The 114,797-nt window shown below is 39.4% G+C and overlaps 6 protein-coding genes across 9 annotated transcripts; 4 read left to right on the top strand and 2 right to left on the bottom strand.

Moving 5' to 3' along the window:
- Positions 1-370: 370 nt before the first annotated feature.
- LOC121950797 (immunoglobulin superfamily member 22-like) lies at positions 371-16,502 on the top strand. The gene is made up of 25 exons (XM_042496913.1): positions 371-572; positions 1,316-1,450; positions 2,144-2,280; positions 3,512-3,611; positions 3,747-3,783; positions 4,098-4,269; positions 4,538-4,651; positions 4,768-4,930; positions 5,359-5,471; positions 5,728-5,890; positions 6,657-6,941; positions 7,023-7,147; positions 7,964-8,105; positions 8,417-8,624; positions 8,706-8,794; positions 8,868-9,170; positions 10,290-10,463; positions 12,700-12,828; positions 12,910-13,206; positions 13,534-13,622; positions 13,719-13,911; positions 14,589-14,891; positions 14,994-15,142; positions 15,263-15,443; positions 16,077-16,502. The coding sequence occupies exons 1-25, from the start codon at positions 371-373 to the stop codon at positions 16,142-16,144; spliced, it is 4,071 nt and encodes a 1,356-aa protein (XP_042352847.1). The 3' UTR covers positions 16,145-16,502.
- Positions 16,503-19,433: 2,931 nt separating this feature from the next.
- On the bottom strand, positions 19,434-34,994 carry tmem86a (transmembrane protein 86A). The gene is made up of 3 exons (XM_042495893.1): positions 34,864-34,994; positions 26,911-27,175; positions 19,434-25,272 (listed from the first exon to the last, which is right to left on the bottom strand). The coding sequence occupies exons 1-3, from the start codon at positions 34,882-34,884 to the stop codon at positions 24,845-24,847; spliced, it is 714 nt and encodes a 237-aa protein (XP_042351827.1). The 5' UTR covers positions 34,885-34,994; the 3' UTR covers positions 19,434-24,844.
- A 2,517-nt stretch (positions 34,995-37,511) lies between these two features.
- spty2d1 (SPT2 chromatin protein domain containing 1) lies at positions 37,512-43,102 on the top strand. Of its 2 annotated transcripts, none has more exons than XM_042496419.1 (6): positions 37,512-38,086; positions 38,401-38,515; positions 39,087-40,646; positions 42,456-42,615; positions 42,709-42,786; positions 42,985-43,102. In XM_042496419.1, the coding sequence occupies exons 1-6, from the start codon at positions 38,024-38,026 to the stop codon at positions 43,076-43,078; spliced, it is 2,070 nt and encodes a 689-aa protein (XP_042352353.1). In that variant the 5' UTR covers positions 37,512-38,023; the 3' UTR covers positions 43,079-43,102. The 2 variants fall into 2 exon arrangements, with proteins under 2 accessions (XP_042352353.1, XP_042352352.1); XM_042496418.1 differs by having other exon boundaries at positions 38,398-38,515.
- A 748-nt stretch (positions 43,103-43,850) lies between these two features.
- On the top strand, positions 43,851-52,291 carry uevld (UEV and lactate/malate dehyrogenase domains). Of its 2 annotated transcripts, none has more exons than XM_042496417.1 (12): positions 43,851-44,307; positions 45,517-45,601; positions 45,695-45,760; positions 45,873-46,036; positions 46,153-46,294; positions 46,383-46,474; positions 46,862-46,967; positions 47,731-47,901; positions 47,999-48,163; positions 50,175-50,262; positions 50,475-50,598; positions 50,772-52,291. In XM_042496417.1, the coding sequence occupies exons 1-12, from the start codon at positions 44,266-44,268 to the stop codon at positions 50,934-50,936; spliced, it is 1,410 nt and encodes a 469-aa protein (XP_042352351.1). In that variant the 5' UTR covers positions 43,851-44,265; the 3' UTR covers positions 50,937-52,291. The 2 variants fall into 2 exon arrangements, with proteins under 2 accessions (XP_042352351.1, XP_042352350.1); XM_042496416.1 differs by having other exon boundaries at positions 46,153-46,306.
- A 37-nt stretch (positions 52,292-52,328) lies between these two features.
- Positions 52,329-79,872, bottom strand: si:dkeyp-19e1.3 (USP6 N-terminal-like protein). The gene is made up of 14 exons (XM_042496415.1): positions 79,635-79,872; positions 65,101-65,174; positions 64,442-64,527; positions 64,185-64,224; positions 63,348-63,428; positions 62,890-62,997; positions 62,677-62,786; positions 60,294-60,342; positions 58,674-58,794; positions 57,423-57,517; positions 57,092-57,157; positions 56,777-56,876; positions 55,747-55,899; positions 52,329-55,626 (listed from the first exon to the last, which is right to left on the bottom strand). The coding sequence occupies exons 2-14, from the start codon at positions 65,164-65,166 to the stop codon at positions 54,224-54,226; spliced, it is 2,478 nt and encodes an 825-aa protein (XP_042352349.1). The 5' UTR covers positions 65,167-65,174; positions 79,635-79,872; the 3' UTR covers positions 52,329-54,223.
- Positions 79,873-83,605: 3,733 nt separating this feature from the next.
- Positions 83,606-108,052, top strand: cpt1ab (carnitine palmitoyltransferase 1Ab (liver)). Of its 2 annotated transcripts, none has more exons than XM_042496756.1 (19): positions 83,606-83,709; positions 87,274-87,438; positions 88,790-88,932; positions 90,171-90,342; positions 91,439-91,540; positions 92,385-92,522; positions 92,671-92,748; positions 94,697-94,804; positions 96,068-96,152; positions 97,994-98,189; positions 99,476-99,664; positions 99,765-99,870; positions 100,595-100,711; positions 102,240-102,404; positions 103,293-103,424; positions 103,559-103,711; positions 104,844-104,957; positions 105,913-106,005; positions 106,121-108,052. In XM_042496756.1, the coding sequence occupies exons 2-19, from the start codon at positions 87,298-87,300 to the stop codon at positions 106,202-106,204; spliced, it is 2,316 nt and encodes a 771-aa protein (XP_042352690.1). In that variant the 5' UTR covers positions 83,606-83,709; positions 87,274-87,297; the 3' UTR covers positions 106,205-108,052. The 2 variants fall into 2 exon arrangements, with proteins under 2 accessions (XP_042352690.1, XP_042352689.1); XM_042496755.1 differs by lacking the exon at positions 96,068-96,152 and adding an exon at positions 95,495-95,582.
- Positions 108,053-114,797: the final 6,745 nt, after the last annotated feature.

Below are 114,797 nucleotides of genomic sequence, written 5' to 3'. Positions count from 1 at the left end.
GGCAAAGGCAAAGGACTATTGTAGTCACTGTTTAGAAGCGTATGATAGAGCAAGGAACGGACATGGGGGCGAGCAGAGGAAGGGAGGCGCGTTTCAATCATTTTTGGTGCGTGCTTTTGGAAACACAAACCCAATTACCACCAAGCAGGAGCAAAGACGTGTTCAGTGCAAACACTCATGCACACACTAACACACATGCAAGTACACAAGCACAAATATCTGAGCACATTATAGGATATTAGCCCCATCAGTGTGTGAATTTAGAAAGGATGCTTAGAGCTAGCAGCATTAGAAGCCAAAGAAGTATTTTCTGTCCCTAATTGCATCTGTCTCAACCAGGCTCGAATAGCACCACCTCAACGTCAACATCATGGCTGCAGAGTTTCTCCAGGCCACTGGGGGCAGAATGGAGCAGATGGAACAGCATATGGGTCAGATGAGGCAGATGTCAAATATGCAAATCTCCTCCACCTCCTCCTCTACCTCCTCCTCCTCCTCCTCCACCTTCACCTCCTCCATTGGTGCCACCAAGCTGCGAAAAGTCTCTCAGGGCTTGTCAAGGACCATGGAAGGTATGAGTTATCCACCAACATCATCTTCTCCACCATCTGCTGTGCTTTCTTATATAACCTTCCTAATTATGACACATGACAAGAGGGACACACTATTAGAGTCATCATCATAATGAGGAAAATAAACTAAAGTGATGACTGTAAGATGGTTAAAATGTTTCTGGGTTTGAGGACATTGGGGGCTCAGGCTGGACCTCTGTAGGGGGGGTTCTGGGGGATCCCTCCTTTTTCTTTAATGAACAAGCTCTACTTTTATGCTCTTTTTATACCCTTGGCACTTAATATACCATAATTTTTTTTTTTAATTTTACAGATTAATTATGAGTTGTGATGAGACCAATATTAGTAGTTGTTAGAATTTATTATTGAGTACAGACTACTTTACAAATGCAATCGTTAAAAATGTATTGCCAAGAGATGGAAAAATAGTTAATGTATTTGATAATGTATGTTATCAACGGTGGAATCTAACTAACAGTAACTAACAACTACATTTATTCAGTTGTACATGAACGGAATGACAGAGTTTTATATTAGATCAGGGGCTGAAGCCTGAAGGCCATGTTAAGTTTCTGTCCAAATGCAGACCAGTAATAAAGGTAAATATCTATATGATTTCTATACTACAGTGCAACAAAAACATTTGAAGTCATAATAATAATATCACATTTGCATGTGAGGCTGCTGTTGCATAGCTCGCCTGTTTGTACATGATGATGTGTATGTCCTTTATGCTTCTTTAGAGCACTCTGGAGTTCAGCGTAAGTCCTCCACCGTGGTGGAGTCCTTCAGCCAGGTACAGAAGTCCCCGCAGATCCCAGAGGGAGAGTCTGTCCCAGATTTTGAGGAGAAGCTGCGCCCCGTCTCTGCCCAAGAGGGTGAGGTGAACCTTCTTTCATCTCACAGCACATTGAAATTTTAAGAAACGCCCTTTGCGTCTCTTCACATTGTATTGTAAACTGCGGGACCCTTGAGATATGAGAGAACTGCATGTAAGCTAAATTTAGATCCTCACCCATCGTTTGCCTAGAAACTCTAGATGACACATAATCTGAACTCCACTGGGAAGTAAAAGTTTACTGCAATCTGTAAACTTTAAAAAAAACATTTGACTCTGTGGGTGAAGGCACTATAAATCCACTCTGATCAAAGTCCTGACAAAGACCTCACAGAGCTAAAATATACTGCAATAGAGTTGCCTTTGCTGTTTCTGCTGAATACTGGTGCCTGTTCTGCATAAACTGTAGGTGTATGATCCTCACTCACCCTAGCTCTACCTGTGAATTATAGATTAAGAGGCCTCAATAGTCACACTATGCAGAACACTGCAGCATAGCCATAGCATCATTAGCATTCATGGGTTGACCTTAAACTCACTGGTTACGAAAGGAAAACAGGAAGAGGCGAGATAAGGGCACTTGATCAGATATATATTAAACATGCATTGTCATCACTCAAGTTGGATTAAATGTTATGTTTGTTAATAATAATTGATTATGAAGACAGTAGTTACACTGCAGCTCAGTATTCTCAAGCAGATAACATGCATGAACCTGATCTGTCATTTATAGGAGACAATGCTGTGTTCAAAGCCAAGGTGACGGGGAAACCACAGCCCACTGTTAACTGGGAACGAGCCAGCGGTAGTCCACTGTCTGATGCCACTAAAAGGTTCTATGACAACATAAACCATCAGCATATACTCAAGGTTTGGCGCTAAAACTATACATCATACACTGTTTGCTTTGATTCAGGTCTATATTGAGTTTTTCATTTTATGTGACATATCAAAAGGTTGACCCATATTGTTTTCCTTAACTGGGTTGTTTGACTTAACCGCACAATGACTGATATAAAAAAATATTTTAGTAAATAAGTCAACTCTGTATCCATGTTATTTTTTATGCTATAAATATAATGTGCATATAATGTGCATGCTTTGCATGCATTAAAAGCAGAGTGCCCGCAGGTCCTTCAAAAGTTCTGAAAAGTCTTGAATTCAATTTTGTTAATTTTGGGTCTTAAAAGTCATAAATACTCTTAAATTTAAATTGTAAGCACTTAATTGTCATCATATCACTTTTTTATCTAAATGAGTCAAGTTCCTCTGCATTAAAGTCTAATACTGTCTCATGCTCATGCTTGAACCTAACTGTTGGAAAAATATAGATTAACCTGTCTCACTCTAATGATAACCATATTTCTACACCTTCCCCTGCATGGGACCACCATACTTACCTTTATACTTACCTGCAATGCTTGAATAAAAAAACAAAAACAAAGATGTTTTATTCTTAAAAAATGCCTTAAATTTCGTTAAAAACTGTCAAAAAATTGCCTTACAAGGCATTAAATTACATGTCTGATAGCGGTAGACACCCCAATTTAAATCTAAATGCATTTACCAAGTGTAAAGTCAAATTACACTTCTTTAAAGGTGAAAGTAACCGTCACAGACTGCTGCAGAGTGCACCAGCTCTGTGCAGCCTAACGTTAAGCCGAGGGGCTCTGCCATCTTGGTTCTGTCAACTCAGACAGCACACCATGCATCATGAGGAAAAGTAGATAGAAAGAAAAAAAAACTCTCTCTGATCCTTTTATCTATAACCACTCTGGAGTGGATTTAGCGCTTTCTCTGTACCAGCCGGGGAGCTTAAGTGAAGCTTAAATAGCTATTATAAAGCAATTAACTTGTGGGTGCTGACATATGCATCTCCACTTGCCATCTGTTTCTCTGGTGAGGGATGACTGTTAAGTTGTGGCGCTAAATGTTTACTGGATATCCCAGCGTGGCACTGCCTCCTTCTGCTCCACATAAGTACTGCAGTGGGATTTAAAGTCACCGGACTATGTAATGACAGTATGACAGTTTTAGATCTTAGAGTGGGCAACAAGAAAGTCATTTTTATTTATTTTATGTAACCTGTTATGAATTTCAGATTAAAAATCTGGCCCTGGAGGATGCTGATGTCTACAAGTGTATTGCCTCCAACAATCATGGAGAAGCCACCTACTCTGTCTCCCTCATCGTAACAGAAAGTGAGTGTAGCCATTTTATATAATACACCGTGTGAACCTTTCTTAGTCCTGATAGTTATTTAGGAGCTTTCAGCTTAGTTTATGTGCTGTTTTTGCTCAGTGCCTCAGGTGAAGATGCTCTGTCTTTGTTTCTAGATCCAGCGTTGGACTTCAAAAAGATGCTGAAGAAACGGTAGGAACACAAGCCTGTTGTCTAATACTAGCCGTGACACTCCCAAAGCCTGTCAAGGTGTGATGGAGCTTCCTCTGATCCACCCCCAGATCCCTTTTTTGTATGCATCCTGAAATATCTACAGGATGAGATCTAAAGAGCTGCAATGCGTAAAGTTGTTGCTGCTGGGGCAGATAAAGATGCTTTTGAGCTGTCATCGCACATACGCATACTGCCAGACATACTGTCAGACATGCAAACACGCACGCAAGCCTGGAATTAAGTTTTGTATGTGCATGTAAACACACGTGCACAATTGTTTTCTCCCTGTGCAGGAGTGTCGAGAAGAGAGAGGAGAAGAGGCCACCAACAGAGGAGGAGATGCTAAAGATCCTGGCTGGAGCTGACAAGAAGGACTACGAGAGGATCTGTGCAGAGCACGGCTTCACCGACTTCAGAGGCATCCTCAAGAAACTGAAGGAGATGAAGAAGAAAGAGGAGGTGGAGGTAAGCCTGTCATACCGAGAGCTTGTTCACATACCACAGGATCACATAAGGGGAAAAAGGTGCAGGAAGTGACATGAAAAACAGCTTAAAATAGAGCAGGATGGAAAAGGGGGAGAAAAAAAATGTCACACAGCACAGCCATGGCAATAAAGTTATGTCGTATAGCAACAGTAACGTCAACTAACATGAAGATGGGGGGAAAAACATGACATTTTTGTTCTGTGTTTAAATCTATAAGTAAGTGTTCGATCACTTGATGTGTTCCCAGATGGTGCGCGTGTTGAAGCCCCTGGAGGACATCACTGCCACAGCTGGCAACAACATCGTCTTTGACACCATCCTGGAGCTGAAGGATCCAAACATCAGGATGCAGTGGTTTCTGGTACAAACTCATGCGTCTGCCTTTTGTGTCTCAACGTTTGCATACATATGGCCGTTTTTGTTACCTAAAACACTTGTGAGTTTTCCCCTCATCTAGGCATTTTGTTTATGATTCAGGGCGCAGAGCTGCTGCGGATCCAGTACTCTCATGGGAAATATGAAGTGAAACAGATGGGAACCAAGCACATGCTGTGCATTTCTAGCGTGAGCCTCAGTGACACGGGCACCTACACTCTGCAGGTTGCAGACAAGAGACTGTCAGCCAGGCTTAATGTCATAGGCAAGTGCAGAATGGGACTCGAATCTTTCCTGCTGCTCATAACTCAGAGAGACAATGTCATCATTGACTGCATTACTACTTAGTGGCACTTTTATTCACTTGTTTTATATTGTTTGACAGATAGGAACAAGTTTTATGTGAGCATAACAACCTGCATATATCTTTCTCCCATCTCTCATCCCATCTATAGGACATAAATAGACAAAATGAAGAAATTTTACTTTTTTTTTTTACCAGTCAGAGATTGTTTTCTCTCTTAGAGGCATTCTCAGTTGTCACATATTTCTCTGAACACTCTCATATCAAAGTGCAGATTGCTAGACATGTTTTGTAGCTTACAGATCCTGTAATTTTGCGTGGAATACCTTTCAATGAGGTGTTTGCATGATTTAGTTCATACACTTAGAGAGCCTTTTTCTCTTCTTTAGATGAACCTCTGAAATTCTTGTCTGACTTCAAGCCCAAGAAAGTGACAGAGCGACAGACCGCCACATTTGAGGTCCGTCTCTCTAAGAAGACAGACGCACCACTCATCTGGAAGGTATGTGACTGAAAAAAGACAACTGAAGGACTTGAATACACTTTCATATGAGCATATAATATCCTAGATGGGCTAGGATGAGATGTGCTTTCTAGTAACATTTCTAGGAGTTTTTGGCATCTAGGTAACTCAGATAAAAGGACACAGAAATACTCTCACAACTTTCTAGGCAAACTTGGGAGATACACCAGGGAAAAACACCTGATTGAAAAGGAATATGGAAATTGTTTCCCTAGAAGTGTTTGTATTCTGACAGGTAAAGGAAAAGGAAGTAAAAAGAGATGAAAAGTTCGATGTGTCTCTGTCTGAGGATGGTCTGACCTACACCTTGAAGATTAAGGATGTGAAAGTCAGTGACACTGGGGACTACACCATCAGCATCGGAGACCTCACTGCCACTGTGCCACTTTTCATCGAACGTACGGGCTGGTATTTCATAGACTTTGCCCTCATAAAAAACTTTTTTGTTGTGCTTTGTTATGTTTTGTTTTTCCCAAAAGGGCCGTGTCTTGCTGTTTTAGTGGAGCTAGCATTTCTAAGGAAACAAACTTCCCCCCTCAGACTTGGTGGAGATGAGCAGTTACTTCATCCCCACCCCCCCGAGATTAGAGGCTTCGTTCCTTCATAGCTATGCTAAACAACATCATCTTCCCTCCATCGTCCAAATGAAGACGTATGGGTAGCATAATAAATCCTCCCTCCTAGTGCTGAGTTGAAAGTAATCCAACCAAATCCCTCCTCACAACAAGCTCATTTATTACGGCTGTGTCTAACAAGATGCTTACTTGCCCAAGGTGCAAGCTGGGGCATGTAAATATCTTCACAAGGACATGTGGCTGTCTTCTGGGTTTACAGGAACAGAAGCATAGTAATTGAGGTTGTGTTAATTACATTTATTCATGAGAAGACTTTATATTTCATGTTCTTTAACTATAAGTCTATAATGAAGGTCTGCTGATGTTAGGACTGAATATAAAGAGCAAACCTAATACGTGGGTATAAAATTCAGCTCTCTCCACCCTATAATCCTGTTTTTCTATCTCTGAATGTGATTAAACTAATTTTGCATGTATTTGTAATACATAAATTAACAAAAAGTTAAAGGAAAGCATGCTAGTGCAGGCCAAATAAACCGTCAAGTGACTATTTTCCCTTTTATTCTTTGTCTATTTTACTTCTATCCAGGGATTCCCATTAAGTTTATCAGCCACTTAAAGAACGTCCGTGTGCAGGAGAGAGGCATGGCCCGCCTGGAGTGCGAGCTGAGCTCCAAGGACGTGCACATTCGCTGGTTGAAAGATGGATGTGATATCACAGCAAGTCGACGCTACATCTTCATGCATGAGGGAAAGAGGGCAGAGGCTATCATCGAGGACTGCGAGCTGGCAGATGACGGAAAGTACTCGATCATCTGCACTCAGGACAATGACGCTCATGAATATCACACCTCTGCCACTCTGACTGTGGACGGTAATGATTTCTTGAGTTTTGTCAACTCAATGTTTAAGGTCTAACATTGAGGCATCAATATGTTTTCCTTTGTGTTGACAGAGCGTTTTGCCTCAGTGAAGAGTGGTATGTCAGATGCTCAGTGTCCAACAGGCTCCCCTGCAGAGCTGTCTGTTGTTCTGGATGATGAGAAGGTGGACGGAGTGTGGCTAAAGGACGGAGTGGAGGTGAGATATGACACGAGAAAGGATGAAAGAGTTGGGGTCCTCAAATGCACCCATCTGCTGTCAGTAAAATCTTTGTTGTTCTGCCAGTCACTTTGGTGCAGGCTGAAATATCTCAACAGCTACTGCATTGATGTCTGTAAAATCAAGTAAAAGTTTTCTTTTATATCTGAGAAATATTTCTATATTCTTGTGAGCACCATCTCAAAAACGCCTTGATGGAATTTCTTTAATTTGGCTGAAACGTCCACTTGCACTTAAGAAAGAATTTATTAAATTTTGGTGCTGTTAGAAAATTTGGCACCACTTGGACTCAAGGACGAACTGGTTAAAATTTGGTGGTCAAAGGTCACTCTTACTCCATATCATTGTTGCTTATTGGCTATAACTCAAGTATTCATATGCTAATTCTGAAAAAAATTCACACAAATGTCTAATAGGATAAAATTAATAACATTTTATCTTCAAAAGGTCAAATGTAAACTTCACTGTGACATCATATTATTTTGCAAAAACATGTTTCTGCCCATTAATAGGTGAAAATTCCAGTTATGAAATGCCTCAGCAACAATGAGCTGGGCTGGTGGGTTTCAACAAATTTTTGTACAAATATCCATGGAGACGGGCACATGTCCAGTCTTACAGAGCTACCAGCACAGCCGGAGACTCTTGGTTGTGTTAAAGTGATGGACAGCCTTCATGCCATTTACACTTTTGATGTTGTGACCATTTCAAGAAGTTTTATCAGTAAAGTTCTATTACACACCTCTATTTTAGATCATTTATTTTTCATTAATATATATGTGTTACGTCTGACAGATTTCGGAGCTGAGGGGGGTTAAGGTGGTCAAACAGGGAGCCGTTCACAAGCTGATCTTCTCTGGTGTGACGAATGCCCACGAGGGCAAATACACTTTCAGAGCCAAGGGGGCTGAGAGCGAGGCTGTGCTCACTATTGCAGGTGTGTGATTTTGTAATATTAGTAATATTTGTAATATTAATAAGAGTTTGTAATATTTGAGTATGTATTCACAGATGGGGAAGAGACTCGCAGTAATAATCCACCTGTCATAAAAAAAACACTGTGCTTATGTTTAAATCAAGTCAGTACTTTTTCTGATAGTACCACCAGGAGTCGCCAAAATCAAATTCAAATCTTTCACACTGAAGCTACCAAATCTTTACTGAAAACTAATTTAAACCATAAAGAAACTGGAATAAAACACTAATGAAAATAAAATCTTAATCTATATTAACCCTTTATTTTCCCAGACCCTCCAGAAATTGATTCCTCTGTGCTGGACTTACTGGGGGCCCGACCTGTAACCGTGAAGGCAGGCCAGACAGCCACTATTAAGATCCCCTTTAAAGGCAATCCGCCTCCTAAGGTCACCTGGTACAAGGATGGCGTGGAGGTCATGGAGGATGAGAGGACCAAGGTGGAGAGGACGGCTGACAGCACCTCGCTGGTGCTCAGCAGGTGAATGAGCAGAGAGATTCACTCAGATATTTAATGATCCTTTCAAAAGGTCGCTTACAAATCACTGTGCCTGTTTACTAGATGTGTGCGAGAAGACAGCGGGGCAATCGTGCTCCGTCTGAAGAGTGACTGTGGCACTGCTGTTGCAAACCTGCATCTCAATGTGATTGGTGGGTGACAATGCATTATCTGGCAACAAAAGTTCAAGCAGATTTTAAATACTTGTTTTGCAACCTTCCACAGACCATCCTAAGCCTCCTCAAGGGAAAGTAGAGTTCCTCGAGCTATCAGGAAAGTGTATCAAGATGAAGTGGAAGGCTCCCCGGGATAATGGGGGTAAGCAAGTGACCAGCTTTGTTATTGAGCGGCGTGTGGCAGGTAAGAAGTCTTGGACCAGGGTTGGTGAAGTAGACAGCAGTACCACCATCTTCAGTGATGACAAAGTGGAGGAGGGCCAAGCGTACCAATATCGCATCAGGGCTGTCAACATGGAGGGAATGAGCGACCCTCTTGAGACCGAGGAGGTGCGCGCCGGAGAGCCCGTAGGTGAGAGCTAAATTTATAAAATACCATCATCAAATTTATCTCTCAAAACACTGAGGCAAAATAAAGTTAGAGTGAGCTGTTCAAGGGGTCCGGATGTGAGACCGGTCATCACAGCCATTAAAATAAGGGATGTCCTGATCAAGTTATTTTGCCCCCAATCCCAAACCCGAGTCATATCTGCTGATACCGAGTCCTGTTCCGATACTTGTATGTATTTGTACTTTAAAATTATTAAAATTAATCCAGTGTATATGCTTGACAGTTTAATAGTTCTGCAATGCAATACAAGAGAATATGTCTGCAACCGACAATTCCTAAGGGTTTTTTTATTTTATTTTATTTTTACACAAATAAAGTAAACTAAAATATTGTTATATGGCTCTCATCACAATTCCACTTGGTGCAACATTTGTTTGTGTTTTTTAATATAAATTAACAAGGTACACAAACTAAAATGTGTCTTTTGAAATAGCCCTCAAATCCAATTATTGCAGCATTTTTTAAAAATAAAATAACCAAGTAAACAAACTAAAATATTTCTAGAAATTGCTCTCAAGTTCACGTAGTGCAGTGTTGTCATTAACATACAGAACCCAATAAATAGTAAATAAATATCACAGTTGCACTTCAAAGTAGAGTTATAACTGAACTTTAAGACTCCCAGTCATAACAAATAAAAAATGGTAACAATTCTGTTTACTACAGCATTTTAGTAAAACGAGTTCACTGAAAATGAACACCAAAAATTTCATTTTTTACTTAAAGTGGTGTAGCAACTTAAGATGAACATGAAAAAAAATCTGTTTCTACTTGGTGTAGCAACACTACAATAAAACCTGTATATGCCACATATACACACAAAACGCCCACATATCATGCTCTACGTTTACGACAACCGTTTGACAGCAGATGTAAACAAAGGATCAAGCAAGGCGTGTGCTCAGAATAGCAGATTCTGGGCCTGATTGGGCCTGATACTGATCCTTCCAATCTAATTGGGACATCCATAATTAAAATTATCATCATATGTTATCATCAAACTCACCTTTGCAACTAGCTTCACTTTCTTCATATCTTGCATTTGAGAACACCTCTCCTGTTTCAAATCCATCTGCTCAGAGCCTCCAGGCACAGCGTCCCAGCCGCAGGTGTCTAACATTACCAAAGACTCCATGACAGTGAGCTGGACGCCTCCAGCTGAAGACGGGGGAGCCCCAGTTCTGGGCTACATCCTGGAGAGGAGGAAGAAGGGGAGTAACATGTGGTTACAGGTCAACAAGGAGCTGCTCACAGGTCATACTATTAAACCATCATGTTTTGTTGTCATATCTAGTTGCTATAGATTTAGGATACAGTGTTTAACCCATTAATACCTGAGCAAATTGGTTTAGGTTTTTTTTTTTAAAAGTGGGGAGACGGCAATTATCAATTTAAGAAGACATAGCCCAGAGATTAGCAAAACAAAATGTAGAAAAATTTACAAGAAATTTAAAAAATAAAAAAGTAAAAATAAAAAAAAAGAAAAGAAAAAGATGCTAACATTTTTTCTTTTTTTTCTGTAACATGACCGGACATTTTTCTCTTTTTGGGGAAAAATTGTCTTATAGTCCTCTATTCTATAGTCTAGTCCACTATTTCTGAGACATTTCTTGCTGAGTTGCTCATTGGCTTTTTCCCATGTTTTTGAAAGAATCAAGCCAATTTGCTCAGTTTTTAAAGGCTCAAATATCTTGTTAAAGGTGTCAGCACAAGAAAATAAATCGATCCAGGTTTTATAGGGTAAATTGGTATCAGATAAAGTCATTACTGTATGCATTACCGATGAATCAGGGTTGAATAGCCAATGTGGCTATTTACACCTGGGTGTGTAAAGTATCATGACAGGGCCACTCAGGTGTTCATAGCCAACAATGCTATTTAAATTCAGGTGTGTATTCACTGGCGTCCTTGCAATGTCGAAGTATAACATTAACGTGAACCATAAGGTCTAGACAGCTATTCTACTTATGTTTATGTACACAGTGCGCATTCATCAGCTCTATACATCCTAAAAAATAAAACAAAAATCCACTAAGTCTAACAATGTGCCACGTTTAAAGCCAAACTCAACACAAGACTCAACCCTCAGAACTAAACAGTTGCTTTTCATTACAGCTGCTTACATTAACCAAAAATAGCAAACTTACCAAAGTCAACTATGTCAACCAGCAAACAGGATACAGAGCAAAAACAGAGACCGCAGCAGAGACCGCAGCAGAGACCGCTGCCAAACCAGCACACAGCTGAAGCCAATCACCTAATCAGCAGGTGCAATCAAGCACGTGCCTGCTGCAGGAAAACAGCACACCTAGCAGAGCGGTCATCACGTGACTCATGCAGGACTTGAACTGCACTTTTTGTAAGAAGTCTTATTTTTAATCCATTATTCCACCATATATATGATTTTTATTTAATTATTTTATTTTTTTGTCACAACATCTAGTCTAAAATCTAAAAATACCTGAGACTTCTTACACAAACTGCGGATTATTATTATTATTATTATTATTATTATTATTATTATTAAGTATTATTAAGTAGTAGTATAACTTTATTTAGTATTATTTAGAGTTTACAAAGAGGCAAGAAACCCCTTAGGTAATATAACAATAGAAGCTAGACATTAAATGCTCAGCAAAGGCCAGACAAGAGCTAAGGGAGAATTAAACAAAATATTGGAGGCAAAAGTACATTGGAAAAAAATACAATATCAAAATGATAGCAGTCAACACAGAATATTATTAATACCAATTATAATAAGTAGAATCAAGACAGAATAAAAAGATAAATTAAAAGTTAAATTGAAAGACGATATCACACAAAATCAAGTCTGTAAAATTGGGATTTAAGAAGTGATTTAAAAGAAGTCACTGTTTCTACAAGCCTTATCCCTTCAGGCAGGTTGTTCCAAAGCCGAGTGGCCCTGATGGCAAAAAGCACAGTCACCTTTAGAGTTAAGCCCCGATATTGACATTGGAACGGCCAATAGAGGACCTGATGCTGCGAGCTGGCTCACATGGGGTCAACATTTCTGCTTGGGGCCAGATGCATAAAAATTGATTAGTAAAATCCTAAAATCAATTCTAAACAAACAGGGAGCCAATGAAGAGAAGCCAGGATTGGGATGATGTGATGTTTGTTAAAACCAGAGAGAAGCTGAGATGCTGAATTCTGAACTAGTTGGAGGTGAGAGAGTGGTTTTTGGTGAGGCCAGACCATGACGTCTTTGCCTAAATCTTAACTGCTTCAGACCGTGACATATCCACGTGACAAGTACTAGGCAATTACAGCACGCAGCTAGATCCATAATAATGTGTCATAGGGATGGGTGTATAAGGCTGAGCTGCAGTTCGACTATTCTCACCTGGGTGCAAACACACACTCCGATACACTAATTCTGTATGTTTTCATGTCTGTATTGACAGTACATGCATCCTCTGTTTTGGTTACATTTCATGCATTGAATTTTTTCCTGTGTTATTGTTTTCAGATGCAAAATTCACAGTGGAAGGGCTGGTGAGTGATGTGGAGTATGAGTTCAGAGTCATCAGTGTAAACAGGGCTGGAGCAGGAAGTCCCAGCACCGTCTCTAATGCTGTCCTGGCCAAAGACCCAATAAGTGAGTCTTTCATGATCTTATCTGTCTTTCTGTATCAATATGATCCCGACTATATTAAAAATACTGGCTTTTCTATTGAAGGAGCTCCTGGCCTGGTGAGGAACCTGTGTGTGTCTGACTCCACAAACTCCTCCATTTCTCTGAGGTGGACTCCTCCAGAGCAGGGAGACGAGCCCTCGGGTTATATCCTAGAAGTGCGTCCCGAAGATGCAAAAGAGTGGACGAAGGCCACCAAGATCCCCATCGCCGGTACTGCCTTTAATGTTGGAGGACTTCAAGAGCGGAAGAAGTACCACTTCCGTATCCGGGCTGTCAATGAAGGAGGAGTGGGAGAGCCCATCGAGCTGTCGGAGGGTGTACTGGCCATGCCGCCACCCGGTAATATTCTCTCAGAGTTTGTTTCTTTTTTTCTCTACATAGTGCCTTTGCCATCAGGGCCTCTCGGCTTTGGAATGACCTGCCTGAGGAGATAAGGCTTGCAGAATCAGTGACTTCCTTAAAATCACTTTTTAAAATTCATTTTTACAGACTTTTATGTGAGGGTGTCTTTTAATTTGTTTTTTAGTTTGTCTGTTGTAAACTGCAATTTTAAAGGTGCTATACAAAGGTGATATACAAATAAAGTTATTATTATTATTATTATTATTATTATTATTATTATTATTATAGTTTTCTCTTATCTGCAAAGTATTTTTCCCCATGCAGTGGCCCCCAGGTTTGATCTCCATGGGAAGCTGAAGAACCAGATGGTGGTCCGAGCCGGTACAGCACTTTGCCTCCACCTCAGCTTTGCTGTAAGACTCTGATAATCTACTAAAAAATGAGTGATATTCCTTTGCTCCACATAGTGAGTTCTTCCCCTTCAATCCTCCCCATCGTCACCCTTACAGGCTTCACCTCCTCCAGTCGTAACCTGGCTCAAGGATGGCGTCATCACTGCAGGACAGGAAGTCATCACCCAGAGCAAGAATCACTCCCAGTTCCTCATTTTCACCTCTCAGCGATCCGACTCTGGCGTCTACCGTGTACACCTGAAGAACGACAGTGGAGAGGCTCACTTTGACGTCAGTGTCAGGGTTACAGGTAAGTGACGAATATTCGATTGTGTATGCACACAGTCTTTGATATTTGTAAGCACTTTTAACATCTATATAAATGGAGTCATTTAAAGCAGTTGTCCAAAAGTAGGTTGCAGGTCCATTCTGAGAGGACTGTCAGTGACTCCTGAACACGTTGTGTAAAAAATACACTTTATTTTGAATTTCTGACACGTCTTTTATTTCAAAGAACTTTTACCTGCTGTTTAGCTAGTATTTATTGCCCTGTTCTTGGTATTATTTGGCCTATAAACATGCAGTTTCTTTCCAGCATTTTTATGTCACTGATCTTGAAGCAATAATATGTACTTCTTTGGCTGCACTGCTATTTATTTACTAATTGTACTTTATTCTTGCAATATGTTTTATTTTATTGTTTTCTGAGCCCAGGAGTTGTGTACATTTTGTGAAAGAAAATGGAATATGTGATAATTTATCTTATGTGTGGACCTTGAAATAATGACTGAAAACCAAGTCTGGACCCTGTGGCTGGACCAGTTGGGAACCAGTGCTTAAAAGTTTATATATTGGAGATTACATTACCAAAATCAGCTCTAGCTTTGTGGAAACTGCCAGGGTGATATTTCTAATCATGGGAGTGTTGGTTATGGCTTAAATAAAACATTTCTCTTGCTCTTCACCCTCCTTCTGTACTCACCTTAGACTTTCCTCGACCCCCGAAGAACCTCTGCCTGGAAGAGGAGGTTCCGGGCACGGTGACCCTGCAGTGGGATCACACCCCAGATCTGGCTGACGATGATGAGGGAGCACATTACATCATCCTCAAACGTGACACCAGCACTGCTTCTTGGTTCACCGTGACCGAGCACGTCTTCAGCAGCAAGTACACCGTCACTGGACTGCTCCCCGGTAGGAAATACTACTTCAGAGTCATTGCACAGAACTCAATCGGGGACAGTGATCCTTTGGACTCGAAGGAACCTTTCATCATCGCTAAGGAGAAAAGTGAGAAGGAAAGAAGTTTGATTTCAGAGTAATTGATCAGCATGTCCAGTTAATACTCATTTGCTTGCATTATTTCTGTGTGTTTGTGCACCTGTTTGTAAGAGGGCATCGCCAGCCTTCATTTGAAGAATTATGCCTCAAAACCACGTCAGGTGAAGCCAACGTTCCTGCTGCCACTAAAAGACCACGCGGTTCGCAGAGGCAATGATTGCACCATGAGCTGCGCCTATCAGGGCATGCCAACACCTCAGGTATGATATCAGTGTGGTGCATCTACCTGAAACATGTGTGCATCAATGAAAGATTTGTTCCTGTGCTGTTGACATACCCCTGCAACCTAAACTGATAATATGGTTAATTCCCTTGCACAGGCCTGCTGGTATAAGGACAAATTTAAGATCTCTGACTCCCCTCGGTTTTGGCACAGCACAGCCAACGGAGTGTGCACCCTGGTCATCCCCACCTGTGGAGCCAAAGATGGTGGAGAATACACACTGGTGCTGGAGAACCCTCTGGGGACGGCCAAATGCTCCTGCAAACTGGTGATATTTGGTATGTTTGAGAGAGAGAGAGAGAGAGAGAGAGAGAGAGAGAGAGAGAGAGGGGAGCGGAATAATGATTTAAATATAAACCAACAAAGCAGCATCCTATTTATATATCCAATATTTTAATAAAGCTTAAAGCATGAAACCAGATGAAGTGAAGAAAATAAAGGGTGATTTATGTTTATTACAATTTAGTTCTTGCTATATTTGTAGTTTTGACTGATGTTTCTTATTAGCTATGATAACTTTGTGACTCACAAGACTCCTTTACAAGAATTGGGAGCACTGTGACATTGCAATATGTCACAACAAGTCTATTCGGCATTGAAACAACTTATAAACAGGCCAAAGTTTTTTTAAGATTATATACCACTTTATTTGGAGGTGAGCCAGAAAGTGGGAAACAGGAAAAGTAAGTGCAGCATGTCAAAATTGAACCAAGAGTTGTCTGTAAATCATTATGGGTGTTAACAGATCTGCTGACAGAAATGTCTTTAAATGATGTTTACTTGATCAATTTTGTGACAAAAATCAAATCAACTGGCATCATTATGCATACCATTGAGGGTTAAGACCAAAAAAGTTATTATTTTTCTTTGTTTGCCTAATTCTTTATGTCACTGTTTGTGATTTCTTACAGATAAGGATGACAAGAGTCTGTTGGAGAGCCTGACAAAGCAGGCAAACAAAGAGAAGCTTATTTTGTGAGAAGTTTGCTTCAACCCTCACCATGACAGATGCACTTTGATTGACACTAACCTTACTTTTCTTGTTCATATTCTGCATCTACTGTCAGCAGTAACATTTTATTTTAGGTGTGGATGGATTTTAAGATACTCTACAGATTTTGATCGACTCTAATTTATGATTTTTAGTATTTTTTCGAAGTGTTGCCCCCCCCCCCCATATTTTAAGTTGGCTGTACTCAATTCTCCAAGCTCTGTTAGTGCAACAAATGGCCACTAGATGTCAGGCCTGCTCCCACTCTTGTGTAGTTATTCCACCTTCCCTTATTCAGCTTCAGGAGCAGATTCATGTCTGGTGTGTTGGAGGGATTTTAACTCATTAGTCAGCTTGCTCGGCCAGAGAGATTGTTCTTTGTCTCTAAGTTACATTCACTTTTCTCTCAATATAAGGAATCTGACTTTCATATTTTCTCCAGGGTGTTCAGTTTTTGCCTAAACACACTTGTTTCACAAAGCTTGCTGTACCAGGCCACATTCCATGCCAACCAAGTGGAAAGGAAGGAGTGTGTGTCTGTGCATGAAATAAAACTGATATAACAGTGTTCACTGCGTCATATCCACACAGCCAGTTTGGAACTAGAGTTCAAGAGTCAGATGTTAGTTTGAGGACAGTGACGTGCACACCGCCAACTAGCCAAAATCCTACTTCTCTTTGAGTTGTCCTGGTAGCTAAATTTGTTAATCTGAATAACATGCAAAGCCCCTGATTTGAATCTAGTCTGTAACTTTTATTATATGTCATTCTCCTCTCACTTTCCCAGTTTTGCTTAGTTTCCATCAGGGGTGGTTGAAAAAAAAAAAAACACTTAAATGCTTATAAATATGTCAGACACCTCCTATAACTTCCCATACAATGCTGTCATAAAGTATTAGGACAGTGTGACATTTTTTTTGCATTGTCTCTAGCACATAATTGGATTTGAAATGAATCAGTAAGGGTGCGGAGCTGACTCCCAGCTGTTATCATCCACATTAGATGAGCCGTGCAGCAGCTGTGGTCCCTTTCATAAATAACGGTACTTTCCCAGTTCAGGTGACAGAAACTGGACAAGTTAATGTTATTTTACTTTATGTAATCATATTTAGAGTGTATGACTGTCTGCCACTCATAGATTTAAGGAGACACTTTATTTTCCGTGCTGTTGTTTTGCCAGCAGCCACTTCTTGCTTTTTTCTAGTTTTTTTGCAGTTTGTTTGGTCCTAAGCAGGTAAAACTGACTGACCGAGAGCAGGTGAACTTGACATATCAAGTATTATCTGTTAAAATTTTTTCTATATGTATAGTACCACTGTCCGGTGGCATTGTCTCAAGGTTTGGGGGCTATAAAAAGGGCAACAAATTCATCCAATATTGTTTAACCCTTTAAACCTGAGAACAGCATCAGTTTTCTGGTTCTGTGTTCAGACGCCTTTCACATGCATTTAAACATTTAAAACCTGAGTAAAGTAATTTGACTTCTTTTCAAAAGGCAATGGACAATATGGCAATACATCTCCCACAAATTGTAAGAAATAAGAAAAAATGACAAGAAAATGACCTGAAATTTAGTTTTCAAAAATAGAGAGAGTGAGAAAAATTATTAGAAGTTGTTAATAATAATAAAATTATTATTATGTGTTTTATCAATGTATTATTTCTTTTTCTTCTATTTCTTTTTGTTATTTATTTATTTTTCGCTAATATCAGAAAATTTGCTTGAAATTCAAATTGTAAGTTCCTCCCATGTTTCTTTTTAAAGAAATCAAGCCAATTTACTCTGGTTTTAAAGGGTCAAAAACATATTTTATTTGAGCCTTTAAACCTTATATCCACTGTATGTGCTGTGATCGTTAATTTCAAAACTACCTAAGCCAATTTTGGGCCCAATATAGAGGGCATCATTCATCTTGAAACTCAGCCCAGTCAGGAAACTAGACACAGCCCAACTTATTTCATATCAATTTTGAGCTGATGCTGGACTGGGTCATTTTTGATAACAGCCCAGTGTTGGCAGCGTAATCGGGCCAGTTTATTTGTTTATTTGGTCTGCTCCTGGGGCGTCATTCATCCCGAGTCTTAGCCGAGTTGGGCAACCGGACATAGCCAAACTTGTTTCTTCCGGCATGCCAAAATCAGGCTGATGTTGGGCCAAGTCATTTTGGCTACTTGGGTAAAAGTGTCCATTTACTTTCCCACTGCAGTGTGATGGCTTCCCTCAGGTTAAAGAGGCCTGACAGCCTCTGTATGGGCATTGCCTCAGAATGGTCTGCTGCTCCTTGAGAGAGTGAGTGTGGTCCAGTAAGGAGCTGCCAAATAGACAGAGAGAGGTTACAACCCCTCTCCATCCTGACGTCACTGCGCTGGCTCACAAAAACTCCATTTCTATAGAGCCACCAGGGCACTGGCAGCGTCAAGTTGCCAGGTTCAAATCAATTAAGCACCAACAGGCGATAAACTGACGTCACTGCTACCTTCCGCCTTCCTTGCTGCTCAGCTACGACACAATAAAGTGGAAGCAGTGTGAGGTAAAAGCCTGAATAGTCAGTCTAGGTATTTGACAGAAACTAAAGGCTGCTGCACCAACAGGGAAGTAAATGCATCTCCTTTTATCACACTGCATTTATATGACGAGATAAACAGATACACGATGAAAACCTATTAAAGGGTTTTTCGATACATAACTTGAATGAGGCAATGTTGTTCAGCACTGAGATAATTGCAGTGTCTTTCACATTCATTTCAAGGTGCAGCATCATTTCATCAGATTTCCTCATTTCGGTGGAAGCTTGTGTCACTGAGCCTGTTTTTATAATGGCCATTACAGATATGCCTCATTTTCGTAGAAGACTGGAGTTCTTTGACGGTGAGACCTTGGCTGTGAATGAATGAGATGCATTTGGAGAGAACTGGCACAGTTCCCATAGGAAAAAACTAAAAGATTTGATGTGTGTGTGTGCATATAAAGAGAGGGAAAAAGCAGACAGAGTGAGAGAAGGCAAGAGGAAGTATTGGTAGCGGTCTGGATGAGTTTCCAGAGTTAAAGCCTGTTGAAAGCACATTTTCCACCTCGACCAGACAAAAGAGTGCAGCAGTTACTAGAACAGAGCTCTCTGTTGTCCTCCAGTCCTTTCTGCCTTAATGGCACTTTAGCCACTGAGGGCCAACAGCTTCTGTAGAGACACAAAACACAGAGCTGTTATAAAACATCAGCTGACATTTTGAATGCGTCACCTTTTGATAGTGGGAAACAAACAGAAAAGACCAAAGGATGTAATGTTGAAGTTGCATTGTACTTGCATTTATTTTCCCAATAGATATTCACATTCATAGCAGTTTCACTACAGCAAAGAAACTATTTCATCTCTATGGTCATGAAATGAAGAAATCACAAAGTGAAAATCAATGACAACAAGGTAAAATATATCATATAATAAAAATTAGAGAGAAAAACATTTGTTCATAAAATTAGGTCATATGATGCATTGTAATGGGCCTTCAAAAGTTATTCGTGGAAAACAAACCCAGCTCTTTCCACAGTGACAGGCAACAATAACATTAGGGGCTGCTTTTCTGCAAATAAAAGGATAACATTTTTTTAAAAAATATCTATACATAAAGGTTTGTAACACTTCAAGAGTAATTAATGCCTTTTAAAGAAAAACCATTCTCTCATGCGTCCATGCATCACTTTCTTGTGCTAAAACCATCAATATCAAATCAGTAACTTCTGCTGTCTCTCTTAAGAAAATAAAAGACTTAAATGGAAAAAGGAATATATACTTTAAAAGATACAACAAACATTTTGTTAAAACACTAGCTGATAGTTTTAAGAGAGATTGACTGGCCTTATGCTGTATACAGAAAAGTGCAGCACACTGTAGATCCAGGTTACAAATGTTGCAATACACACTCGCTATTTGCTCATACACATGAAGGAGGACTTTCAGTCATAAAAACACCTGGGTGTGTAGTGCGCACTTTTCCACCGCAGTAGATGAGTGTTGACATGGAGGATTCTCAACCGTGTCATGCATGAGTAAAGAAACACTTACAGCTTTGTTTTGAATATCACCTGCTGTGTGATACAGCAAAGTCTTTAAATGAAACATCACAAGAAACATCAGCATAAAGAAAGAGGGAGAACTTTGAAAGAAAAGTGCCGACTTATTCGGAAGGCCGAGTTCAACCACGGGCCCCCTCTACTACAACAGCTACTGGTTCCAGCTCATTACTCACAGCGCAGGATGGACCATACTGGCCTCCCACAGCTCTCCCAGGTCCCTTTTGTCTGCATGCACAAAGCTCAGAACAACAGGGCTGTTGACAGGCCGAGGTAAAGTGATGCGCCTTCTGGCCTGCCATCTGTGGGGGGACAGGATGGCAGCTTACAGGCCGGATGCAAAGGGAGTCTTCCCCTGTGTGTCACATTTCACCTCCTCGACTAATTTACAGCTACAGTATCGCTTAACAATAACCGCTTTCCTAAGTATAGGGCCAAATGCACTCCTGTACCAACGAGGGAGACCTCTGCCTCCTGCAAAACAAAAGGTTGTTTGATACATGAGAGGACTCTAATACAAGGAAGTTCCACTCGATGAAACAAGTTCAAATTTCTGTCATGCTTTCAGCTTCGATTATCTGCGCCCAATTCACATAAAAATAGAAACGATGGAGGAGAAGCAGAGCGAGTATTAAAACCTAAACATGGTATTTGAGTTCTTGTTTTACAGGCTACCACTCATTTATCACTCTGGTAAAAAGTAACTTCATTTTCCAAAGTCATGAAGACTTTCCAAACTGTGGGCCGGCCGACAAAAATAATCTCAGAAACACTTCAAAGTAAAGCCTGTCTTCTGGCATGAAGCCATTAGGAAGGCTTTATGTGGCAGAAGACAAAGAAAGTAGTGCTTACATAAAGTGCCCACATATTAAGTATGAGTCAGATGGATTGAGTCGATCTCTTCATTCCCTCATGGTCTTACTTTAGACTGCATACCAGATAGTCAATCATGTTAACCAGCATCTCTGCATGTACGCCACTAAACCCTGATATAAGACAGCATAAAGCAGACAAATGTATGTCTGCAAGCAAGCCTCTGTGGACATAAAGGCTTTTATTAATTGTTGACAGAAACTTGTTCTGCTGGTGAGGTGGATGAGATGAAAAGAGGGAGAGCACTGCTACGGCTGGGCGTTAGTCACACAGATAGACTGATGAAACACTTTTGACTGACAAAGCATAAATATCGTGCTGACGAGTGTGCTGACAGGCTGAAAGGAGATTGAGGAACTATCCGGCAAAGCGTCGGTCAGGAGTAGACGCTTGGGCTGAGTGTCATTCCTGGTCAAACTAAGACTATGTGCTGCTTTTGATGTTTAAGTAACCTCGCTGAGTGTCAACACCATGATCTGCCTGCAGATCTGCGATGGTGGCTCATGTGATGCATAAACACATTTTGATGTGTGTGGGTTTTTTTTGTGTGTATGTATGTGGGTGTGTTGCTGGCAGCTCTAGGGGTCATTGACCCAGCAAAAGGAACCCATAACATGGGGCTGTTTCTTTTCCATGCCCGTTTGTTTGATATACAGCACAATATATCACATTAAGGTGCATGTGGACTGAAACGTTAAACAAAAATGTCACATTGCTATTTTTGTTAGTGATTAATACTTTGAACTGTGAGTGTTTATTTGTGATAAAACTGATTTTCTTTCTATTATACAAACTCTTGGCGGTATTAATCATAATGCCAGTGATGTATACTAGGTAACAGGTAAGGGGAGGCCTGTCCACTAATTGAAAAGGTTACTGTTAAAGCTAGGGTGGGCTTTCTTTTAGCATCGTTGGGCAAGAATCCCACATAGTAATTCAAGTAATCTGAGAGAAACTAGACTTCTGCACCTCCTCCTGGTTCGTTTTTAAGTTAAGAAGATCTAACCCCTGACAGGAGACTCTGGCCAGTCACACAGAGAGACAGCTTGATTAACTGGCAGAAAATTGTGCAGAAAAAGTTGCTGTTCCAGTATTGGCAACAAATGCCTGCAATGCAAAAGCAGCCACAAAAATGGAAGACGAACATATCAAAAAGAGAGTCTAGCAGAAACACAATAAAACGTCAATATCAGCAAAGCATGTCAGGGAAAATTGTGATAAGTTTAGCCTTCAGCAAACCATAGCCAAAGGCTCATAGCTGCTGCAAATTGAATGTTGCCAGCTAGAGCTTCGAAGCACAGTATGTTGTCTCAAAGGGCTTGATAGGTCCACAAGTTTGCAAAGGAAACAGTAATTCTCATAGAATTACAGCTATTGCTTTCGGGGTCATAATTATGATCAGGATGATTGAAATGAATGACTAATACACATTCAGGTTGCTATGAAGCGTGTGCATAAGCCCGTACTTGTCTGGTGGGAGGGGCTTAGGACGAATGGGAAGGACAAGGGCTGTATTTTTTAAAATCTGGAGTTGTTGTTTTTTTTTTTACCCTTTTCCAGAAAACCACCTGCCCCAGCCTCAAGGTCAAATTAGAATAAAGAATAGATAAACACTAGTTTCTATATACTGTACCCCATCAAATACTACCTTAAAGTCATACTTAACTGATAACACCATCGGGGGACCCTATAAAAGGCAGAAATAGGTTACAAATTTTAAGAGGCGAGAGGTATGAAGACGGTTTACGAGCCTTGTGAGAATACATTTAAGATATCCAGTAGTGAGTCTACTCCACACAAACTATGATGGTTCACAGCATTTCTGGCCTTGAGTTGGTTCTGACTTGTCACAGGCACACACAGATGTTCACTCAACAGCAAAGACAAAGGCAATACACACATTCACACACGCATACTCTCAAAACATGGATATACAGTATGTAGAAATCTGAGGAAAGGGTATACAGTATACTTCTTCAATATTTAGACACTTCATCCTAGCATACACCATTTGCAGCAGGCGAAACAAATGAAAGGTGAGAGAGAGGAATGTGTGATAGATGAAAGACAAAAAATATCAGCCGACCTGTTGGGGATTAGCCGTGGTGGATTTTGCAGGATTAAAACTGATGAAATGTCCTGCGAGAGGGAATTATTGAGAATAATGGGATAACTTTTCCCTCACGTGACAAGCCAGTTCCCCATCTCCCTTTTTTTCTCACTCAGCTACCCAGAGGCAATGTGTATGTTTATGGGCATGTTTGTGTGCATGTCGTTATGAGTGAGTGAATTTCTGAGGCCCAGATACACAGAGAGAGAGTTGATAAACAAAAGATTCCAGCCAGTAACATAGCTTTTTCTTTTCCATTCTTCAAAACATGGTCCCTGGCCAATGACAGCATGGGACGGCTGATCTAGTCCAGCAATATGAACCCCGTGGACTTTTCCTAATAACTAAACCAGCAGGGGTCGTAGGTGTCAGGTGTGTGAGCGTGTCAAAATTTGCACCTACATTTCTAGGAAAAACTGGCAGGCAAAAAACTGTAAAACGCCTGAGAGACATAACACCGAAAGGCGGAGCAGGTGCACTGTACGTCATGTTACATTGTGCACAGCGGTGTGCTGCGAGGACAGTGTTTACTGTGAGTTTCTTTGTGACAGCAGGACAGTGTCAATACCTGGATCAAGCTTCCACAAACAATCTCCAACTCTTAGTCACTACAATACACAGCCTTTGTTGCAGTCACGCAACTTTTCCTGCTTGCATTTCCAACTCATTGCTTTATTTTTCAGCTTTGTCTTTCTCTGTCTGCGAATATAGTTATTTAAGACAGCATAATTCATTCATCCACAGAGACTGGGTGTTGATTTGTAGAGGATAGTAAATCAAGAAGTGAACAAAGGCAGTGTGGTCGTTACATATGAAATGGATGGGGCCGCAGATAATAAAGCAGGTGTGGATAACGCTCCTGACTTCAATAATAGCACCCTTAATTCAGGGGATCAAAAGAAAGTGGAAAAGCCAAACATGGGCAAGTCAGTCAGATAATAAAAAATCCCTTTTTAACAAGGTGTCAGGCAAAGAGAAAAGACAAAAATAAGATGTTATGTTGCATTATTGGACCACATAAAGTAGAGGTGTGTAGTGGGAGTCAGTGTGGTGACTGTGTGTAATGGGACTGTGTGAAAAGCGAGGTAAGAGTGTTAATCAAACACACACACACGCGCGCACACACGCACACACACACACACACACACACACACACACACACACACACACACACACACACACACAATCACTCTCCCACACACACTCACTTAAAGGTCCCCAGTGACATGCTCCCCTTAAATTAAAACATATCAGTTAAAAGTAAAGTAATACTCTCTATATATAGCAGGTTAATATTACTACGTCTGTCTCCATGGCAACTAGGTTCGGAGACAGCCATTCTAGGATCGGAAGAGGCAGGTAGGACTGTTGTCGGGAGATGCTGAAGATAATACTACCATATCTTCGTGGTAAGAAGACAAGTGTGAGACTACCATACTAGTCGGGTAGTAGGGGGATAGCTGTGAGAAGACTGGAGTGAACCAGTCGTCATGGTAACAGTGTGGGAGCGCCACACTGAGATGAGGGTCGAGGGTTGGGGATCTGGCAGTGAGATGTGTCCATGATCACTCAGGGCTGGAGTGGGGGTGGCTGCCACCTTCCCCGCTTTGCGCCCATTCACTGCTGGCACCACGGTACCTCACAATCTCTTCCTGGCCACCTCCACATCCTGGCACTCTACGGCTGACAGTGCTATCAGCATCTGGGCAGCGTAGTAGGTGGCCATGATGATGGCGCGCGAATGGGGCACTGGGAAGCAGAACTTGTTGACAGCGATGGTGAGGTCAGAGACCATGAAGAGCACGGCGCCCAGGCAGGCGGACAGCTTGGTCCAGGTCCACAGGTCGTTGGTCAGCTGCAAGCCTGCAATGGCCCTCCAGCCCATGAAGCCGATCAGAGCGATGTAGACGGCCACCAGGTAGGTGAAGGGGCCAGACAGGTAAGGGTACAACAGCATGTAGCTCAGAGAGGACACAGCAGTGATCACCAGGCCAGCAGACATGTTAATGGGCTTCATCCCAAAGGCCGACGAGTAGAGGATGTGGGTGATGGCAAACATCAGAAGGCCTGCAGTACATTATATATGATTAAAACTTAACGCATTCTTTCCTTCGGGCTGTTCCACAGTGGTACAATGTTGTCTGAAGGTAACGTTCAGACAAACAAATGAAAATATTTAATTTTTTAAAATATTTTAATTTCAAATGGCATGAATTTTAAATTAAAGGTTTTAAAATATTTCCCATAAGTATTTTCTTAAATTTTAAACACATGAAAAAAAAATCTTTAACCCTTTGAAACCTGGATGGACATCAGTTTTTCTTGTTTTTTTCCCCCAAGACTATCTATTTTTGCCTTTTTTTATTTAAGACAGTTCAATCATGAAAGGGGGAGAGACAGGGGATGACATGCAGCAAAAGATCGAGGTTGGAATCGAACCTACGGCCACTGTGGTGAGGACTTAGCCTCTGTACAAGGGGCACCCACTCTACCAACTGAACTACTGGGCGCCCCACATTGGTTTTTCTTGTGATGCATTTAGACGCTTCTCAAAACTATTTGAATCTTTTAAACCTGAGCAAAAAGGTTCAGTTCAGTTCAAAACATGAGAAAAGGCAATGAGCGAATTGTAAGACATTGGTAAGGGGTGACAAGAAAAAAACCTAACTATGTTCTAAACAAGGAGAGAAAGAAAACAGATTTGAAAATTATTTTAAAAGGGGGAAATGTCTAGAAACTATATTTGTGAATATTAGAATTATATATTCAAAATGTTACAGAATATATAATATTTTTAGATTTACAGCCCTTTTTCCAGGTCATTATTTAGCTGATTTTCTTTTAACTTACTACTAATTGCTGGTAATTTTGGGGGGTTATTTCTTGTTAAATTACTTATTGCTTTCCTCACTTTTTTTTTAAAGAAATCAAGTCGATTTGCTCAGGCTTCAAAACATTAAACAATGTTTACTTAGTATATCTTATGACAAAAACCCCCCAAAAAACATTACCAAATAAATTAAATACATTCATACATTAAATACATTCCAACTAAGCCGCATCCTATCGATATATCCAATGTAAAATAAAAGCATAAAGTGTGATCCTAGATGAAGTGAAGAAAATAAAGGGTAATTTATGTTTATTACAATTCAGCTCCTGCTAAATTTGTAGTTTTGGCTAATGTTTTTTTGGTTTTAATAACTTCACTACTCACCAGACTCTGAGAATATGGAGCAATGCGACATTGCAACATGTCAGAACCAGTCTAACAGGCAATGATACAGCAGGGAAACAGGCCAAACGTTTGGTCAGATAAGCTACCACTTAATGTGGAAGTGAGCCAGGAAGTATAAGGAAAAAGTAAGTGCAGAAAGTCAAACTTGAACCACAGGTTACATCTGTAAACCATTATGGGTGTTTACAATAGATTTGCTGTTGGTCTTCACTTCATCTTTCAAGTCTTTATGAGTAATATGGGTTTGTTCAAAACCTGTATGAATACCTGACCACTCGTGTGTTTTTAACTTGCAATAGGATGTCACTGACTTACACTGACAATACGTTTTATTGACAGCAGTGATGACCAAAACTACAAAAATAAAAACTATAAAACAAAACTGAGATAAACCAGAATTATCCTTTGACATGTAAAAATCCATATGAAAGATGAGACAAGTGTAATACTGTGAAGTTTCTCCTCACCATGGACGAAGTAGCCCTGCTCCTGCCAGATGAGAAAGGCATCGCCCAGAGCAGAAAAGATGAGGCCAGCCAAAATCTTGCGGGCACTGGAGTGAGCGCCTAGAAAGCTGAATCCATGTGCCAGAAGAAAGACCCAGAGGCAGAAGATGGGCAGACATTTGATCAGAGCGCTGAACCAGGATGGGCTTGAGGTGGGAAGCCACAGGACAAAGTATACACAGGTTGCCTTGAAGAATGGCACCAGCTTGGGGCCTTCACTCTTGACCTGAAAGCAGATTAAAAATCTACATTATCAATTAAGTCATAGCCGGTTGTACTTATATCAAGCGATTCTCTTCAGTGAGCAATGTGACACTATTGCATTCCTAACTTAAATTAAGTGTATCAAAAGGGCTTTTTTTGCAAGGCAGAGGGCTTGAAATGTATCAAGGGAAGCAGAAACCTATTTGAGGTACTGTAACCCATATGTTTGATTAACCCTTTGAAACCAAATTAGAGTGGGCTTGTTGCAGTGGCCACAGGTTCAATTGCTGGATGTCATCCCCATTTTCTCTCCCCCTTTCACGCTGTCAGTATCCTGTCCAATAAAGGGAAAAAGCCCCAAAAATCTAACTAAATTAATTTAATTAATTAATTTTTTAAAAAAGAAGTGCTGAAAAAATATGCTTTTATTTTATATATCTTTTTTTTTCCCTGTAACATAATTTAAAATATAAAATTCTTATAATTACAAATTTAGCTTTCTGGACATTTTTCAATATTTTGGTATAATCCTCTATTGATCCTAAACTCTTTTTTTAAAACTCGTTTTAATGTAGTTTTCTTGTCACCTTTTACCTAGAAAGACATCAAACTGCTCAGGTCTCAAGGGTAAAACAGTTTGTGGAGGGCGTATGAACACAGCAGAGGAAAACTGATGTCGATCCATGTTTCCCAGGGTTAAAAGACAGAACATAAGCAGCAAACTGTAAGCACTTCTGCTTATTTGGGACAGTGGTTTGGGTTATGACTGGAACAGTCTTCAGGCATTCATTGTGTGGTTATTCGTTTACATCACTGTGTCACACATGCACGTGTTTTGTAGCTGAAGCGAAACTCTGCAGAAACAGCACATAGAAGGGGAAATGCAAAAAGCTCCACACTCCTGTTCCTTTGACTCCCTGTAACATTTTTTTTCTTTTCTTTTTTTATCACTCTCCATCTTGTTTCTCCTCTCCTCCCCTGCTTCACCTTCTTCTCTGTTCTCATGTTTTTGAGAACTGTGTGGAATATTGAAGTCTTAATTTCTTCTTTCAAACTGTGTTACAAGTCATATTTCTTTCTGTCCAAACAGACAATCCCCAGCAGGGTCACAAAATTACAAAAACAGGGCTAGAAAGAGGTTTCACAACACTTCTGAAGGGACTACCCACCTATGGTTCTGAGAAGCGCTCTCTAAGCTTGAGGCAGGAGGCCCCGGGGGTCAGAGAGGAGAGAGGAGGAGAGGTTAGGAGGGAGAGGAACTGAGTGAGGGTTCACTAGAGCTGAGATCACTGGAGGAAAGATAAGGAGGACACAAGTAAGACAGGGAAGGGAGGACAGAGAAAGGGTCATAGTGCAACAGGGAGAGGGCTGAAAAGACTGTGCAGCCATCTGATGTCCCAAATTAATATTTTACAGTGGCCGCATTGCATCCATCTCCATAAGTATTCTGTCTTAGGGTAAAATGATGCAAATGAAAGCGATGCTCCAACTGCAATGTTCACGAAAGAATAAGTAAGTAGGGCAGACGAAATAAGCGGGAGGAAGCGTGGGGAAGTGAAGCTTTAGGGGAGGGGGATAGCGAGCAGAGTGGGATGGGGTTACAAGCATTTATATGACAGCTGGCTTTAGGATTGAACACGTGAGTAGAGGGAAGGGTGAGAAGGAGCGGAGGTTGGAGAAAATGAAGGGTCACTTTAGTTCATATGGTTAATGTCTCTGGAGGAGGGGAGGAAGTGATCACTGATGATGGCACTACTCAATAAAACAGCCAAATTATTGTATGGGACCAGACAAAATACCTCAAGCCTGCCCTGGTGTAGCTAACACAGCAGGAAGACAATATGGATTTCCCTCACAGTCACAAGCATGTTGAGACAAAAGATAAAGAGTATATATTGGGTGTTATCTGCTGTGTTGTACTAAACTACTGGAAAAATAGTCTTTTCATAAAACTTTCTATGCAGTGGAGAGATGCAAATACTTTTGGAATTGGAGTCACATGGCCGGAAGAAACAGAGAAAAACGGCTATGGCATTTGCTTCTTCTCAACTACCAAAATGCGCTGCACCGCACCAAGTAAATAGTAAATAGTTTTGAATTACAGGTAAACAGTACACTTAAATGTGTTTTTGAAAACATCTGAGGTAAAAAAAATAGGCAACACAGGAACAGAATGACAGTAACTGTTTATATTTGATCAGCTCTGCTTAGTTTTACCATTTCTTTTAACTATTTTCAGTCTCCCTTTTTACAATACAGGGAACAGTATGGCACCCACTCCCTGTTTACAACTTCTAAAATAAAATCCACCCCTATACTCTTTGTGTCTGTGGTGGCAGGCATGCAAAAAATGCAGAAGTGCAACCTATACTGTGTCCCATTAAATTCTATATCACACACAACATAAAGTGACAAAAACCGCGTTACTTTATCTACAAAATAATGTCATATTAATTCATGTGTTGCTCACAGGCATGCCAAACTAATGTGGTGCACCTTTCACTATTTTTACAAAAGAGATCTATTGAGGCTGCACTCATAACCCTGCTTTTGAGACTCCTGACAAAACTAAAAGTGAGGACATATCATGCCAGTTTTAGCTGATTTATACTGGCTCCCTGTATCATTAAGATCTGATTGCAGAGAACATGAAGCTCTAAAATGACTAAGGATGGGCCAAGAATGCAGACACCCTGTGGTTTTATGCGTCTCCACATTCGCTCAGATCTTCTACTGTGGCTTTGGCAAATTGATGTAGGAAATGTTCTACTCTTGGTCAGTCTTCACTTTGATGAATAATAAAATAAATGTAATGAGCCTCAGCTGCCCTTACTTCATTATATGTCCGCACAAATCAGATCTGAGAAGGTTTTGGCACAACACGTGCGCATAGACAGAGTCTTAACCAAAAAAATAGAGCTAGAACAATGATCCAGCCTTATAAATTTCACACGCCTTAAAGTCTAACATTGGAGTCTAAAAATCTGCAAGGTCTTGATCTTGCAGTATCTTAACCTTTAGACATCCTGTAGCCTTCTCAAATGCCTGAATGCACACAGTGAAGGACTAAAAGGTCTTCAAAACTATCAACTCCCATTGATGAATTATACATCTTCATATAGTTATTAGTATTCATGATGACATTCACATACTTTCATATGTGATAATTTTCCAAGTCATACATGTTCAGAACCAAAGATATATCTTCAACTTTGCTCCCAAACTGAGACATACCATTTCCCAATATATGAGGGATTTTTGTAAAAATGTAAAGTGACAGTAATGCTTTCAACTATGTTTAGTTTTTCAACTAGCGTGCTAATTTGCTATATTGTCCTGTTTCTGCACCTGTTATTACTTTTTTAAAACACTATTATTAGATATAAGAGTAATAACGGGTTTACCACCATTGTTAGAGCCAAGAGTGTGAACTGGTTAGGTTGGAAAAATAAGCTGTTAAAGCTGCACTATGCTCTGACCTTTTTACAAATAAAATATTCTGCTTCCTTCTTACGTATACAGTACATTTGAGATATTATCAGTCTCTTACGGATGAGAGGAATATTTCCACTGACGCAAAACTAAAGCTAGGTGTATAATGTGAACTAATGCACTCCTCTTCTCAACATTATTTACTTCCAATGGCCTTCATAAAACAAATGGATACATAAATAAAGATTAAAGCCAGTCTTATGACAAAAAATGTGTGTGGGGGTGTGTGTGTGTGTGTGTGTGTGAGAGAGTGTACGGTGAGTCTATCTTCCACATTAAGGCCAAATGGTTGCCAAGCAGAGGAGACTAAACTGGCAGGACTCCCAGACAAGCCAATATTATAACTCTGTTTATCAGGCTGCTGGTGGCTACTTAAGCACAGGACACAAGATAACAGATCAACAGAAGACAAATGTTAGTTGTACCGTCAGTATCATTACACAGATGGGGCCTGTCTGTTAAAAAGTACAGAAAAAAATACTTTGCCTGAGACCCATATCCAAATGATATTTAGGCTGAATGATCCATAATCACAAACGGTTTGATTGTTATTTGAGGGGGGGGGCAAAAGAACAAAGGACGTGTAGATCACTGGAGTCTGGTGAGGGGTTTGGATGGTGAACACAGATTCCAGGGAGGAAGGTGGGAGGAAGTCAGAGGTTCCCACAACCTTTGGTCCTATTCATGCTGCGTTTGAGCCATACTTTACGGTTTCCCTTTCCATTGTTGTTCATGTAAACTTACTGCATCTACACAATGAAAAAAGGGCTGCAAGTTGGAGAGAGACAAAACTAAAAGCACAGAGCGCATGGGATACAGCTGTGCCACAAAGCATACAAAAGCAAATCTTCTGGGAAATGTTTATCTCATTGGATTATTAGCTGGACTGAAATATCCAATAGTTTTCAGACATTAATCTTAATTATGATGGTGTCTGGGGAATATTTTTGTCAAATCACCTACCATTACTGCTGTAATATCTGATGTAATTATTCTTCTCTAATTTGCCGCATCAAATTGTTACATCAAGAAGACGTAATTGCCTGTTGGATTTCATAAACTGGTCTACGGTGGATGTAATGGTTTTATTTCTCTTGGGCTCAGCCTCATTTGTGTTATGCACCTAAATGAGCCTGTTGGAGGGGTCTACGACACGGTATCGTCTCAGCTGTAACCTACTCCACTCACATTGATTGAGGCGTCAGTTTGTCTGCAGGGACGCTGAAGAGGACATTAGTGAGCCCTGTATGACAGTCATCAGAATAAAAGTACAGAACATACTGCCTCATTTGGGAGGCAAACAAACAAACCATTGTGTTATCATCTTGCCATGTGAATGATCGCATTATATATAAAGTCTGTTTACAGAAGTGCTGTAGTGATACAGCTGACTGGCTGCAAACACCTGTCTCTGTCCCCTGTTAGAGAATCAGTTAATGATTGACTGCATTTGCAAGTTCACTCACAAGCAATAGTTGTTTATTTACTGGGATGAACAACAGATTCAAATGGCTGCCTTTGCCAAGTTATAAAACAAAGGGTTTTTATAAAACATTTTTTCTGTTATTTTGAACTATAGAGATGTAGTTCTTCTGAAACTATGAAACTACAAATCAATATATTTTTCAAGCTTACAAATTATAGGGAATCCCTTGAAAAATGCTAACTATCTTCCATTATTTGGGAGAAAAATTATTTTCAAAAGTAGTGATGAAAACCTGCACACCTTTGTAATTGGCAAAGCTAGCAACCAGAGCATGAACTTGTCTTGTAACTGCCGTCCAGGAAGGAACAAGCTCATGTTAGTGGCTATTGCTTCTGCACCGACCATGAACCAACAACAGCCCCACACTGAAGCACTGAATAACGTCCAGTTGGGTCTACTCAATTTTTCTGGGTCATTTTGGGTCATATGCTAGCCAAGTGTGAGAAACATGACATGCATACACATATAAAAGACCTGTAAAGTCTTGTGTACTTAATTTGGCAGAGGGAAACTGTAACATAAGTATGGTCCTGGCAGGCACAGCTGGCATGTGAGTCATATGACAATATTATTTCTACGCAGCATCACGCAACACTGTTGTGAGACGGATCCCTCGCACAGCTGCTTTAACTCCAAGGATAACTTAAGGTCAGTTGCAGACGAACAGTACAGTATGGCACAGTACAATATATGTGGGTGTGCTTCCACACAAAGGAATACTAAACTTGATCTCAGTTAAAATATACACCTTTGTAACATTATCTTTTTGCAGTATTATATGAAGGTTTTGAAGTGAGTAATACTTTCGGGGACAAGAGACATGTTTAAACACCTCAAAATTGTATTTTAAAAAGCCAATAAGTGAAGCCCCCACTGTATCTCTGGACTATAGCAGGCCTCTGCCAGCAAGTGCAAAGTCCACAATTGTTACAGGACGTGCCGGTCTTTCCTTTAGGTGACTGACTGCATGTGATGGTACATGTACAAGAGTTACAGCAGCATGTAATGGGTAAGGAGCCCTTTTTCACAGTGTATTTTACCCACAGGCATAGAGAGTGAGCCTGCATACTCTATATCCAGTGATATTCTCACTAATTTTTTTTGTCTATTCTTCAGGTATTACAATAAATCAAAATAATAGATCATACAACACTCTGAGAGCACTGTATAAACAATGAATCAAATTAAAACGAAAATGATAATGATTAAAGCTTTCAAACCTGAGCGAATTGGCTTAATTTCTTTGAAAAATATGTAACGAAGGAACTCATCAAGTAATGATCTTAAAATGAGAAATTAATAAAAAGTTATAAAGAAATAATATAATAATAATATATGTGAAATATATTTAAAATATTTTCTATATTAATATTTAAAATATTTAACTTAATTTAAAATATATAATTGTAAGTAAAGATTTCTTGATATTTTTCCCAAGTTATTTAATAATATTTTCTAATAATTCTCTCTCTCTTTTTAAAGCCAGTGATCAGGTCATTTTTTGGTCAACTTTTACTGACTTTGCGAGAGAAATCAACCTGTTTGCTCATGTTTCAAAAGTTTAAATGCTTGTGAGAGGCGTCTGAATGCAGCACAAAACGAGCGATGTCGATCCAGCTTTCAAAATGTTAATAGCCTTTTGTTTGCAATGGTTAATGTGATGTTTCATGATGATCACAAAGTCAATATCATTTGCTCACTCACTTTTCTCTTTTCAATTCAGGGGGCCATGGACCCCCTTGAGCACCTTTGGGGCAACCCTGCTTAACTGTGGCCAAGGGTTTATTGTTAAATTGAGCAACCAAAGGACATGCACAGCATCATCACCAATACGGGAACCAATTTGTATGGCAAGCATTCCTCCATACAGGCTCCTCTCACAGCGATCACACAGGTTACACATCAGGGTTTACAGGCAAAGTTGACCCTGCAAATGGGGTAAAATTTCATAGCAGCTCAGTCAAAGTAAGAGGATGCTCGGGTGGGTTAAATTATTCATGTAGCTGTCACTTTTTTTTCTAAAATGGCAAATTCCCTGCAGTGGCACTTGGGTCAATTATGTGGCTAATGGATGGGCAAAACAAGAGTCTATGTAAAGCACAGCTACAGCAAAGGAGATGAAAAGAAAGGCAGCCACAGCAGAGCACTGCTCGGCGCATGCGTTACTGGAGGGAACGAAAAAAAAAGACAAAAAAGGTCGTCACATGACTGGTTTTCGTTTTTGTCCGGGGCTGCCTTTAGAAATTTGTAGAAACGTCCCTCTGAATACCGAGACGAGGAGAGTCGCTGCCAAACCGTGTCAAAAATGTCAAATGAAACGGACACGCTGTACATAAAAGTTCCTGCTTGGAGTCTCCAGCACACGGAGAGACATATTATGACATAACGAGACAACAAGACGCTAACAACGTATCTATTCACGGGGACATGACTTTTTAATTTAGCATAAAGACATTCTTATTTACTGCTAATTCGGTTATCGCCGAACGAGCATGCGCTGTCCTTCGAAGACAAAGTATGACATGCTATGAGTAATAATGCAAATACTACATTTAAACAGTGAGTTAGTGACTGTAGGCTTTCGGTTATGAACATAAAATGACAGAAGCATTTATAAGGATGAAAAAACTGTATCTTTGGAGGTGTTGTTATCATGTAGCTAAACTGGCTACCACTATTATTCCTGTTTAATGTGCGGAAAATAACAAGGCTGGCTTGGAGCAGATACTCACCACAGTGACTGGAGAAACCATTTCTCCCTCGGTGGTGTCGGTGTCGTTGAGAAATGTATTTAATTATAAATTTCGGCTAGATTCCTGCTGTTTGTGTTGTACTGTGAGAGATGCCGATTGTTTTTGTCCTCGCTCCGGTGGGCGGCCCGACATCCAGTAGGGTAGGCAGGACTTACTCTGCTGACCAATAGGAGCAGAGAATGCTCGCGATGGGGGCGGGTCATAATGTGACGGACGTTTTGATTGGAGGACTCAGTCTGCTGTTTACATATCGGAGCAGATGGCCTTTATTTACATTTTACAGAAATTGAGCTCTTTGGTAACATTTGTTACGAGCTTATTTTTGATTGTGCAAAGGCAATCATTTGTTAATGGGTCAGATCAGGCGCAAGAAATCAAATTAGAAAGCCTTGCAAACATCTGAATGAAATCGAGATATTGCTCTAATAAAACGCATTGATTGCTGGTTGCATTGATTGATCGCATTGATTACGTGCACTGATTCAAATGCATTGCTGTGAAAATGATTTCCCTCAGTTTGGGCTCTCCACTCTGCTTATAGATAGATAGTCATAGCAGTTACAAATGACATACATACATTAAAATACCAGTGATAGATTGAAGACACTTTCAACACAGGAGGCTATGGTGACAAAAAGCAAGTAAATAAATACATATACTAAATGCATGACAAGGAAGTGTAATTTAGCCAGTTGTTGCAAAGGCAGATGAGTTAAAAAGTCTTATTGCACTTGGCAGGAATGATCTCTGTGCCTCTCCCTGAGACAGTGGGTTTAAATCAGTCTGGTGCTCTAAATGAGGGAGCTTCTTAGCCTGGTTGTCATGTCATGAAGGGGGTGGGAGGGATTGTCCATGATCAGGCAAATGTTTTCCACTATTATTTCTTAATAGGCAGATGGGCTTACAATTTACCATTATATTGCCATTTCCCATTTTAAATACTTTTATTTGCTGTTTTACCACTGTTTACACTTCTCTATAGAATTCATTACATACATACATTCGGTTTATTCATTTGCAATTACTGTCTTATTTAGGCTAAATTACTTTATTTTTTTATTATCAACCACTGCTTCTCTGCAACTGTTGTGTTGTGCATATCAATCGGTCAGTCAGACTTTACGAGTATCACACTTGATACAAACAAAACTGTAACATAAATTGCTATTTTAGTTTATTTCACTTACTTTATATAAGGATACAGATGATAAAAGTACAGCTTATGTAATTTGATACAATAATTTCTACCCAAACAGGATAACCTACAAAATATTTGAAATTAGTATCTACTGGCTGCATTTAAAATGTTCTGTTTTGTGGGTGCTATTATGAGGTAACATAATACATTAAAATTATTCCCTATTCCAAGTTCTGTCCAATGATTGCTATGAACTTACTTTTGGTAAATATAGGCCTGCTACATTTAATAATGTTTCTGCACCTTTGCTTAAGTATAATTTGGAATGCAGACTTTTTTTTACTTATAGCCTCAGTAAGTACTGTTACAGTATAGGAGAGCTAATTTTAGGCCTAGCCTTTCCAGCCAAATGAAACCATGTAGTTGTAACAGTTCTAGTATTGGTGTTTTATGAATTGCCTCAGACTAATATAGCAAGCATTTGGGTGAATTGCTGATGTGTGAGGAATAGCCACAGTGGTAGCGACATCATGTGGTCTACAAGTGTCAAAAATATTTTTTGGACGGGCGTTGCGTAAAGACACGAAAGGCAGACGTGCCAGTCACACGTAAAATGTGGAACACATTTTTTAGTAGGGAGCGGATTAACGTGAATCTACAGTGAATAAGTGTAAATCGACAAAAAGCCCTTAGTTTTTAATCTGTCGGACATAAACATTCACTGATGATCGCCAGTCTTTTTAATTTTTGGTCTTAGTTTGAAAGTACCAAATTGATTTGCCCAGTAATATATTGTGAAAGTATATTTAACAGTGCAGTCGTTCTGCATGTTTTAGCAAGGACTTATCTAATTTAAAAAGAAAGAATTGATTCTTATTATTTATTCGTCTTTCCCCCCACACTTCATTGTACTTGAATTCATGAAAAAATAAATCATGTTTTTGTTTTTTGGGCGTGTGTCAAATGCATCGCAGTATTTTCACATGCTAAACATTTTTATCAAAGATAATACGAATTTTTACTCATGTTACATTTTTACAAACTAGATCTAGGATTATTCCAAATAAAATAAGAGAGAAAATCAAGTGCCACCATCATCGACTAAACATATAGTCCTCTGTTGTCCACACTATACAGACTGTACATGCAGCCTATGGTCACCATCTTAATAGCCTACTTTTACTCGTTCAGAGACAATTTTATGAGACCATTCTCATCTCGCAAATCCATACAAATATTTAAAATGCAAATATTAAAACTCCACTGGAGACAGTTATTTAAACAGCGATTGTATAATTTATGCCACAATCTTAGTTTTGACACTCATATAAACACCCCGTCACTTATCGGTCATTGTTTTAGTCCAAATATTATTTTTCATGATAATGTAGTCCATTCCGGAGTAATTTATTGATTTACTCTTTGTAATCCCGCAAAGACGGAAACACGTAGCAGTGAGTCTTCTCACTTCCTCAGATGTTTCTTTGGACCCTTTAATCCTGTCTTTCTCGCTGTTAGCATGGAGCTGTCAGCTGTTAGCTGTATTTCAGCGGTAGTTGCTATCTATTAGTCTCTACCAACACTCAACCTTATGGCTGAGTTATTAATGCATTTCTCTCAGACGGATTTATTTGTACGGATATTTTGATGGATCTGGCCTTAGTTTGGTGTGTTATAGCAGCACAAAAGTTCGTCTGTCAGGCTTCATGTTTGGCTAACTGTTGCCAACGTTTGTAAGGCTAGCTAATGCTAACGTCGCTAGCATGAGCTAACGGAAGCCGGTGGAGTAAAGTAGCGTTAGCGGTTAAACATACCGTCTTTCTTCCCATGGATCATGTTTGATAAAGTGTTTTCTTAATAGCTATATAAGTGCCGTTTGGTAACGCAAAATCCCAGGCTAACTTACCTGCCTTGCAAGCTAAACGCTAACAGTTAGCTTTAGCTCTCCTGGTTGAATCTTGCCTAATTTCAAACAGCGAGCTTCCATCACCTGCTCCCAAAATGATGGACTTTGATAATATATTGGACATCGCCTCGCAAAATCAGGGCGTCAGCAGTGTACAGGTAAGTCAGAGACACTCAATTTACTCAGGCCAAACAGTGAAATGGGGATCTGTGGCCAACCTTGTGAGCTCACAAATGCCAGCTCATCTGTCTGAGGGATCTGATAATGTAGCTATCTGCTAACTACCACCCTTGTGTCACGTTTTATATTTACAATCAATAGTGATCTTTAGACCAATATATCTGACAAATAACATCTTGTCTCCTTATAAAACAGATATTTGGGCTCCTGTAGAGAACACAGAAAGCGGTGTAACTGCTACATATTGAATAAGCTGTGAATTTTCCTGTATTATTTGTCATTCTTTTAGCAGAAGAGATACAGTTTACAAGCCGGACCACCCAAAAAGGACCCGAGGTCGAAAGGCGTAAGTGCTGCTGCTGTGCAGGCACTTTTGAAGAAGAAACGCAGTGACATGATAAAGAAAGGTACCATTGATTAAATTAAACAGTGATGAAGTTTAACTGAATACATTTACTCAAGTACTGTACTTACATACTAATTTGAGGAACTTGTACCATATCCGAGTATTTACTTTTCATGTCTCTTTATACTTTAACTTTTTTCATCATTACATTCACTTGAATTACTTTACAGATTAAGATTTTTATGTAAAAATCGTAAGAATTCATAAAATGTGATGTTATGTTATAAATTAAATAACCAAAAAATGTATACAAGTACAGCTGCAATGATAAGTTGATTAATCAGTAAACTGACAGAAAATGAATTGCCAATATTATTTTTAGTTTGTTTTTTTAAAAAATATATTTTTTAATAATTATTTGTTTTCTGTGGGTACTTTTACTATTAACACTTTAAGTATTTTTTATCCTAAATATACTTACTTACACTGTGGTATTAGTACTTTTACATAAGTAAATTATCTGAATAATTCTTCCACCACTGGGTAGATGATGTGGATTTGATGGTCATATACTCACTGTACAGAATACTCTCCTCATTGATTATTCAAATGTTTATCTTCTTTTTTTCCAGAAATTGAAATGAAAAAACAGAAGCAGGAGCTACTGGCCAAGAGGGTTGAGTTGAAGTCGGACCGTAAAGCACGAGCCATGGCTTCCAGAACTAAGGACAATTTCAAAGGTTACAACGGCATCCCAGTGGTTGATGTTCCTAAAAAGAGGAAATCAAAACTAGAAATGCAGGAAGAAAAGTCGATGAATGATGACAGGTTTAAGAATAACATAATTGACCCAGAGGATGATGAGGATAATTACGAGTATGAACAGACAGATTCAGAGCCAGAGCCAGAGCCAGAACTGCTGCGACCAGGGAAAAACACTGGTTTTAGTGGGAGTAGCAGCAGCAAGCCTTCCTCTAAAAAATCTAGTGGGCCACCCAAGCCCCCTCCACCTCCCATGAACTTTGCAGAGTTACTCAAATTGGCAGAGAAGAAGCAGCATGAACCAGTCGAGGTAAAAGCCAAGTTAGTGAAAAAAGAAGAGAGGCTTCGAACAGCTGAAGAGCTAAGAGAATTGGAGATGGAACGCAAGGCTAAGAAACAGAGAGAAAGAGACAGCAAGCCTCAGCCAAGTTCTAGTTCAATAAAGAAAAACACTTCAGAGAAAGATCAGAAGAATTACAAACCACAGAAGACATCTGTGGAAAAGCCAAGTTTGCCCAGTGGGTCAGTAAAGAAGTTACATCCAACACCGACTAGTGATAAAGGCCGCTCTTCTTCCAAGTCCTCTGTAAGCGACAAGGAAAGGGAACGACCTAAGATGTCCATTAATGATAGAGACAGACCCAAGACAAGCTTGTCTGGTTCATCTGGTGCCATGAACAGTAAAATTCCTTCGAAAGCCACATCTTCTCAGGTTTCAGCCAAACAAGGGGGCCTCAAGCCCTCATCTAGCCACAAATCCAGCACCTCAAGTGACCTTATCCTTAAAAAAGAAAGCGCATCAAGAGCTTCGGGTACTCCTGGGACCAAAGCTCCTGGAACAGCTGTAACAGGCCAAAGATCACAACATGGGAGCACCCAACAGACCAGGCCCAGCCAGGGTAGCTCATCGAGGCAGGGACCTATAGTTGGAGGCCACAAGTCTGGAAGGGGAGAACCACTAAGGCCTGGTATGAATTCTGTCGTAAAGTCGAGCGGTATTTCAGTGATGAGACCTTCATCAGGGAGCCAACCTCAGTCGAGGCCGGGGGGCACACTACAGGCAAAAGCTGGTGGTGTCCCACAGGCCAGGCCCGGTGCGAGTGGCCCACAGGGTCAACATAAAGGTGGCGGAGCCCGACCTCCAGGGAGTGGTCCTGGTCGGCCTGGTAATGGAGGACCAGTGCCTGGACGACCAACCGGCAGCATCGGATCAGGACCTGGAAGACCCAAGTGCACTGTGGTATCAGAAACCATTTCATCCAAGAATTTTGGTGGACCCAGACCAGGAGGCCCTCCTCGACCAGGCGTGCCACAGAGACCTGGGATGGCACCTAGACCAGGAATGCCTCCTAGACCAGGAATGCCTCCTAGACCAGGAATGCCTTCCAGACCAGGAGTGCCACAGAGACCCATGATGAACAGACCACCAGGTAAGAACCAGAGGGAATATAATGGTGTGATATTACCATTAGGATAAAACATCGGATTTGGGGCTGATCAAGGCATTTTTTACTGATCAGGGTTGGGAATATTTAGCGACTAGACCATCTGATCCCTTGTTTTATGTCAGTTTCCATGCAGCTGTTTTTACTGTTATGCACAGCAACGCAGAGCGCAGCCTTTCGTCGCCTCTGCTCCACTCAGCCGCTTCTCCGCTTTGCTAAACTTAAGAGTAGCGGCTGAGCCTTGCCTGCCGCCAAACACCACACACCATAAAAAAAAACCCCAAACAAACCCAAAAAACGCAGTATGAGACTGTTTGTTTACATTATTTATCGAAATTATGAGCACTTGTCATTTTAGCTCGGTGTGAGAGTCTCACGTTGTGCCTTTTGCTGTGTTTTTCCGCCTTGCTCCGAGGAGGTACAGACAGTGGTGCCAAGTTTACTACAACCTCTCTCACCACTTGCCACTGCATATATGTGAGCCCCATTAGCAAAAAGCCAACATGGCTTATGTATTATTGAAGGGTAATCTGCCCCCAAAAGATGTGCAGACGTGCAGATGTGGAGATCATTCAGGCAATGCAGCATCAAACACACTATAAAAGGGGAGGCGACATTCCTTTGAGACAGCAAGGAGGCCAAAAAAAATAAAGGGAGGGTTTGTCATTTTATACTTTATTTTGTAAAATAAATAAGTAATAATAAAAGGCTAATTAATAAAATAACATCAAAGAGCAGCTTTGATTTGGGTATTTTTTTTTAGATAACTTTAAAGACGCCTTCTTAAATTGTGGACTGTGCATTATCTATGAAAACAAAAGTGTAGGATCAGGATTCTATCTGCAGATTGTCAATATTAAATAACTCGGATTGGATCCGAAGCCATAAAAATGTGATCAAGGATTCCCTTATTACCAGTGAACTGGACTTATAAATTGTTGACTTTGAGTTCACAATTTAGTAACAGGTTATACGACACATTTCAATACAGCATGTGTCAAGGCTTGGATGAAGCAGACATTTACAGTAATACTGCTGAAACTGAAATGACATAGCATTTAAAGCAGTCTAGTTGGTAGGGAAAAGAGACTTTCTGATCAAAGTATGCTCTTCTCTAGTTGCCTATGTGGTTCATGCTCTCAACCAGAGCTACGTTGAAGAGAGCATATACGTTTATGGTCATGCTCAAGCACGTTGTCGGGCACAGCAACTTTTTGTTTTACAGAAATCACTTGATACTACCAGATAATATTACCTTCACTGTATGATCTGCATTCTCCCATAGCAACATATTTGATGGGCACTCTGCAGCAAATAAACCACAAACCTGAAGGCTTACTGTGCATGTGAAAACATAATTTGAAGTTAATGACTTCATTAATATTGTGTGCCATTAATGCAGTTTTTTTTAAATGCCATTGGTAACACACTACAATGAACATCATAAGTGAATGAGTCAAATCTTTTTTTTGCAAACAACACAAGCAGTATTACAGGGCAAAGGGTTTGTTTGTCTAAATGAATGAAGTGTGTCAGCAACACTCAGCGGCCTTTGTCATTATTCGTGCGTCAGAGAGCGGCTATCTTTCTAAAATGGATAAACAAAACATTATTTCAATGTCAACCTCGTACCATGAAATCGACTTTGGTAAACAATGATTCTCAAATCACACACTTGCTAGTTTTAAACATTTCCTACCTTAGTCCAAATGTCCATTTAATACAGTCTAATTATGTTTAGCATATGGTCAATAGCCAAAATTTATATTGAAAAATTCTTTGCTTGTTATACAGGTCCAATGTTGCCACCTATCACCTCTGCATACAAGAGGAAATTAGAGGATGAGGAAGACGAGTATGACTCAGAAATGGACGATTTTATTGATGACGGAGGTGATGATCAAGACGATGTTTCCAGGCACATTAAGGAAATTTTTGGCTATGACAGAAACAAGTGAGTGGTGTCTTCGTGTATTCTATTACGGTTTATTTCAATGTATTGTAAATACTATATGAAAAGACCTTTTTTTGCTTTTACACCTCCTAGATACAAAGATGAAAGTGACTATGCACTTAAATTTATGGAGAGCAGCTGGAAAGACTTGCAGAAAGAGGAGGCAAGGAGGTAATGTGAAAATAAACCTCAACTCTCTCTCTCTCTCTCTCTCTCTATATATATATATATATATATATATATATATATATATATTTATTTTATTTTTTTATTTATATGTGTGTATGCACTTTTTGTAATGACAGCTGCAATATTTATTCCCTTTTATATAATGTTTTTATTCTGTATGCGTGTGTTTTGCTACTTTAGCCTGAAAATGGCTGTGCAGGAAGACCTGGAGGAGGAGAGAAGAGAAGAAGAGGAGTTTCGAAGGAAAAATGCCAAGAGGACAAAAAAGAACTGAAATAAACATTGTTATTGAGCTGAATAACACCTATGTCTCCTGAAAGGTGGGCCACGGGGTCTGCCATCTTAACACATGAAGCCCAGTGACTGTGTCCACATTGGCCTCTGTTACTTTTTTTTTTGCTTCTCTCCTTATGTTCGGACTAAAACTGAGTGAAGTGACACATGTTGGCTCCAGAGAAAAAGAGATGAACTTGAAGTCAACTTGACAAAAGTCTAAGACAGAATATGCACAAATCATTCAGGCATTAGTTGACGAAAACTTCTCACATTTCCCCTGTTATATTATTTATTTCCCCCACTGAGTGCAGGGTTTACACTGTCAACAGCCCATATTTCTTAAGAGGAACTGAGCTGCAAAGAGAACTATAAATATGGAAGAGTGTGATTTTTTTAGACTATGACATACAATGTCAAGTGTTGATAAAATGCTATTTTTCAGCAGAAGTTGTTGCATATTTTTCCAAGCAAACTGATTGTAAATGCAATTGAACATACAGAAAACATAACCCCTTGATGTGCTGTGTGTTTCTCCTAACAGGAATTTAAGAAATTAGTTATTTAAGGGTTTTATTTAATTGTTTTACATCAAATATTATGACAATCTTGGTAATATATACAGAGCATGGAAAGTCCTAACTACATGCTACCTATTCGCTATATATTGCGCAATATATTAGGTTTTTTGATGTTTGTAGCCATAGAGCAGTGATACTCAATTTACGGCCTGCAGGCCAAATCTAACCTTAAAATTGTTTTTGTACTTTTAGTATACATAAGGTGTCAGAGTGCATAAAACAGCATCAAAATAGAGCTTGTTTATCAAAAAAAAAGTGCCAGTGGAGAATCCCTGCAACCCCCGACACAGTTCCTCACCAAGTTCCTAATGTGCTAAAATTAAAATGTCCTAACATTTAAACGTGTATAGGGTGGCTGCGACTGGCCCCTGGCCTCCTGTCAAATTGAGTATTCCTGCTCGAGCTTGTGTGGAACAGCATCAGCTTTAAAGCCTTTTCTCCCTTCTTGGCTTGCCGTAGATGATGCATCAAGTAGGAGGGGTCTTTCGTTGCGCTTAGCTACTCCTGAAAGTTTGCGGAAGTTTATTTTCACAGCTAAAGTTGAAGTCAGCCTACTGGAGGGTAAAACCACAGAGAGACGTGATTTTTTTGTGTTGTACTTCAATAGATGGAACTCAGCTCAGAGAAAATACAGCGGATCCTCTCCAAGGTTAGTCATGTACCGATTGACCAGCTTCGAAAAGTGTTTTATATTTAAACTGTTTACGTGTCAATGCCGGTTAGCATAGCAGGCTAGTCCATGTATGCTGGTGCCAGCCCTCACCAACTGGCTGAACCAGCTCTGTTACTAGTCATGTCCTGGAGAAACAACAAGGAAGTATGACATAACATAAGACGAAACCAGCTTCTAGCAGGCATTTTTTTCAAAACAAACCGAGTGATGAATGGCTGCGATTAACTCAAAATCACTGCCATGGGCCGTTTGCCCCCTCAGTGCTTCATAAACTTACAGCCGGAGGAAGGTACTGAATTGACTGAAGGTTAGCCATTGAAAGCTATTTTTTTAGCCTCTCTGTCAGCTTTACCACTGAAAAGCAGCCATGTGCCAAAACAAAACATGTACTTTCGCTGTTGCTGGTTAGTCTTGGTGTCGAAGCAGTGTCCAGGGCAGCTCTCCTGAATGTGTGATGAGAAGCAACATAATAAAGTCCTGAATGATCTACTGAACCCCTCACGACTGTGATTGTGTATTATTACTGAGCCTTGGCTGATTGATGAATCTTCATTTTGATGTTGAAGTCAAAGGAAACTGAAAACATTAATAGTAATGACAATGAATCATCAGTGTTGGAGATTAACTAAGTTACATGTAACTAGTTACAGTAATGAAATGACAAAATAAATGTAACTCAACAGTTACAATTCTGAGAAAAAATGTTTGTAATAATGTGTAGGTATGTAATAAATTACACTTACTAATCAAAATGTTGGTGATTACCAGGGGATTACATAAGAAAAAAACACAGTAAAAGCGAGACTTGATGATCACTTAAATTATGTAGGGAAAAATTGTATATATCAGTATCGATTATTGGCCAAATTAGTTGTTATATATCAACATATCGGATATTGGCATCCCACTGTGTTTATCCAAGTTCAGTCATTGTTATTGCAGCAAAATCTATCTGTTTTGTGGATTAAATGTATTTTGTTATTCTAGCATGCTACCATAAGTTTAATATTTTATTTGTATTATTAATAATTTATATAAGAAAAAACTCAATACTTGGTATCAATGTAATGACATGATATTGGCACGTAAAAATATAACAATACTATGCTGTACTATTGTTTTTCCCACCCTTCATATGCAGACATTTGTACAGTATTTACATGTCTTTTTCTTCCCGTACATTAGTACAAATTCCATGATGTTGCAATTGAGGAGCTGCAGAAAATCCATCGGATTTACCCCGGGATGAAACCAGTCACGGGCACATACAGTAAGTATTTCTTCATTCATCATCTTTTGTACACCTCTACATACATCACATCCCTTTTGTTGCTGATGACTTGCTACTGTTGTTCAATTTCAGCATTTAGTGACAGCACCCAAAAAGACCTCTTGAAACTAATCGGGAACATCCCCGTCCAGTATGGAGGTAAGGCTGACCTCTGATACCAGAAATGTCCAAAAACTCAGACTGGGAGAAAATGACTGATCATGTGAGTGATTTTATGATTACGTACTGACGCCAGCTTCTCTATCTTAAGGCCGCTCCTACAACTTCCCCGTTCAGCTATGGCTGTTGGACTCATTCCCCTTCACACCTCCCATATGCCTCCTGAGACCGACCCCTAACATGGTCATCAGAGAGGGCAAGCATGTTGATGGAGGAGGACGGATCCACCTGCCGAGCCTGCACAACTGGGATTATGTAAGATTTTATACTTTATGGGTGAAATTTAAAATTGCATTAAAGAGTTTCTTAAGTGTACTCATCATTCTTGCTTCAGTGTGTTATTCATTTATTTATTTTTTCCTCTGTAACAGCCTAAGTCATCTGTGGTGGGTCTTCTGAAAGAGATGATTGTCAAGTTTGAGGAGGATCCTCCGCTGTCCTCGAAGACCACAGCAGACAATAAAGACCCCCATGAGCTCCTGGCTTTTGTTTCAAATCTACAGATCAATGATGGTACTTCAGTCGGTATGTAGCTTTGCTGTTGATGATCGATAATCAGATAATTGTGTGCTATTGTTCTCTTAACTCATGTCTATTTTAGGTGGAAGCAGGCATGATCGACCAAACTACAAAGTTTCAGTTATCGGGGGAGGAGATTTAGGGATGGCATCAGTAATGAGCATTGTATCAAAGGTAAACTACATGTCAGGGGTTTTGTTTTGATTGATATGTTATATTTTATCCTCTACTATTACTACTACTTCTTTGTCAGAAAAAGAGCAATTAACTGTTTAGCAAACAAATGTAACAATTAATAAATTATGGCAACGTTTGCATCGAAATAGAGAGGAGACACCAAAAAAAAACCCAAACCATTAAAATAATCAGTTAAATTTCTAAGTCACAGTAATTTGTACAGCTTTTTCTCACTTCGGTAAAACCTGTCTGTCTAGCCCGCCCAATATATATATATATATATAATACTTTGTCCATTCTGGGTTAAAATTTGTAATTAAAAAATTCTAATCCTTACAGTAATTTTTTCTTTTGTTCTTTTTTTAAAAAAAAAAATGTATCCAGTGTAAAGTGGACAAACTTGTTTTCATTGACGTCGCTGAGAGTTCCACTAAGGGTGGCAGCATGGATCTAGAGATCTTCAGTCTACCTAAGGTTGAGGTATCCAGAGGTATGTCAATTTCTCCACTGTCACACAGTCATGTTAGAGATCCCTCTTGACTGAGTCATCACTGATGTTAAATTGTTTTGAAGGAAGCGAGCTGGCATTGTACTTAGGGAGACTGTCCTTGATGACTCACCTCTATGACAGCAAGCATTCACTGAATCCTAACCAGCCGCTGCTCTGTAGTGGAGCCTGACCTTTGACCTGTTGGAGGATAACAGAAAACAATGCATCAATTTATATTAATGGAGTTACCACAGTGTTTATAGCTAGAGACAACAATGCATCAACCCAGCGGTCTTAAACATTTTTCAGACCAAGACGCCCTTAGCTGATATAAAGATATATAAAATTTAGTTGCATATTAAACTGGATGTAGTGCGGCCTTATAAAGTATCTTTATATGGTGGATACAATACTAAGCTATTAAAATAATCAACACTGTATATATTTATACATCATGGATTCATTTGACATGGATTTGTGGGTGACAGCTTGTGTTTCATCGGTGTTGTGTACTGTGAATTATTTCTTTCTTGTCTATTACTTTTTTATTAATTTGTTGATCTATCTTTATTATAATAAGTTGAATCAATTTTAATGTACTTTCAGCCATATTTATTTATTTATTTATATTTTTTTTAAAACACCCCCTCCAGCACAGTAGCCCCCTTGTTGAAGACCCATACTTTAAGCTTTGGCTGCCTATCTTCAAGGTGTGTTTTAAGGTGTGTGCAGGAGTTAACTACTGGTGACTCTCCTTTGTCAGATTTGTCAGCCTCTGCAGGCTCCAGGGTTGTCGTGGTGACTGCGAATGCATGGAGCGGCGAGCAGTCGTACGTGAGTGTGGTTCAGACTAACGTGGACTTGTACAGAGGAATCATCCCAAATCTGGCCCGTCTCAGCCCTAACGCAGTGATGATCATTGCTTCACAACCAGGTTGGTGATCAAGGAAAAGACACTCCTTTTAGGGATAGGTCCACTCTTCTCATTAACCCATTTGTATTCTTAACTTTTTTTTTTCATCCAATGCCAGTGGACATCATGACACATGTTGCCTGGAGGCAGAGTTGCCTGCCTCCAACACGGGTGATAGGAGCAGGGTGTAATCTGGACTCAGAGCGACTTAGTCACATCCTGGATATTAACCTGAACATTCACAAACCAGCTTGGGTCATTGGAGAACTTTCAGATAACAAAGGTGAGCCAGAAAGACAAGAGCTTGTGTCACATTAATCTATCTCCATTCCCAGCTCACTTCTTCTCTTTTCATATGTGTCCATCTGCCTTGTAATGTGTTGTTTAAGCAATATCACACGAGAGGGGGTGATGTTGTGATTATCTTGAGCACTTGGCCACTACGACTGAATCACAGCCGTGATGATATACTGTACATCAGCACGACTTCTAGTACGATATTGCTTTTATACAACAGTTCAACAAAAATTATTCATTACAGGGTTCCTGCAGCTTAGAGTGAGCTAGATTTAAGACTTTTAAGATATTTTTAATGCCGCTCAGAAAGAATTTTATTTTGCCAAAATGTTTGCTATATAAAACAAGTTTTTTTTCACAGTGAAGAAGTTAGATTATATATGACAAATGTCAAAAAAAACACCCCTTTTGTAGTAGAAAACATGGACAATGAATGAAATTAACACTTTTTATGAATTATAAGTTCATTTGGTTTACCATCAAAAGTGGGAAAAAATCAGGCATTTCTTGTGGGTCTTCTTGGCAAATTTGAGTTTCTCGCTCTGCATGTGAGATTACACTGCTTCAGATCCAACCATGATGAATTAAAGGAGGACTTTTCTTGCATTATTTAACAAAAAATGAGAGTTACCAATTACTTTGTGATTTTACAATGCAATTGCAACACAAACACAATTCAGTGGATCCTATTCAGCGTGTATGAGCATTTTTAAGACTTCTGAAAGATGAATTTAAGTCATTCAATCACTGTCACTGAGGGCGTACTTTAAGATTGATTAATTTAATCCTTTTTAAGACTTTTTAAGGATCAACGGAAAAATAAAAGGACTAGTTTACATTACTTAACAGTAATAAGCGACAACAGATTATGATTTTTTTTTCCATACAATGATTTTTTTGGCTCCGCTGTCACAAACTGGAAGCGATGGCTGTTGCCTAGCAACACAGAACTTTTCCCCTACTTTGTGTTAGCTAGGTCTGCATGTTACGCACAGACCAGCTGCTTATATTAGTATCATGAACAATTATCTGCGTGTTTCCAGTGAAATAAGAGTCTGTTAACTGTAGCAGACTGTTATTGTATATTGTGTGTCTCTCTTGACTTACTGCGGTCTCCGCCACCTCCAGCTCCCTGCCGGGCAACCGGCTCTCAAACATCCCCGCGCCGGGTTTAAAAGGGGTTAGCCAGCTAGCTATACTGAGGCAGTTTAGCTAAAAACAACGGTACGGATAAGTTTTTCCACACGTCTATAGAAAAGTCCACTCGCTGAAGAACACCGCTACCATTAATGTAACCGAGCGTCCTGTTTTCGCTAACTTGATAACTAATAAAACAATAAACGTGACGGAAGACGGTTTAAAAGTTTCAGTAGCAGCCTCGGTCCTCTTCTTTTTCTTTTTTTTCCTGCCAGAGGGACACACAGGCCTCCAGCAGTACGACATCACATTGTTTGCCTGATTAAAGGTTTGAAACAGCCGTGAAGCGGAGTGATACACGAAGAGTTAAAAGTCCCAGTGCTGTTGTACTGTATATATGGGCCTGCCTCATATACAGTCTGTATTCTGCCTTGTAAACAAATACAACTAGACGTTAAAACTGTGGGTTTTCTAAATAAAAGGCGGTAACGTTTTCATTTAACTAATTTTTATGCATCGTTTTTATATTCAATGTTTACAAAGTCTGCAAATCAAAATAAGACACTGCAACTGGCAGTGAGTCTGCTTTCTTTTCTTTAAGAGTGAAGTTATATACTCAATGACAGAAAATTATAGATCCTTATTTAATTGTATACAATAACATTTCATGGTTAAAAAAAAAAATCAGTGTCATATGAGAAATACTGCTCTATCTCTCATGTGGTCTTTCCATTCTACAGACTCGTAAAAGAACCTTTGGTGCATATGATTGAGCTTGTATTATAATAATAATACTAATAATACATTTTACTTATAAAGTGCTTTCAGAAGAACTCAAAGACACTGTTTTTGTTTTGCAGTTGCTGTGATGAGTAACACTGGGCTGAGCTCTGGCATGCAGACAGAGATCGCAGCAGCATCCAACACTACCAAACCATTGTTAGACAGGTACTGGCATGGATAAGTGTGACCCCGAGTGAAGGATTTTGAGAATTTGTGGATTAATCAACTGGATCTGAAATTGTGGGCACAGTTGAAGTTTAGATCTAGATGGAGTTAGAAAAGATAGCAATGCAGGTGCCTCTTGTTGATCAATCTTTACCAGTCTCTTTGCATCAAAATTTAAAGTTTAATAAGTACAAATGTCTCTGTGGTTGTAGAGCGCTTGAGATGATGAAGAATCGTGGCCAGCGGTCGTGGTCTGTAGGTCTGTCCATCGCTGACATCACAAACAGTATCCTGACAGATCTGAAGAAGACTCACTCCGTCTCCACACTGGCTCAGGTAGAACTACCAAATCAAAAAATAGCAAATCCTCATTACCTGTTCTGTTTTAATTAATTGTTAGAAGTCAGTAGCATCAGTGCTTGACATGTTCATGCATTTTTAAAGGATGTTATCAATGAAATTTGATTATAGTAAATGTCATAGGTTCATCTGCGTTGTCTTTTCTTTAGGGTTGGGGTGGCATAGGAGCCGAGGTGTTCCTCAGCTTGCCGTGCATCATGGGAGCAAACGGTTCCATGCGCTTGGCTGGAGTGTCACTGGGAGAGGAGGAAGACTCCAAACTGAGGGAAAGTGTTACTTCCCTTTCTAACCTCATTAGTCAGCTTAGGATATGAAGGATGTGACTGTAGTCCCAGTTTTGGTTTAAGAGACCAGTTTGGGAGGCAGCAGCAGCTTACTGGCAGCAGAGTTCTCCTTTCAGCAAATGGATTGTAACTGTGCTGAAGTTGAATGCAGTTTGAGTTTGCTACTAACACTGGAATTTCGAAGTTATGGACATAATTGCATTATTGTCATAAATATGTATGATTTAAATTAAGATTTGTTTATATATTCTCATTGGACACTTTATATAAATGAGGGTAAATGGTGTGCCCCTGGGATGACATTTTTCTGTAGGCTAAAGCAGAAGTTATCTTGGTGCAGGTTCTTTGTCAAAAAGTTTTGTTTTTTCTGCCATTGCATTTAAGATTATTGTAGAAAATAAGCTCTGTGGCAAACAAACATTTACGATACTTTTATTCAGCGAGATAATCTTCACAATCATTTCCTTTTTCAGGATTCTCGGGGCCCAAATGAAATTTGCTAAAGTAAAAGGGTACTGTTAGGCTACAAACCAACTACTCTGCGGTTGCATGAGTTAATGTGCCCCCCAAAACTAAGCTGTAAAGCCGTGTTCGGCATGGCTCAGCATGATGACGATCTGTAGTCTAATTTAGCCACTTGTTAGCAACTGCCTTTTTAAGACACATAAAAAGTTCACAAGTTGGGAATTTACTGACAAATCTGGTCTCTTAAACACTTGTTGACCACAGACCTTATTTCAGGAGCCAAAGGCACATTTAAAAAACAAACATTGATTTCCAGATGAGGGAACCGCAGGTGCTGAAATCCTATTGTATTTCCATATTTTATGACTCATTCCTGGGGCACTCTATATCAATGTACAAATTGCATTTTGTAATTGAAATCGTCAGAACAGAGGTATTCATATTGCCAACATGTTTAAACCATGTTACATGAATACACTGCGTAATATTTTTGGAAATCCATGAAAGTCTATGCAAAAGCATCTTCAGAATGTATTTTTGAACAACTATATTTTTTCCAGTAAGTTTAATTTGGCCTAGACTATTTTTTACCAAAGATTATTTAATTCTCCTTATTTTTGTACTAAGCCATCCCTTACACAATCGCTTTGGAGAAAATCAGGGTGTTGGCAGAAGAAGAGTGAGGCATATATATTAATAGATGCCTAACTGATGAAGTATATTTCAATGGCTTTATTTGCTAACTTAATGCTGTTTCTGTATTTAATGCAATAAGCTTTTTTGAAATGCCTTTACACTTAAGTCGCCTTTGCGCTTACTTTTGTTTACTTTGTATAAAATACTTTGCAAAGCTAGAATCTAAAATATGTACAGTAAGAGGAAACAATTTTGTGGGTGTGCAATAAATATCTCAAACCAAATGTGGATTGTCTCTAAAGGAAAGAGAAGACAACAGACTAAGGATTATCTCTTTATAAAACTCAAATAAGTAGTTGCATAAATGTACATAAGCTTTGGTCTGAGCCACAGCATCACTGATGTCAACCAGATTCATAAAAAGGAGCAGTGATGTACAATTGGTGGTTAGGTCACGTGACTAAAGAATACTCCATTGAGCCAAACATACTTGTGTGCAGGCCCAGATCCAAGCTTTTGGGTAAGAATCGCAGCAGCGAGACCAAAGTTCATGAACAAAACATCTGTCAACATCATTTTCAAACATGAAAATTATTTTTTTAACAGTGACCTGCAACTCTGTTATAAATCAACTTAAAGAGAACTGCAAAACCTCTTGGTAATAACAAAGGTCAGTGCAAAAAACAAACTGATGTTTAGACAAAGTATATAACATAATATGTAACTGCATAAAACAATATAAACATGTTTGTCTGTTAGGTCCTTGTACAGTTGGTTATGGCTCAACTTCCATTTCTCTTTTGCTCAGAGCAATTAAAATAAATTGATACAACAGTTTCTGTAATGGCTCCAAAATATAACTGTGCATATGAATAAATTCAATTTTGCTAAATTTTCTTTTTTCCCCGCTCTGTAACAGTATAGATCAGTATAATATAGGGTCTGTCCTTGTATCCTTAAGTCTAGCTTACAATGTGCACATTCATAAATAGGCATTATAGGTAGCATTTATGTCATGGTCACTGTACTTCATTTTAAAATTTGAAGGCAGTTACTATCATTATGTAACACTTTTAACCACTAGATGGAGCTACTCTTTATAAATACTGTGACAAGGATCTTTACTGTCAGTGCTGACAATATATTGCATTCTTTAAACTCCTGTTTAGTCTTATATTTCCACCTTATTTAGCCTTGATACATGCATGTATGTGTACATGAAACAGTACATTATTGCTGTGAAATCACGTGTCCTTAAAACAAATATAGCACTGAAACCATTACTTTGAAATTGTTTGTCCTAATAAGTTGATTTCAAAACATGAAAAAGCAGCTAAGTACCCACAGAGCACCCACTGCTACCTAAAAAATAAGACCGGCTTCATGTGAATGAAAAACAAGCTTCCATATTTACACCAGTGACATAGTGCCCCATGTCTTCCCTGTTGCTGGTGGTTACAACTTTAGCGATTCTTTTAAAAAGTTGGTATGCAAACTGCTTGGGTGCAACCATGTTTAGTGGTCCTTTGTTATCAAGTATTGACCAGTAAAGAAACTGTGTTTCATGAAACGGTTACTCATTACAGTCTGACATACTGTTAAGATGTGTGAGCCTGCTCACAGATTACCATAAATACAGTATAAATGTATAGGCTTTGGCTGCTTTAGCAAAGATGACCTTACTCTGCATCCTCAAAAGCCCTTTGTGATAAGAGTTGTTAATCTCAGTGCACCGCGATCAGGTTAAGACACTTTTTTGGAGCAAAATGAAACTAACTGGGGATGAAGCAACAGCAGAACACTCAGCTGGTATTAGATCACCTTATTTCTGAGTAAATTGACGTTAACACCAATTGAACTGAAGACTAAGTCTGGTCTTGCACACTAACAAGAGCAGGCAAGGTAAAACACTGAAGTTTTGTGCAGCAAACAGTAACACGGACAGCAGTTTTAAATACAAGTTTGACACTTAGAAAAGTTGACTGCCCTCACAAAAAAAGGTGCAAGTATCACAATAATCTGTACACATCAATGAAAAAAGGTCCTTTCACACACACACACACACACACACACACACACACACACACACGCACACAAACATTTGACACACTGAATAGCTACTGGCCTTTTACCTCTCAAATGGCTTTGAAAACTAATCAAGCATTAAAGAGAGTTCGAATAATCTCGGTATGATCAGTGAATTATAGTTGAAAACTTCAAAAGGTCACTGATTTGGGCAGTTGCTGTCCACTGGGAGGCATCCTACAAAAGTCTGGGCTGGATCGGACTAAAGGTACACCTACCGCCGACTGCCCTGAGGGCCTGGAGTGGCCTGGGGGAGACCCAGTGTACAATAATGGAGCTGGAAAAGCAGAATGGTCCCTGGGGCCCCTACAGAAAGGCTTGGAGTAACTGGGCGAGGTGGCTCTGTGTGTGTCTGAACAGCTGGCAGCACTACACTGGAAGGGAGTGAGTTTGTCAGCAAAGCTAGCTGGAGGAGGGGGGATGATGGAGTCCTCCACCCAGCTGTCCTCCTCTTCGTATTCGGGCTCCTGAGGCAAACTGGCGAGAGCGCACAGCGAGGGAGGAATAGGAGAAGGCGAGGGAGGGATGAACACAGGAGGTGGAGGCACAGGGAAGAGAGCAGGATCGTAGTCTCTGTTAACGGTATGTGGGGGATTCCCGTGTTTGCTGGAAATTTCCTCAGGCGTGGAGCCCAGCAGCCTCTCCAGGTAGCGGTCGTCTTCGTCAGCCTCGGAAAGGTTGTCATACTGGGAGGTGTTGGAGGGCCGTCGGTCACCCGCGGGCCCCGGGACGTAGAGAGAGACTGGGAACTTGGTTGGTTTTGGGGGAGGGAGTCTGGGAGAGGAGGAGGATGTGATGGCACGGGCAGGAGAAGGCTTTAAGGGAGGAGGCTTTTTCTGTGTGAGGTCCAGAGATGTGGGGGGTTTGGGCTTCGGTTTGAGGCATGGTTTTGGGGATAGCGTCATTTGAGTGACGAGTGGTGAGGCTGAGCGGGGGGAAGGAGAGCGGCGAGGGGTCCCGAGGCTGGGAGATTCACTGCCCACAGGCCTTTGGTCATTCTGCTCAGTGTAAAAGAAAGGTGGAGGTGGCAGATCTGGAAGATCCATCATCTCCTCCTCAGTCTGCATGACAAGAGCATCCAAAGGAGGAGGCTCATAGGGTGGAGGCCAATCCACAGCCTCCTCCTGGGCCTCTTGGTCTTTAGACTGGTTCTCCTGTTTTCTCACATCTTCAGTCTGACTAACATCCAGAGGCGACTCCTTCACATCACCGTCCAATCCCACCTTAGCACCTGGTTTGTCTGCTTTAGGAGGTAATGGAGGTGCTCTACAAAGCCTTCTAGGAGACGGTGTCCCTTCTGTGTGGACTACAACTGGGTCAGGTGAAGGCAGAGGAGGTGTTCTCGAGTCCTGAGGCTCTGCAGGAGACGGGGTCTGGTGTAGGGTGATGTTGTCTGTTTGCTGGGCCTCTGTATTGGGTTGGCTTTGGGGCTGCAGATTTACTTTGACCTCCAGAGGAGAGTCGGGCTGCAGAGGCAGAAGCAGAACTGGTCTCTCTTGACCCAGAGGTTTCTTTGGCAGCTCGTCTGACTTGGCTAAAAAAAAAAAAAAAAAAGAAATGGAGCACAGGGGATACATCAAAAAAGGAAAATTTAGGAGGAATTTGAAAAAGAACTGAATGTTGTTTTATAATGAAAAAAAAACCACAACTGCACCTGGAGGAGGTTGGTCCAGCTTTTTACTGCGAAGCTCAGACATTGAAGCCTGTAACTGTTCAACCACCACATCATCAGGCAGGAAGAAAGAAACAGCCATCTGCTCCTGGAGAAACTCCCTCAGGTCTTCTAATGGAAGCTTCTGCAGGCGCTCTGATTGGGCACACACACAAAATCTGAGAGGTGTACACATTCGGAAACCTCTGTGATATGAACCATGAATATAAATCACAATATTAACGACAACCCTTGAACTCTCACCACCTGTAGCACCACACCTCCCTATGATAAAGCAGCGTACTCAACTTACAACTCTATTAGTCAGACGCCTCTTTTTGTTTAAGTGGAAAAAAGAAAAGATTTCAAAAAGATATGATTTTCACTTAGGGACACTGGTAAATCCTCTAAAAAAATTGTTATATATGTTTCCTTATTTTTTTAAAAATAAAATTGCAGTTTAAGTTGTTTAAGTCTGTTACCAGTGGGAAGGACTTGGAATGAGGGTGGGTGGGATATGTGGATATGTGAGATTAGAGAATAGAGTTAGAGAGTTAGAGTTAGATTAGAGTTAACAGAATTTCTTGTTCTTTTCGTTTGCCTTATATGTCAATCAGAGACCAGTTTTACTTGTTTTAACCTTCATTTAAGACATGCCTTTGCTCAATGCCCTAATACTGGTGTAAATGAAAAAGTGAACTGAAAAAGTAAAGACAGTGCTTCAACACAGGCCTAACTTAAAAACACCAAGTAAAGAAGTTGTCATCAAAAAAGTTGTTTTCAGCAGTGCTGAGCTGATGCTCGAGCAGGCATCCAATAAAAAGTCAGCTTTCGATTCTTCTCCACAGCAACCGCCCACTTGCATTATGTAAGCTATCCAGTTAGAGAGCAGCCAAGCGAGAGGCAGCGTGCGATGTAACACTCACTGGTATAACAACAGCAGCTGTAGTTATATCTGGGCATGAAACTGGTTGGACTCGTTCAGCACTGCACTGCACTGCACGGGAGATAATGTAATCGTCCTCATACTCACTCTTGTGTAACTTGAGGGTTGTATAAGCCATGGCGGTTAGCGTCTTCTCCCCCTCCAATATGTAGATGTCCCAGAGACGTAGGGTGAGGGTGAAAGGGGTCTGTTATGTAAGACACACAGCAGCAGATTAAATAATAATAAAACAACCCCAGATGTGGTTCCATGTTCAAAAGTAAAAGCAAGGGAATGCATTATGATACACTGATTATAATGGGTTTTTTTTTTTAAAAAAAAAAGAGAGTATGTCTGGGACTAGATATAAACAGGGATGACTATTCATACATTTTGTGTTCTTTAGGAAATCAAAATACTCACTCTGTCAATGAAGCACTGCAGAAACCATTTGGTGGTGTAAATCCCTGTTGTCATCTGCTCCTTGTCCTGTGGAGGCAAGAATTAATGAGGGGTAGTCTCTATGGGAAGTCGCTCCTTATAATCTGTTCACTGTGTTAAATTTCACTTTCCAAATGACTCTTGGACTAGCAGTAACATTCTTAACATGTGGCTTATTGCAACATAAATTAATCAAATGATGAGGAATGACCTGAATAAGTCGACTGCAGCCTGTAACCTTCTTAGCAATCAATTAGGCCACATGTTTTGCATGGACAGAAAGCATCAGTCATACAGATGTACTTTTACTTACCAGGTGTTTCTTCAGCTTTGGCAGCATTTTGGAGAGGATCAGCTCATGGTGGGCCTGGAAACGCTGCAGTTTGGGAAATCCGGGGATGAAGAATCCTAGCATGGTGGAGAAATAAATCAGGCCATAAATGGTATGTGGTAGAGACATAATATTTACAAATGAAGAAGTATTTTCCCTGTAAGAGGAACACTACACCCACAAAATGACTATTTGTGACACAATTACTCAACCCTTGTTCTGCTGAATTCGTGAATAATACTTCGTTTTCCTCCCACGCTGTAATGATGAATGAAGAATCAAAAAACAGGGAACAGTCTTAATGAACTGAAGCAAAGTGGGAACATGTTTAAAAACAGCAAAAAGATATCAAGATACCCATTTATGAACTCCCATACAAACCATGCAGTGTCATTCATGTCTCATGTATCCAGTCAGATATCCACTCAGTGCTTCTCAAACACATGCAATTTTGCTAAAGCCAGGAAGTTTAAAACACTTCCATAAGAGAAGTGCGCATGGGCGTGTGTTTGAACTGTGCTCGTGCATGCCATTAGGTAGCAAAGGTGCACGATTCATCAGTACATGAGGCTCATTTGTGGAAGGTTTTTACATAGTAAGATTTTAACCAAATGCATGTGTTTGGGAAGCACTGAGCATGCGACAGGATGAATGAGACTTGGATTATACTGCACAAGTTGTGTGAGGCATGTAAGAAACAACAGGTTTTCTTGACAAATTCAATGTTACAAGGGATGAATAACTGATAAACAAACGGTCATTTAGTAGGTGAAGTATTCCTTGAAAGGACTTGCTCAAGGGCACTGAGAAAACATGGCAAGAGTTGCAATGTACAGTGTAGTGAAAGGCTTCAGTTTTATGCATTATGAAATTCATTCATACAGGGCTAATGTTGCAGAAAAAAATTTGAAAATGTGTTTGGAGAATTGTGAAACTAAATGTAAAATCCATCAAACTGACAGACATACATGGCATGGAATTGAACAGTTGTTTTCCAGCTCTTGAAGCTTAATAAAAGGCCATTTCCAGTATGTGTGAACACATTCACAAATGTGAGTATGCATCCACAGATTCCAGTACACATCTGACAAATGTGAGTAAACACATGGGGCTTACAGCTTCACAACGCACTTTTTCATCATTTTCATAAGAACAGTGATGATATTTTACATATCTAAACATTCATCAGTTTTGCTTTTGTCTCTGTCTGACTTCATCCTCCCTCTGTCTCACCGTGCATGGCGTGCTTGCTGTTGTTGAGGAGCTGAGACAGAGCCCAGAAGGCATCTTCCTCATTCAGGTACATGAGCAAGATGGCAGCGATCTGACTCATCCCCTGGCAGTAGCTCACCTCCTGGGGGAACCACAGGAGCAGAGAGGGTAAATTAAACTGAATGGGCAAATGAGAGGAATTATTCATAATTTAATAGAACACATACACACAGAGGCCGAGACATGAGAGCACCTGAATGTCTGATGCAGTCTGAAGCCAGACTGTGGATGCGTGTGGTTATACTGAGCACGAGCATCTACTGTACATGCAGCTACGATACTGTATTATAAACACTTTTACCAAAGGATGTTCAAATATTTACCCTAGCCTAACTTAGATTCTCAGTAATGTCATGTCTTCATCTTGAATTACTGCCAATTTGACTATTCAATGACTCAATGATTTACGCTCAACCCATCGCCCTTGGCAAGCACAGATACACAAAACTAGACACACACTTGGTATTTGTCCATATTAAGGCCGATTTATAGTGCAGCCAGAAATGGACACTCAGACGTATCCTTTCAAGGAAATACAGTAAATATAATCAGGGTTACCACTGAGGTTAAACTACACATTCTCCACATTCTTCACTATCATCACACAGGCGAAAGGACAAACACACATACCCCCCTCTTTCTCTCTCGCTCGCTCCTACTGACCCAGTTTCTTCTCAGCAGCGTGTGAGAAGAGGGGAAAAAGGAAAAAGGGAACAGCACATGCCCATTTCCTCTGGCTCAAACACCTCTACTATGCAGGAACTGACTACAAAGCCCAATCTGAAAAACAGACTTGGACGGTGTTCATGTGTGGGAGATGTAAAGTACTGTACAGGACGGCAGCAATATCTGCTTATACAAGAATCAATATACAGATTAATCCACATGCACATGTTGAGATACAGGCTATATACTCACGCATCTACTCTTTTTTTATTAATATTTGCTGATGCAGAGAATTATTTCTTTGGAGTACAAGCCAGATATCACCCCAAAGAGAGAAACTCTGGCTTTTGATGGAGAAAGTACAGAGGGTTCTTTAAAGTAGATACATGAAATCATCATTATGTCTAACCTCAGCATCCACAACTGCATTTCAAACACATTATCACAAAGAAAAGACTGTTTGGACTGTAAATGAATGTTCTTTATTCAAACAAAAGCAGTAAAACCTTCTGGTTTGCTCTGTCAGGAGAAATTGGCACTTGAGAAGAAAACCTTATGTTTGTGATTTTTCTGCTGGTAAATCAAGAAAAGCCGGCTCATTTGAATTTTTCTTTGCTCGTTAAGTGACTCGCAATGTCAAAGGGGACCTTGGTCGAACAATGTGAGTGCTGAGTATGGATTTGGGTCCACTCTCATAAATAAAAGATCTCACCGTGGGCTCTGAATGAGAATGAGAACAGATGGGTTTAGAGTGCTTGGCCTGTTCTTTGCTGTATGGAAACTAACACACTTAATGGGACTGTTACGCCACTGACGTACTGCTTTTGCTACACAGCAAGTGTACACAAGACTACTCCATATTATGTAACACACATCCAGGTATGCACACATCTACACATGCTTGCACACACTTACCGTGTTGTAAACGGAGTAAGCTGCCAGTACGTGAAACAGTGCCTGCTGCCTGGAGAGGGAACAGAGAAACCGCGAGTTAAAACGAGAATGTGGTTCCTTGGCAACAATCGAGTGAGCTGAAACAGTGTGGTGGAGTACAGTGATTTAGTTTGTAAATTCCCAGAGGTCACATGAGTAATGACGTGTCAACCACTTCAGCACTAAATTGACTCCATCAATTAGGACAGACAGCTGTAGCATTTCTGGGGAGGCTGACGAATCCTGGCTACATTGTAACCTTTTTGTTGTTTGTATAAATCTGTGTGTGTGTGTGTGTGTGTGTGTGTGTGTGTGTGTGTGTGTGTGTGTGCAGTCTGTCAGTACACATTGTGGTCCTATGCCTGAGCTATCCAGCCTTGTTTTTAAGTATTAATGAAGGGTGTGTAGAAAGTAGGGATCAACAGATTATTGGTCTGACAGATTATTAGGACAGATATTTGGTATTTTGGCATTTATCTGTATTGGCATTTTATTTTAACGATCGCTGATAAAATTAATTAATTAAAAAGTGCAAAGAATGTGTCAGTATGGGAGGAACTTTTACTTAATAAAACATCAGGGAGCTATCTTACTTTTTATTTAAATTTTCACTTGACTTTATAAAAAAAGTTGCTAGGAACTTGCTGGCTATGATGTTGAACATTTCAGTGTTGATTAAACATTTGCTTAAGGCATCTAAACAAAGTTTTGTGTTGGAGTTTGTTATTTTACACATTCTAAATACTGACAGAAAGATTGTCATTTTTATTGTAAATGCATATCGATTCCACATATCGGTTATCTGTCTCATTAACTACTAATAATCGGTATCTAGTAGAAAAGACTGTGATTTATCAGCGCCAGATTGACAAAATCCCATTTTTGTGAGTCTGTACTTTTGGGGATATATAAAGGTAAAAGAATTTTCATCATATAATTTTGTCCAAAGTGTGCAACTTCTGTCCAGCCTTTATGACCACAGGTTTCTATGCTGAGTGGCTGATTACATCTGGAGTCTCAACTTTCAGACAGTGAACACAAGGCAGCTTTAGTGTGTGTGAATGGGTATTTGAGCAGCGAAGTGGCATTAATAAATATAATGTAGACGAGAGAGGATGTCTCCCCACCAGGCCTCTATAGTAAATGCATGACTTAAAGACAGAGACAGGAAAATGAGCTTTAAATAGCTGTCAGTGTCTCGGTGTGAGTGAGACAGCTGTTGACCTGCAGGGAAGGAGTGGGCAGTCAAGCAGGATGGAGCGGTGATTTGGTCTGTTTGGACTCGGTGGCTTTGAGTTTAGGGGGAAGTACATTACAAAGAGCGAGAGATGAGCGTCCCTCTGTCAGAGTTAAACTGACAGGGATACAGCAGTAGATTTCAGGTGTTTAGACTTACAGCTGTCGAACAATCGTGCTGTAAAGCTTATTTAATTTCCGTTTGATCTACCTTTTTAATGTATTAAAATTATATCAATGTGGGAAGTGTTATTCTGTACAAGCGCACTTGATGTCCGTGCACATTTATGTATGATTGCCATTTCCTGTGGGGCTTTGTGCACTGACAGGAAGGCTAATAAAAAACAGAGGAGGAAACCACAGCTCTGGTTTTGTGCGTGTGTGTGTGTGTGTGTGTGTGTGTGTGTGTGTGTGTGTGTGTGTGCGTGTGTGTGTGTGTGTGTGTTAGTGTGTGAATGGCTGCCCTAATGGTTTGAGCCAGAGGTTACACTCTGCAGAGACTTAGCCAGAGCAATCCTGAACATGTGAGGTGACAAAGAAAATAAAAACAAGACCTTTGGAGACACTCATATGAAGACATTTGTTATGAAAGCTTCCTAAACTGTCACTTATTTTACAGGCTAGAGGTCAAAGGAGTAGTCATATGATCCACAGCAACATCAGCAGTGTGTTCGCTCAGATTAACACTTAAATAGGCACAAATCACTCAAAATAAACTATAGGGTTCCTTCAACTTAAAGCGAGTGGGATTTAAGACTTTTTAAGACTCTGTTGATAACAACTGAATTAAAATTTAAGACCAATTTTACAGTAGAAGACACTGACAGAAAAAAAAAAAAACGACTGAAATCAGTTACTTAAGGTTAGGGGATTTTTTTTCAAATATTTATTGTAACACATAACATGACTCTTTGGTAATGTTATTGCAAGAGGCATTTGGCAAGTTAAACTTTTTTAAGTTACCCATTATTTTAAGCTTTTGCAATGCAATGTTAGAAAAAAAGATACATAGAAATCCTACCTCCAATGTCTGAGCAAAGACTTCTGAAAGATTGATTTGGGACATTTTAATGCCAATTAAGGCCTTCTTTTTAGATTAATGAATACAATGCCTTAGCTAAGAACTCACTTGACTCCGAAGCGGTCCATGAACATGATATGGTTCCTGAAGGTTCTGTTGACGTCTAAGTCTATCTGTTTGATCTCGGTGGAGAAGTTACGAGCCTGCTGCTTCATTCTCTGGAAGACGAAAAAGGACAAAAATGTTATAAAAGCTAAGAAATTCACCTATTTAATTGTATCCACATTATAGAGAAATTGTCATCACTTTTAAGATTCATACCTCATATTTTCCATCGTTCTCTTTTTTGACCTTCTCTATATCCAAAAGCAAAGCCCAGGCCTGGCCTCTCAGCTGCAGAGGGATTCCTTTATACACACGCTTCACCAACTGAAACACATTCGAGCAGGCATGAATAGAGACTCTCTAAACATAAAGAGACAGTCTTCACCAGAGGAGAGGGGCAGTGGGTCAAGTATACATGCTGCTTTATGGGAAGTGGCCTTGTTAGCTCTCTTGAATGACAAGGACTCATCACAGGCACTTATGTGCTTGCATTAACTGTCTAGACCAGAGAGGAGGGAGGGATAAGGGAATAAACTGCAGTTAAAAGGGGAATGGAAAACAGATTATTAACAGAAACGGAAATACTACATCAAATAGTTGAAGAAGAAAAAAAGGGAAGAGAGGGCTAAATTAGGACAGGATGTTTGAATGTCCACCACTGCTGAGTTACACACCTTTTCACTGTTCCTGTACTTGTCCCACTTCTTCACCATCTTCAACCATTTCTCCACTCGCTCTATCTCATGATGCTTTTGCTAGGGAGAGGAAAGATGGACATATATGTGGTCCACTGCATATGTGAAAGGGCGTAAACATCAGGGTTCCTGCAGCTTATGGCAAGTAAGATTGAAGACTTTTTAAGATGTTTTTAATGCCACTCGGAATGAAGTTTAAGACCATTTTTCTAATAACCAAAACTGAAGAAGGACAGTTTTATTACAAATGTTTACAAACATTTGTTGTTATATATTTTATATGTTATATGTTTGTTGTTCTTTTTTTTGGCCAGTGAAAAAGTGAGATTATCTATGTCAAATGTTGAAAAAATTAACCCCTTTTATAGTGGTAAAACATGAAAAAACAACAACATATTTTCATAAAAGTACCTATTTGGTTTATCATCAAAGGTGTGAAAAATCTGTCGTTTCTTGCTGGTTTTCTTGTCAAATTTGAGTTTCTCAATGAGATTCCAAAGCTTAAGTTCCCATAATGATGAGTTTAAGAGGAGGAATTTATTAAATTATTTAACCAAAAATGTATGTTACCAATTATTTTGAGGTTTTACAATGCAACATCAGAAAAATCGCAATTCGTTAGATCCTATTCCCCATATATGATTATTTTTAAGACCTCTGAAAGATCCATTTAAGTAATTTTTATACAAACTAAGGCCTTACATTAAGATTGATGAATTCAATGCTTTTAAGAATTTTAAGGATCAGCGGGTACCCTGAAACATGTCAAATGCAAGGATAAAATCTGGACTTTCTACACAAGTTAAAAGCTGATACCTTCTCTTCAAGTGCAGTGGGTGTTGGCAGCTCCTCCTCACTGGAAGTGGGAAGGCAGAAATGCACAGGTGTTATAAATATGGAAATTAAAAGGATAATCTGAGTTTAGCACCAATATAAAACATCAAAATGTGAAAAAGATAAGTAAGAGAAAGAAAGGAAATGGGCCAGAGGTAATCCTAATACAAATGAAAGTGTTCTCCTAGAATTCGAACCACTAAAAGGAAGTTGTCAGAGATTTAAGTCGGGTAACTTACTGCAGGAAGCCAAAGCGGTCGGTGACCTTATAGATGCTGTAGTCAGCATCCTCCCATGGGTCAATGTTGACACCCTCCTGCCTTCCCTTAAACAACCACATACCATAACCCCTGTTAGAGACTATTGTGTGCAAAACAAACAGTTTAACACTGACTTACAATCGTGCTTGTGTACGCTGCAAACACACTGTAATACAGACATAAACAGTGATACTATTTTTTGTTGTCTTGCTTTACTTTGGTCCATCAGCCATTTAAACTACACCAACCAATCTAACATTTCCATTTTTTTTGTCTTCTCTTTAACACGAGGTTCACTTGATCCATTTTCACTGCCTGTTGGTAAAAAATCTATTCTGACTCCACAGATTGCAGGCAACACTCAGGGCCTCCCTCAGACCATCCACACCCCTGTGTATGTATAAAATACACCTTAAAACACTTCTTTGAAGAATTGTTATTTTAGGCTGGGTCAACTTTACGAAAGATTTCATGGTCTTTGGTAGTGGTTGAAGTCTGTCCCAAAGAGACTGCAGGAAAATGCCCTGCTGTGTGGTTTCCTCCAACTGAATCATGACTGTTTGAGCCACAAAACCTGGTGTGTTTTTTGTGTTTGTCATAAGTGTCCTCAGTATTGTATTGAGTTTGGTGACACTTACCTTGTCATATTTTGAGATGATTTCAGCACGTTCCTCTGCTATTAATGTGTCTATGTCCTTCTTCATGTCAAAATCTGAAAGGAAGCAGACAAAAATGTAATTCATGATCGCCAGGATTGGTCTGAACCACATCAATGTGACCGAATATTTACATCTATAAGATAACATAGCTTGGTGATTTACTGCTGGTCGTAGGTGTGGAATATGGAGAGGGTATTGATAGATGATAAAACAGGTGCAGTTTGATTTAATCTTGTAATAACTGATTAAAAACAGAAGCTAAACTGTTTTTACTTGCCAAAGCAGTGAGAAGAGATTCTGCCGCATCAATTTGTTTCTGAACTTAGTTCAGTGTGTTTATTGACATGAGAACCGCACATCATCTGTTCAAGTTGAGGTCAGAGTGCAGGTCAACTACAGAACACTAAGCTGGAGGGATTCGAGCGTGCACCTCAAAACACCCAGCAGTGTGAATAATTTCCTGACAATAGCTTCAACCCACAGATGTGAATACCTCTTGCTAGTGGTTTGTACACAGAACGGGCATCATTTGAGGTGGTGTCCTTTTATAAAAAAGCACAGGAAAGACACTTGAAATCATGAAAGCTTTAGTTCTTTTGTTAAGACTGTGAGATTTCTACAGTCTTATAAGTTTTGTGCAGCTACACTCTGTGACATGGATCTTAATAAACTTGGGTAATTTTGATGTATGCAGATTGTGCAATGATATCACCTCCTGAAGGCAGGCTAGGACCTAAGCCCATCGACGTCATTACGCAAGAACAAAACATCATCAGCATGTGTCATTCATCTACGTCACTGTAATGATAAGAGTAAAATGTAAAAAACAAATTGAGCCCTTGTCATAGAGGCATTTATTGTGTGTCGAAAAAAGAGGAGGAGAATGTGGACGCGATCATGGCTTGGGAAAATAGGCCAACTTGGCATGCCAATTTTGCAAGGAGAGTATTAGCATCTATTTGCATTTAGCAGTGTCGTGCTGATCAGTGCTTCATTTCACGCTGCATTTCTGTTGGTTGGATGGTAGGTGTAGGTCAGCAGTCACACAGAGCAATTCTCATCCCAATTTCCGACACCATCAGAATTTTATCCCAGGCTGTCTTAGATGGCAAGACTGTGTCAATGGCCATCCTTGAACCTCTCTCAATCTTGCCACGTAGGACCACAATTGTAGAGCCACGACCAAAGATATCGCCATATATCTTTCACAATAGTAATCTTTCATCTGGGATGGCCAAAATCGCACAGTGTTTACCGGGCTTTAGACCTGATTTTTGAGTGGGTATATTACATTTGACTGTCACTGGCTGTTCAGGGCATTTAGGGACTTGTTCCTCGCCTTCTTCCAAATCTGTCAAAATCTGAGGCTGTAAATCCAAATAATTTGTCTGATAAGGCCAGCTCAGGTCAGACTGCAGATGGGTCAGATCGGTTCAGAGTGAACCTCTAAACCTCTCACACTGTCAAATCATCTGTGCAGTGAAACAGTTCCAAGGAAGTTTTCCAACCTTTTCCCCTTCTTAATTTTGGAACACACAAACACTGTGTAAAACAACTCAATAATCCTCTGGAGTGCCTCCACACATTTCTTACTTTGTGATCAGGAATCAGGTTTAAGCTCTGACCACTGGAAAAAGCACGTGTCATTCCATTTGAGGGTTATTTACAGGCAGACAGTCACAGTAGGTCAGTGGGTCATAAAAAGGCATATATGAAGTGTGATAGACAGTCATGCGACTTTATGTTTCTATACTATGTAAGTGTGTACACTGGCGCTGACTAGAAAGCCCCAGACTGGCCTGGAAATAAACAGAGAAGTGGACAACTAAGGTCGGACTTGGTGAAACCAGAATTCAGATGCTCCATGAGCTTCCCCCCCTCCCATTTACTTGCAGTATAACCCCTCCCTGACCTCAGTCTGTCCCTCTAAGCCTGTCTCTAGCCTCCCATGGCTGATGAGCTCTGGCAGCAGGCTCTGCTGTTTAGCAGTTGTCAGGGCTCAATAATCGCCCAAGAGAGAACAGCCTTATCTTGCGCTTGCAAAACCAGCATTTCAGAGTGACATTTGGATATAAAAATATGCAAGTTATGCCTAGCACAGTGGATGACAGGAGATAAAAGAAACAGTGACAAAACCCAGGCCACCCTTTTAATGTACTGTAGGCATTAATGCATCAGGGTTAAGGACCACCTGCCACTTTCTGGTGTTTATTTTAAGTAACAAGGTAGACAACAAGGCCTTTGTCATGCTGCGACCTTAAATGCTATCATGGGACGGATGCCTAAGCTAAGAAAATACAACAAATGTCATGACTGAGGAATACTTTCACTGACATTTGACAACATGTGTAGCCAGTTGAGGCCTCAGGCGAGGTCTGGCATGCCGTAAGCAACAGGTGTGAAGGCACCTGCCACCTCACACAAACACCCTTTAACATTTCCCCACAGACCGTTATGCTTTGTTGTGCTGACCATGGCACATTTCGTCTGAAACCATGCAACATTTTCCCAACAAAATTTCGCCTAAATCTTGATATAAGAACAGTGGGCACACTGACAGATAAGCTAAAGGGGGTAGTTTGTTTAAGATGCAGTTTGTATCATGTATGTTTTGGTTAAGATATGATAGATGGCACTACATATTTCTACACATGACATTTACTGTCCTAGTTAAGCTAAACTAAAGGTGGGAATTTTATTTTATATAAAGCTGAGAGAGAAAAAAAAGAGATATGGAGAATGTACAAGACTGCAGGTAAGTGAGAAAGTGAAACTAAAGCTTTACTTATGTTTTTCATTAAGTACCAGGTCCCTCAACCAAAAAACCTGATCCCCAAAACCCCAGCAACCAGTCTTGTCCATCAAAACAACAGCTGAGTCTCTTGTCTAACAGGTGGTCAATGAAACCAGACCACCGAACAAATAGCCTCCACTGTTTCATGCTTTCCATTTTAAAATTTCTCTTTTCTTGTCCATCTCAGGTCAAACTATCTCAGGTTTTTCGAGGCGTCAGCATTCCTTTCTGAACAGCTGAGTAAGCAGCCTGAAAGGTGGTGGAATTAACACGGCTCTAAACCTGCACAGATCATATGATGAGAGGAAAGGACATGCAGAGCTATATTCATTCAAAAGTCTGCTGTGACAAAGCTTAAAAACCAAATTAGGAAAAGATAAAGCTGAGATTTTCAACCTTTTGTATGTTGTTCCCCTCTCAAGGGGTGGAGGGTATTAAAATGATGTGACTAACATAACTTAACATCAAAATTGATGTGAATAGATCTGTTGAAGGCCTGTTTGTGTTCACTGTCTGTATATATATATATATATATATATATATATATAATATATATATATATATATATATATATATGACTTATAAATACTAAATAGATGGGATTGAAATAAAGCATTACCCTAAAGATGGACAATGCATGTCTCCTTCGTTCCACTGTGCACAAATGAAGCCATCTTGCACTGATGACATAATTAGGAGCCAGTCTGCCTCGTAGCGATCTCTGCCATATTGAGTTCCTGTCTATACACTCATCCCACAAATCATGAGCAGCACCACAGATCACAGGCAAACCAATGGCACACACAGCCCAGTTTTATAGCATCAAATAACCAACTGAAGCCAACCTTCTAGAAAAATGAATATTTAAAAAAACATTGGCGTGATAAGAAGTACCTAGAAGGACAGAAGCTGTATTTGGGAAAAATTCTTTTACACCTACTTTGAGTTTTTAGTTTTGCTCATGTCCCATTCACTAATATGGATGCGGTAGGTAGGTACCACCTATACTGCAGCACAGCCACCATCAAGATGTTTTGGCTTCACTTTTAGGGAGCTGTCATGTCATCAGTCTCTGTGCTGTATACAGTCTAAGAGCCACACCAACAATCAGAGCTGAGATTATGCTACCGGTCATCATTATTATAAAATAATCGCTTATTTTCTTTTCCTGTCTACAATTCTCATTTCATAGATTAATCATTTACCATGTCAAGACATATCTGCACATGAAAAGCGAGGGCTGTGAGACACATTGTAAGGAACACATGTCTAACTTCAAGGCTCTGGAGGGGCCTTGAAGTTAGTCATGTTAGTCTGAAGGAGTAAAACAGAGATGTTTTAATTCACGCTGCACGTGGGGAATCGTGATCTGTTTTGTATCACTCCCCACTAGGTAGATGGCTGTAAAAGGTCTGTTAAGCCTCATCTTTAGGTTCCAGCTGCTTACTTCCTGTGTTGAGTCTCTAGCTTGCTGATAGTATTGTGTTTGGGGTCAGGAAGAAAAGGAAACCAGTGACTGCCACTCCTTCAACAGCAGGTTCAATGAGGACTGCTACCAGAGCAAGACAACAAAATATATCCTCCTCCAACCAAGGAAAACCCTTTTACTGACAAAGCTTCAAATTATCCAGACTCTGTGTTTGTAGTCAGCAAGAAAGACATGAGTAATGCCACAAAGTGGTCAGCTCACATTAACACTCGTGGTATTTTGCTTGTGAGTCACCAAACACAGCTGAGGCCCTCCTCAATGGACCGTCAAAGGCATTACATCTTGTGGTTGGTACAAAGAAATTCACTTTGAGCAGCTTTTTTCAAGTGGTGGCTGGAAAGGTGGCTAGTTGTGGTGGGGATCAGGGTGTCAAACAGAGGGAAGCTGGGGGAAAACAGTGAGTAAGTAGCAGAGAAGGTCAGTGAGTGGGAGAGAGATCACGCAAAGACAGTTACACATCACACCTGGGGGAGTGTAGTTAGCTGGGTGGCGTGTCTTGAGGAGTTAAAATAATTTATGAGGGAAAGAGATTCATTAAGATGTAAATTATTTACAGCTTTTAAGTAGATTACAAGCTGAAAACGTAAGATGAAAGAAGCAATAATATCCTTTCATAAGTCACTCTAAATGTAAGCTGAGTGAGGCAGAGGGGATGAGTGGTAGGTGGGCCAGTTAAGTGAAGTTAAAAACCAATTTAATGTTTGGCTAAATTTTGATAACCTGTTTGCTTACAGGATACAACAGTTTAAGCCTAGGTGACATAATTTCCTGTTATGACATAAAGCTCTAAATCTAGCTTGCGTATATAAGTTGTCAGCGCACTGTTGTAACCACAAACAGCTTGCACAGCACTGCGAGTCACATCCAGCTAATACCAGGGTTTTAAGCAAAAATGCAGCAGTCAGAAGCTACTTTAGTAATTTACCACCAAAATGTCTTTAAATGTACTGCATCTCTGCGCTGTGTTCAGCCAAGGTATGACCAACGTGCCCTTATGGATGAAGCCATAAACACTCAGACTTTCAAGAATCATTGGAACAAGTGGTTTTATTACAAAAATTTACAGGGAGTACAGCTGTAAACAAGTCCCTGCATGGGGACCCAAAGGCCGTTTATTGCTGTCTAAGAGCCTGTAAGATAGCTTACGGTACAACAAAATTAGAAAAATAAGAAAAAAATGACACTCACTGACAATATTGTTAAAATGAAATTACACTTTCTGCTGTATTTACTTTTCACCATTATTTTGCTGGGATGATAAAGCAGATGTCATCTTTTACATACTGTATATCTCTACATTTCCTTGATCCATAATCATCTCTCTTTTTGGCATATTTCAGTCTTAATCAGAATAGCAGTCAGAGTAAAGGCAGAGGATTATACAAGAGCAAAGTCAGGAATGACAGACCGAGATTAGAAAAAGTCTGGCAGGAGTCAACTAATTGTGGGAGCCTGGAAACTCTGAGTGTAGCAAGCTACACAGGGTTGATAATAAGAGGCGTGTATTTACTGTGTGTGTTTGTGTGTGTGTGTGTGTGTGTGTGTGTGTGTGTGTGTTAAGTATGAGTGTATCAGTGGGAAGACATCTTTAGATGAAGCCTCTGAGTGAAACTACATCTGGGTGTGGAAAGTTTATACCCCCAGCACGAAGGACTGAGGGAAGTTATGTTTCATCCTACTTACAGATACTGCATTGAAACCCCAAGGGACAGATTTATCTAATTTTATGATCCGATCAAATTTTTCATAGAGCATCTTCTTTGTGGCTGGCACACAAACCCTCTCCCCAAACCGCTGATGGCGTGACGAAGGACAAGACGACAGATGTTTGGTTCATTTTACCACTGAATGATTAGTCCGTGCTGCGTGGTCAGCCAAAGGACGCTCTGGCTCGGAGATCAGACAAGCTCTGGCTATGCTCTCATCCAACCTGGTTAACCTCACAGAGCATACTCCCATACTGTGACTCTTCTATCATACATCTGTCGCATTCAGTATATACTTCAGTATGTATATTACTTTCCTGAATATGCTTGGATTAACTGAAATTACCACCCACTAAACACCAAAGGCAAGAAAGAAAATACCATCCAATTTTACCATCTTATTTTGCTGGATAACAATATATGCACATATGTTTTTTTATACCTAATGCCAGTGAACATCTACACCTAGTCCACATGTACACGGGTATTTTATAAAACACATTTCCTCCTCCGGTTTAAAAAAAAAATTCCATTAACACCAACAGTGTTATCTTGTCGACCTGTAATATCGACAGGAACGTTTAGTTTGATCCGATGCTGATACTTCATTTTAAAGCCATTACCTGCCAATGACATGCCACATGACAGATAACATGCCAGTTCTATCTTGCATCCCTACTTATTTTTGTGGATTCATAAACAGAGGGTCTTGCTTTTGTATTCATATTTAAAAGATCTACAATGGAAAACTCATAAAGTTAAATAGCACTACGACAACAAACAACAGAAAACCTTATCACATGCTTCTCATTTGATTGATTCCTTTGCTGTCTCAAGTATACTGAAATCCCATGACATAATTTTTTCTGAACATGTTTGCACAATGATATGGTGTCTACACAACACCTTCATAAGATTCACTATCATACCACACATTAAATGTACTCCGTTTGCAATTGTGGTGGTGGGTAATAATTTCAGTAATTACTGCATCAATTACTAATACAATTCATGGCAATACACTTCAAAGAATGAATTGTAACTCACTATGTGTAATCATCCCAGTCATTACATTAGCTTAATGCTGTAGGCTAGTGGTGATTGTGGAGAACAAGCATATCATTCCAGTGCAGAAAAGGAAGGAGGCTAACAAGCAACCACATGGCTCTAATTTCCACATGAAGAAGTCTGAAGTCCCAGATGGCTTCAGAGCTCCAGTTTTTAATGGGTGTCAGACACAGTGTGTGCAAAATATCAGACAAAGAGAGAGAAACAGAGAGAGAGATCATCACTCTAGGAGATGGTTTTCTATTTTCAGCAGGAGCAAGGTAGCTGTAAAAATTATATCAATTAATATTACAGATTTCCTCTTGTCCCGGTTCAAGTACTCCTGCCACAAACTGCAGTCATGTTCACCCACAACAGATCTTTTGTTAATTTCCTCTCAACACAACCCTGATATGGCAGTGGAAACAAAGTCTTGTTATAAAAATGGAGCCCTCAGAGACTAAGAATATCACTAAATAGCCCCACAGGAGATCTAAGCAGGCTGGTACGAGATGTTCAACAGCTGTCTCTTTCTCGAAAGGAGGGTTATGGAGTCCAGATGAAACTTCAGAGATACTATAAAGCTGCTCAAACTGTGTGCTCGAGGTTCTAGCGTAAGACAGACAGGGATTCAGTATTAGTGCATGGTGCAGAAGAGAGAATAACTGGTAGAAAGAAACATGTTGTACTACTACAGGGGTGTCCAAACTTTTATAGGGGCCAGATTAGATAATTCAAAAACAACTGGGGGCCAGCTGCTTCATCATATGGATTACTTACTAAAAAAAATCACATGCAAATGACACAAATGCAACTATTTTATCTTTAAGTGAAAAAGTTTTCAACTTTCCAATAAAGCAGCAACCCTGTTGCTGTCGACTTTATGCGTCTTTGCAGTGGCCATGTCTGTTACCTTGCAGGAAATATACAGTGTCAGGTAAACTGATATTGGGTTTTCAGGGCCCGATACTGATACCAATAGTTGAAACCGGTATGCATTTACAAATATATATATATATATATGTTCAAATTTAGAACTTGAAATGCAACAAACTTAAATACAGAACTTTGTTTAAATGCCTTTGGTAAATGTTTAATCAAAACTGAAACTTTCAACATCATGTACAGCAAGGTCCCTGCAACTTATTTTTATACAGTTCAGTGAAAATTTGAATTAAAAAAATGAATGAATAAAGTTTCTCCTATGTCGACACTTTCTCTGCATGTATAACAGACTGTCTTCCCTGGTGTTGGTTGAGTGTAATACGCACACTTTTTCATTAAATTTTATCAGTGATCATTAAAATTAAAAGCAAATACTGATAATCTGCAAAATGCCAAATATCCGTCCAAATAATTGTCCAGGCCGATAATCTGTGGACCCTTAGTTTCACCTACACAGTTCTTACTTGAGTTTATACAAACTGTACAAACTGTATGATTGAATGCAAAGTGATCTTACTTGATTAACCAATATTGTATTAATCATATAGTATATATTAAAAGACAAGCCAAGGGATGTTTAAAATTGTTCTGAAGGCAACAACTATCCTCTGGGCCAGACTTTGGACATGACTGTATTAATAGGTTTTATTGTGTTTTCTATCTTGAAGCATGTTGCCCATGATGATCCATTATAATACAACAATGATGTGTGTGTAAAAAAAAAAACACACAACAAAAAAACATCAACTTTCAGCCCCATGCTACCAAACATGTGTTTTGCAGGTGTGATGGTGTATGGACAATGGGCAATTGTTTACTCTAAGCTCAGCGGTTCCTCGCGGGAATTGTACATAGTGGCTAATGACTCACAGCAAAGCATGACAAACAGTGCGCTAACTTAATCTACTCCTGACCTGGTTGAAGCAATCACTAAAACCATATAAATGAGAAAACTAACTTAGGAACAGGGAGAAGAATGATGCCAAATTTGGCCAATGAGTGAAAAAACTGCTGATGGCCAGCCACAAAGTCTCCTCAACAAGAGATGCCTTGTCTTTCTCGCCGTATGAGGCTCTCGTTCCTCCTCAGTGTCCCTCCAATTCTTTTGTACACTGTAGTGTTTGTGTTTATGCATAGAGAAATAGCAGTGACACAGAGACTGTGTGACCCAGGGGCAAAACAGATAGAGCACAAGGACTGGAGAAAAAAAAGCACATGGCTCAGAATAGCTTGTTGTCCCCAAGGGTTTTTTTTTTTCCTGCTCTACTCTGTATTACCACCGTAACTCTCCCTTATCATATTCTCAAAGCTGAGCACACAGGACACAAATTTACCAACTCTCAAACTACCTAACCTTCTACCGATTTTAAAGCAGGAAATAACAACTCTGAGTCTGGGGAAGGGGAGCTCACCCTGCATCTGCCTGGCCTGAGAACAGTCTCTCTGGTCCTGGCTGATGTCTCCCCAGTTACCTGGGGGGAGGGGAGGGTGTCTAAATATAACAATGACCACACAAAGTTTCAGATGCTGGAATCGCAGGCCAGCTAGAGAGGGCTTGTTTCCCAGAGTGGCAGCACTTTTTCAAGGGGTGGTATGAGGAGGACAAGAATGTCAAGGGAACAGTATTCATAAACAAAAAACCACAGGACCCTGCTGAGAAAGCCACATTCTCATAAATGGATCCTCTTCCTTGCAAAGGATGGAGTCATAATACAAGCAGTTAAGCCAGAGGGTATCTTTCTATAGTCATATCTACATGAAGTCAACAATTCATGGTTAAGAAATACTCAAGGGAAAACACACAATGTTTAGGGAAGTTATGCAACCTCCCACCGACAGTCAGCTATGACATGCTTCTGCAATACAAACCTTTACTGAACCTAGATTCAAATGCCCAGGTCATCAATAGAGAATCCAAGTAATGAGACCTAAAACCTGGAAACTAATTAGCATTTCAGCACCTCTGGCTCCCTCATCTCAAAGTCAATGGTTTTTTTGAAACCAGTTTTCAGTTTGAAGCTTGAAATAAGGTCTGTGATTAACACAGGCTTTAGAGACCCTCACGTTTTGTTCTACGACATAAAATTCATCAGTAATACTCCATTTGCGAACTTTAAAGCAGGTTTCTTTAAAAAGGCAGTTGCCAACAAGAAGCTAAATGAGACTACAGAACATCATCAGGCCGAACCATGCCGAACTCGGCTCTCTAGCCTTACAGCGGTGGGGTTTCGACTGTAGTGTTGTTTGTTTAGGCTCAAAAATAGTTTTTTACTTCTGGCGAATCCACCAAAAATCCCAAAATTTGCATTCTTTTGTGAAGATTATCTTGCTGAACAAAACATGTATATATCATAAACACGTTACGGGCGACGTTAGCTTCCAGGTTGGCCTCACAAAAACATAACATCTGATAGTTAACCTATGTATACCACAAATATGCATCACAGCACAGAACTGGTTTCACAATACCAAAACTATCCAAAGGTGAACACACAGAGACTGTGTTACCTGTGAGAAAGGCCCAACCAGTGCCAAAGTCAGCTCATCTTGAGTCAAAAGCTAAGCAGAAATTCTGCTAGTTTCACTGATGCAGAAATGGGGGATTATGGTACATGTAAGGGGAGCAGACTTGTTCTGAGTGGAAACTGTAATTTCAAAATAAGCAAAAACAAATCTAAAGTGGCATCTAAAAAAGACACAAACTAGAGACAATAATAGAGGGGAAATTCCAAGTCAGCCCAATTTAGCCTTTATACAAATGCCAAAAAACAACAACTATCTGGGCTATTATTCCATGGAGCTATCACTCATGTCCTCAGTGGTGTATCTGTTTTCAGCCTGATAGATCTCAACAGAAATGTGACCTCAGTTTTAGCAACAATGGAGTGTGGGGAATAGATCTGACTCACTTCTGGTCAAATTCAGCTCATGTAAATTTTTCACCAGTCCTGGCAGGTCCAACTTACAATGACATAAAAAGAAAAAAGCAAAAAAAAAAGGTCAAGTTTAAAAGGCTTGAACCAGCCACAGTTTCAGTATTGTTAAATTGCTTATCCGTATTACTGCAAATTACTTTTTTGTTGATTCTATACATATCATTACCACACTGAATGATACTGAAATGAGATAATAGGACTTAACATCATGGAAGGTCATGGAATTGGCTTTTTTTTGTCATTGAGTCATAAATTAAGAATCGCATCAGGGAAAAAAAACAATGAGTTCATAGTCACGAAAATTATTCTGGCTGTACAAATATCTGAGTAGGTCACAACTAACATTAACAATGTCATGGGTTCAAATCTACCGGATGACTGAAGCCTTTGTGTCTGCGAGGCTTTCGTCCCACGGTCCTCACACACTCATATTTGTTGAAGTGTAAACTCAAAATAGCATCTAGGTGTGAATGTGAGTGTGACATCCTAAAGTGGAGAGGGTGTATCCCTGACTACTGCCCAGTATCTGCTGAAATAGGCTCCAGGACCTTATGACCCTGATCAAAATAAGGGATATGTACAAAGGCAATATTTCCAAGTCAACCGTAAATAAAACACTAAAACTCTGAAAAGATATTTTATGTGTCACAAAGTAGGCCTATAGCTTCTCTGTCCTCTTCATGGTTGGCAAAAGGCTTCACTTTCTGGTGCGTTTTGTGACATCCAGAATTAGGCCTTTGACGTCTATCATAATGCCACCATTCAGGCAGACAAAAAGGCCATTGATGCCTCTCCACTGAAATAATATTATCACAGCAGAATACATTGAAGGCTGCTGAATGAAGAGTTACGAGACAACCATAGATGAACATTAAATTTGGTCTCAAAGTGAGACACTGAGATTTTGTGAAAAAAACTTTTAAATCATATTAAAGTGATGGTATTCATCAGTAGAGTTGTTATGCAAACTAAACCTAACTTATTTGCAATGCTGCTTAAGTGCAGGAGAGAAATATATCAATGATTTTTGATGCCTCATGCAGTAAGGTAAGTGGCGATTTACAGAAGAAAAATGAAAAAGGCTTAATTTACTCTGGCCCATTCACGGGCATAAAAACAAAATATGGGCTTGCATGCTTTGCCTCACGCGTGGCTCACATCCTGTTAGCATCTGAGAGGGCAATCAGATCATTGTTCAAGAGCACATTAAAGTCAATTCAGTTCAAGGAGGCTTTACTGGCATGACCATAATCAAACAGTATTGCCAAAAACTTTAAGTCCCTGTATTTACACCCATTTCTTAAAGTCACATAGTACAGCTGGATTGTATTGACCAATGATCAAACTTATGCAGCAAAGCAAAAAGTTAAGGCTTTTCCTTTATTTGGCCATGAAGAAGATATAAATCAAGAATAATGTTATAATAAATACATTTATCCAATAATCTTTTTTTTTAATCCCTTTGTTGAAAATGGGCATCACAGTACAACTGGGGATTGTTCGACTAATTGGGATTCTCAGATATGAAATTAGGCCATTTGACCCCAACAAGAACACAGAGCAGAAAAAGCGACACAATTAATAATAAAGAAATGCTGAAGGGTGAGTGGATGGGGGCTCTTGCATGCATCATACAACAGTACACCAACAGTGCTGTCACCTTTCCGGTATGGGGCTTCCTTCTCAAACCACAAGCAGAGCGTCACACGATGTGACATACTAATGGTTGAATATAGAAACAATATAAAAAAATACAAAACGCTCCATGCTCCAGACTATACAAATATCCTCAGATGACAATCTGTGGACTGATTTGTGCTAAGGTAATTATATGATCCTGTCCATCCATTAGCATAGGACTGCAAGCATGCATGTGCACAAACACAAAACATAATAATCTGACTCCTTAAACGTACTTCACATGCCTTTGCAATCAAACCACTTATTAATGAAAGTGTATATTTAAATGTGGTAAATGGATGGATGTGCACTTGTCAGCTGAACCATGCACATCTGCTACATTACATAGAAAACAAAAACACAATGAGGGGGGCAAATGACAGCACAACAATGAGCTCCAGACATCTGGTAGAGGATAAAAGCTAAATCCTGCTGGAGATCTTTCAGTCAGATTGTCTGTAACCTCCCCCACTCCATACATGAACCAGTGAGACGCCCAGTTAACCCTCCAAAGGGGACCATGCATGGCATGACATGACATACAGACCAGTAACTGGCCTACTTCTGGATGCTGGAGCATCTGTGGTCTGTGTGGGGTAAAATTCTGTGTTATCCAATGACAAGGTGTATGTCTCCTTTTAGAATTAAAGCAGGTTTCATGCAGCTTACTACAAGTTAGAATTAAGACTTTTAAGATGTTTTTAATGCCACTTGGAATGAAGATAAAGGCCAATTTTCTAATTACTAAAACTGAAGAGGGACTATTTTATCTTGCCAAAATGTTTATTGTAATATAAAACATAGTGTTTTTTCACAAGTGACAAAGTTAAGACCACGTTAAATGTTGAAAAAACAATCCCTTTTATAGTGGAAAACATGGAAGAAAATGAAGGTATTATCATAAAAGTATCTATTTGGTTTACCATCAAAACTGGGAAAATCTGTCATTCCATTCTGGATTTCTTGGCAAAAATTTATTGGCTGCATGTGAGGTTACCCTGCTTCCATTACCATCATGGTGAATTTAAGAAGAGGAATTTATTAAATTATTTAACAACATATGGATGTTACCAACTAGGTTTTACAAGGCATTGTCAAAAAAAAAACAAAAAACATTTGATCCTATTCCCCACACATGATCATTTTAAATACTTATGAAAGATCAATTTAAGTCATTTGAATACAAACTAAGGCCTTATTTTAAGATTTTGTGAATTTCAACCTTTTTAAAACGTTTTAATTATCATCGGATTCCTGTTATCTCAATAACAAGTATAGTTTCTGATTCTGCCTGATAAGCAGGCCTATGCATCATTAAAATGCGGAACTTAAGGAAGTCAAGACTGAAACAGACTGAGAATTGTCTTCATACGGAGACATAGCGATCAAACACATACTGTTTGCTTTAGTGAGTAACCACAAAACTGAGGACAAAGACGTGGATCCAATCACATTTTTGACATCCTAGCAATGGTTTACAAGATATTTAACTGCTGGAAAGCCCGTGAAGAGTGATGCAAAATCAGAAATTCCCCCAGAGAAGCGCTCGGTCACTGCTCTTACCACAAAGGACTTGTAAGGTTAGACATCTACTCTTACAGTAAATGGCATTTGTTCCCAGAACAAGAGCTGGCATAAATCTTCATTTCTATAGTTCACGTGGGAGCACAACCGAACGTTATTCACAGCTGTCTGCGCGCGAGCTGCCGTTGAATTTATTGCTTCCTTTACTGGTTTGTAGTGGATTAGGTAAGTTGTAAAAACACAAAAGCACCAGATAGAGGACTAGGCGACAAGTCTTTTGTGGCCACCCATGTACTAGCGTTTACAGCCCTGATATGGGCTAATATGGTAGCATAAGTGAAGTGTAAACAGTAGCTAATGTTCAATACTAGCAAACGGTCGTCGCTGCTTACCTTTTGGAGTGACTTCCCTTCTTCTTCGGCTGCGCTGTACCTACAAGTAGAAACAAAATCCACTATTCTCATTCTCTCCCTCGCTGTCCAGGGGAGCCGAAACCGAATTACTGTCACTGAGCTGAAGGCCAGTCCCCGACTATCGACTAGCGTCGCTGAAACCGATGCTGGTCAAACGGACGCACCCCCCGAGCGAAGCTCCGCATGCCGCGAGCTGGCTGCAGCTGTCTGGCAGGCGGTAGTCCAGTGACAGTGCGACGCACGCGCAAGAGCAGCGGCGGAAGGCGCGCGCCTCTCGGTGAAGGAAAGTTAGAGCATGGTTTCCGTGTCTGATGTGATGTGATGTGAGCTGAAGACCTACATGTATGGATGATTTTATTTAAACAGAAAACAGTGGAACGCTGTCTTTTTGCTACTTCATAATTATATAATGATTAAGATTTTATTTTTAGTCTAATTTTAAGATTGTACACAGGTACTCCCCAATTAAAGATAATATCTGACATTTCACCACAAATATTCCCAATAGATGCACTTTTTGTAATTGTTCAGGAGAAATAATTGAGCAGGTTTTTGTAGACTGTTTTCGTGTCACCTTTTTTTGGTTTGATATAGAGATTTAAAAATGAATTTAAAAAAAAAAAGATGTAACACTAACAAAATTCGATATATTACTCTTTAAAAAAAATCCCAGCTTCTTAGCTGATGAAAAGTATGTGATTAATTTGATTATTATTTCAGAAAATGTTTTATACATAAAATTATCTGGCTAAAAATACTTCCCTCCTTTTCTATTTTAGAGATACAGCTTTTAAAATATACATGACAACAATGGAACATTTAAAATTCATCAATTTTTAAATTTGCAAAACCATTAGAATATTTAGACATTTCAGTTTCATTTGATCTTTAGTTCAGACTGGGTTTCTTATGTCCTCATTATGCACCCAAAATGTATTTTAATTGTGAAATAGGCTGTTGTTTTAGAACTTTTATTTTGAAGATATTAGATGCATGTGATGAATGTAAAGTTTGAGCAAAATAAAACAAAAGTTTAAAAGCCATCAAGTATGCAAGAAAATTATTTGGATGACCAAACAAAGTCACCTCGTGCCCTCTGCTGGATTAAAAGTAGACATACAAGTGATACTGGAATTTTGCCTCGTTTTAACCCTGTGAACCCTGAAAAAAAATGGCTTGATTTCTCTCAAAACATTAAAAGAAGGCTATGAGCCAAAAAAAGCTGAAAAATTACGAAGACATTTGTAAAAAAAAAAAAAAAAAAAAAAAAAAAAGTACAAGAAAATTGTAACATAATTTAAATTATGCTTCAAACATTTTCATGTAAAGCAAGGTTTCATTATGACCTTCATAGGTTATGCACTTAATGTGGGCGTTCCAAAAAGCTTATTTTTCTTTCTCAGATTGTTCATCTGAGTTGCAGGTTATAAACCATTTAGCCAACACTGAAACACTCTTTGGGGCCCCCATAGAGTTGAACATATCAAGCATTTCACAAGCAAGAAGAAATTTTAAAAAACCACACAAATGTGACCTGTTGACACCAACACCCCACAGCTCGGTTGTGTGCCGCCCTAAATATAGCAGATATGTATGTTTTGACCCATATAAACAAGTGGAACCATGCTTAATATGTATTGGACTTCGCATTATAAGTGTAGTTACTTTAAATAACTAACAGCAGAGTATAGTACAATTTTCATACATAATCAAAATCTGTCTTTTGCCTGTGCTTTAGGATTGGCCTATTCTCTCTTTATTTACAACAGCGTGCAACAGTGCCCCGCTGTGTCTGGATGCAGACTAATGCACATTAAGCCCTCTCTCTTTGAAATGACAACCTTTTTCATGAAAGACATTTGACAAGCACAGTTGTAAAAATTACACTTTAAAGAGAGCAAATCAAAATGTCTGCTGGGAAAAAGACCTATTTCAAGACTTTCTTGACAGACCTTCTTCACAGCAGACAGCCTGACTTGTCTTGATAAAAAATTCAGATGTGAATAATAACATTAACAATGTCTACATTCCAGTTGGCCGCCCTCATAGCAATACTACCAAGTCAGCAGGAAACTGGTACACCTGAGTCGAATGCAGTCCTAATTAGAGCTGTCCATGCTGTGGCATGTCAAAATATCGGCTGTGAAAAATGTGCGTAGAAGCTGACGCTGACAATGCACAGTCACACAGGTGTTTCCAGTTTTTTGTGGTTGATTAGACCTCTTTTTAAATGTTGAAATTGAGTAGAAAAGTTTAGGGAGTTTGCTGAGGTCATTAAACTCATGCTTTACAAGGGTGTAGGCCAGGGATACTCAACTTGCTATGCTTGGGAGTCACTTTACAAGAGGCCAAGGGCCAGTTAATGAACAAACACATTAATATATAAATTATTAGCCCATACCTCCCCTGGCACTTTTAATAGTAAACAAGCTCCATTTGGTGCATTTTGTGCTCTCTGGCATCTTATTTACATTGAAAGTAAAAAAAATTAAATGTCATTCAGGTGGCGCTTACCAACAACTGCATGAATCCTGGTTCAGGTCTGATTTGTAACACTTCAAGCATACTTGTGCAGTGCTGCGTGGTTTTAGGCAAAACTGGCACCAGTGACCCACTGTGAGTAACCCAGTAGTGGCTTGTACAAAGAGAAGGGCAGCAAAAAGCATTCTAAGGTCATTGCTGACAGGAGAAAAAAAAACATCCAGAAACCACATGACTGTCTTGTGTCTACACCCTCCCCAGGCAAACAGAGGAGTTGCAGCCGCGGGGAAAGTGGGAGGCATTAAAAAATTGCTGCATTTCATTAAGTGATGCCATTTGTAAGGCTCTGATGTTTGCTGGTTGGAATCATTGTTCAGGATACCACAAAAATGCAAGAGTCATCATTTGTGTGATGAGTAACACCTGAGCATTTTCTGCTATGACAAATCTGTCTGCAGTGGATTAGACCAATGGACATTGGGGATAAAAAAAGCTAACAGTGAAACAGATGAACAGACCACTGATGGTTCTTACAATTACAATAAGTTATGACAAATGCCCAATTTTCAGCATATGTAACATTCATTCATTGCGCAAAATTAAAAAAACACTTCCACTTAGGGTTGATGTTTTCTTAAGTATTCACTTTGTCAATAAAAAACATATCAGTTTGTGATAACAGAATCAGACATACTTTAGTAATCCCCGGGGAATTGTGGTTCACTACGGTCACTCTGATGCTAGTATAGAGAATTATAGCAAGCGGAAATAAGTAATAGGACAAGCATATAAAAATATAAAATAAAAACACAGTAAGAGTAAACAATTGCTACAGTATGTAAATATTTTGATATTTAAAATAAACATCCTCAGAAGTCAGCATTTTAGCTGATTCCGATATTTCATTTTAAAGCCATTATCTGCTGATACCGATGACATGCCAATATTACTGTGCATCCCTTGTTACAAATCAATGGACAACACTGCTGTGTGACACGAGTAGATGTTTATATGATTTTTTCAGTATTACACTGCTAAATTACACAAAAAAAAACATTAATTAATATTATACCCACAAACCTTTTCTAGATTTATTTCCATAATTGTTACTATTTTATGGTCTGTATATCATGTTGACATAAAAACAAAAAAAAAATCCACAATAGATCATTTTATCCATTCTGCCCATCCCTATTAGACTGTATTTGATGGGGAGGTCATCAATATCATGTGCATCATCTTTACAGTACAACAGTGAGTGCATGAAGTACTGGGTGCAGTGAAATACTCATGGTGTCTGTGATGTCATTGCCAACATCAAGTATTTCCATTGGATACCTGCTGTCCTCATACAACCCATAAATGCAAAGATTTCAGAGACCTCTGGGGGGCGCTGTTTCTACAGAGACAGGCGTGTGTTTCAGCAGGAGTCTTGTCTAAAAGGGGGCAGGCGTTGAACGCGTCTGTTCTCCCATTCATGCACAGCGTATAGCAGTCACCGCCGACAGCCAGGCCGTGCAACATCCTCGTCAAAACAGAAAGCTCTTCTCCCTCAGACTGATAGAAAGGGCTGGTGAGTAATAATTCAGCTTTTTCGGGACCTGTCTCAACGTCTCACTGACGCTGTCTTTTGGCAGTTTTGGAAGTAGCTGTGCTAATATGGCTGCAGGGGTTTTGGAAGAAAAAAAAGCTGGACTAGCTAAACAAGACCTCAGTGAAAGCTGTCGTTAGCAATGCGCATTTAATGTTGCATTTCCTTGTCGGCGCTAAAGCTTTGAGATGCTTACATCACGTATAGCAGATTTTTTTAACCCTCTCATTGATATAACCGGCAGGCTTTGGGCTTGTTTGGCCTGCAGCAGTCAGAAATGAAGTTTACAGGCAAATCTTGACTTATGAAAGTCCTCAACGAGAACTGTTTATTACACTCGCAGCCTCATTTTTTTGTAATTACAGGTTGTGGAAATATGTTAAAGAGGTCTCTGTTGAATATCAGCAGTAAACATTTAACCTGCTATTACGTATTTTTTATTACTATATAAAGTTGACCGACCCAGGTAAGGACCTAGTCGACCCCTTTGGTTATTCATAACATGAATGTAGGCAAAAGTCCAAGTAAAGGTCATCCATTGACAACTACCTGGCAGAACTATTACGATGCACATACAGTACTGTTATTTAATAATAACACAGTGTAGTATGTCTGTGCCTTTAATGTGTTATGGTAGTAAATGAGACATTTAGAGAAAAGGTGTGACTATGTCACCTGTCAGTGAAGGTCAGTAAAATCTGATTTGTCATGGTGTCCTTGTTGTAAGAGCATCATAAAAGTAGAGGTAGAAATAACACACTTTGTTTATTTACATGTGACTGAAAACGCAGGCGATTGTGATTAACATAAATATAATACAGTGTATTGACACTGCGGGGGGTGCACACTAGTGACCCCATTTCACACAGACCACGTGGGCAGTTACTTGATATAATACCAAAATAAGAATGCTGAGTGTATTTTTCGGGAGTGAATTTGCGTGATGTTGAGGTGTTTGGGTATGATAACAGGCTGAACAGGCTGTATGGAGGGATGATGTGGCGCTCAGAATCGTAATGCAGACATAAATTTGCACGAGGACTGAGGGTAGTTGGCTTGATTAAACGCTAAACAACGTTTTGTGTCTGCTTTAGAAAAAAATAGAAGATGGACAAACGCCAAATATGTGATAAAAAAAAAAAAGTATGTTTTTCTGTGGTTTCGTTGTGACCTCAATGTGAAATACTCGATGGCATACGAGGGTGTGTGAGTACTATGCTGCCAGTTTTCCCCGGTATCTAAGCGGCGCAGCGCTGCGACCTTTCCCCCAGTTTCTGCAGCACAGGGTGGATCATGTGATGTTGGAAAGTGGCTGGGGGAGGGGACTGGCTGCTCAAACACTGTTCTGTGGACGGTGCTCCTTCCGAGGACTGAAAACGTAGAAAAGACGTGTCCTGCTTTCAGAGTGCTCTTGTTGAATGACACATAAATGCACTCTGCAAAGATAAAGCATTGCTTTTCAGAAATGAAAAAAAGAGCTTTGTAAACGGGTGTAGTCTTAGCAAAAAGAGAAGAGAAAACCTGCAACAGAAAAGTATAACCGTAAGATGCCAAACATCGGAGTTACTGTGAAAACATCAGTTTGACCAATAGACTTTCACACTCATTTTAAGGCAGTTACTTTATATGTATGCTCATGTAGCGCTTGCATTTCCGACTGCACTTGAAGGCAACAGGAGACAGCAGGTTCATCACAATGCAGCAGTCAGAGGTTCATCCTTCAGGTCACAGTCTGTAGTAGAGGTCGACTACAGACTATATTAGTCTTTTATTATATATATAGTCTACAGTCAGTTATATATAGTCAGATGTGTCGACAGATTATCGGTCATGACGATTATTGGGGCCGATATTTACCATTAAAATTAATTAATTAAAAATCCATAGAAAGTGTCATCATGGGTGGAACCTTTACTTTGTAAAAGCTGAGGGAGCTATTTTTTTTTAAAAGTATTCTTTGTTTATTTCAGTTTTCAGGTTTGATTAAACATGTGCTAAAGGCATTTAAACATAGTTTTGTGTTGGGTATTGTTATCTTAAAATACAAAACAGAGTCTGCACATTAGATGATGCTCCCATGTCCACTTCTTACCTCAACGTGTGATGTAACGTCACATGTGGAGGTAATAAATGTTCATGCGATTCCAATAGGTCATTAAAGGTGATGGATGACCACAGTTCAAAGTATTCACGCTGCCGTGTCTCTTCTGCAAACTTAAAATCAGTTCCAAAGCTTTCCATTGTCTCCTGACTCCATTATCATCTTCTCTTCCTTACCACATCAATTATAAAAGATTAACATTTAAAATAGCATCTTAAAATTTCTTTAACACGTAATAACTCATTTAAGGATTGCAAATGTAAAAAAAAGTTGCTTTGAGTTTGGAATAAAAGAGTTTGTCATGCGTCAGCTTACATATTGTATGTAGGATAAGATGCTACACCTGCCTAACCAGTTCAGTGATGAGCACAACACTGTCACCTACCAGTGCATCTCCTGTGGTGTCGGCTTGCAGGATCCAGTTTAGTTGATATAGTAACTAAATACAAAAAAAAAAACGTGCACATAAAGTTGATTTATGAAGCTGCTATTCACAATATTTCCTCAATAAAGGATATATAGCTTTTGTTAGTGTAAAATGCTAATAGTTAACAGTCATTGTAGCTAAGTATTTTAAAAGCAGGAAAACAGCATAAGTTGTCAGTTTGGTGCTGTGGATACTCTTTCTACTTCTTAGGGTGTCTGATGTTGTGTTTTTATAAATAGCCGAAAGTTGCAGTGCTGGCTCACAAGGCAGCTTTTTAGAAAAACACAGACAGAAGATATCTCTCCGAGACAAGTCTAAGGATTCTTCACAAAAAAGCCCTCAGTCCTTTTGATCTTAGATTTAAAACCAAGGCAAGTTGCAAGCAAGACGAGGACATGGATACGATACAAAAAGGGATGCAATACCTAAGAAAGTGGGCTCAAGACTTCAGTCGTAGACATTTAATGAAGGAAAAACCCTTTATAGTGACTCAGAACACGTGTTTGTTGTATGTTTCCATGTTTCAGAGCTGTAACAGTTACGCGTCTAACCCTACATATACTGTGCTTCGGAGCAAGCTTTCAGTTTTCCATCTAACTCAGTGTTAACTCTATGTCAGTGTTGTTTTCAAATCCAATCCAGTACAAAGAGTTTAGACTGATTAAATCCTGGAATTTAGGCAATCTGCAGTGCCGTCGACGAATAAGGATCACAGATTTCAAAGAACTGTGACAGAAGCCATTCAATATGAAAGATTGTTCTGATAGCTGCCTGACGACAATCATCTACAGCCTCATATCAAGCTTTTACATTGTTGCTTGTTGTGATCTAATCATTGAAGTCAGTATCCATGATAACCCAAACGACAAATGTACTATAGTTATGCAATTCACATTCATAAAGTGACAGAGGATTGTAGGAATTAGATTCAAGGGGAAGGTCAATGCTTTTGACTGACATCTACTTTTGAAACTTCCTCTTCACTAACTTTATTATCTTTCACTTTCCTTACCCTCAGTGACCCTGCACAGTAGTAGCCACCATGGCAGAAGCTCATCAGGCGGTGGCATTCCAGTTCACCGTCACCCCAGATGGCATTGACCTCCAGCTGTGCCACGAGGCTCTACGCCAGATCTACCTCTCTGGCCTCCACTCCTGGAAGAAAAGATTCATTCGCTTCAAGGTGAGAGGTGATAGATACATGGAAGAGCAAAGTGCAGGTGGTTTCTGTTAGGGCTGGGTGATATGGAGAAAATCAAATATCACAGTGTTTTTGACCAAATATATATTCTTTATTTAACCGGGTAAAAGTTTCATTTAGATTTTAAATCTCTTTGATTTTGGTTTTTACACATGTACATGAATAACAAGGAACCTGCCCAAGTAGACTCTTAAAAACCAACCAATGAGTCTGACAGAGAGGGCCATTTAGTACTAGTGTACAGTGTACAGTGGTTTATGTGGTTTACACAGCCAGTAATAAAACGTAAAGCACAATGGTACACAGTATCTAACTTCTTTAGGGACTGGTCAGGTGTATTTATAAAGAGCAGATCACCATAGTCCACAAAAGGTAAAAATGTTGATGATATCACGCGTTTCCTTGCCTGAAGCGAGAAACAGGACTTATCCCTGAAAAAGAAATTTAATTTTAAGTTTCAGCGTAGAAACAAGGTTTTTAATGTGTGGTTTTAGTGAGAAGTTACTACAGATACTTTGATATCGATATAGTGACAGTATTGAAGGGTTGATTCTTGGTGCTTTCGCAAAATATTTACACAGTAAGATCTTTGGTTAGTAATCATTACTAATGTGGACACAGTGACTAAGTGGGTAAAGACAAATAATAACAGCTTGGGCAATCAGGTGAGTTTGGCAACTGCATCTGTTTACTATAATACAGGTTTCAATACCAACAAAAGACAGAACTTACAGTGTCACAATTTTCAAAATCTAATATGATATCTAGTCTCATATCATGATATTGATAGAATATAGATATATATCGCCCAGCTGTAGTTTCTGTACAGTATGTGGAGAAATTTGAGTTACTGTTGTTTGTTGTATGCTTCTAGTGTCCAACAAGAGTTTACGTTAGTTTCTGTTTTTAGTAAATATTCGGCCAATAAACAACATCATAAAGGCCCCAATAATAGTATGTTTTTATATACTATATAATCTATCCTACTGTAAATGTGTTCTGGGTTACATTAACTCGCTCACGCTGGAAGGTCACCCACTCTCACACAAACAGCCAACAGTGACGATAACCTTCCTGTCTGTTCTCTGTGTCCTAGCCTTTGGCCTAGTTGTGTGTTTACACACAGTCATATACTGAGTCACTCAAACCCAAACACCTGCTAGCTTTTTCACACATTCATCTTTGTTAACTGTCATTAAAGATATCTCACATAGATCATCAGGAACACTTTGTTATGACATCAGTTATTGTATAAACAGTGTACGTAAAGATTTGTTCCCCTCTGTTACTCTGTTAATGTTTGTAATCTTCCATTTGGTTTACCTTCCCACAGAATGGCATAATGACCGGCGTGTACCCGGGCAGCCCTGCTGGCTTTATGGTAGTGGTTGTGTCCTACATGTCCTACAATAAATATAATCAGCTGGATCCCTCTCTGGGGTTGATTGCCAAGCTGGGTCAACACATACCCATCAGGTAAGGACACCTTTATGAGGTGCTGCCTCACATGACGTGGTGTTTTTTTTTTTTCCATAAGCAGACAGAGAAAGCCAGAGACTCTCCTTCATTTACCTAATAAAACAATATGGAGCATTACCAACATGCTAATGAGGTCACAAGTTGACCCCTGAACAAATATTTTTATTTATTTATATATTTATATATAACGTAGTACAACCTCAGCCTGTTATGAACAAGCTGAAGTAACTGATGTTTCGCATATACAGAGATTATAGCTTGTGCTAGTTTCTAACTCCTGTCCCTAGTTAGGCTTTTAGTAAAGAAAAAGAAGAAAAAAAGAGAAGATATCAAGGTTACCTACAATAGCGTGTATACAAGAACAGTCATGGTAAAGAAAATAAAAAATAATAATAATAATAATAATAATAATAATACAAAAAGTAAAAATCATATCAAGATTATATAGAATTCCAACATACAGATACAGTAAAAGAAGACACAAATAAAGATGTTACATAAAGTTACATACAGAGGAAATTATGCTTAAAATCCAATATGTAACATTTTGACTTTGTCTCTTCGTCTCTGGCATTTATCAGAAAACATGTCGGCCCGTTGTCTCTAGTGCTTGCTTCAGTGGCAGCAAAGTATAGTACAAATTGTGAAGTCGTTGTTAATTCGTTTGTGTGTGCATTTTGTTCCAACGATCTTCTTGTTTGCTAACAACGTTAACCATGTTCATTGATATTATGAAAACAATTTCTGTCCATATAAAGCTTTTAATAACTCTCTTATCAGTAATGCTGGCGATTTTACCTTAAGCCAAGGACGTTTTTTATGACCATGGCATTTAAGGTTATTATTCCCCGAAATGTCTCATAATTTCCACAGCACAAGCGCATATTTTTGAGTACACCTGTTGGTGTTGCGCCGTTTCAAACATTGTGACACTGCAGAAATGTAATGCAGCTTGTTAAGTTTATAAAATGTATCATCAGTGACACTGGCTACACTGAGTAATAAAGGTTTAGAGTTTTATCATTGACAGTTAATTAATCATTAACTGTGAAAATGAAACAGCTTGTGTTATTACATCGAACAAAATATTATTTAAGACCCATCAATAAAAATTTGAGTCTACATACATTGAATAAGAAATAGTTAATTTACCACTCTTATACTGACCCCATCTGTGTCTTTGTTGTGGTCACACTCCCTTCTGTCTCCCCTTCCCTCTCTGTCTCTGTCCTCAGTCGGTACATGTCCACAGACAGCCAGAGGATAGTCGGAGGAGTTCTGGTGGGCACGGGCCTGTGGGTCACCATAATCATGATTATGAGGAATGTCCTTAAGTGCCTGCTGTCTTGGCACGGCTGGATGCACTCTCGCCATGGCTCCGTGTCCTGGTCAACTCGTCTGTGGATGGTGAGACAAAAGATGTGCTCCTCAGTTCAATCGACCTTACAGCAGATTCAGACGGAGAATGTCCAGTGACAACAAGAGACAAGAGTTGGAAGGAACATTTATTTAACTTTTAAATTTATTGAACTGCATGTAAATTATGATACATTATCATGCACTGATGAACTTGCTTTTCTTGCAAATTCAAAGGTCTACTGTGTAAGATTTAGGGAGATTTAGTGGCAGCTAGCGGTGAGGATTGCAGATTGAAACCAGCTGAAACTTAGTAAGAATTCCTTCAGTTGTTCAGGAGGTTTTTTAGGAGCTGATTTATCTGCAGATGTCTCCTCCTCTTCAAAGCAATTGGTCCAGGTGATTAAAACCATCGAAAACACTGAATCAGTGATTTTCCTGTGCTGTTCAGCATGCTGCAAATGGGCCACTTGCCCAGCATCCGCTAATGTGTGCTCACCTTATTTCTGATCGAGACGTTCAGGAGGTTTTAGGAGGAAATGCTGCTTTTTGCCAAGGGGCTACAAACTAGGGCTGCCTAGTGATAATGCAAATGGCCTTATCTCGAGCCAGTGTTAACTTTGGTCATTCTGAGATACTGTAGAAAAATGGTGTTGATCTCCAATCTCCAATGACGAAGACCCACTTCCAATAATGATAAAAACCTTAAGGTAACAAAAACACAGTGATTCATATTTTCAGGTGATATACACTAAAGACTAAAGAAAACACGATTATTTTACTATACTTCATTTCTGCCACTATCTCCCCCTAAATCCTACACATTGGACCTTTAATTTGATGTAAATTAAATATGCATTGCCATAGGACAATAATTTCCTGTTCATGTAGACAATAATTTCCTGTTCATGTAGCCATTAAAATATACCTAGTATAAAGTCAAAGGTATTTCATTTTATGAAAGGTATATATTCCTTTTTACTAACAGGACAGTTGTTGTGTAAAGTGCAGGCCATGCTTTGGTCCCTTTAGTTTAACCCCCTAGCTTTGTGTTTGCAGTCATACCCTGAAGGTTTTCATGTGAAACACAGAGTGTAACTTTAAATATCCTTTGCCCTTCTCCTTTATCTTTTTTCTACTTACACAGATATTAGTGAAGATTTTCTCTGGCAGGAAGCCAATGCTCTACAGTTTCCAGAACTCTCTGCCACGGCTACCTCTTCCCTCTATCAAGAACACCTGCCGAAGGGTAACCGCTTCTTGTCTGAACCTGCGTTTTTTTGCACATTCCTGATTGTTTATAAAGATTGTTGTTATTGGACTGAAACCAGAGTTTGGATCTTTAAGAAAATGACATTTTAATAATTTATTAAGATAAACGCCATTGAGTGCTATTGAAATGTATGTAAATCCTTATCTCTGTATGTCATGTCAACATAGCCAACGACTCTGTTTGTGTAGTCAAGTCAGTTTTATTTAGTTTGGCTTGTAGTAGTTTAGTGCTTGCTTAAATCTTGAAATTCAGTAAACGAGTAAAATCTGGCCATTTAAATAAGCCTTGCTAATCAAACAAGCAGTGTAGGATTCAATTTCTGTAAGTGCAAACATCTCCTCAGGCCTCCCAGAAATGACTTAGCATTTTAGCTTTTTTCAGTTTCTGTAGCTCAGAGTCAGCATGTTTTCTGAATGGATTTTTGCTTAAAAGTCTTTTATAAGGTCTGCGTTTAGGCTTCAAAAATCCTGAAACGGTTGTTGATTTGTGGAGATTATCCTGCTTAACAAAACGTGTAAATATCACAAACCTTATTTTTTGCAATAATCCAAAAAACCAATGGAAAAACCCTATAGAGTGTTTGATGAGAGAACTGGGGCAAAGTTAGCTTCAGGGTTGGCCTATAGAAAAAACTTATTTTCTGTCCCTTTAATGTGTTGCCTAAGGCAGAGCCACTAAACAAGCTTACTGCCAGCCTGTCGTTACCCACCTGTGAGGAAAATTAGACGACTAGTTTTTCTGGCTTCCCAGCTTTCTCGATGTTTAAAACCAGTAACCATTTGCTTCACTCTTTGTGATTTACATTTCTCTGTGTTGACAGTACCTGGAGTCTGTGCGCCCGCTCATGGACGATGAGCAGTATGAACGAATGACTGCCTTGGCTAAAGACTTTGAGAAGAACCTGGGACCCAGACTGCAGTGGTACCTCAAACTCAAGTCCTGGTGGGCCTCCAACTATGTGAGTTTCTCTCTTTCTCTCCTCTCCGCTCTTTTGCCACAGTTTTTCGACACTGTCCTGGGTCTTGAATCACCTTCAAACTCTCGAAGAAAAGCAGTGTGTCTAAAAATGTCACTCTCTTTTCCTTTTCTTCCTTTGTGTTGCACAGGTCAGTGACTGGTGGGAAGAGTATATTTACCTGAGAGGCCGTGGGCCCATCATGGTCAACAGCAACTATTATGCCATGGTAAGACACCTGAGTATCTGCTTGCAAGCAACGCCTCAGCCTTTTGTTTAAGCAACAAGCATCTCCATGTGGGTTGTGATTCATTCTCTGAAGGTGTGCTTGATGTTTCAAATTCATTCCAAAAGCTTTAAATATTTCTGTGTGAGACTTTGGTGTGAGTGTGACCCTTTTGCAGCTCTGTGACCTAAAATACAGCTGAGAAAAGTTTAATAGTATATGCAAAGTGTCAGATGTGTAAAATAATTTGTCAGGAGCACTTCAGAGTAACCTCGATCACCTACAGGCACAATAACTGAGATTTGTTTAATATACGACATTGTAAATTATGCATAGTAACATGTGGCACAGCAGCTTTGCTAAATGCTTATTAGGCTAAAGTGTAAATCATAATCATACATACTGACAGATAATGGTATCTATAACATAAAGTTAATGGCTTAAATTGTACAGTCGTAGCTTCAACTGAACTTCCTAAAATTGAACTCTTCACCTTTCTTCCTGCATCTTTGATTTGACTGGATATTTTATTTCATTTATTAAGTGATACAGTTTAGATAGATTCGCAGAGAAATCTGAATGAACCTTTAGGTAAGAGTATTTTTATGGTGTACCACGAGTCTTTTCTTGTATGCAAATGTTTTTCTGTCTACAGTAAGGACACACTTTGGGGCATAAATCCCATGAGTCTGTGTTTCAGGGGGACTCATTATAGCTACAGTCTTACAGCCTTGGGATTTTCAGCATCTTGGCTGGCAAAGCTACAATCACTGTACTTACAATGTGTCTACAATGTCACTAGTGGGCAGGTTGATAGCTCCAAATCTGTGTCAGATTTGTGATCATGGACCGGGGGAACTCAAAGGCTTAACTATCCAGCAGTGAGGATCCACAGCTCCCCCTGTTTGTTTCTGCCTGAATGAGTGAGAGACTGGACTGGACTGGACCGTCACTGGAGCAGGGCAGGCATGAGTCACTGCTCCTAGACACAGACTACAGTGGATCTGTTTTGTCTGTGTGCATTCATCAAAGCTTAAGGTTGCGTTCACAACGAATCAGGCGTTGCAGCGATTAGCCACAGGTATGTGTGACAGTGTAGGAGTGTCACTTAAATGTGGAAGGTGTAACCATAGATACTTGCCAATCTTTCATCTCAGCAACTACTTGTCTTCGTTTATGTTCGCTGAACAGATCTGTAGAATTTCTTTTCATTATCATCCTGTAGTATCTGCACTGCAAGACAAGATACACATGCGTATACACTCAAACCATGCAAGTGTTCTCCTTTGTGAGATAGAACGCACAAGCTTTTAATATATACTTTGCTGTTTTTTTTAGTCATTAATATTCGAGGATAGAAACAGACTGTATTGCTTTTTCCTTTGGGCTGTGGCAGTCTTGTGATTGGCCACAGCAGTATGATGTTGGCTTACGTTTAGTCCATTTCAACGTTTTGCTGCAGGCTACTGCTTTTTTTATTATTTATTATTTTTATTTTATTTTATTTATTTTATCTGATGCTCCTGCGGCCCCTCTGACACAGCCTGACTTGTGTTTTTCCCCACAATGCCTGATTTAGTGTGAATGCAGCCTAAATTGGACATTACCATGCCAGCACCATCAAAATGTGTTTTGCAGCTCACACAGAAATAGATCTCTGCTCTTGCTTACAAAGCTGTATCACAAAAACACTTCTCTCAAAGGAGGTAAACTTGGTATGGGGTCAGTGGAACAATACTCAGCATGCGTGAAATAGCAGGTCACAATAGCTGCTGTATGTGTGCATACAGTCCTGGACCGAAATAACAACAGAGAATGCACGGATGGATCACGCCATGACATTGTGCTCTTCTGTTTGCATTTGCATGTCACATGTTGTGTTTTTAAACGACAATGTGAAATGCTGGATAAATGTGAGTGGTCATTAATGTATACTTTTTTTTTTCTGTAGGACTTCCTATATGTTTTCCCCACCTCCATCCAGGCTGCAAGGGCAGGTAATGCCATCCATGCTATCATGCTCTACAGAAGAAAACTGGACAGAGCTCAGATCAAACCAGTGAGTACAGAGCTCCTCCGTCTTTACGTTTCACTGCTTAAACAGACTGTGTGCAAGTTATGCTATAATTACATTATCACATGATTAACCATATCAATCCTGTGTAAATGTTTAACTTTCTCATTTATGATTTATTGATTAATAGCTGTTATCTCTGTATGTTTGTCTTTTAAGTTTACAATATGAGCTCCTTATCTTTCACAACCCTTTCTTTCATACTCATGTATGTTTGTTATCTCACTAGTGATAATGAAGTTGCTCAATATTATCCATAGCTAACTGTGCTTATCTCTGTATTTGAAAAGTGTCATGTTCTGTGCTTTTGCTTGTTTTGATAAAGGTAGAGCTGTGATTAGTGGCAAATCAAAATCATGAGCATTTTTCAAGGCTTAGTGAATAAGACTTAATTAATGCTGGTGATTTTACCGACACTCATCAGTGTCGTCTTTCCCGCTTTGTTAGTCCTTTTTCCTTTACCAACCTGCATGATGCTTAAGTGCAAATTCCTTTTTTACATTTGCACACTCCTCACACACATTCACCAACATAAACAGACACTGATCTCTTTCAAAGACAAATTGTATGAATTTTATATTAACACCAATGCATGAGCTCGCTCTATTACGCACTCACATTCAGTTGTCTCTGTTTCACTGTTTTGTCCCTTCGCTGTGTCGGACGCTGCGTTAGATATACTTGTTGGCGAACAAGGTTCCTCTGTGTTCGGCTCAGTGGGAGCGGATGTTTAACACCACCCGCGTCCCTGGTTTGGAGACAGGTAAGAGGAGGGCACATCTCCGCCGTGCCCTCTGAACCCCTACCCTGTGTCCCTCGCTACTGCCACGGCAAAAGCAACTGGAAACCCTGACTACTAGGCTCATTCTCAACAGCAAAGCCCTTTCAAAATACTGCTTCTCATTTTTGTTAGTTTTATTTTCGGCATCTGTTTGGGAGATATAAATATTTAAATTTTTTAAATGTAAATTTTAGTATGAATCTTACCGCAAATATCAGGGCTTTGCTGGTGGCATTGAGATGGCAGACCACCGGTTTTCTGGACCCTGCCCATGTCCCTTTCCCTGGCAGTCTGCTCGGGTCCCTTCTTCCTCCTTAAGACTGCTTATCAAACCAATCCTCACCGCTCCCTCTCCACTTCATCCATGCTCCTGTCCGCGTAGGTGTGTGTGTGCTGCCGCTCTCTGGGGATTTTAGTAAATTAGTTTGTCATCTCTGTGTGTTTGACTCTCCCCTTTTGCTTTTCAGCTCATGCTCCTACACACTATTCCCATGTGCTCAGCCCAATACGAGCATATGTTCAACACCAGTCGCGTCCCAGGTGTAGACACAGGTAGAGTCTTTAGCAGTGCCGCCTCCTCCACACTATTCCTACTGTACTTCTCCTTGGGACATTTGTCCATATGTTTGAATTAGAAATAATCTGACCTCCATGAATACATAATGCATGTGAGAAGGTCTGTGAACACTGAAGGACTAATTTGCATGTAACTGAAATCTAGTGTTTGAGTTTGAGAACGCAAAACAGCCCAACAGTGCTTGGTTGGCCCAGATATATATATAAAAAAGTTTAATAAGAGAGTATATCAGCATTATTTTGCATACAGTTCATTGCATCTGAAAGATAATTAAATACTATTAACCCATATTTATTTTGGCGTTGTCTAAAATTAACCTGAAACTAACCTCGGAAACTTGTGATGAAGTGCTGATGTTTACTCAGGAAAAATAAATGGCATGCAACATGCAAAATGAGTGTTGAAAGGACTGATAATGCATGATATAGCTCTCAGTCCGATAACCAAGACAGGGACCACTTTAGTCGGGATGCGTGATGATATCAGCACATCATCGATACTGGCAGATATTGGCCTTGAAATGAAGTCTCAGAATCGGCCAACATGCTGATTTCGGCTGACATCAAAAATCTATATATTTTTTAAATTGATAATTAGTTGATAAAGTGAACATAAACAAAAAATAAACCCTAAGTTTAAGTATATTCCTCATTTTGCACAATGAATGAATGTTGCCTGCACTAAAAGGCATTGTATTTCGTGTCTCCATCTGCTGGAGGGCCATCACAGTAAGAGTAAGCTTAATATGATGTTAATTCCAGATACCGGCATTCCTACACTCTTCATAAGGCAATTTTAACAGACTGAAATGTGTAAGAAAAAGAGTGAGGTTCAGTGTTCAGAAAATGATTACTTGATTCAATGATTCAATTTAAAATATCTAAATATGTTATACATTTTCAGAAAAAAAGTCGCGCAAATGTAATGAGTTTGAAGTTTACCTGCCAGGTTGTAATGAATTGATTAATAAATTAAGGCGTCTTTGGAGACAGAAGGATGGGGGTTACTGATCCTAGTACTATCGAAGAGTTTCCATTTTTAAATAAGCGTTAAATAAAACATATTTTTTAGTGCAATTTCTAAAGCCTGTTTATTTAAATACCAGTCTCTTTATGGCCAGCCGCTATATTCATATTCACATGACCGGAGGTGTAGGCCAAGTGTTACCTGGATGTGAGGTAGTTGTTCTTGTGGTTGGTCCAAGCGTAAGTATCCCCTCTTTGTCTTGCCTGTAACAAGGGCGATGCTTGTTTGAACAACACAAGCAGCACTACAACAATATCATGAAGGATGGAAGTGATGTTTTTGAATTGATATGTCACAGTGCTGTTCAAACAAACATTGACTCAATTCATTGTATTCCAAACCACCACCCTGTTCCCAAATTACTTTCCCTTTTCATCTCACTTCCCGCACTTCCCCATTTCAAGCTGCTTTAGTTTTTGAACTGAATAGTAGCCCCTCTCATCATGAATTCAGCTGTTATTTTGCCCTTCAAATGACTAAAAGAAGGATTTTTACAAAAATAAAAGTGCTTAAAAATTTATTTTGCTCTTGATGGAAATCTGTGGATGTTGTGGATATCACATCATTTCACTGGGACCAAGAACTGGTTACTAACTCTTCTATTTTTCCCAGAAATGCTGTGACATCCACACTCAAACTGCTGCCTTCTTTTTGAGATTTTAATTACATACAATTTTGATCCCTAACACCACCCCAAACACTCCAATTGTCTTTCTTTCTCTGTTTTTCTCTTCCTCTTCTTCTTCTTCTTCTTCTTCTTCTCTCCTTACCATTGGTTCCTCTCTGCCAGACACCATTCAGCACATGAACGAGAGCAAACACATAGCTGTGTACCATAAGGGCCGTTTCTACAAGGTGTGGATGTTTTATGACGGACGGCTGCTGTTGCCACGGGAGATAGAGCAGCAGATGGAAAGGATCTTGGCCGACAAGTCAGAGCCAATGCCTGGAGAGGAGAAACTGGCTGCACTTACTGCAGGGGAAAGGTGGGTGGCAATACAGAGTGAGCTGCAGCCAGGACTGATGAGGCCACATGATTAACACATGTATTGTAGCACGACAGGACGTAAAGAAATACAATGCGTATATAGTTTATTGCAATTCTGTGTTCTGAAGTTTATTCAAAGTGGTAATCATTTGCATTCTGCTGTTATACAGTGTTTGCACACTGAATACATAAAGTCATGACAAAGGTTAATAGTTCTAGGTGTTAAAATCGACTATTGCCCAGCTGATATTGTAATTTTGAGGCAGATGTCATTGTCAGAGAGTTTAAAATACCGCATCATTATATATGGTCTGTTATATCTTTCTTTGTAAAGCTGAATATCAAACATTTTTCATAAGGATCACCTAAAATTGTTACTAAAGAATCGTGCCCAAGATCTTCAGCTTACCCAGGGTTCTCGTGGATCCTTAAAAAGTCTTAAAAGGCATTTAATTTATTCATCTAAAAACAAACTAATTCGTAATAAAAAGTCTAAAAGTTAATAGTTTTTTTTCCTGATGGGTGGTAAAATACTGACATATTTGGTGCTAAACAACTTTTAAATAATTAACAGAAGAACCAACAACACATTTACCACATTCAGTCAAATGACAACCTAAAATGTTTTTATTTTATTTATTTATTTATTTATTTTTACAGCAATCAAAATTGATACTTTTCTGTATGTTTTCAATGTGTTCCACTCTATAAGGTTTTGATTTTTTTTTAGCTTGACACAAAAAGTTTGTTACAATAAACTTTTGGACAAAATCCTAACCCTAAGTACCTAATGTGGGTTTTTTTTTTTTGTTTTTTTTTTCTTGAACTTCAGTGATTGCAAAATTGGTCTTTAATTGTATTTCAAGTGGCATTAAAAAGTCTTTAAAAGACTTAAATTTAACTTATTTTGGGCTATAGTAATCCTGCTACTGAGCAGGATATCTTCCAGTAAAAAGATAAACATGGTCAAACAAATATACGTGTGATGTATCTGTGTTGTAATTTCTTGTTACTTCATTGCTGACCGTGCTGATGACAATGATTGATAAAACCCGTAATACAGGGAAAGATAATGTATTGGTTGGATCTAGTAGCACTGACTGTAAGAGGAGTACTGAAAAGTATAGACGGGTGTGGAAGTGACCACAAAAATGCAAGAAAAATTTGTTACCGCCGCCCCACACATCACACTTTGGAGACTGAAGAGAAACTTGCATGCACTTGTTAAAAGTAGGCCTGACTTCTGTAAGGCATTGCCTCAGATCTGTTATTTGACATTGACAGGACCCCATGGGCCAAGGCTCGTGAAACCTTCTTCAGCCGCGGTAAGAACAAGCAATCTCTGGACGCTATTGAGAAGGCAGCCTTCTTTGTAACCCTCGATGACACCGAGCAGCGCTTCGATGCCAGCAACCCAGTCAAGTCTCTGGACAGTTATGCCAAGTCCCTGCTTCACGGAAAGTGCTATGACAGGTGGGACAAATGAACCTGATATATTTTGTTTTCGATTATTAGTGGATTTATGGCACAAGTATGTTTCTAGATGAACTCTTTATTCCTTGTTTCCATTCAGGTGGTTTGATAAATCCTTTAACCTGATCGTTTTCAAGAACGGCACCATGGGACTGAACGCAGAGCACTCCTGGGCTGATGCTCCAATCATTGGCCATCTCTGGGAGGTACGTCATCGTTTTGTCGATGGGATTTCTCATGTTTGCTTTAAACCAGCATCTTATTATGTCACAAAGAATAAATCAAGGGTCTGTGGGTATTATTAAGGTAAGGTGGATGGAGTGTATTACACCTGTATGTTTTTCATTTAATTACAGTTAATTTATCTGGGTTTATTTTTGTATTTATTTATTTATCTTTATTTAATTATTTATGTATTTATAAATGTATTATTTATTATTGATTTAAACAGGTTAAAGTATCAGGAAGGTGCGACCGAACCATTCTTGTTCTTTTTATGAAGTTTGTTTTTCCCTTTGTAGAATTTGTTTTTCTAGGTTCATATCTACTACTTAAATTAACTTTATTGGTCCTTTTTGGCTTCTGTATTTTTTTTAAAATTTGAATTCACTTTTTTAGCATCTCTGAACGTATCTGTGAGGCGTAGAGAGATAAATTTACTAATCCCTTTAAGGACAATCTGTTTGGACCCTGTCAGAACTCAATAAAAAGAATGTCAAAAAATAAAATTGATTTTTTTTTCTTTAAATGAAAACAGCAAAATATGATTTAACAATCTGAAGTCATACAATGAAATGGGAAAAAATATTTTTAATGTTCTGATTGGCACAATGGTTGTCCATCAAAGCTTTTAGGAGACGTGAACTCAAACCATTTCATGTCTTCCAGTTTACTGAATAAGTCATGTTAAAAGCCGACTCTGTGTTGCAGCACGTTCTTTCCATGGACCCTGTTAAGTTGGGATACACTGAGGAGGGTCACTGCAATGGAGAGCCCCACCCCAACCTGCCAGGTCCTCAGAGGCTGTCGTGGGACATCCCTGCTGAGGTAAGGGTTGGAAAAAGTAGTAGTTCATAAATGTTGTCTGACCGTGTTGAAAGGCGAAAATGTTCAGGGTCCCCCCAGATCCTTAAAAGTCTTAAAAGGCATTGAATTCATTAATCCAAAGATAAGGCCTTCAAAAAGCTCAGACATGGCAAGTAGGATTTTATTAATCTTTTTTTCTGATGTTGCATTGTAAAATCTCAAAATAATTGGTAAAATCCTTTTTTTGGTTAAATAATTTAATTAATTCCTTTTCTTAAACACGTCATGATGGGAATCCAAGCAGTTGAATCTTGCGTGCATATTTAGAAACACAAAATTGTCCAGAAAACAGGCCAGAAATGCCAGATATTTCCCATTTTTGTTGGTAAACTAAATTGATAATAAAATATGTTTATTGTCTTCCATGTGCTCCATTCTAAAAGGAGTTATTTTCCCAACTTTTGACGTAGATAATCACCTTTTTCACCGAACAAAAAAGTAAAGTTTTTGTTACAATTAACATTTGGACATTTGTTCAATTTTGGTTATAGAAAATTGGTCTTAAACTTAATTCTGAGTGGCAGTAAAAAAGTCTTAAAAAGTCTTCAATCTAACTTGACTTAAGCTGCAGGAACCCTAAGTGTTTAATCGATAAAATATGTGGATTGCTACACTCACTTCTCGACAGTCTCTCCTATAGGATATTGATAGAGTTGCACTCGATTTTGCTCCTCAAACTGCTACAACATCTCATTCACTGTTGATACCTGAGATTTGATATTCATAGTTCTTGGCTTCCCTCTGCTGGTAGCTTCAGCTGTGGGCTCTAGTGTTACTATTTTATTACTGAACTTTTAAAGGTGTAGAGAAAGGACTGTTTTATGTCGTGTATTTAAAATTCAGATATCACAGTGCAAACACTTGTGCTATCCTAAGAAGTACTAATGCCTCCAATATTAAATGAATCAAGGAAATTAAAGTTCCAGCACACACAAGGATGCTCAGGTTGACACACATTTATTAACAATTTACAAAAAAAATTAGGAGGAAGGAGTGAACTACATGTTTCGTTTTCTATCTTTTTTCTCTATAAAATGTATATTTATGTTGTGATTAATTCTACATAGGAAAATTACAGTTGTTGTGACTTTTATTGTTAAAACACACCTGTCTCATCCTCCGCTAATGAGCATGTGATGATTTAAATGAAATTACTAATGGTGATTAAACACAGAGTGAATCTGATGAAGCGATATGGAAATGAATAGTTTGCCCCTTCTTTTGTTTTTAATGTAAATTGTGAGTAAATAAGTGTCAACCTGAGCATCTTGGTGTGCGCTTGAACATAACTTTCTGTGACTCATTGTTACCCTGCACTGGCTGGCACCAAGGAGAAAGGCACAGCTGTGCACAGGGCTTCTTCGTTTTTTGCCTTCAGTATACAACTTTTTATCTGAGCTTCCTTAATTGTTTTGTTTTATAAGTATGTTGTCAGTAATGCCATGCTGCATCTGCTCAGTCTAACGTGCAATTCTGTCACTTCTTCTAGTGCCAGGAGGCCATCGACAGCTCGCTGTCAGTCGCCAGGACTCTGGCCGATGATGTGGACTCTCATATTTTCCCCTTTAATGACTTTGGCAAAGGACTGATTAAGAAGTGCCGCACCAGTCCCGATGCCTTCATTCAGATCGCCCTGCAGCTGGCTCACTACAGGGTAAGTACATACGTCTCACTGGTTTATAAGCAAAATGATCTGACTTAATAACACTTGCATGCATTTATTCAGTTAAGTTCAGTTTAGTTTTGTTCAGAGCTTTTATTGTCCTTCAAGGGGAAATTTGATCTGCAGTGGGTGGTACAAACAATTTAAAAATACAGTAAACAGGCACATAGAGCATCATAGTAGCACACAACAAAACTTGATTAAAAGCAATCCTGATCAACAAGAAAATTCTTTGTAAAAGTGTCAACAAAAGTCATCTGAAAGAGTCAATAAATGGAGCAAGCTCGGACAACCACCAAAAACACCAATCAAAACACAGAGAAAGTCAGTAAGAGGAGCGATCAGTCATTTCCAACCACTAAGGGTCTTAAAGTGCTACAGAAACAGTTCACTAAGAATTGTGCATGTTCATTCTGTTGATTGCACATGTAACAAGAGTCTTTTTGACTTATTTGTCAGTTTGTGGCCTTTGTATGTTATAATTATAATAACTGATACAATCCAGTGAAGTTTTTCTGATTTCCAACAGAGGGCAGTCTCCACTCGCCAGCCAACTTTTCATAGAAGAGTGACAGTGAGGGATTCAGTCAAAATGTAGCTTAGGTCCAGTTTGAGAGTATTCATACAAAACACAGCACAAGAACATATCAACGTGGAGATAACAGATCATCTTTGTAAAATTTGCATGCAAATTGCTTCAGATAATTCATTTATGCAGCTGACCTGGTATAGCAATTTAGGTATGGTCTTTGCTGGTGTTTCTGGTATTTAGTCGATCTCATAACTCTCAAAAATCTACTGTTAAGTAATTAATAATTTGTAAAACAACTTCTTGTGGTTTGTCTTTTTAATTCTGACCTGTGTATCGTCTCTCAACAGGACAAAGGGAAGTTCTGCCTGACGTACGAAGCCTCCATGACGCGTCTGTTCCGTGAGGGCCGAACAGAAACTGTGCGCTCCTGCACCATGGAGACTTGTGCCTTTGTTCGTGCCATGATCAGAGATGAGACAGTAAGACTAAACAGCAGCAACACACGGCACCTCTGACTACAGTGCTACTCTCGGTCACAGATTGTTAATCCAGTTTGCACATCATGCTCCTTACCAGTTTGTCATGTTTCACTTTAATCTCATGTCCATTTCAGAGAGAAGAGCGTCTCAAGTTGCTCAAACAGGCGGCAGAGAAGCACCAAAACATGTACCGCCTGGCGATGACAGGAGAGGGCATCGATCGCCACCTTTTCTGTCTCTATGTGGTGTCTAAATACCTGGGAGAGGACTCACCCTTCCTCAAGGAGGTACGAGGTGTTGCCTCAAGTTGCTGTGAGATTTCTGCTGTTAAAGCTGAAACAGTATCCTGTGAATCACTTCCACCAATGTGATATCGTCTGTATGAAACAGCACAGACCTCAGACTGTATTGTCGTAAAATTAACAGAGTCCCCTATCAAACCTTTGATAGTTGGTTGTTGATGACAAAGATTTGGGTCTCAGTCCAATTCGAGCCTAAAGGGTCATTAAAAGAGAAAAAATCAAGTTGAGTTGCTCAGATTTAGTTTGGACTAGTTGTAAATTAAGACAACTGATTTTACTAAATAAATATTATTGACGTAACTCCTGAAAAAGTGACAGGTGGCAAGCTGAAATTAATCCTGTCCCGTTAATAATAATAGTGCATTTTTTAAAATAGAAATTAACCTTTAAAAACAAAGATTAACTACATTGTGCTTCACTTCTGATTATCCTGACTCATCAAGTTTACTAGGGGTTGACCGATATTGGTTTGTCATGGCTGATACAGATACCAATTATTAGTAGTTAATGAACCGATAACCGATATTTGGAACCGATATGTTTTTATAATAAAGATTAAAATCTTTCCGTCAATATTTAGAATTTTGAATATAATAAAACTCCAACAAAACACAAACACAACACAGCAACTTTTTATATAAAAATTGAACTGAAAATTTAAATTTAAAAATGAATGAATAAAAAAGGTTTTTAATGAAATAATTTTATCGGCGATTGTTAAATTAAAAAAAAAAAACGGTAAAGATAATAGGTAAAATTTGAAATATCAGCCAAAATAATCATCCAGGCCGATAATCTGTCGACCCCTAAAGTTTACAGTCTTATACAGTCATTTCAAAATAGACATTTACTTCTATTGGGCTCTGTATACTTATTTTATGATTTAACTCAGACAAAAGATTAAAAACCGCACATTTCTCATGTGACATGGTATGTTAAAATCCAGCCCATCACTGTCTTATATAACGTGCTATTTCTGCCCTTCCATTAATAACTTTCTGTTGAGTTTCCAATATAGAAAAATGCTTCTACATTACATGCTATTGCTATCTGCAGGCTGAGAACACAGCATGAGTTTGCTTTCTGGATGAAATCTAAGTTACCTCTTCGTGTTTAGGTCCTGTCTGAGCCATGGAGGCTGTCCACCAGTCAGACGCCTCTGCAGCAGCTCGAGTTGTTTGATTTGGTCAAACACCCTGAGTATGTGTCCTCTGGAGGTGGATTTGGTCCAGTAAGTTATCCATTCGTTTTGACAGTACAATTTTAAGAAGGCTGTGCAGTCTTTCTGCAATTCCAAAGCAGCACGGCCCAATCCCATTTCATATTTTTTAAGTGTTGTCAACCTTTTCAGACACTGTTACGTCACTGGTATTCTGCCGTGTACGTAGATAGACTCAGCGAGTGTTGCTGGACATCATGAATATGCTATCTTCTGCAGTGGTAATTTCTCTTTCCTAGGCATCCTTTTGCAGTTGTCCGGATGCTCACAATCTGTTCAGCACACTTAAATTTTACACTATCAACGGATCAAATAAGTCATCAAATGAAAAAACACCGCTTCGTCACCAGATCACTAGCGGTGCTCTGTAGGCTAAGGTTAGCAGTCCGTGCTCCTACCCTGTCAGTCTGCACCGATAATAGAGTAGCGGTAACAATTGCAGCTACTTTATTGTGTTGAGTTTCGGGCCTCACATGTCATTAAAGGACGGGGTGGATGAGACACAGAAATATGTCAAAATGTGGTACTGTCATGCGCAAATCAGCAACAATAATGTAATGATAGCAAGCTAGCTAGTTAGTCACCGAGACATCGGCATACTAGTGCTTTTTTAATGCTTGTTATAAGGAAAAGGACCATAATAAACTGAAACAGCATTAAACTTAGATAATATTATGGTTATCTGACTTTTTAAATCTTTATTAACAAAGAAATACATTTGTGGATATTTTCTTAGTTGCTTTTCAATTTATCAATACACTCGTTTTGAAGCATGCCTCTTTAAAATCTTCATTTGGCGGGCCACAAAGCTCTTAAACTTCACCCTACCTATCTATCCAAACAAGAACTGGGACACCATACCCCGAGACGTGAACGTGAAAAATGGAGGGTTTGGGCCAAGTGTTGGGGTAAAGTGGCTCTTGAGATTAAACTCACATCTCTTTTTCTTTCCTCTTGTGTCCGACAGGTGGCTGACGATGGTTATGGCGTCTCCTACATCATCGTTGGCGAGAACCTCATCAACTTTCACATCTCCAGCAAACACTCGAGCCCAGAAACCGTAAGTTCACTGTTTTTCAACTTTTACAGGCACTTTTTCCTTTCTCTATGTCCAATACAAGATGACTTAGGGAGACTTGTTAAAAGTGTGTGTCCTCTTTTTTGCTTGATTTCAGGACTCTCACCGTTTTGGCGCCAACATCAGACAGGCCATGCTTGACATGCTGGATCTCTTCCAGCTCGACAAGAAAACCAAGTGATCAACCTCTCCATGAGTGGAATAATCATACATTTTTAGCATTAAATGTATTCTTCCTGAAGCTTGTACAGAATCAAATATTAGATTTTTGGGGTTATTTTTAAGTTAATTGATGTTACAGAAATAAGGATGATTATTTGTCGATATGTTTGTGAGGCGTTTATGTGTACTGTATGTATGGGCAAGGTGAGATTCTGGTGTTACTGGGTACAGATAGTGCACAGATCAAAGTTTTTATTCACAGGACTGTTTGCACAGGTGCCTTAGTGAAAAGGGCAGAAAGGGAGGGAAATTTAGAGCTCAAGTCTGATATCAAGTCTGTGTTACCACACTGAGAGACATTTCAGCTAAAGGATTGTTAAGTAGCATCATCCAATATTTGAATTTTAAGTTGAGAGATGGTGCAATATTTTTACTATCATTACTTTTACTTTGTCCCAATTATGAAAATCTTACAATTTTTTAGGTTTCTTTTGGTCTTTCCGATTGCAGCACCTGAATCATTTGTAACTGGCCAAAGCAGCAAACGGGATGTTGAATATCATCAACAAATTGCATGTTGCATGGCGTCCGTTAATTTCATATGAGCCTGCTCGGCTGTTGCATCCAGTAATCTTACAGCTGCGGAGGCAAGAAGGGATAAAACAGTTGATGAATAAATAAGCAAATTACAAATATCCAGCTTTCATCTGTAAAGTAGCTCTGTGTCAGTGTGATCCTAGACACCAACACAGAAGAAAGGGAGCTACTTTCTAATCACTAGATCAACACTGCCTTTGTGGCTTGTTTGATTAGTCCTTTTAGCTGCTATTATTTAATGACGTAGCGACAAAGGCAGATCATTTTTATGTGTGCGAGTGTTTGTCATTTTCATACTCAGGTTTTATTTTTTTAACTTGACCCAGTACAGGGTGCTGGAGGCAACATTGGAAGATTAGCGCTTGCGTTGCCGTGTTAATGTGCAACAGAAGAAGAAGAAATTGAGATGCAGTACAATGTGACCCTGGTGAGCTGGTGGGTAGTTAAACTTTAAGTTTGCTGTGGAAGTGAGGGACATGCAGGACGGGCTGTGTGTCTGACACAGCGTGTGACCGACAGTGACTTTTTCTGTTTGTTGTGTTAAAAAAAAGAGTGGGTTAACTGTACTTAAACTCTGTTGTGCACTCTCTGACTGGTCCTTGAGTTTAAACTACCCAATTCCTAACTACCTTGGTAGCCTTTTGTCAGATCAAGATGAATTGTAAACTTTTATGAGCAAACTGTCAAGTTGTCAGTCACAGCGTAGTGGTATTGCAGCTGTCAATATAAGGTGCAGAATCGCTTAATAGGTTGTGTTTTCTCTGCAGTACAGTAGGAACTCAGTGTTTTTCTCAGAGTAACGCTTTGGAAGTGCAGATATAAAGGGGCTGTTTCTATGATAGGAATGCATTTCTGTTGTTATTATTATGTATATGTTGTCAGTTCACCACATTATTTATTTTTCCATGTTTTAACCTTTTTATTCACAAAACAAATGTGCATATTTTCCAGCTGAATGCACAGATGATGAGCACTAAGTTAAAGCTTTACTGATTTTAAGAACAGACAAAAATACTTCCTTTTTTTTGTTTTGTTTTGTTTGACACATCAGTTTTGCTATCACAGACTTTGCCAGTACGATGTAGTTTTTTGACTTTTTATTTCAGTAGACCTCATGTTTACACTGCTGCATGGTTTTTGAAGATGGAGCTGTATATGTTTGCCTTTTAATTTAAAGATGGTGTTAAAAAAAAGGAAAAAAAAGAAAAAAGACAAGCAGCTGATATACCAAAACAAGTTTTAACAATAAAGTGAATGTCAGACAGCTGTATGATACGCCTGAGTATGTCATTTCTTACTAACAGTCTTTCTTTTTTATCTGTTTAAAAGAAGAAAAAAGAAAGAAAGAAAGAAAAAGAGCAGTTAATATTCCACCATTAACTTAATGGCTGATATAAATACTTTGATAAATCTGAATGGATGCTGTATATAGATTAATTGATTTACAGAAGTCAAAAAAAGTTTTGATTTATTGTTTTTCAAGCTGAAATATTAAGCCAATACTTAAATGGTTTCAGCTTCGAAAATGTAAAGATTTGTTGGTTTTCAGAACATCTTTGGGTTTCGCTATGCTGAGAAGGAAAAGAGGATAAGAACAGGGTTCGGAGGCTGGGGGTCGTGACAACTGAGACAAACAGGGGAGAAGGGGTTAGACACACCTGAATATGGCAGGTGATTGAATTGATGAGGCACAAATTGTTAACTTAACGAGTAACATGTGATTTGAATCAGTGGGAGAGAGAAGCATGGTCTTGTTCCTGAACCTCAGATATAGTAAGCACATTTATTTCAGATGTGAAATCCACATGGGCTAATAGTCATGCGCGTGTTTATCAGTTTTTCTTAGCTGACAATTTGTAAACCTCCTGAAACCGGTCTGGTGTGAAAATGGGATCTTTCCTTTCTTGGCTCAGTGTTTTCTTAATCCATCTGGCCAGGTGGTTGGGCTCAAGTGGACAGCACACAGGAGCCAGTTCCGTCTCACAGGGTATTTATAAGTCCCTTCACTGTGGGCTGCTGGTGGCATATTCAGTTATTAACCTGAATTAAACAGAGGACGATTAAAGGCATCAAGAGGTGACAGATTTCCAAGGAGGGCGTAGGCAGGAAGTGATTTCATGTGATAGTGTCCCTCTCACTCCTGTCCACCACTTGTGCACAGTTTCTCTATTACACACACGCGCACACACACACACACACACACACACACACACACACACACACACACACACACACACACACACACTTCCACAATGGTAAACCAGCCTGGGTGTTACCGTGCCTTGAGCTTCCGATAGCAGGCTAACATTTCACGACTGCATTCCTGAGGTCTGCTTACTCCTCATCTACTCTGGAAACCAGACTGCTTAAGAAAAATGATCACTTTTAAAGCTAGCACATTTTTATTTAATCATGTCACATCAAAACATAGTGTGTCTTTGCCATTTTTTATTAACTATTTAAAAGTCTGAGCACATTGGAGGTAAGCAGTGAAGAACAAAAGAAGAAATGACCCTAAAATTAGCAAGAAGTTAGTAAAAAGTACAGGAAAATTTCCTGAAAATTAGTAAAATAAATAAATAAGATAATATAAAATAAATAAGTAAAAAACACAGTAAAAATACTAGTAATTATAATTACGAAAAAATTAATTACAAATTCTAATATTTATTTATAATTATAATATTTCTGTAAGCATCAATTTGCTCAGGAGTCAAAGGTTTAAATACTTGTGACAGGCATCTGAAAGCAGCTCAAGAAAAGTGATGTTGCTCCAGGTTTTAAAGGGTTAAACAATATGTGCATTCAAAACCCCACTTTAGTAATAGTAAGAAGCATTGTCAGTATGTTGTAGTTAAAGTATCAAAAGTAAATGAACTCATTTTGCCATAAAATGCTTCCTGTGACTGCTATAATATTAAGAGATTTTTTATGTACACAAAGAAGAGAGGCAGTATCTTCTCACACCACAAGATATGCAGGTAAAGCACGACAAATTCAAACAGCATAATTAACAGACTTTGACCGCCTGGCTTCTGGACAACAAGCCTTTAAATTGTACACCTAATTGGCAAGCTGGAAAACCCATTCACCGAAGAGCAGACACTGAAACCTAAAACCTTGACTTGCACTTTCTAAAAGTAGACTTTGAGACTGCAGCCTCTGCTTGTCACCAGTTTAATTCATGCACCACTTGCTCCACAACACCCTCAAAGAAAAGAGGGGAGCCAATGTTTCCTCTGCTGTTTTATAAGTGAACGCATTCATGCAGGAGCAGTGATGTCCCTGTTCTGTCTGTTGGTTGTCACTGGTAGCTGTTAGCAGTGAAGAATAACATTGTCCTCATTGCAGCTTCTGTATGTTGATCATTTGTGTCATTCTTGATTCGAGTTTTGGCAGGACAATTTGTTTTTCCTGCACTGTGCTGGACAACTTACATAAGGCTCCGTTATGCCCCAAACTAATTGGGTTGAATGTTACATGTTGATTTAGGGAATGAGGAAAAATTAATTGGAATACTGTGTCCTGTTGCTAAATGTTAGTTTAAGGGTGGACGTCTCTGACCGCAAGATTTCTGGAAGGAATTGGTTTTTGTCCCATGAATTCACATAAAAAGTGGACCTCACAGAAAGAGTTGAGAATAAAGGATCAGTACTAAACATATAACAATTTGTTATACCCAGATTAAAGCAAAACTAATATATTAGTTTAACTCTGAAACAAACAGAAAAAAATAATCAAAGAATAATGAGGGTCAAATAAGGTTTTGCTCTCAAAGTTACCTGACTCCAGCTCTCTAACCTCTGTCCTCTGCAGCAGAGTCACCCCCAAGCTTCACTGTAACTTCATCACCTCACAAACCATGGAGCCACACTAGTATGTCTTGTGAAGTTTATCTGGCTGAGAACTGCGCTCAGATTTTAAAAAAGTGCCATGTGAATCTAAGTGATTGAGGCGAGGGTGTAAACGGAGAGGGTGAGCTCGGAGGCTGGCGTGGTGGGGACTCTGCATGTCTGCGGCCAGCTGCACCTGTCTAACTGCCCTCAAGGAGCAGGGCCTGGGGCCCCAAGGTGGAGCTCAGCCAAGGGGCAGCGGGAGAGGAAGGAAAGGAAGAGAAGCTTATGCTGAGCTGAATGTGATTCCCCTGAGAATCTCTCCCACCGCGTGCTCACCAAAATCTATAAATAACTTTTATTAGGTTTAAGTGGAATTAGTGGAGATGTTAGTCGTCAGCATGTTCACGGATATATAGACATAGACTTTCTGACATGAGGAGATGGAAGAGTGCGGGGTGTTAATAATAAGAGCCTTGCACACACACACACACACACACACACACACACACACACACACACACACACACACACACACACACATGCACTCACGCAGGAGCATGCACATGTGCAAGCTGGCACGGACACAGATGCAACAAATACAACAAGAAAAACCAAATTTCTTACAAGATGATCATTATTTATTTGTTTCCCATGTTTGCATATTTCTTTTTACGTTATGGGTGTTGGAGCCTATTATCCCACAATCCTTTGGTGCCAGTTGCAAGTCTTATCTTGACATTTCTAACCTAACCCTAACCAACCCCACTCCTCTCCACCTAAAATTTAAAATCTAATCAACAAATGCAATGAGTACCAGCCAATTAGAGAAAGAGAAGGGCTGGTCATTCCTTTTTTCAGCCACTTTTCGAAGAAAAAGCACTGTGAATTGCAACTTCCAAGTATGTGACGTGATGCCATTAGGCCTAAAAAAATGTTTTTAATAGAAATTGTGAAAGAAAAGTCTGTAAATAACTACCTACATTTTGTGTCTCAACCCCCACAAAATGACTTGTTTTACCATCAGAATTTGATCTATCTGTCCGATAACGTTTGGAAACTCCAGAAGAGTCGCACAATTGTATTGTTTTATCCCCATTCAAGTTAGTGGAGAGCTAAACTCAAACACTGTATCCAGGCCTCTTTATACATCTTTGAGTTGTAGTTACTCCATTGAGCAAGAAAACAACCCAGCAGATATTTTACTTTGCTGGAAATGCTCTGTATTGTTGCAATTTGCTATTACAGAGAACAACTACACAAATAAGTAAACAGTGTAGGTCATATATGGAAGTGTATTACCTGAAGCATCCAAATTGTTCAACACTTACACATAAAATATGTCCTGAAATAAACGTGAACTAAATTACTCAAAGTGAAGTAAGAAAAATGTAAACTTTATTGCAACTTTGTCATTCTAAGTTCTCTGATTTACAGAAGAGAAAAACACTTGTAATGGCACAGTCATCGTAATATGTACATTGCTGATACTGCAATAATCCAGACACTCGTGTCATCCAGATTTAAGAGTGGTATATTAATTAAGGCACATGATTCACTCAGTCTGTAGAGAGAAGGAATAATACATCAAAGCTTTTCCTGCAATTTATATGTGAACATACCACAGCATTCCGTAAAAGTATTAGAACGGGGAACCAGAAAAGCTCCTTGCGCAAAGGGCTTGGTTGGGAAATCACAGTTTGTCCATTGTACATTCAGCTCTGGGAGAGATTAAGACGTCAATGTGTTCACAACATATTGCGTTGCACTAAGACATTTAGTGATTTGATAAGCTTCAGTAGACCTGAGTGTTGGAGTTGATACAGTAAATGTGTTAGATCGAAGTGACACCATCACTTTAGCGGTAAAACATTCACTAAGGTTTCAGAGTCTGTATCATCACTGCCGGCCAGTTAAGATCGTGTTGTGAAGAACAAATCATAAAGACAACTAACTAACTGTACAGTGAGCAATGCATCGTGGTGCAAAGATTGTTACATTTCTCCATGGGCTAGTTTTGAGTATAAAGAGAATCAGAAAGAGAATCAGTTATTGTATTCACATATCATTTGCTTAAAGCATTTAGTCAGGGTTGACATCAAACATAATCATACATAAGTAATCAAACTAAGCTAAAGCAAGCAATGGAAGTAAATGTGATTACAATGGCAGTCCAAAAAATGAGATACAGGGTTTATGTCAAATGGCCACTGCACCTCTGTAACTTAAGAAAACATATACATTTCTGATTAATTCAAGATGGCTGCAATAGAACCTATTACCTGTTGCAGCATCCTATTCATGTACTTTGGGGTCCAAAGATCGCTTTCCCCCACGTCGTCCTATTAAAGAAAGTTTGACATATTGGGAATTTGGTTATTCTCTTTCTTACCGAGACTTAGAAGAGAGGATTATTGTCACTCGTATCTTAGCATAAAAACTGGAAACTGGAGGAATTGTCTGCCTCTGTGCCAGAAAATCCAGCACATGACCCCTAAAAACCCACAATTCATAATTTTTACACTTTACTTTGAGTGTTAATTAAACAAGCAACATATAGGATGTAAATTGTGAGCTTGTGCTGGTAGTCAGATTTTGTTTGCTTTGCTTGTTTGCCAGGCTAGCTGCTTACCTATGTTTCTAGTCTTTACACTTACGCTGCCATCAGATGGAAGTCATGAGCTCATAGTTACAACATGGGTGTGTAGGATACGCTTGGCGTTCAAGCGGTTAAGTTGTGAGATTACCGCTGCTAGGCAGAAGTGTCTAGTAGTCACCTAGGCTAACAAGCAAGCAAGCGGGTAACATATTGTGGGAAATGCAAAGACTGCTGGGAAAATAAATATTTGCCTCGGTCATAGTATAAAATTCCGAAGAAAAATGCTATTCGATTAAAACTACAACATTTTAACTAACCATTAGGCTTGAGCGGTATCAGAGTATTGTGGTATACCAGGGTATTTAGAAATTCCAAAAGTATGTTTTTCAGTACCGTCATAAATACAGGTGCTGCTCTTTCTATTAAACACATTGTATAAACCGCACAGCATGCACCACAAAAAGCTCAGTCTCCAGTTTCTACTCGTGGAACAGGCAGCTGAGCTGAAAGATACCACGACACCCAGTGGTGTAAGGATAAGTTAAAGGACTGTAAACAGCCGGTGGCCAGCAGCAGCAGAGAGACTGTGAGGATTGATGACATGTTTTTTTTTTTTACATCTAACTTGGTGAACTGAGGGTTTATTTTGACCAAACCAAAGCTAGTGATTGTTGGAACAGTAGATTTACTAACTGGATTACTAGCAAAGGTATCAAAGACAGTTTGTGTGAGTTTAATTTTGTTTCTGTACATCTATGGGTGAAGGAAGTGTGTTTAATGAGTTAACAAGGCAATTAAGCCTTGTCTTCCCTGATTGAGGGAAAGCGGAATTCAAAGGATGTACAGTTGTACACCTACTTATCAAATAACAGGTTTGAGAATATTACTTTTCTTAACATTTTGTGGGTTTCTTTTATGTATTTATCAGTCTGAAAAGCTTCTACCATCATATACTGAATAGCCCAATGTAATTTCAGTATAAGATATGTGGGTATGAAATATTATATATCTCCCAAGCCTACTAACTATTCATCAAAAAAATAACTTCCAGGGCCTCTGCCATTTCTGACAGTGTTAACAAACAAATCATAACTTGTGAACTCTGAGCTTTAAGAAAATTTCAATTTCTGAGGTTGAGAATACCCAAACTTTGGGAGGTTCATATGGACTCTTCTCGTGAACGCTGTTAACACAACTCCATTGACAGGCAGCGTATGCTTGGCTGGCTAACCCTCTGCTCGGGGTGGCTAAATATTTAGGCCTACCACACAGGTGTAACAGCTTTATCCTTCTCATCAAACTCTCTGCAGTGAATAAATGTATTTCACAATATGTCCAACTATCTGTTAAGAATCTTTTTTCAACCTCCACGGTGTCGTCAACAAGGCTTTCTTCAGACACTCATAGAAGAGCATATCAACACAACATTAGACAGACTTGATAAAAAAATGAGCAATCCTTACAAAAGCCCTTACTACAGCAGGTTAGTAAGAAGTTAACATTGAATCTATATTCAAATATAGCCAGAGTTACAATTACAGTGGCTTGGCCTCAAGTTCATCCGGCCTACAGTACTAAAGGAC

This window comes from Plectropomus leopardus, chromosome 11 (assembly GCF_008729295.1).
Source record: "Plectropomus leopardus isolate mb chromosome 11, YSFRI_Pleo_2.0, whole genome shotgun sequence".
NCBI classification, from domain to species: domain Eukaryota; kingdom Metazoa; phylum Chordata; class Actinopteri; order Perciformes; family Serranidae; genus Plectropomus; species Plectropomus leopardus.
The sequence above is the reverse complement of the archived record's forward strand: the minus strand, read 5'-3'. Positions and strand labels throughout refer to the sequence as shown.

Bases quoted from the DNA above. Each gene is read 5' to 3' on its own strand.
- si:dkeyp-19e1.3 (XM_042496415.1), bottom strand. From the start codon at position 65,166: ATGAAGAAGGACATAGACACATTAATAGCAGAGGAACGTGCTGAAATC. The intron at 63,429-64,184 runs GTATCAGCTTTT...TCCTCTCCCTAG, and splicing joins CCACTGCACTTGAAGAGAAG to CAAAAGCATCATGAGATAGA. The intron at 62,787-62,889 runs GTATGAATCTTA...TTCGTCTTCCAG, and splicing joins AGAACGATGGAAAATATGAG to AGAATGAAGCAGCAGGCTCG.
- LOC121950797 (XM_042496913.1), top strand. From the start codon at position 371: ATGGCTGCAGAGTTTCTCCAGGCCACTGGGGGCAGAATGGAGCAGATG. The intron at 8,625-8,705 runs GTGAATGAGCAG...CCTGTTTACTAG, and splicing joins ACCTCGCTGGTGCTCAGCAG to ATGTGTGCGAGAAGACAGCG. The intron at 15,143-15,262 runs GTATGATATCAG...TCCCTTGCACAG, and splicing joins AGGGCATGCCAACACCTCAG to GCCTGCTGGTATAAGGACAA.
- uevld (XM_042496416.1), top strand. From the start codon at position 44,266: ATGGAACTCAGCTCAGAGAAAATACAGCGGATCCTCTCCAAG. The intron at 45,761-45,872 runs GTAAGGCTGACC...CTCTATCTTAAG, and splicing joins CATCCCCGTCCAGTATGGAG to GCCGCTCCTACAACTTCCCC. The intron at 48,164-50,174 runs GTGAGCCAGAAA...TTTGTTTTGCAG, and splicing joins AGAACTTTCAGATAACAAAG to TTGCTGTGATGAGTAACACT.
- cpt1ab (XM_042496755.1), top strand. From the start codon at position 87,298: ATGGCAGAAGCTCATCAGGCGGTGGCATTCCAGTTCACCGTCACCCCA. The intron at 92,523-92,670 runs GTGAGTTTCTCT...TGTGTTGCACAG, and splicing joins CCTGGTGGGCCTCCAACTAT to GTCAGTGACTGGTGGGAAGA. The intron at 99,665-99,764 runs GTGGGACAAATG...GTTTCCATTCAG, and splicing joins CACGGAAAGTGCTATGACAG to GTGGTTTGATAAATCCTTTA.
- tmem86a (XM_042495893.1), bottom strand. From the start codon at position 34,884: ATGGTTTCTCCAGTCACTGTG. The intron at 27,176-34,863 runs GTGAGTATCTGC...ATCTGCTTTCAG, and splicing joins TGGTTTCTCCAGTCACTGTG to GTCAAGAGTGAAGGCCCCAA. The intron at 25,273-26,910 runs GTGAGGAGAAAC...AATGTACTGCAG, and splicing joins GCAGGGCTACTTCGTCCATG to GCCTTCTGATGTTTGCCATC.
- spty2d1 (XM_042496418.1), top strand. From the start codon at position 38,024: ATGATGGACTTTGATAATATATTGGACATCGCCTCGCAAAATCAGGGC. The intron at 38,087-38,397 runs GTAAGTCAGAGA...TCATTCTTTTAG, and splicing joins AGGGCGTCAGCAGTGTACAG to CAGAAGAGATACAGTTTACA. The intron at 42,616-42,708 runs GTGAGTGGTGTC...TACACCTCCTAG, and splicing joins TTTGGCTATGACAGAAACAA to ATACAAAGATGAAAGTGACT.